The sequence below is a fragment of the Brachycentrus maculatus genome, unplaced genomic scaffold (assembly GCF_059751285.1).
Source record: "Brachycentrus maculatus isolate JH-2025_06_01 unplaced genomic scaffold, ASM5975128v1 h1tg000087l, whole genome shotgun sequence".
Lineage (NCBI taxonomy): Eukaryota > Metazoa > Arthropoda > Insecta > Trichoptera > Brachycentridae > Brachycentrus > Brachycentrus maculatus.
The window spans coordinates 875630-1019808 of record NW_028280841.1 but is presented as its reverse complement, the minus strand read 5'-3'; the positions used below and the strand labels follow the sequence as shown (position 1 = coordinate 1019808).

Below are 144179 nucleotides of genomic sequence, written 5' to 3'. Positions count from 1 at the left end.
TCATCTTTGATGAGATGTCAAAAAATAGTAAAAAGTATAAATATTATGTTTGTTCCTGTGTAAGATTGATGTTTTCAAATATCGTAGTCGTACAGGAGAAAGTGACCAACTAACAAAACGTAAAATTTTCAGGAGGGCCATTTAAATCACTTTTGCTTGGCAATAAAATAAACATCAATGCAGTTAATCATTTTTAGCAAGTCAATATATTGCACTTTCAAGTTAAAAATCCTTTGGGAACTTTTCAGGGCAATATTAAGCTAGTAAGATATCAAATAGTCAACGATCACGTTTTTGTAAAAAATGCACTCGGTCACTTTCTCCTGTATGACTACGATATGTGTTTTAAAATAACGGAAATCAGATGTTATATAATATTAAATATTTTTGTATCGAGTAGGTTTTTTCCACTGATAAGTAAATAACACTTGTTATCACGGCCTTTATCAATTTGCAACTCTGACCGCATTTATTGCGGAAACCAAATTATAAATAATTGCACAGGAGCCTCTATTCGTACAACCGGTCATTGCAGAGGAGTTCCGCTATTCGCCGGTCTCTCTATTCGTACTACTGGTCATTTGATAGCAGCTCCGCTATTCGCCGGACTCATCCGTACGACATGTCATTCTTTAGCTCGACAAGTATTTTGAAGTGTCGTGTTGTGGTCGCGGACTCATTGTATACATTTATTTAAATCACAGTTTTAAACATATTTAAAACAATTTTTTGCAGAGACCCACCAAGCCACCTTGTGTGTCTTGTCGGTGGAGTTCTTTTTCAAATTTTTTTTATTGTTTTTAACGATTTTAACCTAATATACACACAAAAAAGAGAGAAAAATTAAGAATATATAATATCTTAATTAATAATAATAATAATAATAAAACCCTTATCTGCACCCCAATGGCGCATAGGGCACTGTGTCATATTAACGCAGTGTTATCTTGATCGTTTACACATGAAGGAAAGGTGATCAGCCCTCGGCTTCAGGTACCAGTCCATGGTAATATTGAATAAATATTACAGTGAAAAAATCACTTATATTTATTTTACCCCCCTTGTTTTTGCATTTTGAAGAAAAGTTATTATTTAATTTTTTTTTTAACATACTAAATATTTTTCAAATGGAGAAAAAACCTTCAGGTTTTACCTAAAAAGATCTGTTGCACAGTAAAAACTTCAATAAGTGGCTTGATATTTATTTTCAATACATTGTATTATATTTTTAAACTTTAAAAACGCTCTCCTGAAAAATCAAGTTTTTTGATTTATGACGTTCTTGAAAGGAGTGAGCGATATATGTATATGTATATACATATTATATTTATATGTTTATATGTATGTGTGTATATATGCTGTCATATGTAATGGATACATACCAATCTTCTGAGCAGAGATTACACGCGATAACATATACAATAGAAGAACAAAAAATACGCGCGAACCGTTAGAAAACATCGCAAAACTATTTATTAAATATTAGCGAACTTGGAAGCTAAGTACTCGTCGGCTTCAAATCGTAAACTGGCATGGTACACCGTACTACGTTAGTATAAACGGTTGGATTTCCCAGCTATATGCATGTCTATGCCACGTATGTGAAACATTCAATTTTGATAAATTTAAGGATTTTAAAATAAAGGATAATTTTAAAATAAAGGACGCAGTTTTTTTAGAAGCAATTAACTAAAAATATGGATGGAAAAGTGGATAAGGATATTGAGAGAAGAGTGAATGCAGGGAATAGAATAATTGGTGCTTTGAACAGAGTGATTGCTAATAAACATATGTCCATGGAAGCCAAGCTAGCGGTTCACAACGGCGTGCTAGTACCGACACTAATGTATGGAAGCGAAACATGGAACTGGCAAAGGAAGGATGAAAGCAGAGTGAACGCTGTTGAAATGCGCTCCCTCACACGAATGTGTGGAAAATCATTGTGTGGCAGAATTAAAAACGAAGATATAAGAAAGGAATGTAACTGAACAAGGAATAATTGAAAAGATTAAAAAGAGTTCTTTACAACATTTTGAGTGTGTCCAAATACTTGTTCACTAACTAACTAACTAACTAACCATCACGCCGCTTCCCCGCAGGGGTAGGCAGAGAGAATAGAGCGCCACACCACTCTGTCCTTGCAAACATTCTTCGCCTCTTCCACGTTCATGCATCTCCTCATACATACCCGCCGATTGTTACGACTCCTTACCTGACCACTTTCAAGTATTTGGCATACCTGATCGTGCCATATTTTTCTCGGTCTTCCTCTGCTTCTTTTCCTACTAACATTCGCCTCATAAATTTGTTTTACCGTTCTTTCCTCACTCATTCGTTCCACATGTCCAAACCATCTCAACACACCTTTCTTAATTTTTCACAAAATCTGGATTATCTCCAATTGAAGAAGTTATTTTCATATTTTATTATAATCCAGGATTCGGACCTCACATACTAATAAAAGAGTTTCTGCTCAATAAAAAGCTTCTTTTCATCTCACCAATATATGTCTCTAGTGAAATTCTTGTGATTCAAGAACGATATTTCAAAATTGGTACAAATACATAAATATAGAACTTCCAAAAATTTGAATAGTGTGGTTGTCAATAATGGGTAAAATTGGTGAATATTACACGTGTGTAAAGTGATCACTTAAACCAGCCTATGTCGGTCGTCAGCCCCGTAAATACCCAGACTCCCATATTCTTATTCATCTTTAATGAGATGCCAAAAAGTTATAAAATATAATAAATTGAATTGAACGGAACGTTAAGGATACAACCACGATACTTCACTTATGTATGTATATATTTGTTTTTATGTTTAAAAAAATTAAAATTCGCAAAAATGTCGGATACGACATGTGAGGAAGACGACGACGTCAAGTAAACATATGTTGACCCGGTTTATCAATATTTTGGGGGTCAATTTGTCACTCGCAAGTCAGAGAGATAGGCACGGGATATTCCTGTTACTCAAATCGCAAAATCGGACTAAGAAAGAATACACAGGCATCTCACTCAAAGTCTGCCATGTCTATGAAAAGCATTGCTGTTTGTGTCTTGTTATTTGCGCTTTCCAGCGAAGCTTACGCTCCCAGACCAATCGGTAAGCAGATTTATGTAATTTCGACATTTTTTCGACTTCATAACAAACTATACTTGTCTTGGTGTCATGATAATGGGTTTGAGTATTCATTGAATCGTCATTTACTTTGTAATTTCCGTAATCCATTAATATTTGTCTTTGTCTAATGATAAAGGGTTTGGTTATTCATTGAACTGTCACCTACTTTGTAATTTCCGTAATCCATTACAAAACAAACGATACTTGTCTTTGGGTAATGCTATTGAGTATTCATTGAATCGTCATTTGATTGGTGATTTCCGTAATCCATTACAAAACAAACGATACTTGTCTTTGTGTCATGATAATGGGTTTGAGTATTCATTGAATCGCCATTTACTTCGTGATTTCCGTAATCCATTACAAACAAACGACACTTGTGTTTATCGAATTGTCTAATGATAAAGGGTTTGGTTATTCATTGAACTGTCACCTGCTTTGTAATTCCGTAATCCATCACAAAACCAATTATATAGGCATAAACCTGGCATTTGGCTGATATGGAAGGTAATTTTTTTTTTTTTATTTGGAAATTTAACAGAACATAAATTCATTTACATTAACGAGTAACACAACAGGTATTTGTACCATTCCAGTTACAAAATTTTAAATTTAATAAAAAATACCTGGAAGAGGGACAGGGAGAGGAAAATGAAAAAAGACCATTGAATATATACAGGTTCCAAAAAGGAATGCAATACGGATGTTCAATAATAGGCAGAATGGTGAACGTTGCACAGGTGTATAAAGTGACCACTTAAGCCGGCCAATTGCCAGGTCGCAAACCCTGGGATGCTCAGACCTTCCATCTTTTCAGTTTAGAGACTAGAAGAAATGTGTATTTGATTACGCATTTTTATCGATTGTTGCGCAGTATGATCGATAATCCTGAAATTATCCGGAATATTGGTCTGTATGTTCCCGATAGTTACCTAAGACAGCGTCGACATAGATTGTTTCACATTCCTATACACAGGACCAACCTGCCGATGGTTATGCCTGTAGGAAGAGCTACCGCTATGTTGAACAATATCTCATGGATATTGATTTTTTCGAAGCGGGATTCTTCTACACCTTTAGCAATAGTTCTTGCATATATTTTATTTTAATGCATACGATTTAAAAGAAATCAGTATGTAATGTAATATATATATTTATTGAAATAAATAAATTTAAATTGAAATCTTCTTTTTTTTTAATGATAGATGTTTTATCTCAGCTTAGAATAAGGTGGTCCCTATTAATTGTATTTTTAATGTTTGCATTTCACAGTTCCTGAAAAAGGAATAAGTTGCACAACTGACGACGGAATCGAGGGAAAATGCAAACCAGCCCAAGAGTGCGAGACGTACAAGTTGGCGTGCGTCGGGAAAACCATCAGTGAGGCGAAGTCGCTCAAAAGGAAATGGAAATGCCCAACTCGGCGACCGATGGTAGGCTATTTCTACTGCTGGCAAAATTTTCTCGAATATCTTTGCACTGTTCCGTGTCTATTTGCTGTGCTGGTCGGGGTTGTGGAGGCGTATATGTGCCGCCCAACGTCTAATCAGAATGGGTTATTTCTTTCACTCTAACAAAATGTGATAGTACCAGAAGGAGAGAGCGAGACAATTAGATTACTTCGCTTTCGTTTTATCCGATTTCCGGCCTCTCGTTTATCGGATGGCTGCCGTCAGTCGGCCCTTAGCAGCGCGCTGGAAAGAACGCGGAATTTTGTGACTCAGCTGGCGGCAAGTTACAAGCTGTGTACTACGATTTCCATACAAATGTGAAATGAGATTTTTTTCTTTTTTAATTATTTTGCATTTCACAATATACAAGTATAAAAAATATAAAATATCAATACAAAAAAAGATACGCCGCTTTTGGTACACCACTTAAAATCACGTAAAAAAAATTTTCGTTTTTTTTTAAAGATAATTATTTGTGTTTTTTTATTATTAACACAAATATTTAAATTTCATACTATTTCTGTGAGCCTAAGCGGCTCATTATTAGAAATAGGTATCAAATTGTGGTAGAGTAGGTTCGAACCGAGAAACTCTGACTTAAGATTCCGCGACACTAACCACGGGACCACAACCAGACACAGTATGGATGATCAGTATCAGAACGGTTAAGAAATAATCATTTGTCATTGTTCGTTAACCATTTAACTGATAACAATCACACATATAATAACAATGACGTAATCAGTCTGTAAATACCCAGACTGGACGTTAGTACAATAAACCAAGCTGGGACACAAAATGCCGAACCCTCTTCTAGCGGAACGGAAGGCCTGTTGGGCAGTCACCAGTCTAGCTTCTCCTGAGGAGAAGTATGTGGTTTCCTCCCAGCAATGAGCAAATGCTGACAAGTTCCTGACCGGCCCACACTGGATTATCCCTCCTGTTTCCAAAACAGACTAAAATACAACATGCTTTAAAGCTAGAAGATACAAAAATCCATTTAATTATCTATAAACCATGTACACAACTATAAAGGTAAATAATAAACTACTTCCATATTATTCTTCATCTATGTTGAGATGTCAAAATGTTTAACAAATACGCTAAAATTCTATTATTCATCCCAACATATTTAAAGAAAAATATGCAAAAAGAAGAGTATTTGAAATGGTTTAGGCAGGAGGTGAATGTGGTTGGAAATAGAAGCAGAGAAAGACAGAGGAAAACTTGGCATGACAAGTATTTCAAATACTTGAAAGTGATCAGGTCAGGAGTCTGAATAATCGGTGGGTATGCACGAGGAGATGCATGAATGTAGAAGTGGTACAGATTGTTTGGAAGAACAGATTGGTGTGGTGTTCTACTCTCTCTGTCTACTCCTGCGGTGAGAGGTTTGATGGTTAGTTAGATTTTTAAATATCTCCGGTGTTGGTGTTGCTGGCATTTGGTGATTTATTGTGTATTCCGTAGTTTACATGTTCCCAAGCACACATATTACAATAATAAAATAATAAGCCCTGTGAATACTAAGACTTAAATAAGCCCGCCATCCACCCGCAGCGGTTATGAAGTCCTGGGGGACTCTTTGTTAGCTGCGAGGAATAATTTTAATTTATTCTTAAGGATTAAAAACTCTATGTAGATTAATGAGGGGGGAGGACAATGTATGATCCCTATGCCTATTTTAATAAAATACAGAAGAAAAGAAAAAAAAACAGTATTCACAACACTTATGAATAAAGATAATGACTTAAAACTAAAGTAATATAAAGACTTTAGTAAAAATTAAGGTAAATGTATAAACATATAAGTTACAAAAACAGAAACAATCTAAGAAAATAAAAAATACACTAATATACACTCAGAGAACAAAAATAAAGAATAAATAAGGACTTCCCGGGTGAACAGATGCAGATGATCCGAACACCACCCCCGTAAGGGGAGGACAAAACAAGAAAACGTCTGCGTTATACCAAGACTGTACTCTTCTTTGTCTTGTATTGAGAATTAACCGTGTTTGACTTGTAAAAATAAAGGTTTGCTGCCCGGAACTGTACACAGAGACGCCGCCAACTATCAGGAAGCACCGGAACCTTCATCTCCTCGGGAGAGACTGCGGGGAGATACAGGATGACAGGTCCTTTGGCGGCAATCTGACAGGAATACGAGAGTTTCCCTGGATGGCCCTCATTTACACTGAAAAAGGTATTTAATTTACTTCTCTTGTGAGCAAATTCTTCAATAGTTTGAACATAGCCAAAATCACTTACTAACTTACTTCAGCCTCTTCTTGTGTCCAGTATTCAACAAAGCCCTCCTTCTTGGACTCCCACAGTTCTCTGTTGGATGTGACTCTCCTCCAGTGTAGGACCGCTACTTTATTGATGTCATCGGACCGTCTTGTCTGGGGCCAACCCACGCTTTTGCACCCTATTCTAGGCCTCCAGCCTAGCACCTTCTTCTTCCATTTATCATCAGGCATACGTGCCACATGACCTGCCTAGTTCCACTTTTGATCCGCGATTCTTTGAGCCACATCAGTTAAGTTCGTCATTTCCCTTATCCAAATCCATACCCCTCACCAAATGTAGACTTCTTACATCGCAATCGACAGCTGTTATATTTGTATGGTATCATTCTTTCTTAGGGTCAGATTTTCAGATTTTAGGACTTCAACCCTGTTGCGTTGGCCGCCATCATGTATACGTTTTCATTCATAAGCAATCTTATGATGAGTCTAAAGGCGGAGACTGACCGGAGCATTTCGTCGTAACGTAACATGTTACGATCCGAGCATTCAGGCAGTCAGTACACCGAGCCGAGCGCTCCATCCATAGTTTCGGATGCTCGCTGATGCTCGCCGCGAGCGATGTTACGACGTTATGTTATGACGAAATGCTCCAGTCAGTCTGGAGACTTAAGGTGGACCTTAAGAGAGCTACATAGGTATTCATGTATCATATCACACATAGTATACCCTAGCACACAAAGACAGGACCACACAAGATGGACCTCAAGAATTTTACGATAGAGACGTTGGGAGAACCAAAGAGGTGTCAGAAGACCCCAAAAGAGATGGTCCGACGACATAGTCGCTGTGGAGGGTAGAAACTAACTGGGGGGTAGAAACTAACCGGAGGAAATGGAAAGAAGGGGAAGAGGCCTATATCCAGTATCGGAGGACAGAGGGCTCATGAAGAAGAAGAAGAAGATACCCTAGCACACCATTTGGTGATCTCTAATCTGGTAATATGGCTAGCACCTCAATGCGAAAGTTATTTGTGTGTTTAAGGGAGCGGTCGCAACAGGAGGAACGACTACTATTGCGGCGGCAGCATCATCAGCAAGCGCTACATCCTCACGGCGGCCCACTGCATCACGGACCTGCCGGGCAGCATGGTGCCCCAGGGGGTCAGGATTGGCGAGCACGACCTCAGCACGGAGCAGGACTGCGAGACCTTCATCGGCTGCAACCCGCCCGTGCAGGACCTGCCCATAGAGAAGCTCATCCCGCATCCCGACTACGTGGGCTCCCGGGCGGGACACTCCGTCCAGCTGAGGCACGATATAGGCTTGATAAGGGTCGCGAGAGACATGGACGTCACTCGAGGTACAAATCTTTACTCACTCATTATACTTCTTTTCTGGTCGTTTCCCTCATTGCTGAGGATTGTGACGCCCCTGCCGGCTTCCTCTGGAACCTCAGACAATACTCCTTATTGGTCCCTGGATTGTGCAGCCTTTAGAGCTCCCGCAACTGAGAGGTCTGTGATCTCTTTCATCTGGTCAGTCCATGGGGTTGGAAATCTACCTCTAGCTTTCCAACTTTCTAGGCCTCAGGTTATGACAAACAACATGTTTTTTAAGAACTTTAAATGAAATATGAACATAAAATATCGGTAAAAAAATTAAGACACATTCTGGGTACATACATACATTCTTGCTCCCCACAGATTGGAAGTCCTTCGTAAATTTTGCAAATGTTCCTTAATCTAGGATTAATACATATTTAAACACAATGGCAAATAACGCAATGTAAGCTTATAGATAATACATAAAAAATAATTATTTTAGATAACACGAGGAAAATTACGCTTTCAGATAACACAATGGAAATTTGTTTGCCAACAACCAGAGAATTGCAAATCTTCAACCTCACCGGCCAGCAAGTCACCATGGCGGGATGGGGGCGCACCAATGTGGGCAGCTCGGGCGCTGTGGACCGCAGCATCTCCGGAGACCGGGGGCACCAGAGCTCTAAACTACTCAAAATCGACATCTCCGTCATAACTAACTTTGAGTGCGCCCAAAAAATGAATGGGTTAGGAAATTATTGCCTATATTTTGTATATTAAATGCATTGATTACTTTGTGGTATGGTAATATAACACTCTCCTTATCTTTTTGGTTAATATATTCAAAATTAAACAAGGTTATTGGATTGAATTCTACTTTTATTTACATATATATTTGATAAAATGTGACGCGTTTCGTCTTATTGAGACATTCTCAAATATGTACGTAAATAAAAGCAGAATTCAATCGAATAACCTTGTTTAATTTTGGATATATTACCCAAAAAATTAAATGGAATTCTACCAACTGTCTGCAGTTACAATAAATACTCTCCTTATCATTCATCGTTCACTTTGTATAAAAGTGCTATTACAAAAAGTGAACGATGAATGATAAGGAGATTAAATTATTACCTTCTTCTCCGTCTCACTCCTCATTACTAAGGGTTGTGACCCTTGTGGAAGCAATGACTCTTCTCCAGTTATCCCTTGACTGAGCTGCACGTAGCGCTCCAACCACCGAAGTGCCTGCTGCTGCCTTAACTTGATCTGTCCATTTTATTTTTATTTTTAATTATTACCAGAAGTCTTCATCTTGTCCGCCTCCGTAGTGTAATGGTCAGCATGCTCGGCTACCGTTCTGGAGGTCCCGGGTTTGATTCTCAGGGGGATCAGATAAATATAGATGATTTTTTCACTCAATTTAATATTCAATATTACCCTGGACTGGTACCTGAAGCGGAGGGCTGATCACCTTTCCTTCATTTGTTAACGATCAAGATAACGTAGTGCCCTATGCACCATTAGGGTGCAGATAGGAGAATGTAGAAGTTAACACGGCGTTGCGGTACAATGTATATACATCATACACCATCTTGCTCCACTCTGTCGAGTGTACTTTGTACATCACATAATGCTGTCACGATTATTTCGCTTTTCCATTTGTTAATGGATATTCCTCCGACTCTAGGTCCGTAGCAGACGGTATAGGCTTCCGCCAGCTGTGCGCGGTGGGGCCTCCGGGGGTGACCTCCTGCAACGGGGACTCTGGCGGCCCCCTGATCATCACGGCCCCGTGGGACGAGACGCTGAAGAACGTCCAGTTCGGGGTGGTGAGTGCCGGCAGCAAGACCTGCGGCCTCGTGGACGAGCCGGGGCTCTACACGCGCGTGGCGTACTACATGGACTGGATACTGGACCAACTAGAACCCTAGTTGACCCAACTAATATAGCGATAACAAGTGTGGATGCCTCGTAGTAAGAGCAGTAGCTAGCTGCGACGTAAATCGAGGGAGAGCATGTCAGACAAACATGTAAATTATGTCAAGTTTTGTCAAACTTCCTATATAGTTAATTTATAAATATGGTAATAAAAGTTGTCCCACCGCATTCCCAGATCTGATACAGAGGCAAATAGGCTTCCTGACAGACCTTCTCTTGCAAAGCAATTTTTTGTTTGTTTTATGAACTAAGTTGCGAGAATTAAAGAAAATGTGAATAAAATTGTACCCCGATTTTACTGTGAATTTGCATTTAATAGCTTTGAATGTCCCTGTTGATGCCAATCTGAATAAATAAATGTTTGTATAATCACCGCCAAGATTCTAGAAGTGCCCCAGTGTAGGCAGTGAAAGGGATTAGTATGTAGTTAGTTCAGTTTTTCAGATAAATCCGATTCTATCCTAACATAAGCCAGTACACACACGCCTCAAAACCCCGCCCAGCACTGCAGACAGACACGGAACAGTGCTAAGGCATTTGCGGAAAATGTTCAGGTATCGCATTTACCACTCGACCATTATTCGTTGACGTTCTATTACGGATCCCTTTTACAAGTTACGATTTTTGTTTATTGACACAAACCTATTACAATCCTAACAAATGATGAATAAAAACAAACTCACAACCTAGCACAAAATCCTAGTCACGACATAGTAAGACAACATGTCAAAAATTGTTTAAAATTGTCAATTGTTTAAATAAAGACTAGATTTTGAGATTTTTCAGTAATAATTATTTATTTTGCATACATATTGAGTACAATACAAATTAAGCCTAATTGTATATGAAGCAAAATGAAATTATAAAACATACAATATTCGAAGTCGGTGTAAATAAAAAGTGGCTAAAACCATTGATTGCTCTGAAGAAAAATGAAATTGCAAGGTTATAAAAGTAATCACCAGATATACATATGTATAATTGTGACATAATTATAGCCGTTATTTTTTCTTTACTTTTTTTCAACAATTTTATGTATTGCGTACAAGTCTATTTCAGAGAATGTGTATTCATTTATATAATAATACAAATAAAACAATTGTTTTTTTTACCATTTGAGTATTATATTGTTATGACTAATTTTGGAAGCTACAGATGCTTCTATCTACAGGTTTGAATATAAACTGAGTTTGAGTTTATATTCAAACCCATAGATGGAAGCATCTGTAGCTTCCAAAACTAATTCTTCATCTTCTTCTTCATGAGCCCTCTGTCCTCTGCTGCTGGATATAGGCCTCTTCTCCTTCTTCCATTTCCTCCGGTCGGTTGCAGCTTGCAGCCAGTTTTTACCCCCAACAGCGACAATGTCGTCAGACCATCTCTTTTGGAGTCTGCCAACACCTTTTTTGTTCTCCCAAAACTAGTTACACAATATAATACAATGTACTAAAGTGGTAAAAAAACAAGTGTTAATTTAGTCACAGGGCAGTGTGGTTTCACTGGCAATGTGTTAGTCGCGGCCAAAGGGTTAATAGTTAATATGTACGATTACAACTAGCCCTGCAATCGCAAGCAATTAGCACTCTTAGACATGTGACAAATGGATAACTCTTACTTCTGTTTGTTATCCAATTGGTATGATATTTGTTACTTTATCTTGGTTTATAATTACTTGCAGCTTATGGCGAATTGTCAAATATATTAGGAGCTAAAAATATGCAAAACGCAGCCAAATTTGTTCGCTATTAGCGTGATTAGCTTTAAGTGATAGAACCCAAAAACCGAGTTAAGTTACAGTTGAACCACAGAAATCCAAAATCTCGGGAAATCCAGACAAGATTTTAAATAAAACCATTTAAAAACACGCAAAGGCTTAAGAGAACACATTTATCATTATATCAAATTATTTTATAAAATATATAAATTTTGTTAAATAATTACAAAAAAGTTAATAGACTATACAGCATTGTACCCGTATTGCTACTCAAGGCCTGTAATATTAGTTTGAAATGTAAAAGGCGCGTACAACATAACTACTGTTTTACAAATTTCTCGACTGATCCGAACTTTTCCAAATCCGAACAGGCCACAGCCCCAATTAGTTCAGATTTCCGTGGTTCTACTGTGTTTTAATAACTTATTTTAAAGAAATAGTTATTTAATTCAATTGGTCATATCTATTATAATATACACCATTTGCTACTAGGGGATACGGTCATGCTCTCATCGGTTATTGTAACAATGAACCGCATCAGTCGAAATATGTCAACCGCTTGGAAAGAATTCCACATTCGATTGAAGTTTAAGACTTTTCGACCACTTCGGAACGCAGTCGCTCGGCCAAGGCCTTCCTGAGCTGCAGCGAGGAGTCCTGCGGCTTGAGGGGCTGGTCTCCGGCCAGGAGCAGCCGGGCACTCTGCGAGGACTTGGGCCGGGCAGAGGGGGATATATCCTCGCTCGACTCGGCCAGCTGCTTCTCGCGGATCTGCTTCTTCAGGGCCAGGAGCTTGTCCCTCTGCAACTTGAGATACTGCTGACGCTGCTCTATATCCTGCAAAGATACCAACTTAACATAATTTTCGTATTTTAAGTTTGATACGTGTTATTACCTCATCAGCAGGCATCGATCATCTTTACACGTTTACACATTTTTACATACACAAATCTTTGTGCCAATACCTAATCATTTATTTCGATAATTAACCCACTTCGGATGAGAAAGGTATCTCTACCCATTCGGTTGATTGATGCTAAAGGACAGGAAGGGTATTTTTATCTTCTGTACCGGCCTCATTTCAAAGGCAGAAAAGATGGAATTATAGTTAACTAAGTAATTATCAAATCACGTCACAAATGGTCCGCAGGCGTATAAAATACTAGTCTGAAATGTGTTAAGACTTTTTAATTCTAATTAAATATATGTATAGGTCTATTGTGAGCATCATAGCATCAAGAGTTCTACAGTAGAGACCATGGGACATGAAGAGAGGAATAGGCTGCATCAGAAAATATGGGTCGATGACATTGTCCTAATCGCGGGTAGTAAGCGGATTGAAAAATCCCAAACTGAGGCTGATCACCCTTCCTTCATGTATTAACGATCAAGATAACACTGGGTTTATATGATGCAGTGCCCTATGCACCATCGGGGTGCGGATAAGGGTTTGAAGAAGAAGAAGACTTATCACCCTTATCGGCCCCCAATGGTGCATAGGGCACTGCATCATATAAACGCAGTGTTATCTTAATCATTACTTACACGAAGGCAAGGTGATCACTCTTGCGCTTCAGGAACCAGTCCAGGGTAATATTAAATAAATATTACAGTGTAAAATCACTAATATTTATTTTTCACCCCCCCTGGGAATCGAACCCAGGACCTCCAGCATGGTAGCTAAACACGCTGACCATTACACCACGGAGGCGTAGTTTTTTTAGACGGCGCAAAATTGCAAAAGTACTACTTACTTCTTTTAACGGTTTAGCCGTAGAAGCAGGTTCAACTGTTTGCTTTTCACGTGGTGTTTCCGTGACTTCTACAACCTTCCGTTCCGACTTTATCATCTTATCACTGCTTTCGACTTCCTTGCTGACAATGTGCTTCTGGAAGTTGTCCAGTGCGGACATGAGGGACTGTTTCTCCTTGTGAATGTCTTCAATGTAAGGTTCAGGGTTTGTACTCTCTTCTCCGGCAGATCTGTCTTCCACCTCCTCCAAACTCAACCTTAAAATAAATAAATTGAGTTATAAACGTAATGACATGTCCGGTACTTTTATAGAATTTCATATTTGGGAAGATTTGTGATATTAACTGTTTGACTTTCTCCATGATGACAGCATCCTGGTCGTCCTCTTCTGGAGTCAGGGTTTGGCTGTGTATGTAGGAGTGAGGAACCACTCCACTGCGTTGTTCTATCAGCTCCAAGGCCTGTCAAGTAAAATTTCTTATTTCAGCATTATATTTATTCATTTATTTATTTATTATTATTCATTTTTACAATACACATGTTATTTTTTTATGAACGTCTCACTAGACAGAACCCGTGACGAGACATACATTTACATTATAAAGAAAATATTATTTTGAAATTACAAATATTACAATACAAAATAAAGTTATGTTAACAAAATAAGTACCGTAGAACGGGGCTACTTGAACTTTGATGTGTTACTTGAGCCCAGTGCAAAAAAATATTTAGATCTGTAATTGGTCTATATTGTAGACCAAAAATGATCGTTTCGACATGATTCATTGTTTCCCTGACAGGTGACACTTATTGTCACGATATGTTCATTTATTTCTTTTAAATATGCTTCTTATGGCTATTTATTATACCTATGTTTATTGTTTTTTTATTTTGCCATGTATTAGTTTTGGTTATTTTAAAAAAACGTTTTTGTTACTTTATTATTTGTGTTCCAGTCTTGTCAACCTTAATCTTATGTCCCAAAATGAGAAATAGAAATTACTCATCGGGAATATTATATGTATATATGACTTATGTATGTAATATGTTTTGTAAAAATAAATTATTGTAGATCAAATACAGATTTAAATTTATTTTTTGTACTGGGCTCAAGTAGCACATCAAAGTTCAAGTAGCCCCGTTCTACGGTACAGTTTAGTACTTCTCTTCTTCTTCTTCTTCTCTTCTCCGTCTTAATCCTCATTGCTGAGGGTTGTGACCCTTGCAGAAGCAATGACTCTTCTCCAGTTATCCCTTGACTGCGCTGCACGTAGCGCTCCAACCACTGAGGTGCCTGCTGCTGCCTTAATTTGATCGGTCCATCGTGTGGGGGATCTTCCTCTCCCTCTCTTTCCCTCCAGGCTACCGATTACAACTAGTCGTTCCAGGCTATCCTCGTTGCCACGCGCAACGTGTCCAAAGAACTGGAGAATCCGTCGGGTACAGATATTGGCCAGAGACAAGCCATCCAAGCGTAATTCCTGGCGAATGGACTCATTGGTGCGTCTAGCTGTCCATGGAATTCGGAGCATGCGCCTCCAACACCACATTTGGAAGGCATCAATTTTTCTCCTTTCTGCTGCTTTTATAGTCCATGTTTCAGCAGCATAGAGAAAAATGGAGTGGACCAAGCTCCTGACAAGCTTCATCTTGGTGTTGTTACTCACACCCCGGTCTTTCCAGATTTTGTCTAGCTTAGACATGGCACTTTTGGCGATGGCGATACGACGTACAGTTTAGTACAGTGGGAAATTTACAAATATGCAACAATGATAATATGATAAATGATATTGTCTGCATTCAGGCAAAAACTGCAAACTCATAAATATTGCCATTGCAAAAAAGGCATAAAGGGCATTCCATAAAGGCATTACATAAAGGGCATTCCATAAAGGCATTACATAAAGGGCATTCCATAAAGGCATTACATAAAGGGCATTCCATAAAGGCATTACGTAAAGGGCATTCCTTTTCTTCGCTCATTGCACAAGTACCAGATACGATCGCTCAAATTATAAACGTAATAAAAGATTACACAAAACCTGTCACAATCAGATATGCCAAATACTTGAAAGCGGTCAGGTTAGGAGTCGAAACAATCGGCGGGAATGTATGAAGAGATGCATGAACGTGGAAGAGGCGAAGAATGTTTGCAAAGACAGAGTCATGTGGCATTCTATTCTATCTGCCTACTCTTGCGGAAAGCGGCATGATGGTAAGTTAGTTAGTTAGTTAATAAAAGATTAATGAAAAATTAGATGTGGTTACACCATTAAGTCTATACCCGGGGCTGGCACATATACACAGTCTGTGATACCTTTGATAGTGGCTGGCATGTGTTGGGCGTACGGTTCGAAGCAGGGCAGCACCCGAAATTCAAACCTAAATTTGTGTGGCCTAAAATCATGATGATTTTTTGCTCAAACTTCAGCTAATTATTCATACTACTGACATCTGTGGAAGTAATGACAAAGAAAATAAAATTACTTTATGGTTGTATACGTACAATTATACAAATTCTGATATTCTCTCTGCCTCTGTGGTTACGTGGTTGACGTGTTTGGGACATCCAGCTACAATGCTATATATAACTCCCAGGTTTCATCCCCAGTGGGGTAAATATAAATATGAGTGATTTTTCAGTCTAATCGAAATAAATATACATTGAATAAATTTTGAAATTTTTTGGGGTTCGTGGGTGCAGATGCGCAATACAATGTAACTATACAAGTTGTGTACATACTAGCCTCTCTGCATCAACTCCACTCCCACCTACCCGTGGTGAACCCTGTTAAACCTAGCAACCCAGGAAGAGATTGCGGTAACCAACCCCTTTGGAAGCCTGGGTAGGTGAGCAGACGGGAGACGGGGGTCTGGAGGGCTCACATCAGTACTGAACTGGCGAAGAGCTCCCTGGATGGTCCCGGTGCAGGCCGTGTACCTAAGGATGGTGGCTGCCAGGAAACTGGACAGCCGGCATCCACAGCCCGAGTTGGCTGGGCTACTGCACTGATGGAGGGCAGCAGTACCCATCAGAACTGGAAGCGAGCGGAGGCAATGGATGCCAGAACGGTTGCCCAACAGATTACTCCAGGCGCAGCTGCAACAGCCTCAACGACTGGAGTACTGCGGTGCAGAAGGCAACGGGAAACCACTGCACTACTTTCCCAAGACAACCCAATGAAAGTAAGCAAACAAATAGGAAGGCCGTCGAGCGATCCGGTTGACACCCGGCGCCTCTGGGGGTCCGGGCCCCAAGGTGGGAAATCGGTGACCGGGCACATCGGTGTGACGCACCAGGCACCATGTGGGAAATGTGCGACTGGTGAAGCTAATTCCAATACAAGAATATCCGTGCGTAATACACACAGAGTTGGCACCTGGAATGTCAGAGGATTACGCCTGCCAGGAAAGACGGATATTCTAGAAAAAGAAATGACCAACCATAACATACACATATTAGGAGTCTCAGAAACACATTGGACCGAAAGTGGACACTTAACAACAGCAAACGGTAATACAATATACTTCTCAGGCAATGCAAATGCAACATTTAGTGGGGTAGCAGTAATTTTAACATCTCAGTTAAGTAAGTCTGTCATTGGATATAACCCCATTAATGACAGAATGATCCACATCAAACTGAACACTCAACCCTGCAAAATGAATATTGTACAAGTGTATGCACCGACTGCCGATGCTCCAGATGAAGTTATTGATCTTTTCTATTCTGCTCTCAAAGATACGCTGGCTAAAAATACCCAATAAAGAAATAACGATGGTTATTGGTGATCTCAATGCAAAAGTTGGATCAAACAGTTACCTCGAAGGTGCAGTTGGCCATTATGGAATTGGCACCCAAAATGATAGAGGTGAACGTTTGATCCAATTTGCTATTGAAGAAAAAATGATAATCATGAATACTTGGTTTAAACAGCACATCAGACGCCTATACACATGGATATCACCGGGTGATAGATGTCGAAACCAGATTGATTACATCATGATAAATAGCCGCTGGAGGTCATCAGTAAGTAGTGTTAAAACTTATCCTGGTGCAGATTGCGGCTCTGATCATAATCTGCTGATTGCACAAATCAGAGCCAAGTTCAAAATTATAAAAAGGGATAAGTTTAAAACTTTAAACCTCAATGAGCCAGCAATTAAATGCTTTGGCACAGATATCAGGAAACAAGACGCTGATTTCAACGTAAACTCCTCAGAAAATGTCGAACAGCGTTGGAACAGTCTCAAAGAGAATATTGTCAAGACTGCAATGAAATATCAGGAGCCGAGAAATGAAAAGAGGAAATCTTGGATATCAGACCCCACATGGGATATGATATCAAAGCGAAAAGCGATGAGAATAAAAGGAATCTCATCTGCAGAAGCGAGACAAGAATACTCTAGGCTCAATAAAGATATACAAAGACATTGCCGACGAGACAAAAATAAACAAATTTCGGATATCTGTGCTGAGATAGAAGATAAAGCGAATAGCGTCACTACAAGGGATCTTTTCCAAAAGGTTAAACTCTTAACCCGTGCCTTCAAACCTCAGACATGGGCAATAGAGGACCAAAATGGAAGCGTTCTGACGGACATTGGCAGCGTCTTGGAGAGATGGCGAGGTTACTGCTCCGGACTATATGCCGAGACCTCAACAGCAGTTAGTCCTTCCTTTGAGAATCAAACCATGGAACCCGACATTTTGGAAGAAGAGATTCGAAATGCACTGAAAAAACTAAAATGCAACAAGTCCCCCGGCAATGACTGCATACAGGCCGAGCTTCTAAAAGAACTAGGGGATAAGGGCATAAAAACAGTGCTGGATCTCTGCAACCTCATATGGAGAACGGGAACATGGCCTCAGGAATGGGCTGAATCTGTTTTCATTCCTCTTCACAAAAAAGGCTCATCCAAAAAGTGTGAAAACTATAGGACAATAGCACTTATCTCTCACACCAGCAAGATAATGCTATATGTTCTAAAAGCACGATTACACAGTTACATTGGATGGCAAATACCAAAGGAACAAGCTGGTTTTGTGAAAGGAAGAGGAACAAGAGAGCAGATCCTCAACATCCGCCAAGTTATCGAAAAAAGCCGAGAGTTCCTGACGCCAACTGTTTTATGCTTTATCGATTACAAAAAAGCTTTCGACTGCGTGAAGTGGGAACATCTGTGGAAAGTACTCATGGAGATGGGAGTCCCATCCCATTTGATAAAACTCATCCATGGACTTTATGCCCAAAGTAAGGCAATCGTAAGAATCAATGGCATAAACACTGCAAGCTTCCCCACTGAGAAAGGTGTAAGACAGGGATGCATACTCTCCCCTGACCTGTTTAACATCTATGGGGAATACATCATGCGCAGGGCTCTCTACGAATGGAATGGAGGAGTGTCCATTGGTGGCGTAAAGCTGTCCAATATACGATATGCGGACGACACAACACTTTTGGCCAAAGACCCAAAAGAGATGGTAGATCTCCTTAAACGAGTAGAGATTGAGAGCAAGGCACTGGGACTAGAGATTAACCAAAGCAAGACCAAGATCATGATCGTAGATCGATCTAAGAAGTTTGGTGATCTCGGGAACTCACTCGAAGGTTTAGAGATAATAAACGAGTTCCAGTTCCTTGGATCTCAAATCAGCAATGAAGGAACTTGTGAAGGAGAGATTAGACGTCGTATCGCCATCGCCAAAAGTGCCATGTCTAAGCTAGACAAAATTTGGAAAGACCGGGGTGTGAGTAACAACACCAAGATGAAGCTTGTCAGGAGCTTGGTCCACTCCATTTTTCTCTATGCTGCTGAAACATGGACTATAAAAGCAGCAGAAAGGAGAAAAATTGATGCCTTCGAAATGTGGTGTTGGAGGCGCATGCTCCGAATTCCATGGACAGCTAGACGCACCAATGAGTCCATTCGCCAGGAACTACGCTTGGATGGCTTGTCTCTGGCCAATATCTGTACCCGACGGATTCTCCAGTTCTTTGGACACGTTGCGCGTGGCAACGAGGATAGCCTGGAACGACTAGTTGTGATCGGTAGCCTGGAGGGAAAGAGAGGGAGAGGAAGATCCCCCACACGATGGACCGATCAAATTAAGGCAGCAGCAGGCACCTCAGTGGTTGGAGCGCTACGTGCAGCGCAGTCAAGGGATAACTGGAGAAGAGTCATTGCTTCTGCAAGGGTCACAACCCTCAGCAATGAGGATTAAGACGGAGAAGAAGAAATTTTGACATTGGCGGGAATCAAATGCGCCAGTTAGTTATGTAGTCAAGTATCTACCCAACTAGTCCACTGCGCTGCCCAGGAGAAGAATTGTAGTTACCTGTATTTGCAGCTCCACATTCCTCTGTGCCATCATCCTTGTGAAGATGTTGTAATCGTTGGCAGCCCAGATCTGCTGGAAGAGGCGCTGATGGAAGTGAAGAGGCAGTCCCCCGCCTTCCCGGGACAGCTGGCACGCCGCCTCGAACTGCTCCGGGGTTATGCCCATGTCCTCCATGTACGAACCCAACATGAGATCCACCTCAAACATCATTCACAACACTTAATATTATACTATAAAAATAACTACTAAAACAATGTCCAAAATTGTTACAGAACTATATTATACATAAATGCAACTTACTAAATTCTTGTACTCTTCATGGATGACTGTGTACTCTTGTTTATTGGGGATTTCCCCACTTTCCAATGGTTCAAATGCTACAATTATTATTTAGAGACATTTTAGTCAAAACAAACAGTTTTAAAATTCAACATTTACATTGTAAATAGCACTAATTATTCTGACACGTGTTTCAATACTATATTGTGACACGTGTTTCAATGAACTCAAATTATTCTTTTTTGACATCTCAAAGAAGAAGAAGAATATGGAAGTCTGGGCATTTACGGGGCTGACGACCGTCATAGGCTGGTTTAAGTGATCACTTTACACACGTGTAACATTCACCAATTCTACCCATTATTGACAACCACACTACTCAAATTCTTGGAAGTTCTGTATATAAGAACCAATTTAAAAACCTTGTTCTTGAATCACTAGAACTTCACTAGAGACATCTATTGGTGAGATGTAAAGAAGCTTTTTACTAAGCAGAAACTCTTAAATTAGTACATACTAATATAAGAATATATGACCTCACATGAGGTCCGAATCCTGGATACATGAGAAACGCCAGAAAATATCATTTTCACTTTTATTACTTATTCTTCTTCATCTTTGATGAGATGTCAAAAAATAATATGAAAAAGAACTCCTAATAATTGGAGATAATCCAGATTTGTGAATAAGTATTTGGACACACTCAAAATGTCGTAACTCAAATTATATTATATTATATAACACTGCATAAAAATTAAAAAAAAAAAAAAAACAGAAATATTTGTGTTTTTATTATTTACACAAATATTTCCATTTCATACTATTTCTGTGAGCCTAAGCGGCTCATTATTAGAAATAATGATGTTGAGTACATCAAAGCTTGTTTTACTATCGAAGTGAAAAATCAATTGATTGTTCAATAAACAGTTTTGATTAAAACAAATTACATATTTTCTTTTTGACCCTAATAGAGTATCTTGCCGAATTCCATTACCGAGCTACTGATAAACCAAGTGTCGTCTCTTTAACGCCTGCATCCTAACAGTGTTGCTGTACGGATTTGAGTCGTGGCACCTCACCAAAGCTCAAAGCAAGAAACTAACAAGTTTTGAAAATAGATGCCTGAGGCGAATACTGGGTATAAAGTGGTATGACTTCGTCAGGAATGACGATGTGAGGAGAAGAACTCAACAGCCCCTCATACTGGAAGTCCTGAAGAGAAGAAGGTGGACATGGTTGGGACATGTACTTAGAATGCCACTTGAGGGCATCAACCCCTCGTGTCTCTTCTTCCAACCCCGAGGATTCCGGCGCCCCGGAAGGCCGCTGACGACCATTCACCATCTATACTCAGCGGAACTTCGAGACGCCGGACTGACCTGGGAGGAAGCCTGGCGCGTGACAGAGTGACTTGGAGACGTCTCGTGTTGGCCATATGCTCCACCTAGGGAGCGAACATGGAAAGAAGAAGAAGATAAATCTCTCTCATTAAGAGATTTTCAGAGGCAAAATGGCAGGATCTTAATCCACCTCTTTTAAAGAGGTTTCACTAATGTCATATCCAGGTTCAACTGTATTTCTTTGTATCAATAAATTTATTGAGAAATCCATTTTGTATGATAGTGCATTTATCAAAATTACTAAAAATATGTATACACATCTATTGCTTTTTGTCATGTTTCAACGTTGATGGTTGGTAAAACCGTATTTGGTAAAACATTGATAACTGTAAAACAATATTAAAAAACAAATAACTTTAGAAACCCAGATTTTGGAATCTTGGAAAACGATTTGGTACAACAAAATGTGAAGGAAAAAAACAAACCTCGATAATAAATTCAAAAATAAAAAATTCTGTGACATTCCCATCAATTAATTCTTAAACATTATATCACAAAAGGTTCATACATATATATTAATATGGACTTTGAATTACTTTTAGGAATAACATTTTAATAAGTGATTTTATATTTATAATTGAAGTTCATACTTAGTGATTTTTCCTCTATAAATGTCTGCAGTGGAGCGTTCCATACCGGGCCGTGCAGGAACCCAACCAAGGAATCAAAAACCCAAGCGGTCTCCTCAGGGTTATCCATTAATTATCAACTTGACTGTCACAGATATAAAATCGAGATATCACACCAAATCACACAGGTAACCGTCACTGACTCTAATCACTGCAGATTTTGCCTTGTGATTGTTTTCACTTCGTTGCCATGATAACCATTTGACATAATGAACAACATATTTGTGTATTGTCTTCATTGAATCGTGAATAGATACAAAAATATATATGTGAACATACATGTAAATTTATTATGTAACAGGCTTTGTCGTATAATTATTGATCTACCTTTAAAATTTTACATTGAACAGGAACCTCCCTTCATTAATTACAAAACATTAATTATCTAAAACTATATATCAAACATGTGCACTTAAGAATTTTATCAACCAATTCACCAGGAATACACAGATCTTTTAGATACTCTGCAGGCACATTATGTATTGATTTATACATGAGTGGACAGCGTTTATACTCAACCCTTTTGGGCAAGCGTAACCAGTGCAGTAAGTGAAGTAGTGGGGAGATGTGACCGAATTTAAAAATTCCAAAAATTGGTCTCACTTCAGTCTTTGACACCAATTGCAGTCGAGCCATTTTATTGTTTGATAAAGGGCAGTGGTTTCCAAACTCAATAAGCATGTAAGCTACTTTCAGAAATTGAACTTATCTGGAGAGGTACCTATACAAATTCCCTCTTTATAGTTTTCATCGGCCCTTATCGTACCATACATAATATTTTTATATTAGTTTAAATTAGAACAGAAAATTATCAATAAAACAAAAAATGCATACTTTAAACAAAATAATAATTGAAAATAGGTGTGATTAAACATAAATGTAATAACAAAAATTTACTAGGCAAATTTAATATCCTATGCGAGCCACCGAAAAGCCTCGGCGAGCTACCGTGTGGCGATCACTGATATAGGACATATCTTCCACACGATGACCTTTTCACTGGCACAGATGAGAAAATATTTAGAGGAGAGAGTATATCGCTCACTCCTTTCAACAACGTCATGTATCAAAAAACTTGATTTTTCCTGAAAAGATCGTTTTTAAAGTTTAAAAATATAATAAAAGGTATTAAAAATAAATATCAACCCATTTATTGAAATTTTTACTGTGCAACAGATCTTTTGAGGTAAAACCTGAGTGCTTTTTCTCCATTTGAAAAATATTTAGTATATTTTTTAAAAATAATTACAATACCTTCTGTGTGTGATGTGAGAAGAAAACACATTTAGTATATTTTAAAAAAATAATTACAATACCTTCTGTGTGTGATGTGAGAAGAAAACACATTTAGTATATTTTAAAAAAATAATTACAATACCTTCTGTGTGTGATGTGAGAAGAAAACACATTTAGTATATTTTAAAAAAATAATTACAATACCTTCTGTGTGTGATGTGAGAAGAAAACACATTTAGTATATTTTAAAAAAATAATTACAATACCTTCTGTGTGTGATGTGAGAAGAAAACACATTTAGTATATTTTTAAAAAATAATTACAATACCTTCTGTGTGTGATGTGAGAAGAAAACACACATTGAACCAACAAAAAACGTATTTGTATAGGAGTAACCATTTTGAAAAATGTTAACAATGAAAATTGTTCATTTGGACACATAAATCAAATGATATTTTCAGTTTTATTTGAAATAAAACCAATTTCTCAATGCTAGATTTGAGTTTCATTTCGCTTACTCAATATTTCTAAATCTATTTCATCAGTTAAAGTTGCACAACTGGTTTTAAAATTTTTTCGAGATTGCCTTAAATTGGCAATGCTGAAGAGCGTGCGAATGGATATAGTTCAGTTTTTATAACAAGATGCATGACTTGGCTCATAGATAATACCTGAGCGCAAAAATTTTGTAGATATCGCTCACTCCTTTCAACAACATCATATATCAAAAATCGTAAATTTTCAGTTGTGCATGTTTTCGGAATGCCCAGAAAATGTACTATATCCCAGCAAAAGTAGCATATTTTTAACTTATTACATATTTGCCCGCTACAGGGCAGAAAGTGTTTTGCATTTTGAAGAAAAGGTATTGTTAATTTTTTTTTTTTAAATAAACTAAATATTTTTCAAATGGAGAAAAAACATTCAGGTTCCACCTAAAAAGATCTGTTGCACAGTAAAAAGTTTAATAAGCGGCTTGATATTTATTTATAATACATTTTATTATATTCTTAAACTTTAAAAACGACCTCGAAATTTTTTGATATTTGACATTGTTGAAAGGAGTGAGCGATATATCAAACATTTTATCACATACATGTACATCACTGGTTTAAAAATATATTTGTTATAAGTGACGGGTGGGAATACTTATGTTACTTCAGCCTTCTTCTTGTGTCCAGCATCGAACAAAGGCCAGGAGGCAGGAGGGATCCTGGACTTCCAGTTCCCTGTTAGACGCATCTCTCCTAGTGCAGGCCCACCACTTTTTTTTATATCATCGAACTATCTTGTCTGAGGCCTACCCATCCCTCTGCATCTGGCCTCCAGTCAAGCACTTTCATCCATCCATTCTCAAACATACGTACCACATGACCTGCCCAGGGTGGCAAGCTATTCATTAGGCTGTTAAATCCACAAGGGATTGTCATAAATGTGCGCATGACACTTACCAACACTCTGCACATGTAAAATTGCTTTGCAAAAGGGTCTACCATGAAGAAATAAAAAATTGATGCTTCTGCACCAGATCTGGAAACACCGTGGGACAAATTTCAATAGTACTCTGTACTTAAAAAAAAAAAAAAAATATTCTTGCTTAATAAAAAGCTTCTTTACATCTCACCAATAGGTGTCTCTAGTGAAGTTTTAGTGATTCATGAACAAGGTTTCTAAATTGGTTCATATATATAGAACTTCCAAGAATTTGAGTAGTGTGGTTGTCAATAATGGGTAGAATTGGTGCATGTTACACGTGTGTAAAGTGATCACTCAAACCAGCCTATGACGGTCGTAAGCCCCGTAAATGCCCAGACTTCCATATTCTTCTTCATCTTTGATGAGATGTCAAAAAATAAAATAGTACTCTGTACTGCTGAGAAATATCAGATCACAGGTCCATTTAAGTAAGGATGGTGGTGTATGTAAAAAAATTATTTTATCTTGCATTTTTCAAATGTCTTCTGCATTTAAGGAATAAAACTGGTCAACCACTTAATTTAAGTTATTTCAGATGAAAGGAATAATACACAAAATAGATTGTAATTTGTTTTATTATTAAAAGATGAAATTTAATAAATAAAAATACTAAATTTGCATTAAATCCTTGTTTACTGTATAAAATGAGTCGTAAAAGTAAAATTTAAAAAAGTACTATAAATAACGATTATAATTCTGTAGCATAAGTAAATTACATTAATTTCATGGTATAAATATCACACAGGGGTCAGTTTAGCATCATAAAGATAGAGAAGCATCTTCGAAACATCACAATAGGGTCATCAGTAGTAGCCATCAATGAATTGGGAGTCAGTAGCATCATGTAGTGGCCGTCAGTGAAATAGGGGCCATTAGTAGCATCATGTAGTAGCCATCAGGGGCATCAGCAGCACCATGTAGTCATCGGTAGAATAGGGGCATCAGTAGCATCATATTAGTAAAATACGAGTCATACAAAGTTAAATTATCATCATCATGTAGTAGCCATCAGTGAAACAGGGGGGCCATCAGTCGTAGAAAAATTAATCAGCTAGTAGTAGCCATCGGTGAAATAGGGCTCATCGGTAGTTGAAATAATAGGTGATCGTTGAAATAGGTCATCATCAGTTGCACCATGTAGTTGACATCCGTGAAAAAAAGGGCATCAGTGGCATCATCATGCAGTAATCGGTCATCGTTGAATTAAATATGACATCAGTTGTATCACATACGGGGTTATCAGTTGCATCAGTAGTGTAGTGGTCATCAGTAGTGTAGTGGTCATCAGTGAATTAAATAGAACATCAGTTGTATCATATAAGGGGTCATCAGTTGCATCATGAAGTGGTCATCAGTTGCATCATGAAGTGGTCATCAGTTGCATCATGAAGTGGTCATCAGTTGCATCATGTAGTGGTCATCAGTTGCATCATGTAGTGGTTATCAGTTAATTAAATAGTTAATCATTTGCATCACATATGGGGGTCATTAATGCAGTCATGTAGTAATGTAGTCTACATTGTTGCCATCCAGGTCCGCCAGTCGCCATCCAGGTCCGCCAGTCGCCATCCAGTCGTCCAGGGTTATCCGGGTCCGCCAGTCGCCATCTAGGGTCAACCAAGTCCGCCAATCGCCATCCAGCCAGTCATCCAGGGTCATCCAGGTCAGCCAGTCGCTATCCTAGTTATTTTATTCCGCCAGTTGCCATCCAGGGTCATCTAGGTCCGCCAGTCGCCATCCAGGGTCATCTAGGTCCGCCAGTCGCCATCCAGGGTCATCCAGGGCAGACAGTCGCTATCTTAAGTTATTTTATTCCGCCAGTAGCCATCTAGGGTCACCGAAGTTGGTCAGCCACTATCCAGGGTCATCCAGGTACGCCATTCGCCGTCTGAGGTTATCTAGGTCCGCCAGTCGCCATCCAGGGTCATCGAAGTCCGCCAGCCGAAGAGTTATCTAACTCCGCGTGTCGCCATCTAGGGTCATCCAGGTCCGCCAGTCGCCATCCAAGGTCATCCAGGTCCGCCAGTCGCCATCCAAGGTCATCCAGGTCCGCCAGTCGCCATCCAAGGTCATCCAGGTCCGCCAGTCGCCATCCAAGGTCATCCAGGTCCGCCAGTCGCCATCCAAGGTCATCCAGGTCCGCCAGTCGCCATCCAAGGTCATCCAGGTCCGCCAGTCGCCATCCAAGGTCATCCAGGTCCGCCAGTCGCCATCCAAGGTCATCCAGGTCCGCCAGTCGCCATCCAAGGTCATCCAGGTCCGCCAGTCGCCATCCAAGGTCATCCAGGTCATCCAGTCGCCATCCAGGGTCATCGAAGTCCGCCAGCCGCCGTCCGAAGCTGAAGAGCTATCTAATTCCGGGTGTTGCCATCCAGGGTCATCGAAGTCCGCCAGCCGCCGTCCGAAGCCGAAGAGTTATCTAATCCCGCCAGTCGTCATCCAGGGTCATCCCCATCCAGGGTCATCCAGGTCCGCCAGTCGTCATCCAAGTCCGCCAGTCATCCAGGTCCGCGTGTCGCCATCCAGGGTCATCCAAGTCCGCCAGTCGCCATCCGAAGCCGAAGAATTATCTAGTTCTGCCAGCCGCCATTCGAAGCCGAAGAGTTATCTAATTCCGCCAGTCGCCATCCAGGGTCATCCAAGTCCGCCAGCCGCCGTCCGAAGCCGAAGAGTTATCTAGTTCCGCCAGCCGCCATCCGAAGCCGAAGAGTTATCTAATTCCGCCAGTCGCCTTCCAGGGTCATCCAGGTCCGCCAGTCGTCATCCAGGGTCATCGAAGTCTGCCAGCTGCCGTCCGAAGAATTATCTAATTCCGCATGTCGCCATCCATCCAGGGTCGTCCAGGGTCATCCAGGTCCGCCAGTCATCCAAGTCCGCCAGTTATCCAGGTCCGCGTGTCGCCATCCAGGGTCATCCAAGTCCGCCAGTCGCCATCCGAAGCCGAAGAATTATCTAGTTCTGCCAGCCGCCATTCGAAGCCGAAGAGTTATCTAATTCCACCAGTCGCCTTCCAGGGTCATCCAGGTCCGCCAGTCGTCATCCAGGGTCATCGAAGTCTGCCAGCTGCCGTCCGAAGAATTATCTAATTCCGCATGTCACCATCCATCCAGGGTCATCCAGGGCCGCCAGTCGCCGTCGCCATCACCAGTCATCCAGTCATCCAAGTCCGCCAGCCGCCGTCCAAAGTTCTGCCAGTCGCCATCCAGGGTCATCTAGTTGCGCCAGTCGCCATCCAGTCATCCAGGATCATCTAGCTCCGCCAGTTATCTAGTTTTGCTAGTCCACATCCATTCATCCAAGTCCGCCAGTTGCCGTTTGAAGCTGTCCAGGTCCGCCAATCATCGCCCAAAGCCATCCAGGTCCACAAGTCAACAATAAGGGGTCATAAAGATCAGGGCTCCTCTAAATTGATCATTCGTCTGCGGTTACACACATCCAGTCGCATTCATTGCCAATCAGTTTCCCATTAGGTCTTCAATTTTTATCAGAGATAGTTCCTGACCAGTTAACATCCAATTATCTACAAGTCATTAATAATATCAAAAGGTAAACCGGGTCATCAGTCCACCTCCCAGGCAGACCGGGTCATCAGTCACAATCCCATGCTGCAATGCTTATCCAATACTTTCTCCTCCACCCTCTTCAGCAATGATAGTTTGTAAACAATTTAGTCCTCAACATTCACTTTCCACCATCGTCCAGTATTGCATGTTTCAGAAGTATATTAAATGCACATATGTTAGGAGCCACCAAAGCATGATCACCATCCAAATCGAGGCAATTTCCACTATTTTAGCTCAGGGTAACTCCAACAATGAAGAGAAAGTGCACCTGCCAGTCATATCCCATGCAAAGTCCCATTTAGGTCAACTTCCAGTGCTATAAAATATCAATTCTCTACCTAAAAGCGAAAAGATCCAACAAACCCTCCTCACAAAGCAAAACAATAAAATAAAAACAAACTGGAAAAGAAAATCTAATAGATTCCACGGGATACTTCATTTACAGCTATTCCGGTGATCATTCCGCGATAAACAGAACATCGAAGCTAACAATTAGCACAAACATATACCAAGTTAGCTAAAATTGTAAGGGTTATTTTGCATCCACAATAAAAATGCGATTCTCAACCTACCTCTTGATGAATAAATATGATTGCATACTCAATTTTCAAACAAAATCATACGATACCACTAGAAAACAATATCCGCACAGAACTCCACACCAGATTTAAGACAACTCTTGCTTTACATAATCGACAAAGTATAGCTGTGCATCAGTGCCAATGAAGGCCTGCCATTGTAAGGTACATGCAATCCCGCGTTAAATCAAAATTCCACTCTACGTGACTACACAAGCCAGCTTCATACACCAACAGGATTACAGATGTTCCCAAATCCAGACTATGTGACCAAAAAATGTCAGACATTAGCTTTCGCTGAAAACATTTACAGAAGTCTAGTATGCCAATGAGGATATTAGAAATAAAACATGATAATGATGAATGAATGAGAAGAAATACCTGTGCAATATTACAATGTTTCCATTCCAGTGACAAGCGTTAACATAAAATCTGTCTACGACTTAGTACTATTTCTCTTCAGCAGAGATCCGCTACCCTTCTACTACCTGATTGTCCCGACTGGCAGAGTACTATTCCAAAATACTGAAATCAGAGAACCTCACAGCGCAGGGGGGGGATCAACACAAAACGCCAACATTTTCCCAGAAATGTCTCATTGCAATACATTCAATACATGTCGCTTCCTTGGAAATGCCAATTGCAATCAACTACTTCAAATTATATGAAATAATCACTGCACCTTTTAGATTTAGAGGATGCCCACATTTTGTGGTGCCGTCAGAGTCTTGCGTTCTGTAGAATGCCCCAAAATAGCGTAGCTTCTCTTGTTACCATAATCTGGTTCCAACGAAGGCAGTCAAATCCATAGCCTCGTATGGTTGAGCATAGGTCTAACTATATAATTGCCGGGGAGATGCCAATCCTTAGTGTGTCTGAAACCAAGTGCCAAAATTGCCTCCACTGCAGAAATATGCACACAGCTAAGTGCTGGATTGTTTCATTGCAAGGTAATAGTACCTTCATCGCTCCGACTTCAGATTGAGTCAAATAGACTGCATCCAGACGCTCGCGAGTTAAAACCAGTTTAAAAGTACTCGACGCCATCCATATATAAGCGAGTGAACAACCCTAAAATGGTCAAGTTTCGATAATTAATTCGACGCCCAAATGCCGCACCATTTCTTCCGGAAATCCCGAAGGACATCAGCTCACCAAGTTATCTATTTTGAATTCTGATATAGGCAGCTCCGGAGACCTCAAGATGCGGCGACACGCTCCCAGCGCCCGCTACTCTATCCCGAAGCCCCGCAGCCGCACCCGGCGCCCGTCCAGTGTCCCTAAAAACCTGCAAACAAATAGCTACACCCGTTGCCAAATTTTTTGCAACATTTCATTGCAAATCTTTTTTGCAATGCGTCACGGAAATTCTTTTGTGACCAATTCTGTGATGTGTTGCCAATTCTTTTGCAACAGTCGCCATGGAAATTCTTTTGCGACTCAGGGTAGCTTTTTTTTTTTCTTTTTTTTTTGTTTCCTTTGCTGTTGCCCGTCTTGTCATGTCTCGCATCGCCCATCATGTCTTCTTCCCGGCTTTCTTCAATCTCCATGGTCAATCAGTCCAGATAAAACTTATGGCACCACACTCGCAGAAGCCTCGCACATTTAGTATGTTTGCCGCTTATGACAAACACCAATGATCCATATAACCACAACTACCAAACACTTCCTCGGCACTAGAACTCATACCACAAAATAGCATCGGGAAGGGAACACTTCTGCCCAGATGTTGGATTTTCTCATTACTTCAGGGGGGTAGATTCGGAAGAAAAGATGTATTTAAGATTTCACCTACTTCTTTCTTGAACCATTCTTTAAGATGATCTAACCTAAGCATCATCGAGCCTCCTCGATCAGGAACAAAGTGTAGATTATATTTGACTCGCAGTTAGCGTATCCAAAATTGTAACGCTTCAAAAGGCGGGTTGACTGATGAGATTTCTCATTATATTTCATCTTCGCTCTTATTCCAAATATCGGTAAATAATTATCTTTTTTTTTATAGGGATGGATTACTGAAAAAAAATAACACCACAGGCAGCCAAAGTGGCCGCAGAAAAATCCTAACGATGTTTATTTAGAAGTTGCATTCCCTGCAGCTCGCGCTGACCAAAACTGAGCTTGTTGCCACACTTTTTTGCAACAAGCTATGATTTTTTTTTATTCGTCAATTTTCGTACAAATTAAAAATATTTTTACAAGATGATAAATTACATCGCATTGTAATAAAAAAAAAGGAATATATATCATCACTTTAAAAGTCTCGGAACTTTGAAAAATGATACTCTTACCCTAACATCACTTCCTATCTTCACAAGTGTTCACATAACTGCACAAAACTCTCATTCCACACCACGAAACATCCTCAATACTGCAGATTTACGGACTCCATCCTACAAATTTGTCGGGTAACTCATGAAAGGTCTCCTCGGCTCGATATGTGAACTTAATACTGCCTCCGTTATTTCAGCAAAACCGCCGCATACTTCATTCATCGGTCAAATTAAACGGTAAACGTTTCCCAAGATATGTACTGCGATGTAGTGTATTGTATTAATTCAAGATGAATATGTATTTTTAAATATCATTAAATATTTGGAATGCTGAAAACAACAAAATGAATTAAAATTTGCTTCCACGGACTTAGGGCTGACTAAGGAGCCGATTTGGTACGGAGCTTACCTTTACAGAACAGATTGTAGTCCTTCTTAGACACCATTTACAGGTAAAAATATCTAGATTTAGTATTATTATTTTACATTATTCCATGTACTTTTATCAACAGCTTTAATAAACTTCATTTTAGTTATCCTTCCCTCCGTAAATTCAAGTTTTCAACAATTATATACTATTTTTGTTAGCAAGTATCTTCCTCGGTTTTCAAACATTTTCTTGTTCTCGATTGAAGAGACCTTCCGATTATACCATCCTTCTAGCATTTTAAATCCCATATTCTCAATTGAAGACTGCGTGACTTAGTAGTTAAGACTTGTTCGCAAAACCGTCCACACTACACGCCGGTATCATCGCACATCCGGATAATCTGCGATAAAAATACATTAGGGGCCCTAACAACCAACCAGAGTTGGCAACTTATTATTCGCCCCGCATGCAAAGGGGCAGATGTTTGATCGGTATACGTAATAATTTGACACAAGGACCTCGAGTGAAGGCGTCCCGGGACAAGCAGGCAGCGGGATGCAACCATGTGGAGATGTCACCGAACCTCTCTCCTCTCCACTCTGCCGGGGGCTGCCCGAACCTGCGACTGAACTCAAAACTACTCGCCTAACATTACGAGCTACATAACTTACAATTATTTGTAATGGATTACAGAAACTGTACAACCTTGCCGTAAAGCGCTCGTTTCATTTACACGGATACCATAAGCACAGCTGTGCGGGGAGCTGTGAGCGCAGGGTTCTGTCGCACCAGAGGATACAGGGACACCGCAATGCGACGACTCGGCGTTAATGAAGCATTTCTACAGTGGATGGCACGAACGTTAAATGATAGCTTTCTCGGTTACTCGGAGATCTATCCGAAGCATTTTCCGCATCTGCAAACTGTCATAAGAACCATATTCCAAGGGGGGTGACCCCATTACGTCGGCAGGACACTACGGCCCGCAATATGGACTAATGATGTGTAAAGAGTCAAATTTTGTTATAGTTACGCAGTCTCAGATTTAACCCTCGTTTTAAGATTTCCACACGCCAATGCCGGTGCCGTGGTACATGTACTGCCAAGTCTCGACAGGACATACCTTACAATTAACCTTCGCATTTTGGTCAAACGCGCTTTCGCATTATTCAGACGGCTTCTGTAAACATTTGCAAAGGACAAGGCCCCATGCGGGCGGGTTAACTTGGCTGCCAGCAGACAGCTACTTCACACAGGTTGCATACCACACTTGTATATTTGCATCAGACTTACTTCTCGGGATATAAAGGCTAGGCAACATCGGTTCTACTCGCGTAACTGGCTCGAAGGGCCGAGTCGCACCGTTCCGCCAGACTACCTGCAATCTTTAAAGAGGTAACGCCCTACTAAGGGCAGGCTAACGGCATATCGAAGTAGTGATAGAATCGGCTTACTGCAGTTTCATTTACTTTATTGTCGAAGCGCAAGATGACTCCTTATTTTACAACCATGGAACTATGCCAATAAAACTGACCATCGGATCCCATTTCTTAACTCGTGAAGTTCGTGAGCATACTTATTTCTGTAATGAAAAATCACAACACGTTGCGTCCCCGAAGGAACAGAAACTCAATATAGGATAAGGTCATAACCAAACCATCCGAGCGCAGTCTGCTATATTCTCTAATAATCCTCTCCGTCCGCATTTTCAAAAGTCCTTATTACGCGTGTATCTCGAGGTCTTACAACCAGTGATCATAGTGTGCTAATTCTCTGGAATGATAAGCAAAACATGGTCCCAAGAGCTTTACGAGGAAAGCCAAATAGCAGTGATTTATCTTCAATAAAGGTACTTGATAGGTTTACTCATAGTTTTCACGTCCTATTGCAGATTTACAAGTCAAGTGTCCCGTGTTTCGAATGTGGCAATGCTTTCTATCAGTGTGAGAATGTTTTTCCGATACTTTAAGGCGCTGCTCTATCTGAAATACATCCAAGATAAGGGGGGGCCTCATAGAGGCTTTAAGCATCCTTCTCGCATTCTTCCTTCGATATCTCGCACGTAACCGCTCCAATATTTCCTTCTCTTCATTTGATACTTATTTCATGTTACCTTCGTTTGCTTTTTACATTTAGGTGTTTACATATTCAGAGTTGTCCGGCAGACAAATGTGTATTCTGGTTTTGCAGACCTGACCACCACCTTTTCCGGATCTTGAAACCGAGAAGCCCGCATCTGTGAGTATAAAAATAAATAATAATCCCTAACAGCCGCCTCGGGCTGACTCAATACTTTTAACTACAAAATATCGGATATACTTTTTATTTGAAAAACCTGTAGTTAGCTGGGGCACGTTCGTCCGGCACTCTACGGAAGAATGCTGAAGTCCGACACGACCGCCCTCGGTTGAATTTTCGACCTACGACCAGAAAGATGAGCCCCGCCAGTATTACATGCCCGCAGGAAATTTACCTCGGTAAACCTGCAGTCATTTGGCAGTTACAGCGACCGTGGAGCCAAATTTTTCTTATAATCGAGGGTGTCCTCGAAGTTGACCGCGACATGCCGAGGATACTCTGAGACTCTGTAATGCATCACAAGAACACCACAGCTACCAGTTTGATGGGCAAGGCCCAAATATTGCACGACATCCAACATTAAAATGTAATGTTAATACTTGCAGTCTCAGAACACGCACGGTACGAGACCGGCAACGGCAAGCCGATAGCTTCTATCTGCAATAAGTAAAATTATCCCGCCTGGACTACAAGGCGGTCTGCGAACACTTCTTACGTTCCCGGCTCCCGGAGTACGGTAAGCAGCGCTGCAGAGAGCTGTCGCTGCACAGCACCCCACAGACAGGTGGAACGCCATTTCTAAACAGATCGTATAATGTTATGGTCCCTAACCCCTAACTCGACTTCAAACATTCATTACATCAAAGATATCTTTCAGTTCAACATCAAATAAAGTTTAGTGATCTTATTAAATGATATTCAACAATACTCTTATCAATCTCACGTAATCAGGTGTGGGGCTGAGATAAGGCGGAGTCGGTGGTGGTGACGGTAGCAACAGCGTCCGGGAGGCCTGCGCGAGCCTGGGCAGCAGCTGCGGCGGTGACACTCCGTCATCACCCATGAAAAGTTTTAAAGGCAACCAGATAAGTGTTCAAAAATAAATGAGGCAATTTTTTTTTCTCAAAATAAAAATTTATTTTATTAAAATTATTTACAAGCAGATTCAATGTGAATCGAAAAGTACATTAAAGATACTTTTTATCTGAAACAGATAGAATATAAATGCGAACGATACTTCAATCTACAAACCCTTGTCGGCGCCCCTCGGCGGCCCCTGCCCGTGGTGCCCCGCCGGCCTCGGGAAAGTGAGACTGTAAGCCAAAAAACATCCTTCATAGTCTCAAATCTAATTCACAGCGCAGTTATTTGGTATTCTAGGCATGATACCCGTAAAATAAACAAACAAAAGTGACTAGTTAAAGTTCGCCTATCTGGCGGCTTCGGGAATTTTCACATTGTTTAAGTTATTGAAAAAATTATCTATGCTTTTGATTTCTTCGTCCCACATGTCGGGCGCCGGTGGTTCTTGTCTAGCGGCGTCGCAGTCCGCCTTGAGACGCCTTCAGCCGCGCCCATCGCTGCGCACGCGCCCTCTGCTTCCGCATCAGCTCGTCCTCGGCCTTCCTCAGCGTCAGGGACAAAATGGCCACCCTCCGCAGCTCGCTTTTCTTCTGTCTCCTCGCTTTCACGGCCTTGCTCCTCACGCTGGATATCCACTTGGTCAGAGACTCCGTCTTTGTTCGGGAACTGCTGGCGTAGGCGTCCGCGGCAGTGTCCGCCATCTTGTTGTCCACTCCCAGGGTCGGGTCAAAATCCAAGATGGACGACCGCAGATTACCCGACAGTTAAAGATTGAATACGAGAATAAACCTCCTCGGTATCAATATTTTAACAAACAGTTTAAACACACCTGAATCGTGTATCCTTTTCGGCTCCTCCAAGACAACTTGGATAACTAGTAACTTTCACAAAAACTTTTTTCAAAGAACACACTTGCGCAGTCTCACTGTCTCGAGCTCGGTTGGAAGGCGAATGATACACGTCGGCCATTTTGTGTCGTATTTATACCATTTGAATTACTCCGCGAACCATTTTCAAGTAGTACCAATGAAATCATAAAAAATACGATAATTTGGACATTTTATTTCATCAATATATGTTAAAAAAATATTTTAATAATACTACACACTTTAAATAAAGATTTTACAAAGATTTAACTGGTAAAATAAGGTAAAACAAAATTCGTCATCTCAGTGACGTCATAAGTGTACAGCTGGGAGTCATTTGAAATATGAAATATTTTATGAAATACTTTAATTAATGAAATTATCACTTACGCTGAATTCAGAAGAATTCAGAATTTACAACAATGAATTTAATACAAATATAGTACAAATGAATTGTTAATGCTTATGCTAAATGAAATTCAGTAAGAAAACCACATGAACAAAAAAGGTATTAAACATAATATCATCAGAAATGTAAAGCATAAGGTAGCATTTTTGAAATCTTGTTAAATTTCGTAAACTAACTACTAAGTACAAAATTTTGAGTGTGTCCAAATACTTGTTCACAAAATCTGGATTATCTCCTATGACAGTCGTCAGCCCCGTAAATGCCCAGACTTCCATACTCTTCTTCATGTTTGATGAGATGTCAAAAAAATAACTACTTAGTAACTAACCAAACAATCTCAATACATACACCTTTCTCAATAATTAAAGAAAACACTTCGTTTTTTACCACTTGAGTTTAATTATAGACTACATGTTTCAGAAGCTAAACTTCCATCATTCAGGTCTGTATAATAACTAAAATATAAAATATAAAATTGTTCTATAAATAAGGATAGGGGGAAAGTAAGGGGAAGGGGTTAGTCAAGGAACGGAGTTTGAAAACAAAGGAAAAATTGAAAGCAATGGCGAAGAATTTTGAAACAATATATTATTTAATAAATTATTATTAGAATTCAGGTTTTTTTGTATTTCTAAATTTTCAAGATAATTCATAATTTGGCCTTTATATGGAACAAGGTGTAATAATTTTAATTTATGGGAGTGAAATGAGTGATTAGTATCTATTATATGATTTGCAAATTCCGAAAAATAATTACTAACAAGACCGCTTTGATGTTCTTTAATTCTAATCTTTAAATTTCTCGCAGTTTGGCCAATATATTTTCTATCACAATCTCCACATGAAATTTCATAAACACCACTTTTTTGTAATAAATCAATTTTAGATTTTGAGTTATCGAGGATTTTATGTAAATTATTATTTGTATAATATGCAGGTTGGATATGGGAGGGTAAGATTTTCGAAATATTTTTAGTTATTGAACCCGTATATAAAATTTTTCGCCAAGATTTATTTTTTATTGAATCATTATTAGGTGCTGAATATATGTATTTTTTGGTAAAATTATTTTTAATTTTATTTTTTAACATTTTATCTATTAGCGCGCTATTATACCCGTTGTTTTTTGCTATTAGTTTAATTGTGTTTAATTCACGATTATAATTTGAGTTACTGAGGGGGATATTAATTAGTCTATTTAATAATGAATGGAAACTGGCCATTTTATGTGAAATGGGATGAATGGAATCAGCTGGAATGACTGTGTCAGTGTGTGTTGGTTTACGATATATATTAAAATCTAATTTATTATTTATAACTTTAATCGATAAATCAAGAAAATTTAGGGTATTATCGTCATTTTTTTCCATGATAAATTTAATATTATTATGTAAAGTGTTGATGTGGGTAAGGAATGAATCTAATTGTCTATCAGTCCCAATAAAAATACAAAAAATATCATCAACGTACCTAAACCATCTAAAAATACATGTTTTTACAATAGGATGATTAGAATTTAATAATTCTGTCTCAAAATCATTAAGGAACATATCAGCTAATACTGGCGAAAGAGGAGAACCCATTGGGAGTCCGTCTCGTTGTTCATAAATTAAGCTATTAAATTCAAAATAATTTTGAGATGTACAAATATCATAAATTCTAGTCATTTCTTTTACATACAAATCATCTAAATCTGAATCACATAATAGTTTCATAAAAACACGGGTTACCTAAATTACACAAAATAAATGTTCCAATTAGACCAGTTGTATCATACGTGAGTGCGCCAAATTATAAACTTTGTAAATTACTAAATCATTTAATTATATGTCATAAAATTTTTTCACCAACATATAGCATAAAGAATACTTTGGAATTTATTGAGAAAACTCAATATTTAAATATTCCTTCTAATGCTAAAATTATTTCATTTGATATTGTAAATTTATTCACAAACGTCCCAATAGATGATGCCAAAAGTGTTTTTATGAAACTATTATGTGATTCAGATTTAGATGATTTGTATGTAAAAGAAATGACTAGAATTTATGATATTTGTACATCTCAAAATTATTTTGAATTTAATAGCTTAATTTATGAACAACGAGACGGACTCCCAATGGGTTCTCCTCTTTCGCCAGTATTAGCTGATATGTTCCTTAATGATTTTGAGACAGAATTATTAAATTCTAATCATCCTATTGTAAAAACATGTATTTTTAGATGGTTTAGGTACGTTGATGATATTTTTTGTATTTTTATTGGGACTGATAGACAATTAGATTCATTCCTTACCCACATCAACACTTTACATAATAATATTAAATTTATCATGGAAAAAAATGACGATAATACCCTAAATTTTCTTGATTTATCGATTAAAGTTATAAATAATAAATTAGATTTTAATATATATCGTAAACCAACACACACTGACACAGTCATTCCAGCTGATTCCATTCATCCCATTTCACATAAAATGGCCAGTTTCCATTCATTATTAAATAGACTAATTAATATCCCCCTCAGTAACTCAAATTATAATCGTGAATTAAACACAATTAAACTAATAGCAAAAAACAACGGGTATAATAGCGCGCTAATAGATAAAATGTTAAAAAATAAAATTAAAAATAATTTTACCAAAAAATACATATATTCAGCACCTAATAATGATTCAATAAAAAATAAATCTTGGCGAAAAATTTTATATACGGGTTCAATAACTAAAAATATTTCGAAAATCTTACCCTCCCATATCCAACCTGCATATTATACAAATAATAATTTACATAAAATCCTCGATAACTCAAAATCTAAAATTGATTTATTACAAAAAAGTGGTGTTTATGAAATTTCATGTGGAGATTGTGATAGAAAATATATTGGCCAAACTGCGAGAAATTTAAAGATTAGAATTAAAGAACATCAAAGCGGTCTTGTTAGTAATTATTTTTCGGAATTTGCAAATCATATAATAGATACTAATCACTCATTTCACTCCCATAAATTAAAATTATTACACCTTGTTCCATATAAAGGCCAAATTATGAATTATCTTGAAAATTTAGAAATACAAAAAAACCTGAATTCTAATAATAATTTATTAAATAATATATTGTTTCAAAATTCTTCGCCATTGCTTTCAATTTTTCCTTTGTTTTCAAACTCCGTTCCTTGACTAACCCCTTCCCCTTACTTTCCCCCTATCCTTATTTATAGAACAATTTTATATTTTATATTTTAGTTATTATACAGACCTGAATGATGGAAGTTTAGCTTCTGAAACATGTAGTCTATAATTAAACTCAAGTGGTAAAAAACGAAGTGTTTTCTTTAATTATTGTAACATGTCTTACCACAAAGTTAATGCCGAAACAATAAATAAAATACACCTTTCTCAATTTTATCGACAATGCTTATCTAAGGCTTGCATTCTTTCCTTATTTCACTATTCGAAGATCTATCATACATTGTTTTGTCGCACATTCGCCTGAAGGATCATGTAAAATTACGTGATGAAAATCTCACATACCATTAGATTAAGTTTTTTTGTGTAATTCGCTTGAGCTATGTTTTAATGTTGTTCGTAGTATTGCATGCTTTTTTGTGAATATTACTAATAAAATAAATTATATATGTATAATAAGACTCCCAGCTGTACGTTGCATCAATAGATTCTAGAAGCAATGCCGTTCCCGTTCCAAGAAGGTCAAAATGGCCGACGGAATATGCCGCAGCGGGGAAAATCGTTATCCTCCGGGCGCCAAGCGCGAGCGCACAGCTGTCTGTCTGCAAAATGTTGAGCTGGCAACGTTGTAAATACTGAAATACCGATCCGTTTGCGAATCATCTGTTTTTTGTTATGAATTGGAAAAATAAAACGTAGGTAGGTATTTACATAAGATTCCAATCGCCTCAAAAACATGTTTTGAGCAAAATACCTAGACAATGTCGTCACTTTTTTTTACTCGATAAATTCGAAAAAGTCGCTAGAGAGGATAGAACAATGTAAAACTTCTTATAAACATGACATAACTACCTAAATTCCCTTATTTTTTGCTCAAAATATTCTCGTTTATACTAGTTTTTTTTTTACTATTTTAAGCCATACAACTCTAAGGGATCGTGATTTTGTGGAACGGGCATTATGGTAATTTGTATTTTCTCGTCGCTTTTGAGTTGCGTCAACGTAAAAGCAGAATTTCTCAAAAACAGGCTGACGCAATACTGTCACATTTAAGATCGAATTCCTTAAAAACGACTAATAAAAAGACGTATGCGCCCATGTACGAATTAATTGTGTACGTTTATTCTACCCCTAAATATTTCAAACACCTACACCAGCTATAGACTTTTTTTCATATATTTGTTAGTTGCAAAGAAACATTTCTATGTTTCCTTGCCTATTATGTACGAGGATTTATAGCATATCTAGATCCGTCACATAGCTCATTTATTTGTCTAATTCGTTTTGTCACATTCTCCAAATAAGACTACCAAATCCGATATATCCTTATGTCCGATTGCCTGATCAATTTTTGTCAACTGAATACCCTCTTTTGCACTGCTGCAGCTAAATTGCTTTCAAAACCGATCCACCGCACCTGTGACGTAATAACGTGAGTTCAACAACTAATCGAGCTAATTAATTTATAAATGGATTCGTCCTGCCCACTTCTTATTACATACATCTATTGCATTGTATTACGAAATATTCCGTTTCGTCGTGACAGCGATACTGCGTCAGCACGCTGCGTCTAGCGCATACCCTACCCTTCGTAGGAATGAAATATTCGCTGCGTCGCGCGTCGCCAGTCTGCGTCGACCGCCAGCCAAGTAGAGACGCGCGGCCGGCATGGTTGAATAATAATAATTAATTAATATAAGGTTTTTTCTCGTAAAATACTACCTCAAAGTTGCTTCAATTAAACTGTGAAATGTAAATTTATGATTTGAGAGCAGTGACCCATGGGTGTACGTGGATTTTTTAGTACAAAAAAATATTTTAAAATGTTTCATAACCAGAAAGTCTTATTCACTGTCGAAGAAGACGAGAAACTGGTAGAATTGGTGTCGAATTTTCCTTGTATTTATGATGGGAATAACCCGATGTACAAGAATGTGGCGGTTAAAGATGATGCGTGGAGGGAAATAGCGGAGTTCGTCGAGAGATCAGGTAAAAGCAATAACATCAAATCAGACACATTTGCCATACCGGCAATCTGACAGCCTATAATTGGTCATCATCATCTTCTTCTTCTTCATGAGCCCTCTGACCTCCGCTGCTGGATATATGCCTCTTCCCCTTCTTTCCATTTCCTACGGTCGGTTGCTGCTTGCAGCCAGTTTCTACCCCCCACAGCGACTATGTCGTCGGACCATTTTTGGGTCTTCCGACACCTCTTCCGGTCTCCATCGTAGAATTCTTGGGGTCCATCTTGTGGTCATAAGCCCTGTCAATACCCAAACTTCCATATTCTTCTTCATTTATTGTAATGGCCCTTCCATCTGCTCTCCACAACCTTACCAGCCCTTCATTATCTTTTCAAGTTCGGTCATAGTGCACATTCCAGATGTTTCCCATGAACATAATCGCTTTGCTTATCAGCAGCTATTTAAGGGTAGTCTACCCTAAATGAAGCATTAGTTATTCACAAGAGACGTGGTGTAACTTCATGACAGAGCTGATTTGGAACATATAAGTATTGACTGACAAAGATTTTTCGACTTAAATCAAAACAGAGAGATGAAATGTGGATATCGTGTTATCTCTGTATTGAAATACTGATTCCGTTTCCTTGTTTAATCCACCGCAGAAGGAGATTGCAAAAAGAGATGGAGGAACATCAAGGACACTTATCTAAAAAGGGAAAAGAGAACGGGAAGTATTACATCCAGGCATGGGAAGAAATGGCCACTAGCAGATATGCTGTCCTTCCTTTCCCAAGTTGAACGCAAGCATCGTGAGTAAGTAAATCCACGAAATCCTACAGGATCAACTCATTTATTTAAAAAAATATATACTACCAAAGAGTTTCTTTTGGAATTCGCTGTTTTTTTTTTATCAACTCTCTAAAATTACGAAAATGCTTATAATATAGTTGAACTTCGTTATCTGACGAATTTTCAATTATTTGACCGGATTTTTCGTCCGTTATATCCGAAGTTCATTACATAGAGGTCCGTTATATCGAGGTTTTACTGCATTGAATATCAAAACGCATATAAAGCAAAAGAAATGTACACAAACTTAAATTATTCATATCTCTCTTCCCTCTTAACCAATCGTCTAATGTTTTTTTTGATGAACTTTCAAGTAAAACGTGAAAATTTCCAATTTGTTAATTAATTCCTTGTAAACATTGTTTACCTCACCGCAGCAATATTGAGTCTGTATTTTACGAAAATGACGGTATCTAAATTACCCAAAATCATTATTATTACAAAATGATAACGATAATTAAAGGCTTAGTCACGCTATTTGTCATTGTCAACGCCGTGTTTGTTTATCAGTTTATCACGGTGATGTATGAGTTGTTTTTCCAATTATTTTATTTTTTCCAATTATTTCACAAATTTATAATCTTCTTTTCTGACTTGATCTTTCCACTCTACCCCTCTCCCCGCTCCTTTGCAGATAGTACTGTACATTAATATCAAATTTCATAATAATTGATAACAGAATTTAAATTCTCCAATATCAACAAAAAATATTACTGAAAAAACCCTGATTAGGACCATTTTCGTATGTAGCCTATAAGGCGTTTTGAAGGCAAGATCAAGGCAAGGCGCTTCAGTCCAGGGTGATATTTTTAAGTTTAGTTCAGGATGATAGGAGTTGTATTTATTATTTACCTTGCTAATTGCTTATGTACGTGGTTTATAGTTTGATAACTGGATTTTTGTTTCTCCTAGCTAAAAACACCTTTCAATTTATTCTGTGTTGTGAAAAGGAGGGACATTCTAGTGTGAGCCAATAAGGAAGTTCACAGCATTTGCTCATTGCTGGGAGAAAACCACGTAAAACTCCCAGGAGAAGTCGGACTGTTGGCTGTCGTCAACAGACCTTTAGAAGGGAGTTTGTGTCCTAGCTGGTTTATGGTACCAATGTCCTTCACTTTGATCACATATGATACCATTTTGATCACATATGAAACCACCTCTTGTGAGAGTTCCTTATGAACTAACACAGATCCGATGTCGGATAGGTCCTCAACCAGGTTCCTGCAACGCACCTCCAACTGTTGTCTTTGAAAGCTGAAATGGGGCAAAGGGGGGGTGAGGGACATCTTGAGGTGTCTCATCATCACACGTACAGCTGTCATTCTCGGAAAGCTTGAAACGATGCAGGTGTATCATCGATCCAGAGTGATATTGTTTCAATGTCAGAGTGAAAATTCATGAATATGTATTTCGATCCTTCAGCGCGGTAGTCAAATGCGCTACTAACTAAACTATGGAGGCGGATTAGAAATGTATATTTTTTTAAATGCTAGTTACGTTGTTATATGTATAACCATTTACCAAGATTTTAGTAGGTACACCGGTTTCAAGACACTATTACGAAAGCACTTACACGCACACTAAAATATTTATCACATCCGAAGACCAGCATGCACTTCTTGGCCTCTGGCCTGACGCATGTGATCAGTAATATGTGTAGGTGTGTGTAGCGTCACTCGCATGCTGGTGAAGTGATTACCTGACGAAGAGACGGGTACGTCTCGAAACCGGTAAACCAAAATCTCGGTGAATGGTCATATACTAACAAAACTGACACGTCTGACCATAAAGTTAGTATATTTTTTTTTACATCTCAACATAAAGAAGAATATGGAGTTCTGGGAATTTACGGGGGTTGCGACAGTCATAGGCTGGTTTAAGTGACTTTACACACGTGTAACATTTACCAATTCTACCCATGATTGACAACTACACTACTCAAATTCTTGGAACTTCCTATATATTGTATATTGATCGAAGTCGAAACATGGTGTTTGAATTTCACTAGAGACCATCTATGGTGAGATGAGAGAAGCTTTTTTATGTTATGTGAGTGCTACACGTGTGTAAAGTGATCACTTTGACCAGCCTATGACGGTCGTAAGCCCCGTAAACGCCCAGACTTTCGTATTCTTCTTCATTTATGTTGAGATGTCAAAAAAATGTAAAAAATAACTCCTAATTGGGGAGATAAGCCAGATTTGTAAACAAGTATTTGGATACACTCTAAATGTTGTAATAAAGTTACTGCTTTAAATATTAATGATAGTATTTTTACTTTATTCACAGAAGTAGCAACACCGAGTGTGATGATACAAACGCAAATAACTATGACGGCGACGACCCTTTGGACGAAAGCGCCACCATGAAGAAAGCGGACGCGCAATGGACCTGGGATAACATAAACGACACCTCCATGCAAAACGAAGAATCGATTGCCGACACGTACCGACCGCCAAAGAAACGACAAAAAGTGACCGAGAACACCACTGAATTGACGGAGGCAGAAACCAAATGCCCCGAGAGACAAGAGGTCGTCATGAGCTTTAGCCAGAACCGGGACGACGAGGTCGACTTATTCTTCAGAAGCATATCCATGTCATTGAAGAGGCTAAAACCAGAACTAATCAATGAAGCAAAAATGAGAACCCTTCAGATGTTATTTGATCTGGAAAGTCGGAACTAGGACCCAATCTAAGGGGGCTTGTCGACTACCCGGAATTCCGTGTAATTTTACCGTCCGGCACGTCAGTTAGCGTTTTAAAACGATGATTGGCTTGGATTGGCTTGTGCTTTTGTCCACCTTTCTTCGGATCGGAGCTCTCGATCGGTGCGTAAACACGTTGCACGTAAATTCGATCACGCTAAACTGTCGTAGTCGTTTTCATTTTGCAAAACCGGACTGCCGAACGGTGAAATCCCGTATAGTGGACAAACGCCCTAAGAGTACCTAGCTCTTCCGCTGATCTGTACAAAAGTGGTTAATACCGCGCCTTTCTTCAACTTGTTCATAGTAATTTTTAAGTATGTTTTAATTTCATCTCACCAATAGATGTCTCTAGTGAAATTCTAGTGATTCGAGCAGTATGTTTCAAGATTGAACCATATAAATAAAAGTTCCGAGAATTTGAGTATAGTGGTTGTCAATCATGGGTAGAATTGGTGAATGTTACACGTGTGTAAAGTGATTACTTAAACCAGCCTATGACGGTCGTAAGCCCCGTAAATGCCCAGACTTCCATATTCTAGTTCATCTATGTCAAAAAATAATATGTATTAGTTTGTTTGAACTATTATGTGATTTTTTATGTTATTTAAATATAATGAATTATGAACCAACTGTAGAGAAGTGTATGATAGGTAGATATGTAAAGATACAAAACAAACAAAAAAATCTCATATTATTAAATTTTTAATGAGTTTTGATCTTGAAAGAAAATAAATATTTTATTTATAGTATTATTTTCTTCAAATTATGCTATATTTACGCCAACGCAAAAATGGTTCTCTTTTAAATATAGTATTTCTAGAACTGATATGAATAAAGTAGAAAGGTTCTAATTATTATTTTTTTAAATACTTTATTATACCTTTATTGTGTAACGGCCATGAGTCGATTTATTTAATAACGAAATTGAAATAAAAAATTGCTTTTTAGTTTATTTATTTATAACCGTCTAGATTTTTTTTATAATTTCCCAACATAACACGACCAATTTGAACGATTTCATTTATAGAAAACAACGATTCATTTCAATGACAATATCTATGAACGCAAGCACATACATGGCTTGAACCCATTCATAATAAAATTCTTTACAAGGACATATCATACGTAGAGCATTTTATCGCGATTTCCATTTTGAAATAAACCTTGTAGTTAAGGTCATTGCAATTAAAATTACCTACACACTATTTTGGATGTACGTCGATATACGGAAGAATATTCTGTTATAACGGGTTAAGTAGGTACTTATTAATATTTATTTTCGGTGTCATCAAAATCTTCGATAATCAATTTAGAAATGACAAAGCCGTTAAGTTATCTACACTACGCAATAAAAATATACAGAAACATAATTGTATGTTGGTTTACAAAATATTAATTAGTCCGCGTAGCATAGTCCTTTGCAATAATATCTAGGTATAGACGGTAGGTACCTATGTAAATCATTGCATATTATTTTTAAAAAATCGCCCCTCCATACTTTCACATAGCATGGGAAACTCGTTGTTTTGTACCTATCTAAATTCAACAGGTATATATATTCACCTTCCCATAACAATACAATGCTCCCCAGTCAAAGCAAAATTCGCAACATGCAAGAAAGACCTCGACCAACCGTCAATCCATTGTGATATTGTACGGTGGGTTTCGAGTTCCGCGACGCGAGACTTGGCAACGTTGCTTTCCGTTATCTTCTCTGGGAAAATTTTATACGAAAGTAGGTAGGTACTCGGTAACTGCGTAAAACACTTATTTTAGTATTGAAAATGTCACGTAGGTAGATAAAACAATAGCTATTGCGCTTCTTACTTTATTGAAACTGCGTATTATAAAAAAAAACATTAATCAGAACAAAAAATGATTACACAAGTACTAGAGTTTGCTAATTTAATTATAATTTCCTGTATATGTACAAACGTGAGTAATTGATGACTGGTTGACGTTTTATTTTTATGTATGTATATTTTTTTGCGAAATGACATTTGCATATTGACAAGAGGACTCTTGTCAAATTCTCAATCTGTTCTTATTCGTCTGCTTGTAACAGAAAGTCCATACAATCTTTTGTTTGGGTTGATCCTTATCCCCTGTAATCTACCCTCATCTAGTTAAAACCACATTTTCTAATAAATAACTACATATTACATTGCATATAACTCATAATTGCTCATAGACATATCACATTATGAGGAATTAGTGCCCTTTATATCAAAACATTTCAAATTGGCTATTCCTGTGTACGACCAACACAATAACGTTTTATTATTATCGTATAATTAAATCTACGTATATTAGTTCGCGAATGACGTCACTGCAAAGAAAGTGCGCATGTATCACGTACAATACCTCAAACAAGATGACTAACATATTGGAATGACGCACGATAAGCAAACTAATAATATATACCTAGAGGTATATACAATATACAGGTATAGACAGGTGGTCGATTGCAGTGAATGGACAACTTTTATTTTGCTTTTAACGAAGTGTTTTGTCAATCTTTTTTATGTATTATCAAAAAGTAAAAGTTACAGAATTAAAATTTATGTCCATATGTATTTGTTTTTTCCCGAAAATAAGTAAAACATGTATGGGTAAAGCCTCTTTTTTTGGAATCGATACACATGGCGTTTACTTATATACTTTTATTTCCACTGAATTTGAAATTTTGAAACTGGATTTTCGACAACTATGAGACTCATTTTTGCCTTCTGTGGTCTTGTAGATTGGTTTGCAGCAAGTTATATTTTAATTATATTTTATATACTTTACGAATATAAGAAAAATTATAGATTTCTAGTTTTAATGACATGACCCATTTTATTACAGATATGTTAACTGTCAAAATCCAAGATTATGAAGTTCGAAATTGAAAAAATCTCTGATGTTTTTTTATATTGAAGAGAATAATGAGTCTCATGGTTACATTTTCGATTAACCTCATTTTTTTGAATTACCTAACGTCCAAGTGACTCTGAAATCTAGCTACAGCTTATGCAACACCGTTTATCATGTCCCTACTCAGTTTTCAACTTTATAAGTTTCATAGCCTATGCCTACTTGTGAGTGGATTTACTCTTTATGTTTAAAGTTACTATAATTTCATGTAATTCATGAGTGAAAATTCTAGGCAAAAACACTCGCATTACCCTCATGGGATGGTATTGGTTACTTAATCTCGGTTTATATTTGTATCCAGCTTATATATTTTAAGAAATTATCAAATATATAAGAAGCTAGAAATGCGAAATTTAATTTACTGGAGAATATTATATTTTTTAAATGGATAATGATAGGATGCACGGGTGAGCATCGGGGCAAATTGTTTTTCAAAATGATTTTTTTATGAACTTTTGTTTCAAGGTGAAAAAGTACAGGTAATCGTCGAAAACCCAAAAAATAAAAATGGCCGATCTAACTCGTATCCTTTTTTCCATAGAAATGTAAACAGATGAGCTCTGCGCTTCTGCAAGAAAAGAAGCAACAGGTATATAGTATTGTGGTAGTATTTTACGAAAATGGCGCCATATCCAAAATTATTATTATTTTAATTAACAACCAAAGCAAATTAAATAAGTTTTTTTTTCAAAAAGGTGAGATTTCAATTTCGTACCAAGAACTGGTGAATTAGTATTGAATTTCATTAATTGATTCGGCAGTCACTTTGTGGTAAAATCTATCCAATTTTTATTAATGTTTTACTTAGTAAATACCACTATTTCTTAAAATCTACTGTGACACGTGAAAATGATGCGGAATGCATCGAAACACGTGTCACAGTAGATTTTAAAAAATAGTGGTATTTACTAAGTAAAACATTAATTAAAAATTAGTATTTAATTTAAAAAAAATCATTCATTGTATCAAAGATTATTTATTTTGAAAACGAATTTTAACTTTATTTGTTAAAACATTTACAATTTATTTTATATAAACGCCATCAAATAAATTCACATGTTAGATTTTTTTAAATTTTGACACGGAACCTAACCTTGTATCGCTCGTTATATTTGTGTTCATTTTACGCCGATTTTTTTTACGTCGCTGTCTCTCGGAAAACGATGGTGACCTGTACGGCTACATTTATGGTCCATTTCTTAGATATCACAGTCTGGAAGAAATGGATTGATCTAGCGAATGCAGCTTCTAACGGGGTTTTGCTGCAACACAGTTTCTAAGGTCAGTTTACATTGAGCCAGTAACTTACTTCAAACACAAGGCATGTCAGTGTTATCTCGGCACTGCTATTGTATAAATTGATTTCACGTCAGTGCAGCTCTGTCGAGCGAGTGTTTTTGCTTAGAATTTTCACTCATGAAATTATAGTAACTTTAAACATAGAGAGTAAATCCACTCACGAGTAGGCATAGGCTATGAAACTTAAAAAGTTGAAGCCTGAGTAGGGTCATGATAAGTGTTGCATAAGCCGTAGCTAGATTTCAGAGTCACTTGAACGTTAGGTAATTTAAAAAAAAACAGCGCTGTCGAGTCAGTGTAGTGGAAATGGAAAACAACGCGGTCTTTCGTACAGAACTGAATAAAACCATTATTTTTCTTGCAATGAAATGCTTCTAAAAACTTCTTTTTAGGTTATGAATTTAAAAATATGTTAATAATTTTAAAGTTTTTAATTTTTGTTTTTATTATTTTCAGTCAGAGTTGCGTTATTTATATTGGTTATCAAACCTTGATATGCATTATTTATTGCAATATTGTTTTTATACAGGCGCGATCGTGGATTCCATGAGGTGGGGGGAGGGGGAGGTGTATAAATTTGTTTTACTAACCAAAATACATAATAACTAAAAAATACTTAATATGCATACCAAACGACAAAATATTAATATAACTTTTTAATGGTAGATTACTGATTTACTCAGAGAATATTGATTTCTCTCAAATTAACAAGGGGCTCGCGCGACCCCCTCCAAGCCCCCTGCAGCCCACCGCTGTCATGAGCTTGAGCTTATTTGAATATAGCATGTGCATCTAGATGTACATGCTATAGGTCTAGACCTTTAGTCAGTTCTCGGCGTCAGTTCTGACGCTAGTAACTGGCTCAATGTAAGCCCGCCTTAACACAAACAGACGTTGGAAATAAAATGAGCGTACTACGCACGTATTTATAGCGGTAAAAAGCGTAGGAAGTCTCGCTGAACTATTTATATATATGTATTTGCTGGATGACTGCCCGCGCCCTCGTGGGTGGTATCCGGAATTCACACGTGTAAGTAAATACAACCCACGTGGTTTTTGGTCTGAGCATCGAAAAAAACAATTTTTCCCGGTCATTGGAACATTTATCTTTTCGAGGTATAATTATTATTTGATCGAGTCTATAATAATAAATATGGTCAATTTATATAGCGCAATCACCTCAAGGAAGTTATAATTTACAGTATTTTTTTACATTCTACGTTTTGTCAATATCTTTTTATTCTTCTAACTCCTTATCTTTCCCCAATGGTGCATAGGGCACCACATCGTATCGATCAGCGTCCGTCATAGGCTGATAAATGAAAGAGTTTCTGCTCAATAAAAAGATTCTTTCATCTCACCATAGATGTCTCTAGTGAAATTCTTGTGAATTCAAGCACTACGTTTCGAATTTGAACAATATATTTAGAAGTTTAAAGAATTTGAGTAGTGTGGTTGTCAATCATGGGTAGAATTGGTGAATGTAACACACATGTAAAGTGATCACTTAGACCAGTCTATGACGGTCGTAAGCCCCGTAAATGCCCAAACTTCCATATTCTTCTTCATCTCGTATACTTAAAATGTGATGTTTGGATGTGTGTGAGGATTGCTTGAATTCACATAAAAAAGTTTATTCAAGTATTGGCCACAAAACTGGGTCATTGTAAAAAATAAAACAAATTCTTTTGACACACTTTCAGTTTGCTAGCATTTTGCTGAAGATTTCTATTTTTATATTCAGGTGAGGTTTCCGTAGGTGTGTGTACTTTGCATATCGCTCACTCCTTTCAAGAACGTCATAAATCAAAAAAATTGATTTTTCAGGAGAACGTTTTTTAAGTTTAAAAATAAATATCAAGCAACTTACTGAACTTTTTACTGTGCAACACATCTTTTTAGGTAAAACCTGAAGGTTTTTTCTCCATTTGAAAAATATTTAATATATTTAAATAAATAATTAAACAATACCTTTTCTTTAAAATGCAAAAACAACACTTTCTGCCGTGTAGCGGGTAAATATTAAGTTAAAATTATGCCGCTTTTGCTGGGATATAGTACATTTTCTGGACATTCCGAAAACATACACAACTGAAAACTGATGATTTTTGATTTATGACGTTCTTGAAAGGAGTGAGCGATATTTCAATTAAAACATTGCAGGGTCAGTCAGCTCAAGACTCCGTTCTTCAAACAATTTGTTTATGCATTCAATAATGACAGTGAATTTTAATTTCTTCTTGTAGATTGTGAGTTTGTGTACTGATGAGATTATTGATATATTAATCTTACAGGGTGCCGGGTGACGAAAAAATAATCACCCTATCCGAAGATGTTATAATTTTTGCAAACGGCGTCGTACGTCAATCATACTTGAAATTTGTAAACTAGACAACTGCAGCATACAAACAAATTGATAAAACGGGCATAAAAGCATAGATTTATTTCATATATTGTTATCCACCTTGAAGTGTGTACTTTCTTAGCATTTCTTCTCCACGTTATAATGGATACATTTAAACGTTGTGTTTCACTCTCTCTCGCTGCTCGCTGATAGTATGTGAAGGAGACGTGTATTTACCAGTGCTTACTATTTGTTATTTTATGTTTAAGACTTTTTGTTTCTCTATTAGTATATTTTTATATTAGATAGGTTATATGGTATATGTATTATGTTGAAGGCATTAGCTGTTCAATAAATAATTATTTTTTAATTTTTATTTGTATACATTTATTTAAATCACAATTTATACATATTTAGAACTTTTTTTTGTTGCAGAGATCCACCAAGCCACCTTGTGTGTCTTGCCAGTGGAGTTCTTTTTTAATACATTTTTTATTGTTTTTAACGATTTTAACCTAATATAGACACAAAAAAGAGAAAAAAATTAAGAATTTAAACATTTTACAATTTTCATAAAATTAACTCTTGATCATTTACCCATTCCTTTATTTTGCCTTTGTTCCCTATTTTATTTTGACCTCTAACATCCGTCGGCAACAAATTAAAAATGTTCGAAACGATATATTGCAGTGTTCGACTCCCATATTTATTGTTAATTCTAGGGACTGTCAAACCTTCGTTGTATGTAAATCGTGTATCATGGTTGTGTACTAAAGGATTTCGATATTTTTGTCCAGTTTGATGTTCAACGATGATAATCATCCACAATATTCCACATACCGGCAGTAATTTTAAATGTTTATTTATCAAGATTGGATTGTCCCTTTGATTATATATATGACTTTTATAAATATATATATATATATAAATATAAATAAATATATTTATATATATATATATATATATATATATATATATATATATATATATATATATATATATATATATATATATATATATATATATATATATATATAATGTGTACCAACACTGGCGGCAGCCACTTGACAGATATCACTTTTTCCACTTAACAGGAAAAATTATGAAGGTCAAAATAAAGATTTCCATGACTCAAATTTTTTATTTATTATTTATCATAAAAGTTATTCGAAAACGAAATTGGATGATTAATTATGCGCTACCCTGAATTTGTTTGTACGCTGCAGTTGTCTAGTTCACAAATGCCCAATAAGATTGACGTACAATGCCATCTGTAAAAATTATAGCATCTTCCAATAGGGTAATTGATTTTGCGCCACCCCTTATGTAAAAATCAATGATTGTCGGTTCATATTTTATGTGCTGCCATACCATTCATGCAATTGTGACAAAACTGTTTCAATGCATTCCACATCATTTTCAAATGATGCGGAATCCATTGAAACACGTGTCATACTAGATTTTAAGAAAAAGTAATATTTACCAAGTAAAACATAAATTAAAAACGGATGGATACTACCACAAACTGATTGCCGAATTACATTTAAAGTACATTTAACTTACAGTAGGCATGGAAAATTGGCAAAAAACAAGCGGCACTGGTCACTCGCAGTTTATTCTACATTATTATCACTCATGCCGATCAATGTGAGTGAAATTAAATCAAATGATTTATCACAAGGGCTAATTTTCTTCCTAAAGCATAAAATATAAACAAACACACAAACATATTTTTTTATATATATATAATATTACCCTGGACTGGTACCTCAAACGTAGGACTTATCAACTTGCCTTCATGTAATGTGGATACCGTGCTTCAGACAGCTGCCATAACTTTCAATCTTTTCCAATGCATTATTTGTTTCATAGACTTTCAATAAATTTTTATTTATTTTTGTAGAACTCCATATGTTATAAATTTAAATACTAAAATTAAACACTGATTAATAATAAATAATAAAACCCTTATCCGCACCCAAATGGTGCATAGGGCACTGTGTCATATAAACGCAGTGTTATCTTGATCGTTTACACATGAAGGAAAGGTGATCAGCCCTCCGCTTCAGGTACCAGTCCATGGTAATTTTGAATAAATATTACAGTGAAAAAATCACTAATATTTATTTTACCCCCCTTGGGAATCGAACCCGGGACCTCCAGAGCGGTAGCCGAGCGTGCTGACCATTACACTACGGAGGCGGACAAACACTGATTAGTATACTTAAATCTATCGTCATCAAAAAGACTTACTTGGTAGACCTAATTGATTTTCATATTTAAAATATGAATTTAAATATATTCATTGCTTCACGAGCATTGTGAAAGTAAACAGATTAGAAATATGTGCTTTGTATTTCCTTTCTTTACCATTTAACCAGTCCGCGCCACAGCAACGCGTGGTCGGGTTTAGTTAGTCTTAAATAAAAGGCATTTTAATTTCATAATTTTTTTAATTATTAAAGTTTCCTTGAATACCATAAATCAACAAATAATACACATCACTTAAAATTACTTAAAGAAATATACAACCTTATCAAAGATATTTGAAACATGTAACATACCAATAGAATGGCGAACAAGAGTAACTGTGCCCATATTCAAAGAAGGTGATAAGAGAGACCCTGGAAACTACCGAGTCATAAACTCTTCTTAGCTGTGCTCTAAAACTACAACCACCATTGTCAGAAATAAATTGCAAAGACAAATCACCAATAGAGAAGAACAACAGGGGTTTAGAAAAAACAGATCTTCAACAGACGCCATCTTTGTTGTTAGCCAAATAGTTGAAAAAGCAATAGAGTTCAATAAGACAGCTTACCTCTGCTTTGTAGATCTTACCAAAGCATTCAATTGAATCAGATTAAAGGATGTCATTAAAATTCTCGATGAAAAAGAAATACCCTCTAATTTTGTGAAACTTATAAAAGATCTAAACACCAACAGCTACACAAGGATCAAAGCAGATGGCGAACTCACAAGTTCAGTTCCCACTCCAGTCGGAATCAGACAAGGAGACAGCCTCAGCCCATTTATTTTCAATTTGATTATGGATAAATTGATAGAAGAGGTTGCCAATATGAACCCGAGTTACCGACTGGGCGGGAAAAGAATCGGCAATATCTGCTACGCTGATGATGCCCTCATTATAGCAGAATCCGAAGACGACCTCCATGCTCTATGCTTCTCAAGCTCCACTTATGGGATTGAGGCAAGAGCAGATACTTCCAGAACAAAATCTCGACTTCGAACCTCCGAGATGAAGACTCTACGATCCTTAACTGGCGAGTTTCCTTGAATAACATAAATCAACAAATAATACACATCACTTAAAAATATTAACATTTACATAGCTACGTTGGAGCTCCATACTGAATTATCCCATGGCGTGACTCATGATAGCTTTCTGAAACAAACCAAAACATCCATTCATTAAAATTATGGGATGAAGAATGTTTGTAAAGACAGAATGGTGTGGAGTTCTATTCTCTTTGGCCACCCTTGCAGAAAGCGGGGTGATGGTTAGCTAGTTAGTTAGTTAGATGATACTATGATACTAAAGATGTCTGAAGACCAATAAAACTGCTTCTCTCATAATACTGGCCTTCAGACATCAATTCGTAATGTATTGCTACAGATGTCCGAAGTCCAATAAAACTGCTTCTCACATAATACTTGGCCTTCAGACATCAATTCGTAATGTATTGCTACAGATGTCTGAAGTCCAATAAAACTACTTCTCTTATAATATTGGCCTTCAGACATCAATTCGGAATGTATTGCTACAGATGTCTGAAGTCCAATAAAACTACTTCTCTTATAATATTGGCCTTCAGACATATATTCAGAATGTATTGCTACAGATATCAGAAGTCCAATAAAACTGCGTCTTTTATAATACTGGCCTTCAGACATCAATTCGGAATGTATAGCTATAGTTGTCTGAAGTCCAATAAAATTGCTTCTCTCATAACATTGGCCTCCAGACGTCTATCCGGAATGTATGCTCACCTTGAGGGGAGTGAGCGCGTGTGTGATCTGGAGTCCCAAGCTCCTGAGCAGGACTACGGGAGTGTTGTCATGCGAGTAGAGCTTCTGTAGGCTGTCTATGACCACGGCGGTCGGAAACACGTGGCGCTGGCGTTGAGTCTCGTACCTCAATAACTGACTTTTGTCACCTGCCAATGTAAATAAATACAAATGGTGCATCAAATCGAAATACATTGTTTGTGGGAAACGCTTAAAAGCAAGCGTCTTTTACATACTACTGGGAGAGAGCGGGAGATGCTTATAAGCGTTCTATTTGCTTACTTTTACTAAAGAACCAAAAACAGACTAGTAATATTGGTCAAAACGTTTGATACCTTATTTAGCTGTTTGCAATCAGAGGGTAGATAGTGCTTGAATATAAAGTATAATAAATCAAAAATTATAATATACTGTTGTATTAATTAAGCAACTGGTTTACATTATAATACATATTTATGAAAATTACAAATTGATGATAATGAGAAAGGCAATGGAAGAAGGTAGAGGGAAAACTAAGGGATGAGGTTTGATGGACAGTTAGGATTCTAATGATAGTAATATCTCAGATAGTGACTTTTCTTAAAAGTTATCAGAGAAGGTGCATTTTTTACATGGAAAGGAATGTTAACTCTTACCACTCTGTAGGCCAGACAATCTGGCCCGTATGATTCTAGTAGGCAGCTCCGTGGGCCACAATGTCTGGCCCGGCGCAGGTATAAGTTGAATCATTGATTTCTCTATCACCCTATATATATGTATATATATGCTACCAAAAAATATTTCCGATGAATGGGGTTTATCATCGCAACATATTGAATCAACCAACATTTCTTCAATAAAACTTTCTATTACTCAGATATAATCTAGGAAAAACAGATTATCATTTTGGGTGATAGAATATTTGTCATACGCTAATATTTTTTTGGGACAGTCAGTCGTTATCCTTCATTTATGACGTTTCTACAAGGATACCCATTTTTTTCGTTTTGTGGAGCTATTATATTTCAAAATTTTTTGATAGTTACACTTTCAATTTCAGTTATAAAACGAATGGTCATACGAATTGCCAGACAGTGTCCCGAAATTCCAGACAGGAACCAAAATATTTATTTTAATGGTAGAAAAACGTCACATTTTTTTGATCACAGTAGCTGATCAGTTATGAGAAAAAATGGTCAGAGTGGAAAAGGTTAAACATAATAAAAAAAAAATTATACTAAAAATTACCGAGTTGGCTGCCCGAGTAGACTGCGTCAGCCAAGATATGGACCAGATCCACCACGTCTCCGAATCCCAGGTTCACTCCCTGCCCTGCTAGAGGATGCACGCGATGGGCGGCATCTCTGAAATGGTGACTCATTTTAAACAATGTCCTTGTAAAAAAACAGTAAATATAATTTATATTATTTTTTGACATCTCATCAAAGATGAAGAAGAATATGGAAGTCTGGGCATTTACGGGGCTGACGACCGTCATAGGCTGGTTTAAGTGATCACTTTACACACGTGTAACATTTATCAATTCTATCCATTATTGACTACTCAAATTCTTGGAAGTTCTATATAAAAGAACCAATTTAGAAACCTTGTTCTTGAATCACTAGAACTTCACTAGAGACATCTATTGGTGAGATGTAAAGAAGCTTTTTACTAAGCAGAAACTCTTATATTAGTATGAGAGGTCCGAATCATGGATTACAATCACACACATGAGAAACGCCAGAAAATACCATTTTCATTTTTATTATTTAAGCTTAAAATTTGACCAGATAATTTATTTGTCAAAAAATAATATGAAAATAACTCCTGTAATTGGAGATTATTTTGTGAATAAGTATTTGGACACACTCAAAATGTTGTAAATATAATTTAGTTTCATGAACAGAATATTCACATACAAGTAAGATCAACGTGGAATGATTTGAAGAGCTTCATAGCTGCCGATTGGGTGACAGACTAACCGTCTCTCTTTGCAAATTCTTTTACACATCGGTGAGGGTGACTTCAAGAGGAAAATGTGGAGGTGCTCACAAAAAGTTACATTTCCAATATTGCACAAAACAATCCTTTAAATGCAAATCTGTTCTGTTTACTGTATTCTATCGAAATCTTAATTAAAGTTGCAACAAAACATGACCAATCCCGTTAAACCAATATGAATTCATTAAATCGCACCAAAACGTAACCAGTATAGAGAAAAATGGAGTGCATCAAAGAGTGGATCTGGTTTTTCCAGATTTAGTCTAGCATAGACATGGCACTTTATATCTTATTATAATTTAATTATAACGTCGACCGGTTTCGAAACGAACAGCTTCTTCCCCAAGGCTAATTAATCCTAAACACTATCGACAGGCATTGTGGCGCAGTTGGGTAGACCCACGACTGCAAAGCTGACGTTGCGGATTCGATTCCCACCAATTTTGCGTAAATTTTTCTCCATTCTGCTGCTTTTATGCTCCATGTTTCAGAATCGACTTACCCAATCAGAGCTACGGCAGGCCCCACGTACCGGCTGGCGTGGCCAAAGCCCAGTGGGAAGGCTGCCCGCTGGTGGGCCTCCTGCAGCCGCGGGGGCACCTGGCGGGGCCCGGGCTTCCCCACCAGGGCCTCCAGGGCCCCCATGGCCGAGTCCACAAGCCGGCTGCGAGGATATGTCTTCTGCTGCAAGGAGAGAAGGCTATTGTTGAAGAGTTGCATTGTGTGATTAATGAATGTTAGTTTATATTCAAACCCGTAGATGGAAGCATCTGTAGCTTTTCGAAACTAATTGTTACAATATAATACTCAAGTGGTAAAAGACAAGTGTTTTATTTATAATTTGATTTATTATTTATTTATTTCATCATAAACATAAAATTACAATAGTGTGCCCTCACAGAGTTTTTCCATGCGAAGGCACATTTAACAAAATTTATTAAAATATTATGGACATGGCTGGATGATGCGATTTATTTCAGATCTACCCATTATCCACATATGAATAGAATAGAATTTTAAACTTTCACTGGGGTGCATTTTTTAAGAGAATTTTAAAACTTCACCGAGGTGCATTCGTTAAATCCGGGGTAAATTCGCAAAGGTCCAGTTATTTGCGCCTGTACCAGGTACAGGCAAATTTGCAAAGGCTCGCTTTTTTTGCCCGTATGTGGTACGGGCAAATTGGGCAAAGGGTTAAGTGGTTAACACATTGACTGCCACGGCAATTTTCAGAATTCCGGGCTAAAAAGCTGATTTCATTTAATCTTCTTCTTCTTATTTTTCTAGCACTAAGTCCTGTCACTCTCCGGTCCACTCCTGGGAGGTGGAAGACCAGCTATCCCTCCATCGTTTAGATGGTCTTCCTGGGGGCCTGATCCCGCTTATGCTGCTGTCCGCTGCTATCCTCACCACTCCATCCCGTCTCGCTCTTCCCACATAATTTCTCCAGAAACGTTTTCTTTCTCTTCCCCATCGCACAACATCTTCAACGTCGCAGATTTTTCTTATTTCTGAGTTTTTAACTGTCGTGAAGTGTTAGGCCTGGAATGGGTCTTAGAGTCTTCATTTCGGATGTCCTAAGAAGGCTTTTTGATTGATTTGATCATATTATATTAGTAAAAACTCTAATTATAGTACATTATTATATTTTCTGTTCATTTATTAGTAAGTTTTCTGTTCATGTAAGCCAGTATTGATTTTTCGTTCTCTTCCCAGAAGCCATGTATCCATATTAGCACTGATATACTAGAAATTTTATTGTAGCTGCAGAAATATGGCAAGTAAACACAGTAGAAGATAACTCCTAGTCGGCGTCCTAGCAAAGAACGCAATCCTAGAGTTATCTCGTAGTTGCCAGTCAATGTGTTAAGAAAGCATGCTTATTTAATGATTTAACGAGGTGGATTTAGAATGCCCATGTATCAAATGAGGAGTTGTGTTCATACCAGGGCATGGGTCAGAGCGTCGATGAAGTCCTGGGGAGGCAGCTGCAGCAGGTCCTTGGCTTGGCGGGGGCTCGTGGTCCACACGAGGGAGCTGTGGCGGGGGCCCAGGGGGAGCAGCGCCACGGGCCCCGCGGGCAGGAAGCGCTGCCAGGCCGTCGTGTTCTCCGTATCCTGGAACATTGTATAATCATTGCAGTTAGCAAAAACAATTACATCATAACTCAAATCTCTTTCCAATTAACACACTGTTTGCGGGAAACACTTAAAAGCGTCTTTTACATACTGTTGGTAGAGAGCAGGACACGCTCCAACCCTTGTTTGCACCCAATAATGCATAGGGCGCTGTATTGTATTGACGCAGTGTTTTCTCGATTGTTAATTAAGTGAAGGCTAGGTGATCATTCCTGCGCTTCAGGCACCAGGCCAGGGTACTATTAAATAAATATTAGAGTGTAAAATAAGTAACATTTATTTTTACCCCCCACCGAACCTGGGACCTTCAGCACGGTAGCTAAACGCGCTAACGATTACACCATGGAGGCAGAGGCACCACTTGACAAAAATGTGTTAAGATACACACACTAGAAGTCAAATTATAAGCAAAAAATAAAAATCATGTTTTCAGTTGTCTCCCAGTATGTAAAATAATTTGGTAAGGATTTTTGCATACATTGAAAAAGGTCACTACTAAAATGAAAAGTATACTTGAATCAACCATAGATACTGTCGCTAACTCCACATGAAGTGACATGAATTATATCATATATCGTAGTCATACAGGAGAAAGTGACCAAGTGCATTTTTTACAAAAACGTGATCATTGTCTATTTGATATCTTACTAGCTTAATATTGCCCTGGAAAAAATCCCAAAGGATTTTAAACTTGGAAGTATAATATATTGATTTGTAAAAAATGACTAACTGCGTTGATGTTTATTTTCTCGCCAAGCAAAAGTGACTTATGGTGGAGACTGACCGGAGCATTTCGTCGTAACGTAACACGTTACGATGCGAGCATTCAGGCAGTCAGTACACCGAGCCGGCCGCTCCGTCCATAGTTTCGGATGCTCGGTGATGCTCGCCGCGAGCGATGTTACGACGTTATGTTACGACGAAATGCTCTGGTCAGTCTCCACCTTTAGATGGCCCTCCTGAACATTTTACATTTTGTCAGTTGGTCACTTTCTCCTGTACGACTACGATATATGAGTTAAAATTTTTTTAGTTTAAAGTGCGGGTCCTACAGGAAGGTTGGAGCCCATGTATCTGATCCGGCATGCGGGCTTCAATGTCGACAAGGTTAGAGCTGCCGCAGAGCTAGGAGAGGGGAGATGAAGAAAGGAACAGAAAGTGTACCTCTGCCAGTTGTAGGGTGGCCACCACTCCCATCTGGTCGTACTGCCAGGAGATGTACTGGACGCCCATCTTGCCTCTGACCTTGGAGTTGGCTCCGTCTGCTCCAAGCTGGAAACCACACAATAAGGGTTATTTAATTATAAATGCATAATAATAATAAATGTTTTGGATAATTCATATACAGTCAAACTTCTATCTATCGTTTTTAAAAGGACCTATAGAAATGAACTATGAATACTATAAAAATGAACTATGAACTACTATTATATCTTTTCTTATATAACATTAAACCACGAGTGTAAGTCCCTTTCCAAGCACAAGAGCACAGACTCTTTTATGGAGAGGCACAGCGAATCGAAATATAAAAGTTCTCCATATGTATAAATGATTCAAATGTATTATGTTATAAATAAAAATGTAAATATATTAAATGAATAAAAAAAAAAAAAAATAAAAAATAATTTTATTTATTCGGGAATTGTACAGCTTACATATAAAAAATGACATAATAAACAATGGTTACATTAACAAAAATAAACATTACATTACATTAACAAAAAATAGTTATGTTAAAAAAAAAGCCAATTAAACAATTCCACATTTATGTTATAAAACTATTAAAAACATTCAGAGATTAAACAAAAAAAAGGGTATTATATAAAATAATAGATTTAGCAGGAAGGAGAGGGAAAGGAGAGGAATTAACAAGGGTGGTTAAAGGATTTTGTTTTCTAGGTAAGAAGTTTTTATAAATATACGCAAACATGAAGTTTTAATGATCGAGATAACACTGCGTTTATACGATGCAGTGCCCAATGCAATTGCTCAATAATAGCATGCTTTTGTGCCAATAATAAGCATGTGTTCTTCTCCGTCTTAATCCTCATTGCTGAGGGTTGTGACCCTTGCAGAAGCAATGACTCTTCTCCAGTTATCCCTTGACTGCGCTGCACGTAACGCTCCAACCACTGAGGTGCCTGCTGCTGCCTTAATTTGATCGGTCCATCGTGTGGGGAATCTTCCTCTCCCTCTCTTTCCCTCCAGGCTACCGATCACAACTAGTCGTTCCAGGCTATCCTCGTTGCCACGCGCAACGTGTCCAAAGAACTGGAGAATCCATCGGGTACAGATATTGGCCAGAGACAAGCCATCCAAGCGTAGTTCCTGGCGAATGGACTCATTGGTGCGTCTAGCTGTCCATGGAATTCGAAGCATGCGCCTCCAACACCACATTTCGAAGGCATCAATTTTTCTCCTTTCTGCTGCTTTTATAGTCCATGTTTCAGCAGCATAGAGAAAAATGGAGTGGACCAAGCTCCTGACAAGCTTCATCTTGGTGTTGTTACTCACACCCCGGTCTTTCCAGATTTTGTCTAGCTTAGACATGGCACTTTTGGCGATGGCGATACGACGTCTAATCTCTCCTTCACAAGTTCCTTCATTGCTGATTTGAGATCCAAGGAACTGGAACTCGTTTATTATCTCTAAACCTTCCAGTGAGTTCCCGAGATCACCAAACTTCTTAGATCGATCTATGATCATGATCTTGGTCTTGCTTTGGTTAATCTCTAGTCCCAGTGCCTTGCTCTCAATCTCTACTCGTTTAAGGAGATCTACCATCTCTTTTGGGTCTTTGGCCAAAAGTGTTGTGTCGTCCGCATATCGTATATTGGACAGCTTTACGCCACCAATGGACACTCCTCCATTCCATTTGTAGAGAGCCCTGCGCATGATGTATTCCCCATAGATGTTAAACAGGTCAGGGGTCATGTTAAGCATGTGTATCTAGACCTAAAGACAGAAGAAAACTGTAATGGAAAAAAATACCTAGAATGATAAGTTTGTGTACCTTTTTTATATTATTATTTACGTAGGTACGTGTTGTCTCTCGAGACTATATTAAGGTGGTTCTTTATTGCGAAATGCTGTTCAAGAAAAACCAGTATTTCACATACTAAAAGTACGTCACTGGCATGTTCTAATATCTGTGGAAGCCAGACATGTCTAACCCATAATACAATGTAATAAAAAAAATACAAGTAAAATTGACGGGTTGGACATTTAAGTCTGTCTCTATAGTGTGATGGTTAGCGCATTTGGTCACTGTGCTGGTGGGTCCAGGTTCGATTCCCAGATGGGTCAAAATAAATTCTAGTATATATCATTATTAGAAAAATAAATATAAGAGTGAATAAATATTTATTTTTGTCGCCTCCATAGTGTAATGGTCAGCACGCTCGGCTACTGTTCTGGAGATCGATTCCCAGGGGAGGTCAAATAAATATAAGTGATTTTTTTTCACTCTAATATACATTCAATATTACCCTGGACTGGTACGTGAAGCGGAAGGCTGATCACCTTTCCTTTGTGTATTTACGATCAAGATAACACTGCGTTTATATGATGCAGTGCCCTATGCACCATTGGGGTGCGAAATAATAAGAAGACTAATGATAAATAAATAAATAATAGTTGGAACCCGCAAGCGTATCACACAAGCTGCTGGGATGTCTAGTGGAAAACAAAGATTTCACTTTTGGTCCATATTTTTTTTGTGAGTTATACACGTCTGGCTCCGATCCACACACACAAATGCATACAAGGCAAGGTCAATCAATGTGTGTGCAGGTATGTCGTCCCAATACAAGGAAATTCTGTGAATTAATTAGACTAATATGACTCGGTGAGGATTTAAATGAAAAAAAAACACTTAATAAAAACAAATAACGAAATTTAATTAAGTTTTAAATTGAAGATACACGTAAATTAAATGCGTTAAAAGAATGACGTCAACCCTTTAAAGCTCTAACGGTAGAATTCTTAAAAAAAAAAAAAAATTAATGCAACTAAAAACCGACGACTGTAGCAAACGTATTGCTTAAGGGCGTAATCTCAAATATAAAATTCAGTACGCGGACGGCTGCGCAAGAAGCAACGTGTGTTTTAAATAGGGTAAATATTGAATAAATATCAGTGTAAAATCACTAATATTTATTTTAACTCCCCCCCCCTCAGGGAATCGAACCCGGGACCTCCAGCACGTTAGCCGAGCGCGCTAACCGTTACACCACGGGGGCGGACACCAGTCTGATAACCTCGAAGCCCTGCCACTGGTCAAATATGTAAAAAACAATATGAGTACATGAAACCCTTATCCGCACCCCAATGGTGCATAGGGCACTGCATCATATAAACGCAGTGTTATCTTGATCATTAACACATGAAGGAAAGGTGATCAGCCCTCCGCTTCAGGTACCAGTCCAGGGTAATATTGAATAAATATTAGAGTGAAAAAATCACTTATATTTATTCGACCCTCCCTGGGAATCGAACCCGGGACCTCCAGTACGGTAGCCGAGCGTGCTGACCATTACACTACGGAGGCGGAGGCGGCACTAGTTGTTATTAATTTTGTATATTGCACAACAAAGCATTGTTGACTTTGTGGTATGGTAATATAACACTATATTTTGTGTGTGTGTGTGCGTGTGTGATGTTGATTCCAGTAGGAACTTACATACAACGCAGAGAAGCATAGTTTTTATAGATCCTGAGAGGACAATGTGCTCACCATTCGCCTTTTCAACACTTAATGGCCCTCCTGAACATTTTGCGTTTTGTTACTTGGTCACTTTCTCCTGTACAACTACAATATGTTCGACGATAAAGAACCACATTTTAAAAGTGGGAAAATCCCAATATTTTTTCATGTGGGTAAGAACGGGTTAAGAGACGCCGAATGTAAACTGGTGGGAAATCTCGTTTGACCATTCCGCCGTACATTATAATAGCCAGCGCGCGGGAACGGACGTGCGGATTCGATCTAAAATCGCTCCAACACGAATTCCGACCGCTAAAAATTGCCGAAGCGACACGTTTCGCCGACAAAGTGCCGAGTATTGCCGACAAAGTGCCGAGTATTGTCAGCAAAGTGCCGAATATTGCCGACAAAGTGCCAAGTATTACTGATAAAGTGCCAAGTAATACCGATAAAGTGTTAGGTATTGTCATCAAAGTGCTAAGTATTGTCATCAAAGTGCTAAGTATTGCCTGCAAAGTGCCAAGTATTACCGATAAAGTGCTAAATTTTGCCAACAAAGTACCAAAATTAGTAAATATACTAGATACAATAATTGGTCAACATTGAGAAAGTGCGTGAGATAAGATTTTATTTTTCTTCTTATTCTGGCCGTATCAAATGGTGCATAGGGCACAGTATCAGATAAACTTAGTATCAGATATATCTATATTATTCTTCTTCTAGCCAATATCTGCACCCAATGGTGCATAGGGCACTGCATCGCATTCACGCAGTGTTATCATGATCGTTACTCACATGAAGGGAAGGTGATCAGTCCTGCGCTTCAGGTACCAGTTCGGGGTAATATTAAATAAATATTAGAGCGAGAAATCACTAATATTTATTCAGACCCCTCCTGGGAATCGGACCTGGGGTTTCCAACACGGTAGCTAAACGCGATAACCATTGCACTACGCGGGCCAAATAAAAAAAAATTGAGTGTTAATGTATGGAATTGAAGCATGCATTTGACATAAGAAGGATGAAAGTAGACTGAATGCATACGTTCTCTCAGACGAATGCGTGGCATAACGATATATGATAGATGTTCAAGTGGTGAAATAGGGAATGAATGCCTTGATAATCATTACTGTTAAAATTAAGAATGGTATATTGAGATGGTTTGTACATGTGAATCGAATGAGTGAGGCGAATGTAATTGGAAGTAGGAGCAGAGAAAGACCGAGCAAAACTTGGCATGATCAATTATTTGAAAGCAGTCAGGTCAGGAGTTCGAATAATCGGCGGGTATGTATGATGAGATGCACGAATCCGAAGAGGCGAAGAATATTTGCGAAGACAGATTGGTGTAGCGTTCTATACTCTCTGCCTACCCCTGCGGGGAAGCGGCTACATGGTTAGCCAGTTACTTATGTTGAATTAGATCTAGTTATTTTTTTAAAATCTTTGTTGCGTATAAAACTGACCCGCCGTCTTTAAATAAATAATTTGTAAACATATCATCGCACAACACGTGTTTTCATGAATGATTTTAAAGTGTAAGATTATTATGTTGACTGCGTCGAAACACGCGTCATAATACAGTATAATAAGTAACGGTAATAATGATTAATTATTGATAGTTAAGCTTTTAAATTCTTAAGAGGTTAGTCGAGATTTGCGGACTTTCAAAGTTGGGAATAGAAACTCTTGGTTTTCATTCGGACCCATCCATTAAAAAAAAACTTATATGGGTATTGAATCAATCATGCAAAGTTTTTCACGATAAAAGATAAAAATGATTACTAATGCTTTCAATTGTCCCTATCACTGTCAGCGGGGTATGTAAGTTAATGGTAACTAGCGTGTACAGTCCACCAGCATGTTCTAACGGCCAGTGTGACAGCGTTAGGAAGGTCAGTAACCCTACTAGGAAATTACCCGCACCGACAGGCCAACCTCCCTCTATACCCATCCCCAAACCCAAGTCGTAAGGAGGAATACCAAGCAACCTGAGCTACGAAAGCGATCCTACCAAACATTTTCGTTTTATTTATTTAATATAGTTACAAGGGTTTTTTAAATATAATTTAATTAATTTTCTAAGAATTTCTACTTTACAATATTAAAATTAATTATGCTGTTCTCTCCAATAAAGAGACTAAGCTCTTGTGCTTGGAGAGGGACTTACACTTTATTATTTATTGTTTATGTTTGTTGGTGATATAATTTTTAAAAAAATATTTTTATACTGCGATTTTTTCTTCGATTAACGTCTATAAAATTCATTTAATTTATTTTTTAGCTATTTAGTATCTTCAATTTTTTGTATATCTGTAGGAAAGTTATTGAAGTTTTTATATTAGTTCCCAAATATTTAAGTTCTGTTGGAATTGTTTGGTATTGCATTTTGGTATTGTAAAGTTATTTTCGTATCTCGAAGATGAACTTGTCTTTAGATTCAAGTATTTTCACCCTTAAATAGCTGAAGAATTGCTGATTTAAAAAAAAAAGGTTTTCTACTTTTGGGAAATTTGTTGGATAGGTTTTTTCTTCTTTTCAAAATGACTTTAATGATTGTTGTCTGAATTGTTTTGATAGGGTTCAAGGCGTTATTCCCATCCGACGATGCCATGTAAATAGTGAAATGGCATAGTACACTCTTTTTGAGTTTTTTTATGCCTAAAATGTGTCTTAGCCCAGTAGATAATTTCCTAAACCATCTTTTCCCAAAGACTTGCAGACTGAGAAGAAGCAGTTGTCTCTCTAGGCTGGGAGTGTTGGACAACAAATCCAATGTTTGTTGATCTGGAAGGTCGAAAATACTTCCATCTGACGGCTGTCATATCGCTCACTCCTTTCAAGAGCGTCATAATAAAATAAAAACTTGATTTTTCAGAAGAAAGTTTTTAAAGTTTAAAAATATAATACAATGTATTAAAAATAAATATCCAGCCATTTACTGAACTTTTTACTGTGCAACAGATCTTTTTAGGTAAAACCTTAAGGTTTTATCTCCATTTGAAAAATATTTAGTATATTTAAAAATATATTTAAACAATACCTTTTCTTCAAAATGCAAAAACAACACTTTCTGCCCTGTAGCGAGTAAATACTGAGTTAAAAATATGCCGCTTTTGCTGGGATATAGTACATTTTCTGGGCATTACAAAAACATGCACAACTGAAAATTGACGATTTTTGATTTATGACGTTCTTGAAAGGAGTGAGCGATATGCGGATAACGCCTTTCCGTATTGACTACAATATATCAGAGTATTAACTGCTCCATAATCATGTATTTCGAGATGATCCATAACCAAGCGAGCAGGTGTTGTGCGATGATATGTTTACAAACTATTTATTTAAAGACGGCGGGTCAGTTCTATACAACGCGAAAACTATCAAGAAAAAAACTAAAGAACTGACTCAGCATAATTAACCATCACGCCGCTTCCGCAGGGATAGGCAGAGATAATAAATGAAGACTTTTTGTTGTCTTTATTTAGTTGTATGTATTATAAATTTCGTTCAACATTTTGTTTAAATTTACCATTATTTTAATCCAAATTCCACGTTTATCTATTTTAGTATTAAGCAGTGTTAAAATTATTTTATATAACTACGCCAATGTTTATATATGGCATATACCTATATCATATTTTTTTATATTTTTTAAAATATTATTTTAAAGAATTTATCATTTTCCATTTATTTCTTACGGGAAAAATGCGTTTAGTATACGTCCTATTTGGTATAAGTCTCATGATCTGGAACGGATACCGAGGTTCCACTGTATGCGTATTAAATATATTTATATAAATACACATATCGCTCACTCCTTTCAAGAATGTCATAAATAAAAAATTGTCAATTTTCAGTTGTGCCTGTTTTCGGAGTGCCCAGAAAATGTACTATATCCCAGCAAAAAAGGCATATTTTAAACTTAATATTTACCCGCTACAGGGCAGAAGGGGTTGTTTTGCATTTTGAAGATAAGGTATTGTTTAATTATTTTTTGAAAAATACTTAATATTTTTCAAATGCAGAAAAAACCTTCAGGTTTTACCTAAAACGATCTGTTGCACAGTAAAAAGTTCAATAAGTGGCTTGATATTTATTTTTAATACATTGTATTATATTTTTAAACTTTAAAACCGTTCTCCTGAAAAATCTTGTTTTTTGATATATGACATTGTTGAAAGGAGTGAGCGATATGTACATTTAACAAATAAATGTTTCCATGAAAAAAATTATGAAAAAAGTAATCGGGCACAGAATGGTTACCTGTGTAATCTGAGGTAGAATCACAGTTGAAGGAGTGAAGAGAGCGTATGTAGGTGAAATAAAACAGATTCGAAGTAAACACATCTTAAACTAAAATAAACAAGTTTCTAATAATATCATAACACTCCATTGTACTGGCCCCCAGCTTGCCAGAACGCCCATTCAACTGAACTTCTAGTACACACCACACAGACCACATTCAATAAGGGAAATTTTAGTTCAAATATTCAGAAATCTCATAAATAAATAAAAAAAATAAACATTTATTTGTTATTTAAATAAATAATTTAATTAAACGTACAATTTTAGTCAGAAAAAGAAGCAGAGGAAGTCCGAGAAAAACTTGGCACGATCGGGTATGTCAAATACTTGAAAGCGGTAAGGAGTCGAAATAATTGGCGGATATGTATGAGGAGATGCATGAACGTGGAAGAGGCGAAGAATGTTTGCAAAAACAGAGTGGTGTGGCGTTCTATTCTCTCTGCCTTATGTGTCTTGTCGGTGGAGTTTTTTTTTACATATATTTTATTTATTTAAAATAATATATTAACTATTTTAACAATACACCCAAAAAAAATAAAGATTTTTTTTTTTAACAATTTTCATAGTATTAACTCTTGTTCCCATTCCTTTACTTTGCCTTTGTTCCATATTTTAGTTTGAGATCGATAGATCTTACCTCGATCAGAATTGATTCGGCAGTCACTTTGTGGTATATCATATTTTGATTTTAATTTTACTTGGTAAATACCACTTTTTCTTAAAATCCATAGTGACACATCTTTCGATGCAAATAAAATACAATTCCTTTATTGTTAAAAATCATTGTTGAAAAAAATTATAGAATAGACGTAATATCGCGTCAAATATAATATTTCGTATATTTTTTATTTCATATTTAAAAAAAAAATATATATTTGGCAGTCACCCAGTAAAAGGATGTTGCTGACAGTGTCAAGTCTTATTTTTATTTACAAACAAAAAATAAAAAAATAGTTTTAGTTTTGTGCTGACATTTCATGGACTTTTATATAGTAAAATAACAACTATATTATTTATTGATTCGGCATTAACTTTGTGGAATGACATCGGTTATTTTATTAAAATTAAACACTTGAATGTACCACTTTACTGAGTTTTATTTATATATACGACTAGTTTCAAAAACTTACAGATGCTTGATGATGAAAATACAGACCTGAATGATGGAAGTTTAACTTCTGAAACATGTAGTCTATAATAAAACTCAAGTGGTAAAAAACGAAGTGTTTTCTTTAATCATTGTAAATAAAACTCATTAAAGTGGTATATTCAAGTATTTAATTAAAAAAAACTATATAGTTTTTTCCACATAAATATGAATAAATTTATGTGGAAAAAACTACACAGTTGTTATTTTATTAGTTTTAATGCGTTTATCGTCCACTATTAATTCACTGTAAAAACCGGTAAAACGTGATCACATTTTGTGGTTTTAAATGACGAGATTGGGTTTATTTTAAACCGCTGCGCGTTGAATTTAAAACCTGAGTTTAAAAATACCACTGGGTCATTCTACAAAAGTGATTAACGATTATTATTAGCGTAACAAACGACAGACAAAAACGTAGCCCTGTTATGTCACGCGTGTTCGACTGACATTGAACTACAATTTATCGTAATTTTTAATATTAGTATCGCGTAAATTCAGAGACAAGAACGATGCACAATCTTTTTCTTCCTGGCTACATCCCAAATTATCGTCTTTGTAGACTGTTGGGGTCAGCTCTCCTCGTCCTCAGTTTGTAGATCCTTCTATCCTGGACAACGTCACCTAGGCCATGCCTTCAAATCATGTTGTCCCTCTATAACATCCATGCATTTTTGGGTCTTCATTTAGGTGTCTTTCGAGGAATATCCAAAAAGGTGAATAACAATTATCTGGATGATGATATAGACCAATAGACCAATAGATATATGATATAGATATAGACCAATAGACCTGAATGATGGAAGTTTAACTTCTGAAACATGTAGTCTATAATAAAACTCAAGTGGTAAAAACGAAGTGTTTTCTTTAATCATTGTAACATGTTTTACCACAAAGTTAATGCCGAAACAATAAATAAAATAACAATTACCTGTATTATTTTTTGACATCTCATCAAAGATGAAGAAGAATATGAAAGTCTGGGCATTTACGGGGCTGACGACCGTCATAGGCTGGTTTGAACCAATCAATAATGAAACCAATAATGAAAATTAACTCCTGCGATTGGAGATAATCCAGATTTTGTGAACAAGTATTTGGACACACTCAAAATGTTGTAAACAATTATCTAATTGTACTAAAAAACACAATTTTTTCAAAGGTTTCTTTGATGAAGGAAAGCATAGAGAAATGTTAGAAATATAGAGTTTTAAACAAATTTCTACTTTTGTCATTGGAAATTTCGTCAGGGGTAACGATACGCAGCTGCGTTTACATTCAATTTATGCACTTGGAATACGAAATGACGATAATTTAATAGAATAACGATCATGATAACTAGGTGAAGGTTGGATACAAGAGGTGAGGAATGGCCCAATCTCTTTTATGCACTTATTATTACAATTCAAGTTCATCATTAAATACACTTCACGACTACCAGTTTCGGAATAACCATTCCCTCGCTAGGTCAACTATTGACCATATTTGACCTGATATCATTATTCCGAAAACGGCAGTCGTGAAGTAGAGCTTTTAAGTAGTTTTACACAAAGTGAACGATAAATGATGAGGAAGTATATATATATATATATATATATATATATATATATATATATATATATATATATATATATATATATATATATATATATATATATATATATATATATATATATATATATATATATATATATATATATATATATATATATATATATATATATATATATATATATATATATATATATATATATATATATATATATATATATATATATATATATATATATATATATATATATATATATATATATATATATATATATATATATATATATATATATATATATATATATATATATATATATATATATATATATATATATATATATATATATATATATATATATATATATATATATATATATATATATATATATATATATATATATATATATATATATATATATATATATATATATATATATATATATATATATATATATATATATATATATATATATATATATATATATATATATATATATATATATATATATATATATATATATATATATATATATATATATATATATATATATATATATATATATATATATATATATATATATATATATATATATATATATATATATATATATATATATATATATATATATATATATATATATATATATATATATATATATATATATATATATATATATATATATATATATATATATATATATATATATATATATATATATATATATATATATATATATATATATATATATATATATATATATATATATATATATATATATACAATTTTATTTTTATTTATTTAATATACTAGGACATGTGAATACGGGCAATAATACGAAGTTCTACAATATACAAAAAAACAATGGACATTTTTTTTTAAAAACGAATATTATATGAATATGAAAATTTAAATATCAAATAATATTTTTAAAAAATAAATGTGAATAAAATTCTGTGATATTATATGTGAAGTGTGAATCAAAAAATAAAATAAAATAATAAAATGTGAAATTGAATCAATACAGCACAAGAGAGACCAGCGCCATTTTCGATTAAAAAAAAACGAAAATGAATTCTATAAAAATGGATATCATAAAACAAGAGGTAAGTCCGATATTTTCATTAAATTATGTAAAACATTTTGAGTGTCCAAAACTCCATTGTTTACTACCAGTTTGGCTTTCGCTGAAAGGTTGCTATAACTGATTTCATTGCACCATTCACTATCCTTTCTATATCTTTGTCAATCTTTTCATCCGTAGAAAACATACGTCCCAAATATGCGAAATTGTTTACATCAATATACAATCTCTTTATCTCCTATGTGTAATCTCCAACCGTAATATGTAGTAAATAAATAAATAAATATTTTTTGATGTATGAAAGAAACTATTGTACTTCATTACAGAGCAGAGGCGTAGAGTGGTTTCATTTATTGTAAAAATTAATAAGTTTACAGAAAATTATTCTTCTTCTTTTTCTTAGCGTAGAAAAAGAAGAAGAATTCTTCTTTTTATTCTTCTGTTTCTTAAAATATATATATATATATATATATATATATATATATATATATATATATATATATATATATATATATATATATATATATATCGCTCACTCCTTTCAACAACGTCATATATAAAAAAATATTGATTTTTCAGGAGATTTCGTTTAAAAAGATATGTTGCACAGCAAAAAGTTCAATAAGTGGCTTGATATTTATTTTTAATACATTGTATTGTATTTTTAAACTTTAAAAACGTTCTACTGAAAAATCAAGTTTTTTGATTTATGACGTTCTTGAAAGGAGGAGGATATGTATTACGGCTCTTTAGGCATGGCCTGTGTTGAGCCAAAATACTTTCATGTTAATACAATTTTAATTTTAATTTTTTTTTTTCATTATTAGATTATATACATTACATACATACAATGACAATTTACAGTATAAAGGTTTTACAAAAAATAATTACACCTGGACTTTAATTAACTCACTTTCTACCTTGTCCCTTCCAACGAGAAGCAACCATCGACGCACACTGGAATTCTTAATGGTTACGGGCAGCGAATTAAATAACTTTGGCGCAGATGGTATGACTAGTTTTAAGTCAAAATAAAATTTACATCATTTTAATAATAAAACCCTTATCAGCACCCCAATGGTGCATAGGGCACTGCGTCATATAACGCAGTGTTATCTTGATCGTTTACACATGAAGGAAAGGTGATCAGCCCTCCGCTTCAGCAACCAGTCCAGGGTAATAGTTAATAAATATCGAAATAAAAATCGAGCCCGGGACCTCCAGAACGGTAGCCGAGCGTGCTGACCATTACACTACGGAGGCGGACAAAAATATTTATTCAACTTATTATTTGACCGGTTATTTTATACACAATATTTTGAGTGTGTTCAAATCTTTATTCACAAATAAGCAGCATCGCATTGACGTAGTCAGTAAAATAATCTAATGATAGTCTAATGTATGCGTAAACAACGGATAATTTATTTAGTACGGATTCAAACATATTTTTTAATTAAAAATAAAATATTTACTTTACCTTGGTGTACACATTACTGACATTTGGATATCCGCCATATAAATATTTACAAAAAGAGCTTTTTGGATAATTCGAGTTAAACACGTTAAAATTTTTACTTAATTTTCAATTTAAATTTCACTTGGTTATACCACTATTTCTTAAAATCTATTCTTACACATGTTACAATGCTTTCCGTATCATTTTCAAGCACTGTGATGATGAAAATGATGCGGAATGCATCGAAACACGTGTCACAATAGATTTTAAGAAATAGTGGTATTTATCAAGTGAAATTAAATTAAAAACGGATAGATATTACTATGAAGTGACTGCCGAATCAATAAATGAAATTGTATATTATTTCGAGAAATAAAAATACTTTGTGTTCTGATCCACTCACATTTTTATCAACCAACTAGTTTCGGCAACAACCTGTTGCCTAGAGGGCAACAGGTAGAGGGCAACAGGTTGTTGCCGAAACTAGTTGGTTAATAAAAATGTGAGTGGATCAGAACACAAAGTATTTTTATTTCTCGAAATAATATATCAATATGATCCACAAAGTTAATGCTTTCAATATTCAAAACAATGAAATTTTAATTCTATTGTAAACCAAAATTATCACTTCAGGTTGTTCCTGTATCGTTAACATGTATTATGTATGTGATCTATATCATTCGTACGTCTTAGATCTATCATAGATCATAGATCTATCATATTTCAGTACGTAAAACGATATTTTTCCATCTAATATTGGTCACTAGACAATAAGAGTTGCATTAATAATAAACATTTACGTTAATAGCGAAAACAAACTGTAAAAATGACGTTTTTTGGATGAAAGACAGAGCATAAATGCTAGAATAACAGAACCGTCAAAATTATAGATGTCTCAAAAATATCATTGTATTTCCCAACATAGAATGAATCGTCTTTGTAGACTGTTGGGGTCAGCTTTCCTCGTCCTCAGGTTGTAGGTCCTATCACATACAACGTCACCTATGTAGGTCATGCCATCGAATCATGTTATATCTCTACAGCATCCACGAATTTGTCGGTCTTCCTCTAGATGTCTTTCGAGGCAGGTCCACGGCGATTGCCTGATTCACAGTGTGTTCAGGTTCTCTGCGTCCTATGTGCCCATACCATCTCAGTTGCCTTTCCTCTACCTTACTGTTGATGGGCTTCCACGAATGCGTGAACTCTTTATTTTCTTTGTTTCTATATGACACTCCAAATGACCATCAAGTATTCGCATTTCAGCAGTTTCTAGTTGAAACATTGGAATCGTAGAGTTCTACATTTTATCGGATAATGTTAGATTTTAGTAATCTACTGTTATTTCTTGCTGGAACTGCATTTTATAGAATAAAATAACAATTATGTAATTTTTCCACATGAATTTTATTTGACCAGCAACCGGGATTCGTCGTAACCAACATCATCAGACTGGTCTGATGATGACAGTTGCGACGAAACCCGGTTGCCGGTCAAATAAAATTCACGTGGAAAAAAATACATAGTTGTTATTTTATTATATCAGATAATGTTGTTTGCAATGGTGGATCATTCGAAGACAGCTTTGTAAAACATATTTATTGTTGTTTTGAAAATGGTCGAATTTTTTCTTCTTCATATTGTTGGCAACCATATAACGCAAAGTGCCGCATTATATCTGCTATCTGTTGAGAGCTTTGCGAAGTAAGAAGCTTCTTTGTCTTGCAGCATCTTTAAATTGGCTTGTTTCCAGGAGGAGCAAGACGAGCAGAGCGAGGTGACGACCGTCATCATAGAGGAAGATGGGGACAGCATCAGCAGCGAGGAGGATGGGGCCGGCGCGGACTGCATCGCCCGCAGCCGCTCCTGGCCCATGAGGGACATCTGGCCTTCAGGTGAGCCCGTTGTAACATATCACTCACTCCTTTCAAGAACGTCATAAATCAAAAAACTTGTTTTTTCAGGGGAACGTTTTTAAAGTTTAAAAATATAACACAATGTATTTAAAATAAATATAAATCCACTTATTGAACTTTTTACTGTGCAACAGATCTTTTTAGGTAAAACCCGAAGGTTTTTTCTCCATTTGAAAAATATTTAGTAAGTATATTTAAAAAAATAATTAAACAATACCTTTTCTTCAAAATGCAAAAACAACACACTCTGCCCTGTAGCGGGTAAATATTAAGTTTAAAATATGCCACTTTTGCTAGGATAAAATATGCCATTTTCTGGGTATTCCAAAAACATGCACAACTGAAAATTGTCGATTTTTGATTTATGACGTTCTTGAAAGGAGTGAGCGATATAACAATAACACGATGAGGCTACTGTAGATGGAAATAAAACCTGAGGAAGACCGAGGGGAACTTGACAATGCACCTTTTTTTTTTAACCCTTTTCCACTCTGACCATTTTTTCTCATAACTGATCAGCTACTCTGATCAAAAAAATGCGAGGTTTTTCTACCATTAAAATAAATATTTTTGGTTCCCTAATCTTGGGACACTCTGTCTGGCAATTCGTATGACCATGTTAATTGAGATTAACTGTATTTATCTGAAATATTTTTTGGTAGAAGATACTTGGGTGATAAAAAAATCAGTTATACCTGCGCCGGGCCAGACATTGTGGCCCACGGAGCTGCCTACCAGAATCATACGGGCCAGAATGTCTGGCCTACAGAGTGGTAAGAGTTAAAATTCATCTAACCTTTATGTGATCAATAACTATGCGTTACTAAGGTGAAACTGGGCAGGTCATGTGGCACGTATGTCTGAGGTTAGATGGACGAAAAAGGTGCTTACAGGAGGCCTAGAACAGGACGCAGAAGCGTGGGTAGGCCCCAGGCAAGATAGTCCCTCTTTTTTTTTTAAACCATACAATTATTCAGAAGAAAAACTTATTTTATCAATGCGAAAACAGCGTTTTAAGAAAAAAACCTGGATTAAGAGAAAAAATGATCTTATCGAATACTGGGCCTTAATAGTAATAATTAATAGCCTATTTAACTTATGTATGGTTGCCATGGTAACCATGGTTGCCAAGTTGCAATTGTGAAAATATCTGGTGGTCAACCATATGCGCTCGTCAAATCATTCGTATGTGTGTGTGTGTGTGTGCGTAGCAGGCATTAAAACACCTCGAGTAATTAGGCGAATGCATATGGCTGAGAGTTATTTAATCGTGAAACAAGAATTGCTAGTAAACTAAGGTCAAAAGGCAGCGGTTAGTGACTAATTACCGTTCACTACCGTACATCCTGTACTACTGATAACTCGACCGAGTCATATTTATGTTATCACGAAAACGACGACGACAACACAAAAGGCGTCAACGAAAAATACAAATGGAATTCTAAAATTGTTTCTCCTTCTTCCATAAACCTTATCCGCACGTAATGATACATAGGGCAATGCGTCGTATTGAAGCGGTGTTATTATCTTAATCGTTACTTTCGTGAAGGCGAGGTGATCAATCATGCGCTTCAGGTACCAGTCCAGGATAATATCGAATAAATATTATACTAAGTGCAGTAAAAATGCAATCTCTCAAATAATTGTGCGGGAAAACGATGGTTGATACATGTTCGAATGGTGACTTAAGCAAAGAACGCAAGGCTGAGATAAGCATTATCGATAAAATTAAGAAAGGTAAGTTGAGTGGTTTGGACTGTGTTGGAAATAGCAAGCCACTTATTGAACTTTTTAATGTGCAACAGATCTTTTTAGGTAAAACCAAAAGGTTTTTTCTCCATTGAAAAATATTTAGTATTTAAAAAAAAAAATTAAACAACACATTTACTTCAAAATGCAAAAACAACACTTTCTGCCCTGTAGCGGGTAAATATTAAGTTTAAAAAATGCCTCTTTTGCTGGGATATAGTACGTTTTCTGGGCATTCAGAAAACATGCACAACTGAAAATTGACGATTTTTGATTTATGACGTTCTTGAAAGGAGTGAGCGTTGTGTCCATTGGAGATTTTTGGGGGCGCGTTCGGCAACTCGGCATGCATACGGCCGATGGTCGCGTGGGTCGTATCAGTCAACGCGGAATTCACTGTTTACATTGTCCTGACCGCAGCGCCGCGGTTCTCTGAAGCTGGCTCGGGAGCCGATGCCGGATATTTATATATCCAATCGTCCAACGGAAATCAACGACGGCTTATTGTACAATACTTATTAACAATTTCTCCAATAATACATGCAGTCATGCTGCCAGCTGCGCAGTACTGTCGTTCCTCCAGGTACAACATATCACTCACTCCTTTCAAGAACGTCATAAATCAAAAATCGTCAATTTTCAGTTATGCATGTTTTCAGAATGCCCAGAAAATGTACTATATCCCAGCAAAAGAGGCATATTTAAAACTTAATATTTACCCGATACAGGGCAGAAAATGTTGTTTTTGCATTTTGAAGAAAAGGTATTGTTTAATTTTTTTTTTAAATAAACTAGTTATTTTTTAAATGGAGAAAAAACCTTCAGGTTTAACCTAAAAAGATCTGTTGTACAGTAAAAAATTCAATAAGTGGCTTGATATTTATTTTTAATAAATTGTATTATATTTTTCAACTTTAAAAACGTTCTCCTGAAAAATCTAGTTTTTTGATTTGTGACGTTCTTGAAAGGAGTGAGCGATTTGTAAAATAACATTCATGAAACTAGGTCAGGTCAATTTTCCGTCGGAATCAACTGACTGGGTTGTGCGCTGTTCAACAGCCTATGCTCCGTGCTCCAGCCCAAGAAGACCGAGAAGACCGAGAAGAAGGCGCAATAACACGGCGGATCCACTTTCCCCCTTCAGACTCAGCCGATTGACGACGTTTTTCTTAAATATTTTCTTATCTATCACTATCACTTTCATATCATAATACATATCGCTCACTCTTTTCAAGAACGTCATAAATCAAAATTCGTCAATTTTCAGTTGTGCATGTTTTCGGAATACCCAGAAAATGTACTATATCCCAGCAAAAGCGGCACATTTTAAACATAATATTTACCCGCTACAGGGCAGAAAGTGTTGTTTTTGCATTTTGAAGAAAATGTATTGTTTAATTATTTTTTAAATAAAATAAATATTTTTCAAATGGAGAAAAAACCTTCAGGTTTCATCTCAAAAGATCTGTTGCACAGTAAAAAGTTTAATAAGTGGCTTGATATTTATTTTTAATACATTGTGTTATGTTTTAAACTTTAAAAACATTCTCCTGAAAAATCAAGTTTTTTGATTTATGACGTTCTTGAAAGGAGTGAGCGATATTACAACTTATACAGCGTGAGGCAGAACAACTTGCTCATTTGGTTATTCGATAAAACCACCGTATGCACAAATATAAGTTTTTTCTTTGAAAACCATAAAGTACAACATTGGAAGTTTTCTTGGAAATTTACTCTTATTTTTCTTTTATGTACATAACAATTTACATAAAACATATTTACTATAACTTATTACGTACACAGACTTATTACAGACACACACATACACATGCATCCACACATACTATAACCGTTCACTTAGTGTAATACCACTTTTTAAAAAACTATTTTTTTAAAGTGCTATTACACAAAGTGAACGATGAATGATAAGGAGAGTGTTATATTGCTATACCACAAAGTTTAAAATGCTTAAACTTAATATATTAACCATATTGTACAACTTTATTGCATAGTGTCCGCATCCATAGTGTAATGGTCAGCACGCTCGGCTACCGTTCTGGAGGACCCGGGTTTGATTCCCAGGGGGGGTAAAATAAATGAGTGATTTTTTCACTGTAATATTTATTCAATATTACCCTGGACTGGTACCTGAAGCGGAGGGTTGATCACCTTTCCTTCATGTGTAAACGATCAAGATAACACTGCGTTTATATGACGCAGTGCCCTATGCACCATTGGGTGCGGATAAGGGTTTTATTATATTATTATATTTTTGCATAAAAATCTAAGTTTTTTTTGCCAAAATATGTATGTTGTTTTTTTTTACGTGCTTCTATGTTTTGAATCTTATAGTTCTATGCACGTTTCCATAAAGTGCTTAACTTGTGAATACTGTGCTTTGATATTATTATTATTTATTTTTAATTTAGATCTTAATTGACAAATAAATACCACTGGTTAAAATGTAAAAATACAATTCAAAACATTTTCCCCTATAACTTACTCCCCGATAACGCGGAACCTATCCCACCGTTATAGGGGGGTTTACTGTATTTCATAAAATCCATTATGACACGTGTTTCGATGCATTCTGCATCCTCGTGTGTACATTTGTGTGACTCTAATGCAATGTATCGCACGTATTCGCTTTGTGCAATCTGAATACTAAATAATACCTATTTTGGAACGATTTTCTGAGAAACGGGAGTGTTATCGCGCAGGAATTCAATAATACCTATTGAAAAAGTTTGTGCAATTTTTTTTTCATTTGGAGCGCGTTTTCCAAGAAATACATATATTTTACAGCTGGTTAGTTAGTATGTAATGGTCAGCACGCTCAGCTACCATTCTTGAGGTCCCTGGTTCGATTCCCAGGGGGGGGGGTCAAATAAATATAAGTGATTTTTTCACTCTAATATTTATTTAATATTACCCTGGACTGGTACATGAAGCGGAGGGCTAATCACCTTTTCTTCACATGTTACTGATCACGATAACACTGCGTTTATAAATGATGCAGTGTCCTGTGCACCATTTGGGTGCGGTAAGGGTTTGAAAGGAATCGAACCCGGGACCTCTAGTATGGTACAAGAAAGCGGGAACCACTACACTAAAGAGGCGAATCATATATTGGTGTTCAGTGATCGATAAAAACGATCTACGAATATTTGAATGTATGATGAGAAACTGGACTCCAATGTTCATATGTCTTTGATGACTCAGTTTTCGACCTTTTAGCGTCAAGATCTAAATGAAGTCAGCAAATATCGCTCACTCCTTTCAAGAACGTCATAAATCAAAAATCGACAATTTTGAGTTGTGCATGTTTTCGGAATGCCCAGAGAATGTACTATATCCCAGCAAAAGAGGCATATTTTTAACATAATATTTACCCGCTACAGGGCAGAAAGTGTTTTTTTTTTGCATTTTGAAGAAAATATATTGTTTAATTATTTTTTTAAAGTCCGCCTCCGTAGTGAAATGGTCAGCACGCTCGGCTACCGTTCTGGAGGTCCCGGGTTCAATTCCCAAGGGGGTCCAAATGAATATAAGTGATTTTTTCACTGTAATATTTATTCAATATTATCCTGGACTGGTACCTGAAGCGGAGGGCTGATCACCTTTCCTTCATGTGTAAAAACGATCAAGATAACACTGCATTTATATGAAGCAGTGCCCTATGCACCATTGGGGTGCGGATAAGGGTTTTTTAAATTTAATATTTTTTTTTTAATATAATAAATATTTTTCACATGGAGATAAAACCTTCAGGTTTCACAATGAAGATCTGTTGCACAGTAAAAAGTTCATTGAGTGGCTTGATATTGATTTGTAAAACATGGTATTATATTTTTAAGCTTTAAAAAGGTTCTCCTGAAAAATCAAGTTTTTTGATTTATGACGTTCTTGAAAGGAGTGAGCGATATGTACTCTATACAACTGTAAATGTCTCTACACAACTGTATACACCTCTACACCGGATGAAGAGTAACAGTTTGACGTCCAAAACAATGAAGTCTTTGATGATGTAGGTATCCCAAGTCATGGAGCATGTTGGAACCAACGAAGTCTATTCACAGTATGTGTAATACAAAAATATGATTTCTTTAAGCGACAGACGGAAGTTATAACAGTATCAGCTGTTATACAAACTGAACCTAACCAATTGGGACACACCTGTGGTGATCTAACATTGAAACGTTGATCTGAATGGATCATTCTCATGATGTGCTATTATTGGCTAGTAAATTACAACATTTTGAGTGTGTCCAAATACTTGTTCACAAAATCTGGATTATCTCCAATTGCAGGAGTCATTTTCATATTATTTGTTTACATCTCATCAAAGATGAAGAAGAATATGGAAGTCTGGGCATTTACGGGGCTGACGACCGTCATAGGCTGGTTTAAGTGATCACTTTACACACGTGTAATATTCACCAATTCTACCCATTATTGACAACCACACTACTCAAATTCTTGGAAGTTCTATATATATGAACCAATTTAGAAACCTTGTTCATGAATCACTAGAACTTCACTAGAGACATCTATAGGTGAATGTTACACGTGTGTAAAGTGATCACTTAAACCAGCCTATGACGGTCGTCAGCCCCGTAAATGCCCAGACTTCCATATTCTTCTTCATCTTTGATGAGATGTCAAAAAATAATAGGCTAATAAATTAATATGAAAAATCACAAGACTATCAGTAGCATTGTTATTGAAATCTGTACAGAAGGGAGATATTAAGAATTAAAATATAAATTTGTTTTAAAATCACTATAAATATTTTATTAAAACTGAATTATAATGTCTACCGGTTTCGAAGCTAACCGCTTCTTTATTTTTTTTATTTTTAAAACTCTTATCCGCACCCTAATGGTGCATAGGGCACTGCTTCATATAAACACAGTATCTTGATCATTTACATATGAAGGAAAGGTGATCAGCCCCCCGCTTCAGGTCCAGTCCAGGGTAATATTGAATAAATATTACAGCGAAAAAATCATATATATATTTATTTGACCCCCCCTGGGAATCGAACCCGGGACCTCCGGAACGGTAGCCGGGCGTGCTAACCATTACACCACGGAGGCGGACATATAAAGACTGATTACTTATTATAACTATTAATCAGTCTTGATAAGAAGCGGTTAGCTTCGAAACCGGTAGACATTATAAATAAGTTATAATAAAATATTTATAGTGATTTCAAAACAAAGTTATATTTTAATGAATGAGTGTGTGTGTGTGATGTTGATTCTAATAGAGACATACATACAAAGCAGAGAAGCATAGTTTTTAAAGATCCTGAGAGGACAATATGCTCTCCATTCGACTTTTCAACACAGATTTTCCGCAATTAAAAATGTCAACGCTAAAACATGAGTTGTACTCACTAGTCATTCGAAACATGGTAAACGCCTTAAGAATGTTAATAATCTTGGATGATTTATATAGCCTCATTTTCGTAAAAATACATTTTTGTATATATATAAAATTATGCAGATATCGCTCACTCCTTTTAAGAACGTCATAAATAAAAAAAACTTGATTTTTCAGGAGAACGATTTTTAAGTTTAAAAATATAATGCAATGTATTAAAAATAAATATCAAGCCACTTATTAAACTTTTTATTGTACAACAGATCTTTTGAGATGAAACCTGAAGGTTTTTTCTCCATTTGAAAAATATTTATTTTATTTAAAAAAAAAGAATTAAACAATACATTTTCTTCAAAATGCAAAAACAACACTTTCTGCCCTGTAGCGGGTAAATATTATGTTTAAAATATGCCGCTTTTGCTGGGATATAGTACATTTTCTGGGTATTCCGAAAACATGCACAACTGAAAATTGACGAATTTTGATTTATTACGTTCTTGAAAGAAGTGAGCGATATGTATTATGATATGAAAGTGATAATGATAGATAAGAAAATATTTAAGAAAAACGTCGTCAATCGGCTGAGTCTGAAGGGGGAAAGTGGATCCGCCGTGTTATTGCGCCTTCTTCTCGGTCTTCTCGGTCTTCTTGGGCTGGAGCACGGAGCATAGGCAGTTGATTCCGACGGAAAATTGACCTCACCTAGTTTCATGAATGTTATTTTACAAATCGCTCACTCCTTTCAAGAACGTCATAAATCAAAAAACTTGATTTTTCAGGAGAACGTTTTTAAAGTTGAAAAATGTAATACAATTTATTAAAAATAAATATCTAGCCACTTATTGAACTTTTTACTGTGCAACAGATCTTTTTAGGTTAAACCTGAAGGTTTTTTCTCCATTTAAAAAATAACTAGAAAATGAAACAATACCTTTTCTTCAAAATGCAAAAACAACTCTTTCTGCCCTGTAGCGGGCAAATATTAAGTTAAAAATATACCGCTTTTGCTGGGATATAGTACATTTGCTTGGCATTCCGAAAACATGCACAACTGAAAATTGTCAATTTTTGATTTATGACGTTCTTGAAAGGAGCGAGCGAAATGTGATGTCATCGAGTGAGGTATGTCATAATTTCGTTGTTTTTTTTTTACCAGACTTCATTGTACTGTTCTTTCCTCACTCATACGTTCCATATGGCCAAACCATCTCAACACACCTATCTTAAATTTAACGATGATGCTTATTTAGCTACGCATTCTTCTCTTATATCAGGTCAGGTCATGAGTCTGAATAATCGGCGGGTATGTATGAGGAGATGCATGAATGTGGAAGAGGCGGCGCTATGGTTAATTAGTTAGTTTTTACAACAGTATTCGACTATGATAAAATGTAAAATTATATGATGAATATGACGTTTTTTTACCGTGTCGGATGTTTCCTGCAAGATTCTACAAAAAATATTCACTAATTGGCGCAATCAGCTTTTAATGATCGAATTATGTACGTAATGACTTATTTTAAAGAAGTCGTAATTCAATTCGGTTTTTAAATCGATTACCGACGTCTAGTTCAAATACTAATAATAAAACCCTTATCCGCACCCCAATGGTGCATAGGGCACTGCGTCATATAAACGCAGTGTTATCTTGATCGTTTACACATGAAGGAAAGGTGATCAGCCCTCCGCTTCAGGTACCAGTCCAGGGTATATTGAAAGCTGTCCCACCGCATGCCCAGATCTGATACAGAAGCATCTAGGCTTCCTGGCAGATCTGCTCTTGCTAAGCAATTATTTTTTTAACTAAGTTGCGAAATTTATTGAAAATGTGAAACAGCATAAAATTGTATCCCGATTTTACTATGAATTTACATTTAAAAGCTTTCAATATACCTGTCACTGCTAATCTAAACCAGTCCAGGGTAATATTGAATAAATATGACAGTGAAAAAATCACTTATATTTATTCTACCCCCCTTGGGAATCGAACCCGGGACCTCCAGAACGGTGGCCGAGCGTGCTGACCATTACACTACGGAGGCGGACAAAGTTCAAATACTACCGTTATAAATATTTCGCAATAAGGCACTGCGAAAAGTAAATAAAATATTGAATTAATAAATGGTTGGAGGCGCAATGACGCCATAATCCCGTTATACGAGCGTCTAAGAAAGAGAACCTTCATGACGCAACTGCGTTGGAAATCCCACGTATGTATCAAGGCAGGTGAAAGTGTAACTGAAAAACCTACATGCGTGGAATGTAAATATGCAAATAAACAACATTTTAACGTTATTTTTTACACCTCAACATAGACGAAGAAGAATATAGAAGTCTGGGCAGTCCTAATTGGAGATAATCCAGATTTGTGAACAAGTATTTGGACACACTTAAAATGTTGTCAACATTTTAATTTAAGTTGGGATAATCAATAGCCCGCAGCTTAATTTTTATTTAAATCCTGGTAACATTTTACATAATTATTTTTTTAACTTAAAACACCGTTTTTGTATTGAAAAAATAAGTATTTCTTTGAAATAAAATCGCAATCGTCTTTAAATTTAAATGTTTAATGTTTCATATTATTTTTTGAAATCTCAACATAGGTGAAGAAGAATATGGAAGTCTGGGCATTTACGGGGCTTACGACCGTCCTATGACGGTCACGTCAAGTGAACGGACGGTAAAGTGATCACTTAAACCAGCCTATGCTGGTTTAAGTGATCACTTTACACACGTGTAACATTCACCAATTCTACCCATGATTGACAACCACACTACTCAAATTCTTGGAAGTTCTATATAATATATGTATGTTCAATTTCGAAGCATTGTGCTTGAATCACTAGAATTTTCAGTAGAGACATCTGTTGGTGAGATGAAAGAAGCTTTTTATTGAGCAGAAGCTCTTATATTTGTATAATATGATAAATAATTCCTATAATTGGAGATAATCCAGATTTGTGAACAAGTATTTGGACACACTCAAAATGTTGTTGACAATCGCACAACTCAAATTCTTGGAAGTTCTAAATATATATGATTCAATTTTGAAACATTGTACAAGAATCACTAGAATTTTCACTAGTGACATCTATTGGTGAGACGAACAACACACTATTTTTTTTTTTAATTATATAACGTCCAAGTGACTCTGAAATCTAGCTACGGCTTATGCAACACCGTTTATCATGTCCCTACTCAGGCTTCAACTTTATAAGTTTCATAGCTTATGCCTATTTGTGAGTGGATTTACTCTTTATGTTTAAAGTTACTATAATTTCATGTAATTCATAAGTGAAAATTCTAGGCAAAAACACTCGCAATAGCACACTCAAAATTTTGTTGCTAAAATATATATGATTAAATTTTGAAACATTGTACAAGAATCACTAGAATTTTCGCTAGTGACATCTATTGGTGAGACGAATAACACACTCAAAATGTTGTTGTTTAATGTTTTGACCGCAGGCGAAATCGTGGAGAGTCTCAAGGAGCTGGACACGTGGGGCGCCGGCGAGCTGGTGTGCACGGAGCGCGCGCAGGCGGCGCTGGCGCTGCCGGGGGCCGCGGGCGCCTCCCTGCTGTGGGCCTGCTGGCTCGGCAAGCCGGCCGCCGTGGCGCTGCTGCTCAAGGGGGGCGCCGACCCGCACGTCATGGACGCCCAGGGCAGGTGAGGACAACGTCCTTCTTACTCTGTGTACTTATTCATCACTTAAGAGTAATTGTTCTTATCTCGGGCAGCTCTAGAGCTCTAAACAGAGCCTCGACGGTCTTGATCCCCGTCCAATCTTGTATATTCCGAAGCAAGATCTGCCTTCTGTCGACCTCGTCGACCTTCTGTCGACCTCGTCGACCCCATATTTTGCTTATATACATATTTTTATATATTAGGTGCAATTGCAATAGGAAGAATGTCCACAAACACAAAATTTAGTAATACTTTCCATGTCCCTTTTTGTCCCTAAAATTATTTTCCTTACTCGGCTGTCCAAACTTAAAACACAGTAAGAAACATTTTGTGTAGTTTTTTGCATTTTTGGATTAAGTAGAATCTACTTAGTCCAAAAATGCAAAAAAAACGTACTACAAAAAATGTCCCTTACTGTGTTTTGAGTTTGGACAGCCGTACTAACTCTTAATTTTTTCCGCGATGCGCAATGCACCACTTAGGTGTGGATAGAAGAAAGAAACTTTATTAATCAGGAAAATGAAATTTATGGAAAAATGTGGATTGACCATGACAGAAAAAGTTGTTGACGATTATAAAGATCAAATGGATGCCCAAACGAGTTAAAACTTTAAATCTGATACGTATTTGCATCTAATATAGGAAAAGAAAACGATTATTTGCTGTGTGTACGTTATATATTGAGCTTGTGTAAGTTGTACACAGAGCTTGTGTAAGATACATTAAGCTAGTATAAACTATATATTGAGCTAGCGTAAGCAATTCTCTGAGATTGTGTAAGCTGTAAGGTCATGTTATCAGTTCACAACTGAAAGGCTTAAACATATTCCTTTCTTTGGAAGCTACGACATTGTTTGTCAAGACTGTTCAAAGGGATGTGTCTACACCATGACAGGGTCAGCTGCTCTCAGATCGGCGCTCAGTTCTCACTTCTCTGTCTCGGAACATGATCTGGTCAACATGACGTTTGTTCCAGGAGTGCACTTCACCTGTCAGCTCTAGTTGGCAGCGCGGACAGCGTCAGGCTGCTCCTGGACCACGGGGCTGCCCACAGCGCGTGGGACCGGTGCCGCAAGGCGACGCCCCTGCACTGCGCAGCTAGCGCCAAGAGCGTCCCTTGCATACAAGTAACAATAATTACACCTACCTCCTTCCCTAAACTCCCTTTTTTCTCTGCCTTCCTTATTATCATCAATTTGTAATTGATGTTTTTTTTCAATGTTCAATTACTATCTGCCCTCTAATTGCAAACAGCCATATAAGGTATCAAACGTTTTGACCAATTTCACAAGTCTGTTTTTGGTTAAAATTATGTGAATATAATCACTGGTCGAATTTTAAGCTTCATAAAATTTTTAAATCATGTTTTCAGGCGTCTCTAAGTATGTGAAATAATTCCGGAAGGATCATGCATACATTTGAAAAAATAAAAGGGTCTCTACTAAATAAAAAGCTTACTCGAATCAACCATAGATGGCTCAATTGAACTCACACATAAAGCGTTATGAGATTTCGGCTGTCCAAACTTAAAAAAAACAGTAAGGGACATTTTTTTGGAGAACGTTTTTTTTTGCATTTTTGGACTAAGTAGAGTCTACTTAGTCCAAAAATGTAAAAATACGTACTACAAAAAAATGTCCCTTACTGTGTTTTGAGTTTGGACAGCCGATTTCATGAGATCTTGCAAACATTTAAAAAAATAAAGAGTATCTGCTAAATAAAAAGCATATTCCAATCAACCATACATACTGCCGTGAACTCACACATGAAGCGACGTGTAAATTTTATGATATATAAAATATATGAGTTCCAAAATTTTCAGTAGTGTGGTTGTCAATCATGGGTACAATGCGGAATGTCACACGTGTATAAAGTGATTACTTAAACCCGCCCATAACAGGTCGTAAGTTTGCAAATACCCATACTTGCATATTCTTCTTCTATGTTGAGATGTCAAAAATTAAGAAAAAACAACAACTATTAATTAATTAATCAGAATGAATTAATTATAATATATATGGTATTCGTATTTATATGACTTATTTATCGACTTTTTAGGCCCTGATCAAGCACAGTGCAGACGTGAATGCAGGAATCAACGATCGCTCTCCATTGCACTACGCGGTGCAGAGTGAAGCAGAGGACTGCGTTAGGGTTCTGCTGGAGAGTGGAGCCAGAGCTGATACTCCTCAGGTCAGTCGAACTGCCTTCAAAACTTTAAGAGCCACTCAATCCAGAAGTTTGGCGAGCCAACATACCGTCCGTGGTTTGATTATTTGGAAAATATTTGCGGCTGGAGATGCTGTGATTTCTTCTCATGGACGTTGGTAGAGAGAATAAACGCTTAGACTACTGTAGAACGGGGCTACTCGAACTTCGATGTGTTACTTAAGCCCAGCAATAATGAACGTATCGACATGATTCATTGTTTCCCAAATAGGTGACACTTATTGTCACGATACTTCGATCGATACCACGATCTAAATATGTTTTTTGTACTGGGCTCAAGTAACACATCAAAGTTCAAGTAGCCCCGTTCTACGGTACCTGTTCTACAATACAGTTTTAGCTTAAACAAAACATATTAAGAAATAGTGGTATCAGTATTTATCCCTGTCTTGGGTAGCTCTAAAAAGCGTCTCAACCGTTTCACGTCCGATCTCGTATATTCCGGGGCCAAAAGATCTCCTTTCTGTCCACACCTCGTCGACCCTCTATTATATAGCTCGTATTTCTCTCCTCTCAGCACATGCCCCAAATAGGACACCTTCCAGACTTTGATATCAGTCAGCAACTGTCTTTCTCCTCTTGCTCTTTGGAACACATTTGTTGCTGAGCATATTGTATTCTCTCCTCTAAGCACATGCCCCAGATAGCACACCTTCCGGACTTCGATATCAGTCAGCAACTGTATCTTGCTCTTTGGAGGACATTTCCGTTGCTGACTACATCAGTCCATGGAATGCGTAGCATTCTACGATGAAACCATATATTTTTGATGCCACTAACCAGTTCATAGTGTTGATATTGAGGGTCCACGTTCAACTCCGTATCAAAGTACTGACCAAATATAGCACCTGACTATTTTTTGACAAAGTTTCAGATTGTTCCTTCGGTGTTGCCAATGTGGGATAAGTAGGCACTGACAGCCTCTTTAACAGACCTGGCAGATACTTAGACATGTAGGCACTATAATATCTAATTTTGTAGGTGTTCACCGAGACGCCGCTGCACGTGGCCGCTGCCCTCGGGTCGGCCCCCTGCGCCGCGCTCCTGCTGAAGCACGGCGCGGACGTGCGCGCGCGCTTCGGGCCCGCGCGCCTCACCGCGCTGCACCTGGCGGCCGAGGACGGCCACGTGGACTGCGCCAAGGAGCTGCTGGACCGGGGGGCGCCCACGGACACGCCCAACAAGCGACAGCAGACGGCCTTGCACTTGGGTGGGTACAATACTCTTTACAACTTGATCCAAGTGTCTCCATCTTTCTTCTTCTTAAACCTTCTGTCCTGCACTTCTGCATATAGGCCTCTTCTGTATCCTTCCAGTTTTTCGGTCTGTTGCTATTTGCAGCCAGTTTCTAGCCCCAACGACTCCCGGGCAGAACACCAAAGAGATGGATTGACAGCTGGGAATCGACATCGCAGGAGGGTAATCCTTCTTTAAAAAAACAGGCTACCAAGCCTACACTAAGAAGAAGAAGATATTGATAATTATTTTTCTTCAAACCCTTATCCACACCCTTGTGTTAACACCAATTCATTTGTGTTAAATTTCTTAGATTTTTATAGCTGTTCTGATGCCGACAGCATTTTTCGAGGTTTTTTAATTAATTTTATTATTATTTTTACTTCATCGTACACATTTCATTTCACAATTCTTCTTCTTCTAACCCTTATCTGCACCCTATGGTGCATAGGACACTGTATCATATAAACGCAGTGTTATCTTGATCGTTAACACATAGAGAAAATGTGATCAGCCCTGCACTTCAGGTACCAGTCCGGGGTAAAAGTTGAATAAATATAAGAGTGAAAAATCACTTACATTTATTAGACTCTTCCTGGGAATCGAACCCAGGACCTCCAGTGCGGTAGCCGAGCGTGCTCACCATTACACTACGGAGGCAGACGCAAACTTATCTTAACTAATAAACTAATTGATAACTATTAAGTAATTTTTACCTTCCAACAGCATGTATCGCCCAGGCGACAGACATGGTGGAATTGTTGGTGGCGCGCGGAGCCAGCATGACGGCGCGCGACCAGGACGGGCGCACGCCCTTGCACGCCGCGCTGGGGCGGTCGGCGCGCGGGTCCGAGTGCGCGCGTGCGCTGCTGGTGGCCGGAGCCGACCCCAACGCGCCCGACAACTACGGCTACACGCCCGTGCACCTGTCTGCGCTCAACGAGTTCTCCACGTGCGTCAACATGCTGCTAGGTATTATTGATACATTTTTGGGGCTATAAAATCTTCTTCTTCTATGCACGTCATGTCAGGTCCGTCTGACGTCGATTATCACTTGAGAGTTATTGTCCTTGTGTTGGCCAGCTCTAAACAGCGCCTTAGCGGTCTTAATTCCCGTCTAATCTCGTATATTCCGGAGCCAGGACATCTGTCTTCTACCCCACACCTCGTCGACCCTCTATTTGGTCTTTTATGATTAGGTGGAATAGCTCGAACATTTCTCCTCTTAGCACATGCCCCAGATAGGACACCTTCCGGACCTTGATATCAGTCAGCAACAGTCTCTTGCTCTTTGGAGCACATTTGCGTTGCTGGCCATGTCGGTCCTTCTTCGTCGGTAATTCTTGTTGGGACGTGGACCTGACTAGAGAATGCAAAGCAGCAGAGGCAGTTTGTGGACTTCATATGCTCCACTTCCATATTGATTCTCTGATTACTTCCATTCGTGGTTTTTGTTTTAGTTTCGAAAACTGAAACTGTGGGAGATTCGACGAAAAGATTGGATGTTTCATCATTAAGATTTGATGTCGTCAATATCAACAGTATAACAATCAGCAACAGATAAAAGCCATGGACTGGCTTTAACTTCTTCTTCTTCAAACCCTCATCCGCACCCGATGGTGCATAGGGCACTGCATCATATAAACACAGTGTTGTCTTGATCGTTAACAAATTGAAGGAAAGGTGATTAGCTTTCCGCTTCGGGTAGCAGTCCAGGGCAATATTGAATAAATATTAGAGTGAAAAAATCACTTGCATTTATTTGGCCCACTCCCTTGGGAATCGAACCCGGGACCCCCAGCACGGTAGCCGAGCTTGCTGAATTACTTAGCTTTGTTTTAACAGAAATGAGCGAATGTGGACATCAACATATCTTCCGTCCATTTCAGATTACGGCGGAGACGTCACGATGAGGACAAAGGGAGGTCACTCTGCGCTCTCCTTCATAGTCCGCAGGACTCCCGAAGTTCTGCCGCACTACATAAAGAAGTTCGACGACGCCATCCGAGTGGTCGACCACGAGATAGGCGACGTGGACTGCGAATTGAAACTGGACTTTCGACCGCTGGTACCGCTGGCCGCAAGGTTTGGACAATTTTCAATGTCCCTAAACAGCTTTAGACGTATCAGTCATACCAAAAAGTTGCATGCCTAAAAATATTATACAAGACTAATTCGATGTCGACTTATGTAAATAAGCAAGCCCCTCAAACAAAAAGGACACAACAGTTTGCTGGTGAGAAAATATACAATAAATACTTAATTTGTTTGACCTTTTTGATACAGAGTACACAACAGCGAAGAGTCCGGTGCGTTTCGGAGTGAGGTAAAAATTGACCCCAAATAAAATGCTATTTTTCATTGTGTTGAAATGATTATTAACATCGTGATTATCGGTTTTACGGTATTATTATGTTGTCGGTATGTTTCTAACACTTATATATATACATATAACATAGATATACATATGAGGGGTGGTCGATTATACCGCGTCATCACAAGTTGATAGCCTTTATGTGTGTGTGCAAATGCATTAAATCATATCCTTATTTCAGGAGTGAGAAGCCAGAAGAGAGTTTAAATGTGTGAGTACAATACGTACATTATATGTGGAATACTTAAAACATTGCTAGTTTTTTGTTTTAATAAGGTGACTTGTATAATGCTTTGAGTTTCAGTATGTTGTGACAATACTAATACCTAATATCGAGGGTTTTTCTTTTGTTTAAAGATGTTCGGCTGTCAAAGAAATAAAATGGTAGAATTTAACAGCAACAATAATGGAGAAATTATTGGTTTATTGAATTGTAAGAATAAACCACAAATGAGATACAAATTTACATCTCCTTGTAAAAAACGCATCACTGTTTCCTTTTACCATATTTTTAGTGTGACAAATTTATGATTAAACAAGACTTGGACACACTCAAAATATTGTATTTCTTAGTAATATCTATCCATTTTTAATTTAAATTTTACTTGGTAATTACCACTATTTCTTAAAAAATCTATTGTGACACGTGTTTAGATGCATTCCGTATCAATTTCAAGTAATCTAAGTCGAAATCAGTATGATAGTTCAACAGATCCGACTCCTTTCTTCGTCCTCCATCGTCCCAAGGACACAACTCTAAAATTTAGTTTTTTTTTTGTTTTGAATATTGAAAGCATTAACTTTGTGGATCATATTAATATATTATTTCGAGAAATAAAAATACTTTGTGTTCTGATCCACTCACATTTTTATTAACCAACTAGTTTCGGCAACAACCTGTTGCCCTCTTCAGGATTTCATTTATTACTAATAAATGAAACCCTGAAGAGGGCAACAGGTTGTTGCCGAAACTAGTTGGTTAATAAAAATGTGAGTGGATCAGAACACAAAGTATTTATATTTCTCGAAATAATATATCTAAAATTTAGACTTAGCTTCACATACGGTGTTTGAAAAGGATGCGGAATGCATCGAAACACGTATCACAATAGATTTTAAGAAATAGTGGTATTTACCGAGTAAATATTTCTTTCTCTAGTTGCCACTCAAAATCCATTTTTGATTTTTAAATATTACAAAAAAACGAAAAATGACAGATATCGATTAATATATTCACAGTTAAACATTTGAAAACCTTCTGATATAAATTCTAACACTCGGTTTATTAAAAACTAATAATACGATACACATTCTGGAACCACGAAGAGGTACACCCAAACCACTCAAAATCGCTTAATAAAATTTAATAGAATGGAGGATTGCGGCTTCGGAACATTTAAACTGCAGAACACACAATAAATCATCGAATACCATACGCCACACATCACACAACACCGGACCAAGGAAATCAAACGTCAATCGACGGATGATTAAACCTCTCTACATTCTTGCTATGCTAAAATTCATTCCAAATTCCAGGAATCCAGGCCACTGAGTCTATCTGCTTTAATCGCACTGGTTTTGGCACGCTTGGGGAAGGATCACGGTACTTTAAAACGATTTTAGTGCTTTCATTCATTGAATCGGCAGTCACTTTGTGGTAATACTCGTATCTATCCATTTTAATTTCAATTTTACTTGGTAAATACCGCTATCTCTTAAAAATCTGTTGTGAGACATAGATAATAATCATATACATAACTACAATGACGTAGAAATCATAAAAATTATTAATACGAAAAGTAAAAATTATCAATACGAAAATTATTAATACGAAAAACATATTGAAACAATAGATTCATGAAAATATAAACAATAATAAACTCACTATGACGTTACGACTAAAGCCCCCCTCTATTGTCCATATTCCCACTGATAATAAAATAAATCAAAATAAAAGTAAGAAACAGCTTCTAAAATGTGGCTTCACCGCAGAATGCTTCGTATTCCCTGGGTGGATAGGGTCACAAATGAAGAAGTTCTCAGAAGAGAAGAAAGAGAAATCTTGTCGAATATCAAGGTTCGTAAGATCTCACATCTGGGTCACATATTTCGTGGAGAGAAATACCACTTTCTACAGTTAATTATTTTCTCTATACTGTTGAAACATGGACCATAAAAGCAGCAGGAGAAAATTTGACGATTTCGAAATGCGGAGTTGGAGGCGCATGCTCCGAATTCCATGGACACCTAGACGCACCAACGAGTCTACTCGTCAGGAATTACATTCTGATGACTTGACTCTGGCCAATGTCTGTACATGACGGATTCTTCAATTCTTTGAACACATTGCGCATGGCAATGAGAACAGCCTGGAAAGATTGGTTGGGATCGATAGCCTGGAGGGGAAGAGCGGGAGAGGAAGATCGATCCCCCACATGATAAATTGATCAAGGCACCACGGTGGTTGGAGCGCTACGTACAGATCAGTCAAGGGATAACTGGAGAAGAGTTATTGCTTCCACAAGGGTCACAACCCTCAGTTTTGAAGACTAAGACGGAGAAGAAAAACAGTTAATTATGATAGGAAAGAGATATAAGGACTGTGAGGAGCTGGCAGAAAGCAAATAGTTGTTCCGGAAGGCTCAAGAACGGGAAGCCTTTGCCAACGTTGGAGGGACCTGACAAGGCACAAAGAAGAAAAAATAGCTCCTACCCCCTCTCTATCCTAAAACATCCCAAAGACATAACTCCAAATTTTATTTAACCTAGCTTCACATACGGGTAATTGAAAATGATGCGGAATGCATCAAAAGACGTGTTACAATAGATTTTAACTACTTAACACTCGATTTTTGGCGAGAAGATTCGTCGGTGCAGGAAATCATCACCAAACAACTCGAAACAGGATTACCCGAACACTGATCGGGTCAGTAAAACCAAATACATAAATATATTTGGCGCGGGCAAATCAATACCACTAAGTTGGAATACGATTTGCCCGAGCAGCACTCGGACTCATCGATGCAACACAAACTTCTTGTCCGAGTCGCGCTCGGGATAAACTGGCAACTGGTTAGAAACAGTGGTATTTATCAAGAAAAATTCAATTATATTTTGATGCTATTAACAACATGAATCAAGGAGCAGCGCGGAGTTTCATTCCCGTTTAAGATATATTCCTCGCTTGCAGGTTGGGGGGAATGGTCGTGCAGGCCAGGAGCGAGAGCAGCCTGCTGCTGTCCTTCGTGGAGGTGGGCAGGAGGGACGTCCTCAAGCACCCGCTCTGCGAGACCTTCCTGCACCTCAAGTGGAAGCGGATCCGGAAGTTCTTCTTCGCCAGCCTCGTCTGCCACGCGGTCTTCGTGCTGCTTTTCAGCGTTTACATTGTCGGTAAGTACCCACTCGATCGATTTTTAAATAATTTTTATTTTGGACATCCGGAGCATGTGTAAGACAGAGGATATCGTGAGGTGGGGAAGACAACGAAGGCGATGAACTGAAGACTGAAGACTGGAATGAACATATAAACAGAATGTCAGAAGACAGACTTCCACGTATCGCCCTTCAAGGTAACCCTGAAGGACGCAGACCCCCAGGCAGACCTCCGAAAAGATGGAAAGACAGCTGGGAGTCAACATCTCAAGAGCGACATGCGGAGGCGCAAACAGATCCCTAGGATCTACAAGAAGAAGAAGAAGAAGAAGAAGAAGAAGAAGAAGAAGATTTTCAAGTTACTTTTATTTTTAACCTTTCCGGGAGTAAAAAAAATGTCTGACTTTCTCTGGGGAGTGGCTTCTTTTTACACGAAAAACATTTTTTTTATTCATTAAAACGATGTATTATGAAGATATAAATTATGTTAAAATAATTTAATTTAAAAAAATCTATTCGAAATATTTTTCAATTATGAAAAAATTACACAAACAAATATCCACAGATGTCATTGCCATACAAGTTACATCATACTAACTGACACTATGTACCTACTAGATATGGCCGAACGATTTTTAAATTATTTTCATTTTAAAGGAACAACCAGGAAATAGGATCGAACCGATAAATTAATTAAAATTTTAGTAGCACCCTATTTGTTTGTGAAGGCATAAGTTCGTGAATCTTATGACTTGTTTAGACAACCCATCGTCTTAACTGAAGGAATGGATCTTCGTCAGACGGGAGGGATATCTAATTTAACATACTCAACCTATAAAGGATTGTATTAGACTCGTACAGTGTTTAAAACAGCCGATATAATTAATATTTTCATTAATATTTTTTTTTGGAAATTTCGCCTTCGGAAAAACGTTATTTTCGTAAGTTGGCAATGAATGACGTCACAGAAACGATGGAGTTATTTTAATATTGGTAACATTGCTAAATTATTGGCGGCTCTATTTGTTGATATCTATAATCCACCCTCCCACCCCCTTTCCCCTCATATTTGTATGACACAAATGGTAGTGTAGTGGTAAACAAACAATCCACACTACTACTATTACAGCTCTATAAACCATAGACAATAAACCATATGACGTCCCAAAACGTTCGATGACGGAAATTTGTTGACGTATGCGAACGCACGTTTTTCGTTTTATAAAAATATCTAAAGTTTAAACCTTAATATCTCCCTTAGTTCTCTACAGATTTCAATAAGAATGCTACCGATAGTCTTGTGATTTTTCATATTCGTTTATTAGCCAATAATCACAAGTCGTGATATTTATCCATTGGTCACTAGTTACTACCATCGAGTTATAGGGCGTTTGTGCACTACACGGAATTTTACCGTCCGGCACTTCAGTTAGCGTGATAAAACGGATGATTGGCTTGTGCTTTTGTCCGTCTTTCTTCGGATCGGTGCTCTTGATCGGTGCGCGAACACGTTGCGCGTAAATTCGATCACGCTAAACTGTCGTAGTTGCTTTTATTTTTCAAAACCGGACGGTAAAATTCCGTGCAGTGCACAAGTGGCTGTAGCCGAACCGCGTAATTTCCGTGACTCACCCCATAAACTGGAATGTCCGAGGCATAATAATAAGGAATCCCACACTGCGACCGTATGCAGTCATATCATTATTATTGCAATATCCGGCAAGGTCGTCCCAATGACTTACGACGCCATTCATTTATCAAGCCGATCAAATACTAAGTTACGAAGATATACATTTTACAGAGTTAAAAATAAAATACTAGGGTTTTATTTTTTGACATCTCATCAAAGATGAAGAAGAATATGGAAGTCTGGGCATTTACGGGGCTGACGACCGTCATCGGCTGGTTTAAGTGATCACTTTACACACGTGTAACATTCATCAATTCTACCCATTATTGACAACCACACTACTCAAATTCTTGGAAGTTCTTTATATATGAACCAATTTAGAAACCTTGTTCTTGAATCACTAGAACTTCACTAGAGACATCTATTGGTGAGATGTAAAGAAGCTTTTTATCAAGCAGAAACTCTAGTATTAGTATGTGAGGTCCAAATCCTGGATTATAATCACACACGTGAAAATAATATGAAAATAACTCCTGTAATTGGAGATAATCCAGATTTTGTGCACAAGTATTTGGACACACTCAAAATGTTTTACTAGGGTTTTCTCAGCGATCTTATTTATTAGGTAATAAATTGATTTTTTTCGCCTCCGTAGTGTAATGGTCAGCACGCTCGGCTACCGTACTGGAGGTCCCGGGTTCGAATCTCGGGGGGTGGGGGGGTCAAATATTTATAAGTGATTTTTTCACTGTAATATTAATTATATATTACCCTGGACTGGTACCTGAAGCGAAGGGCTGATCACATTTCATTCATGTGTTAACGATCGAGATAACACTGCGTTTATATGATGCAGTGCCCTATGCACCACTGGAGTGCAGATAAGGGTTTAAAAGAAAAAATAAAAAGAAGAAAAAAATTAGTACTTTTTTTTTCAATAATTCGGTGGTACTATTAACTAAGCTATTTTAAAGACCTCGTTAGAGGGATTTATGTAGGAGAAGGTTAAAATATCCTTTTTATACAGAGAATTTTTTAATTTGATATTCCTCCTGAGCGATGATACCTTATTGGATATGAAGAAGAAGAAAAAATGCACCTTCTCTAATAACTTTTAAGAAACGTCTGAGATATTACTATTAATCATTAGAATCCTAACTGTCCATCAAACCTCCTCCCTTAGTTTTTCCCTCTACCTCCTTCCCTAAACTCCCTTTTTCCTTTGCCCTCCTTATTATCATCTTTTGTAATTTATATTTTTTAAATGTCAATTTGTAATTTATATATTTTTTTAAATGTTCAAGTACTATCTACCCTCTGATTGCAAACAGCCATATCGCTCACTCCTTTCAAGAACGTCATATATCAAAAATCGTCAATTTTCAGTTGTGCATGTTTTCGGAATGCCCAATAAATGTACTATATCCCAGCAAAAGAGGCATATTTTAAACTTAATATTTACCCGCTACAGGGCAGAAAGTGTTGTTTTTGCATTTTAAAGAAAAGGTATTGTTTAATTCTTTTTTTAAATATACTAAATATTTTTCAAATGGAGAAAAAACCTTCAGGTTTTACCTAAAAAGATCTGTTGCCCAGTAAAAAGTTCAATAAGTGGCTTGATATTAATTTTTAAAGCATTGTTTTCTATTTTTGAACTTTAAAAACATTCTCCTGAAAAATCAAGTATTTTGATTTATGACGTTCTTGAAAGGAGTGAGCTATATATGGTATCGAACGTTTTGATCAATTTCACTAGTTTATTTTTGGTTGGTTGGAAAATATTGCTTTTTAGCAATAAGCCCACTAATGTACTTATTTATTTTCTGTACATGAAGTTTAAATAAATAAAGAAGATCGAATAAGGCTAGAGAATTAAAAAAACGTACTTGAATGTCAAGCAAAGGCGTAGGAGGTGCGAGAGACCAAAAAATGTTTATCCGAGGTAAATAAACTGGCGTCACTCGGCTACAGAAAAGGAAACGCAACTCAAACTACCGAGATATCTGGTTTATTGGACATAAGACCTTAAAAAGATTGACATAAGAACTAGAAACAATAACATTACAAAATTTATGTATTAATTTAAAATCAAACACAGATTTTTGAGTCTACTAAGTTGTATTTTATTAACAAAAACACATAAAAAATTATATTGTGACAATTGTGTGTTAAAACTGTCACTTAGAATTGTATAGCTACATAAGGACCGTAGTCCATTTGATCTTCACATTCGTTTGATAATGCCCTAACAAGGCGAAACAATTGTCACAATATAATTTTTTATGTGTTTTTGTTAATAAAATACAACTTAGTAGACTCAAAAATCTGTGTTTGATTTAAAATTAATACATAAATTAAAATGGAGTTCTACAAATTAAACGCCAAATCAATAAATAAAAAAAATACATTACAAAATGCCAGCTCGCTAATCCGAACATACCTATGTACATCGTACTATATGTACATCGTGCAGTGGGTTGTTCGGATTAGGAAACCGTTCGGATTACTGCGTGTTTTGAGAACAATGAGAGAAAAAAATGAAATTTCAATTCATGAAAATGCTGTTCATTTTACATTTTTAGCTAGGTATTGAATGAATTTTATTTATTGTTTCGGCATTGACTTTGTGGTAAGACATGATGAAGTTTTAAAAGAAAAACACTTGTTTTTTTACCACTTGAGTTTATTTTATGACGACTAGTTTTGGAAGCTATGCTTCCATCTGCAGGTCAAAATATTTCAGGTTCAGTTTACATTTGGACCTGAAGATGGAAGCATAGCTTCCGAAACTAGTCGTCATAAAATAAACTCATGTGTTTTTCATTTAAAATTGAATGAACTGTTTAAAAATTAATCATTTTATTTTAGCTTTAAAAATCAGATACTTTCTTTTAAACCAACGAACCTAACTGGTGTTCAATGGCTATATCACGCATTCGTCATAAAACTATCGATTCCTCAGTGCTCTGGACGACTTCTTCAGCCCAGTTGATGGCCATGATGGCCTCACTCTTTTCAAGAACGTCATAAATCAAAAAGCTTGATTTTTAAGGAGAACGTTTTTAAAGTTTTAAAATATAATACAATATATTAAAAATAAATATCAAGCCTCTAATTGAACTTTTAACTGTGCAACAGATCTTTTGAGGTGAAACCTAATTGTTTTTTCTCCATTTGAAAAATATTTAGTATATTTAAAAAAATAATTAAACAATACCTTTTCTTCAAAATGCGAAAACAACACTTTCTGTCCTGTAGCGGGTAAATATTAAGTTAAAAATATGCCGCTTTTGCTGGGATATAGTACATTTTCTGGGCATTCCGAAAACATGCATAACTGAAAATTGACAATTTTAGATTTATGACGTTCTTGAAAGAAGTGAGCGTGAGGTCAAGTCAGGAGTCGGAATAATAGGGGGGTATGTATGGAGAGTGTACCTTAGAGACGAAATAAAGAGTTCACACATTCCTTGAAGCCTGGGCGTAACAAACATTAACAGGAAGGTAGAGAAAAGACAATTGAGATGGTATGGGCACATAGGACGCAGAGAACCTGAACACATTGTGAAGCAGGCAATCGCCATGGATCTGCCTCGAAAGACATCTAGAGGAAGACCGACAAATTCGTGGATGCTGTAGAGATATAACATGATTCGATGGCATGACCTACATAGGTGACGTTGTATGTGATAGGACCTACAACCCGAGGACGAGGAGAGCTAACCCCAACAGTCTACAAAGACGATTCATTCTATGTTGGGAAATACAATGATATTTTTGAGACATCTATAATTTTGACGGTTCTGTTATTCTAGCATTTATGCTCTGTCTTTCATCCAAAAAACGTCATTTTTACAGTTTACGACATTTAGTTAACCAGGCAATAAAAATGGATCTTCCTCCTAAGTTATCTAGAGGAAGACCAAGGAATTCATGGGTGATGCAGAAAGATAACATGATTCCAAGGCATGGCCTAGGTGACGTTATCTAGGACAGAAGGACCTATAACCCGAGGACGAGGAGAGCTGACCCCAGCAGTCTATAAGGACACTAGATTATCCCTCCTGTTCCCAACACAGATTCAAATAAAAACATGTTTAATTAGCTAGAAGAAACAAAAATCCACTAAATGATCTATAAACCTTGTACATAATAAGCAAGGTAAGTAATAAATGCAATTCCCCTCTAAAAAAAAATATATATATAAGGACAATAAGCTGGGATGTTTTATTTTTGTTTCGGCATTAACTTTGTGGTAAGACATGTTACAACGATTAAAGAAAACACTTGTTTTTTACCACTTGAGTTTTATTATAGACTACATGTTTCAGAAGTTAAACTTCCATCATTCAGGTCTGTATAATAACTGTCTGTTATTATACAGACCTGAATGATGGAAGTTTAACTTCTGAAACATGTAGTCTTTAATAAAACTCAAGTGGGAAAAAACAAGTGTTTTCTTTAATCATTGCAAGCTGGGATGTAGCCAGGAAGAAGAAGATGTATGAGGAGTGCATAAATTTGGAAGATTGTTGGCCTCCATAGTGTAATGGTCAGCACGCTCGACTATCATTCTGGAGGTCCCAGGTTCGATTCCCAGGGGGGGGGGTCAAATAAATATAAGTGATTTTTTCACTCTAATATTTATTCAATATCACCCTGGGCTGGTATCTGAAGCGGAGGGCTGATCACCTTTCCTTCACGTGTTAACGATCAAGATAACACTGCGTTTATATGCAGTGCCCTATGCACCATTGGGGTGCTGATAAGGGTTTGAAGAAGAAGAAGAAGATTGTTTGCGAAGATCTAGTTATTAAATTCATGCTCAGATCCGTATTGTGAAGTAACAACTGCGTATTTAGAAATAATGTACCAGCAATCGATTATTCTAGCATATAATTATCGCAGACGTACTGAAGTTGTTAGACGAGTTTAGTTTGTATAATAAATAATAATTATATGTTTACGAGCTATTGAAGGTAACAAGAACTCATCCACAGGTTTGCTGTCTTACTTTGAGATTCAATCATGATGATGTAATTAATCATCATGATTGAATTAAAGAACATCATAGCGGTCTTGTTAGTAATTATTTTTCGGAATTTGCAAATCACATAATAGATACTAATCACTCATTTCACTCTCATAAATTAAAATTATTACACCTTGTTCCATATAAAGGCCAAATTATGAATTATCTTGAAAATTTAGAAATCCAAAAAAACCTAAAATTGTTTCAAAATTCTTCACCTTTGCTTTCCATTTTTCCTTTGTTTTCAAACTCCGCCCCTTGACTAACCCCTTCCCCTTACTTTCCCCTCTCCTTATTTATAGAACAATTTTATATTTTATATTTTAGTTATTATACAGACCTGAATGATGGAAGTTTAACTTCTGAAACATGTAGTCTATAATAAAACTCAAGTGGTAAAAAACAAGTGTTTTCTTTAATCATTGTATGATGTAATCAAATAATGATTGTAAAATCAATACATTCGTCAGATATCGTTTTCCACATGTAACTTCCATAGATATAATCCATGTTGAAATAAAAACATCTTTAGGCGGATATTCCATTGCCCTCAACACGGTTATGTTTTTATTTTTATTTTTTTTATTTCTTTAATTAGCTTATATTAAATAACTACCTAACTAACTAACCATCACGCCGCTTCCCCGCAGGGGTAGAGAATAGATCGCCACACCACTCTCTCCTTGCAAACATTCTTCGCCTCTTCCACGTTCATGCATCTCCTCATACATACCCGCCGATTGTAACGACTCCTAACCTGACCACTTTCAAGTATTTGGCATACCTGATCGTGCCATGTTTTTCTCGGTCTTTCTCTGCTTCTTTTCCCACTAACATTCGCCCCATAAATCCGTTTTACCGTTCTTTCCTCACTCATTCGTTCCACATGTCCAAACCATCTCAAGACACCTTTCTTAATTTTATCGATAATGCTTATCTCAGCTTTGCATTCCTTCCTTATTTCACTATTCGCACATCTATCATACATTGTTTTGTCGCACATTCTTCTGAGATATCGCATTTTGACTGAATTCAGTCTACTTTCATCCTTCTTTTGCCAACTCCATGTTTCACTTCCATACATTAGAGTTGGAACCAGGACTCTGTTGTGCACTGCCAGTTTAGCTTCCGCTGATAGGTTTTTATTTGCTATAACTGATTTCAGTGCACCATTCACTTTGTTCCCAGCATTCACTCTCCTTTCTATGTCTTTATCAATCTTTCCATCCCTAGAAAACACTATTATTTACACTTAATTTACATCATATATATGTAATAAAATAACTAGGTACCTACCTATACATTTTATTAAGTACTTACAAAAAGTACCTACATAAAACAGTTCTACCACCAGATGCCGCATGCGTCGCTCAGTATAAAACAAAAGACTTCCGATAATATTATTAACTGTCAGAATCAGATAGATAGATAGATAGATAGATATAAAAATTATTATAAAGATAAATTAAGAATAAACTTTAATTATAAACTTTAATTACAAAGCAACACATTGTTTATTTTATTATTATACACCCACTTTACATATTATTTACACTTAATTTTCAAAAGGAAAATATTACCACGTTATAAAACGACAATTTTGTTAATATGGAAATGGATTATGAAACATTACATGTATTAAAACAATTACTACAATATGTTCGGAGTGAGAGAGAAAAATTAGAAGATGATCAAAGAAAACGATTAAAAGATAATCAAAGAAGACGTGGAAATCTAAGAACTAGTGATAAAATTAAAGATAAAAGTCCATGTAAGATTTGTGAAAATTTAAATAAGGGAACTCGATATCACTCTGAAGCAACGTGCTGGTTTAAAACAAAGGAGGATGATAAGATTAATAATAAAAATGAAGATTTACAAATTACACAGAAACAGTGCTTGAAGAATGAAAATAAAAATAATGTGAAAAAAATTTCTACAAAATATAAAATAAAATATACTCCAGAAAAGAAGAATTTCGAAGCAGATTGTGTGGGCAGGAATCCAGTATTAGAATCGGAGGAAAATGCAAATGAACAATTAAAAGTTGTAAATTTGGTTAAATTAGAAGATATTTCAAAAGATCAGAATAAAAATGAAGACATACAAATAACACAGAAACAGTGCTTGAAAAATGAAAATAAAAATAAAGTAGAAAAAACTTCTACGAAAGATAAAATAAAATATTCTCCAGGAAAGAAGAATTTAGAAGTAGATTGTCTAAGCAGGAATCCAGTTTTAGAATCGAATGAAAATGCAGATGAACAATTAAAAGTTGTACATTTGGTTATATTAGAAGATACTTTAAGAGATCTGAATAAAAATGAAGGAATTCAAAAGAAAAAAACAAATGGATTGAAAAAAACTGTGTCTTCTTTAAAAGGGTCAAGAAAAAAAAAATACAAAAAAAAGAAAGAAAGAAAAAAGAACGAAAAAAAAAGAAAAAAAAAAAAAAAAAAAACTTTATCATATCACTAAACTTATACCAGTCCCTTCACTACAAGAAGATGATCCGGAGGACGAGTGAAAATTTTACTATGAATTTTCATCCCCAAGGGGGGAGATGTAATAAAATAACTAGGTACCTACCTATACATTTTATTAAGTACTTACAAAAAGTACCTACATAAAACAGTTCTACCACCAGATGCCGCATGCGTCGCTCAGTATAAAACAAAAGACTTCCGATAATATTATTAACTGTCAGAATCAGATAGATAGATAGATAGATAGATATAAAAATTATTATAAAGATAAATTAAGAATAAACTTTAATTATAAACTTTAATTACAAAGCAACACATTGTTTATTTTATTATTATACACCCACTTTACATATTATTTACACTTAATTTTCAAAAGGAAAATATTACCACGTTATATATATATTTACATCTTCTTACAGTAAACAATACATTTGTTTTTAAATTCTTTCAGAATCTTTTCATTCTTTATACATTCAGGCATCTCATCATACATTTTCAAATCCTTACACATTAAACAATTTTGTGACTTGGTTTTTATTCAACAATGGCAGTCTTATTTTGTCCTTATTTCTAGTAATATGTTCATGAAAATTTTTGTTTAACTATTTTATCTTTAAAATATTTGGGTAATTTATCGTTTGAAAATTTATATATAAAGATCAGCATATTTAATTTTAGTCTATTTTTTATAGATAACCAGTTGAGTTCTTCTCTCATTTTTTCTATAGTATTATATCTATTTGTCTTGAGCACCATTCTCATCGCTTTATTTTATATAATTTCCAATTTATTTAAATTTCCTTCATTTGCCAAAACTAAAATTGTTGAGCAGTAATCTATATCGCTCACTCCTTTCAAGAACGTCATAAATCAAAAATTGACAATTTTCAGTTGTGCATGTTTTCGGAATGCCCAGATAATGTACTATATCCCAGCAAAAGAGGCATATTTTTAACTTAATATTTACCCGATACAGGGCAGAAAGTATTGTTTTTGCATTTTGAATAAAAGGTATTATTTAATTATTTTTTTAAAAACACTTAATATTTTTCGAATGTAGAATAAACCTTCAGGTTTTACCTAAAAAGATCTGTTGCATTTTAAAAAGTTTAATAAGTGGCTTGGTAATTTTTTAAATACATTGCATTATATTTTTAAACTTTAAAAACGTTCTCCTGAAAAATCAAGTTTTTTTATTTATGACGTTCTTGAAAGGAGTGAGCGACATGTTACAATGCTTTCCGCATCATTTTCAAACACTGTGATGATGAAAAGGATGCAGAATGCATCGAAACACGTGTCACAATAGATTTTAAGAAATAGTGGTATTTATCAAGTGAAATTAAATTAAAAACGGATAGATATTACTATGAAGTGACTGCCGAATCAATTAATGAAATTTTAATTTTATTATAAACCAAAATTATCACTTCAGGTTGTTCCTGTATTATTAACATTTATTATGTGTCTGATCTATGTCATTCGTACGTTTTAGACCTATCATAGATCTTAGATCTATCATATTTCAGTAATGAATTTTTTGTTTAAAACACTGTTTTTATATTGAAAAAATATATTTTTCTGTGAAAGAAATATGTAGTGTTGAAAAGAAAAGAATTAGATAGTATATGTATGAAGTGATTCCAACAACAAAAAAAAATAATATTTGGACATACCGAAAATGTTAATTCACTAAGATTTTTGTGTATATCGAAGCCTTTGTTGCGTTGTCCAGTGACAATTTGGACAGCTTTGAAGGGTTGACTGATATTTTGCAGGTGTTTATCTGCGCGACTGTCCGCCGGAAACTCGAGATTCGTTTGTGAAAGAATGCCAAGTCCCGCTGATAGTCAAGGTGGTCGGGTACTTCCTGATCGCGCTGAGCTTCCTGCTCGTGGTCCGGGAGCTGTTCCAAGTGCTGCACAACCCGATGGCCTACATCAAGCAGGGAGAAAACTGGCTCCAGTGGCTGGTCATCATCAGCGTCTTCATGTGCGCGGTGAGTCTTGGCCAATATTCAATCTTTTTCATTCTTCTCTCCCTCAAAATACCCTTCAAGGATATTCTGGTAAAAATGTTGGGGCTTATGAACCCAGGACTACTGGCAATTTGCTGACGAAAGAAGTCAGTTTCAATATAAAACCAGTCTTCTTCTTTCCTCCGTCTTACTCCTCATTACTAAGATTGTGACCCCTGTCAAGGCAATGACTTTTCTCCAGTTATCCCTCAAGTGCGCTGCTGTCTTAACTTGATCGGTCCATCGTGTGGGGCATCTTTCTCTTCCTTTCTTCCCCTCCAGACTACCAATCACACTTGACCACTCCCAAGTATTTGAAATACTTGATCATGCCAAGTTTTCCTCTTTGTTTGCTCCTATTACCAACTATATTCTATATTATATAAGCTTCATAAATTTGCTTTACATTCTCATTCGATTCACCTGCCCAAACCATCTCAACACACCTTTCTTAATTTTATCGATAATGCTTATCTCAGCCTTGCATTCTTTCCTTATATCACCATTAGAACGTCTATCATACATGGTTTTGCTGCACTGAGAGATCGTTTCGACTGAATTCAGTCTACTTTCACCCTTCTTTTTTATCTTATTAACTTTATTCTTATCCCAAATTATTTTGCTAGTTGGGAGAGTAGGATAAGCAGAACTCCAGAAGTGATGTCGAAGATGATGTTTCAGGTTCCAGGCGAGGAAGATGACATCAAGATGGACCTGTCAACTTGGCAACATCACGCGGCTGCGATAGGGATATTCCTGGCTTGGGTGGAGCTGATGCTGATCGTGGGAAGGTTTCCCATGTTTGGGCTTTACGTCCAAATGTTTGCGACAGGTAACATTCTACAATGGGCTAGGTATTATAAGATCTTTAAAAAAAAGGCTTTTAAATTCTCCCGTGTAAAAATAATTTCTTTTACCACATCTTACGATTGCGATGTCATTGTTATGATTCCGCGGTTCTATGCTACTTCTCTACTAAAAAGCCGTTTCTCTGCAGAGATAAGCAAAGAGGATGAAACGCCACATTTGTCTGTCCTGACACTCTTGTTTTAATTTTGACTCGGCCAGATTTCAGGTTCACTTCTGTCCGCCTCCATAGTGCAATGTTCAGCACTCTCGGTTACCGTTCTGGAGGTCCCGGGTTCGATTCCAAGGGAAGGGATCAAATAAATATAAGTGATTTTTTCACTCTAATATTCATTCAGTATTACCTTGGACTGGTATCTGAAGCGGAGGGCTGATCACCTTTCCTTTATGTGTCAACGATCAAGATAACACTGCGTTTATATGATGCAGTGCCCTATGCACCATTGGGGTGTGGATAAGGGTTTGAAGAAGATTTCAGGTTGCGATTGATTTAGTTGTGCCAAGTCTTTCTTGGTCTTTCTCGTTCTATTGTACCATTCAATTTGCAATATATATACATTTTAATATATATTTTAAATTTTTTGTTATCCATTCGTACCACATGTCTATCTGAAAGAGCTTTTCCTAATTTTTTTAACTATCCCTAACTCATATTACTTTATAATTTCTTCAAAGCTTTCATCTAATGAATCTAATGAGATGAAGGTATTGAAGAAATAATTAAATTTAAGAACAATGTCTGTCGATGGTCGCTTCTCGTTGGTAGGGACAAGGTGGAAACATACTTAATTTGAATCCTGGCTTAATATTGTGATTATTTTATTGTACGACCTTTCTATTGTAAATTGTTATTGTATCTTGTAAGGCATAAATTGCAAAATTAAAAAAAAAAAAATTTGTATTAACATGTAAGTATTTCGGCTCAACACAGGCTATGCCTAAAGAGCCGTAATACATACAATTAATAAAATGTAAAAAAAATGCATCTAAGTACCTAAAAATAAATAAATAAAATAAATTAGATTCTAATGTCTTCATAATGTCTTCTTCTAATGTCTCTTTATTTGTAATTCTGTCATACATCGATTTTCCCACACATTTGCATCATCAAATCCTTCTTTGGCTTCAAATTTAGCTCCAAGATTGTCAAAACCTCATTGATGGCAAATTAAACAGCATTGGAAGACCTTTTAATTCATTCTTCGTACGCTTGTTTTGTCCACCAGTTTCAGTGAATTTCTCCAAGTTCTTGATGGCCTACTCCTGCCTCCTGATAGCCTTCGCGTTCTCCTTCGGCGTGCTGTTCGCAAACTTCAAGCCGTTCTTCAACATCTTCCTCAGCTTCCTGAAGACGATAGTCATGATGTCCGGAGAGGTGGAGTACGAAGACCTGTTCTATCCCGACGACGATAAACAGGAAATACTCTATCCGGGAACGGCCCACGCTCTGTTCATCACCTTTGTGCTATTGGTCACCATCATCCTGACCAACCTGCTCGTGGGTCTGGCTGTCAGCGATATCCAGGTGAGATTTATATGCTGGTTCTCTGATCAGGTATAGTAGTAGATGAGTCATTTGGCAGATTCATACAAACTAGTCGAAACATCCATTAAGTGTGAATATTTATTTTACTTGGTTAATACCACATTTTCTTTTAAAAAATTGTGACACGTCATTTTTAAACACCGTATGTGAAGCTAAATCTAAACGTTTCCGCTTCTTCTTCCAGGCTTCATCCCAACTTATTGTCTTTGTAGATTGTTGGGGTAGCTCTCCTCATCCTCAGGTTGTAGGTCATTCTATCATGGACACCATCACCTAGACCATGCCTTTGTATCAAGTTTATTTTTCTGTAGCGTCTATTAATTTTTTGATCTTCCTCTAGATGTCTTTCGAGGAAGATCCATGGCGACTGCCTGGTTCACAAAATCTTCTTTAGCCTTTTTCTTGTGTCCAGTATTGAACAAAGGCCTCCCTTTTGGACTTCCACAGTTGTTTGTTGGACGCGAGTCTCTTCCAGTGCAGGCCTGCCACTTTCCTAACGGCATCGGACCATCTTGTCTGGGGTCTAATCACTGTTCTAGGCCTCCAATCAAGCACTTTTTTTGTCCATTTATCTTCAGACATACATGCCACATGACCTGCCCAGTTCCACTTTTGTTTTACAATTTAAGCCACATCTTGGTCTTTTCTCTTATCTTTGTCCACCATCGTTGTATGACTCTCTCCCTCAGACCTTTTGTGTATATTGCAGGCCTTGCAAGAGAGCGCAGGGTTGGACAGGCTAGTCAGACAGGCCGGGGAGGTGGCTCGCATGGAGAGCCTGCTGTTCAGCCCCCTGCTGCGCTGGATGCCCCTCAGGGTCCTGGCGCTCCTCCACAAGGGGGCACTGCTGCTGTCCGAGCCATACCGCTGGGCGCTGGTCATCAGACCCAACGATCCCAGGGAAAACAGAGTGAGTAACAAACATTCTTCTTCCTGTTTTTGCATTAATACCTAAACACATTCACTGGTAGCATCTATAGATGAGTTGAGATTTTGACTAGCAGAGACCTCTTTAAAAAACATTATCAAAGCTTCTCTTATATGTAAAATAATTCGGGAAGAAGCTTACATACATTTCTAATAGAGGTCTCTGCTAATAAAAAACTTAACGATAGATGCTGCCGAGAATCATATGTGAAAGAAGGTGTCAATTGAAGGATATATTGTGGGTGTACTGGCAAAAAACATTACCTCGAAAATATGCAATTTTACGCTTATACGGTTTTTCAAATAATTTTTGATGATCATTCTTTGCAGATACCGCGAAGCTTGATCACAAACATATACAAATTAGTCGCAAGCAGGAAAGAGCAGGCAAAAGCGGCAACGAGGAACCTCAAATGCTATCAGGGAACGCCCAACATATCGGATCGCAACACGACCATCAAGCTGCGCCACCAGTCCACCCTCCGGAACCACAACTCCAGCCTGCGGCCGAGGACCACCTCCGACGTGTCCAGCATCGGGCCCAGAATGTTCAAGACCACTTCCATCAAGAGGGAACCAGACGGGGCGAGTCTGGCCAGCCAAATCACAGAGCTCTGTGAGAAGATGGCGCAGTTCCAGAAATCGGTGGATGCTAGAATGGCGTCGCTCGAAGACGCCCTTCAGAGTATAAACAAAAATGACACACAACCGACCCCGTGAATGGACTTTAACCGAGAACTAATTTACATGTTGATTATTTTGTATTGATATTTGTAAGAAAATAAGAAATTAAAAAAATATATATACATATACACCAGTGCATAATTGATTGATTCCATATTATTCTTCTATTTGGAGATCGAATTCATGTACCTATGGCTCCTTATGTCATTGCAACCTGTATAGATCTATTACAGTCAAACAGCTATACGCTAAAACAATCCTTACATACACATTTAAAAATTACTCACAAAAATAAAAATAAATCACTTCCCAGCTATCCACGTCTACCCAAAGATATTATGAGTAATTCAAAATAAAGCTCTACAACCTGTTTTCATTGACCATACATTAAATAACGGAACTAAATATTTAAAAAAAACACCATTAATTATAAGGTGTTATAAGTTATTTATTCTTTTGGCATTCACTTTGCAGTTAGATATGATTAAACTGTAAATAAAACACTAGTTTTTACCACAGGATTATATTGTTATAGCTAGTTTCAGAAGCTACAGATGTTTCTTTGAATATAAACTAGTTTATATTGTGGTTTCTAGTTGAATACCACTTTAATTTATCAGAAGGGAAGCAAGATGAAAGCGGATTACTTTTAACACAAATTTATTCAGTTCTATCGAATTACAATCAAGAAAATACTTAAGAATAATCGCGTGATTCTAATATGAGAACAGTTGAAATACGTGTCGATCTGAGGAGGAGCGGCGACGAAGTGTAACGGGCTCGCTTCCGTTCGTTGCGGGCTTTGTGTAGGGAGCTCGCTATTTCACTCGATTTGAGTTGCCATAGTCGATGTGTGGGTTGCCACAATATTTAAACCCGTAGATGGAAGCGTCTGTAGCTTCCAAAACTAGTCGTAACAATATAATACTCAAGTGGTAAAAAACAAGCGTTTTATTTAAAATTTAAGGTGGTATAAGTATATACAAATAGATTGTGTCATTTGGCCATGTCGTCTATGGTCACATGACTCATGATAGACAAATAACTATAGCATATAGGAAGACCGAGCAAATCTTGGCATGATCAAGTATTATAAATACTTTGGCGTGGTCAGGCCAGGAGTCGGAATAATAATAATAGTACGTGATAAGATGCACTAATGTGGAAGAGGCGAAGATTTTTTGCAAAGACACATTGGTATGGTGTCCAATTCTTTCTTCATACCCTAGCAACGAAGCGGCGTGATGGATAACTAAATAGTTAATATTTAAAAAGATCTGTAGCTTTTTTTTGGCTAGAAATCACGGATCAACAAATCAAGAGTTGAGATATTAAAATTTTGAGCTGACTTACCAAAAGGTTGCAGGAATAAAGCTTGCCGTCCTCCATCTTTACAATGGGTTTCCCGCCTTCGCTGCCGGGAAGAGCATAGTCGGCTATTTTCGCACCGTGGACTACGGTGACCGGATTCGGATTATCGGGAGATGATAGTTCGGTATTGACAGCGTGTAGGAGTACATCATTCTCCACAATGTAGGCGACATCTCCCTCTAGGTTGTCCTTGTTGAAGGTGATCATGGCATCGGAGCTGGCGTCCCAAATCTATGGACCCACCCAAAATATTAAGTTGGAAAAAGAAGCAGAGGAAGACCGAGGAAAACTTGGCACAATCAGGTATGTCAAATACTTGAAAGCGGCCGGGTCAGGAGTCGTAATAATCATCAGGTATGTATGAGGAGATGCATGAATGTAGAAGAGGCGAAGAATGTTTGCAAAGACAGAGTGGCGTGATGGTTAGTTAAATATTAATTGACATACCCAAAATATTGATTGATTACGCTGTTTGCGGGAAATGCTTAAAAGAGGCTTTTACATACTGTTGGTGGAGAGCGAGAGACGCTTATAAGCGTTCTATTTGCTTACTTTTGGTAGAGCGCGAGATACGCCAAAAAAATTATACAGATGAGAATTAGGTTTGCAGTTACTTTTGATTAGTATACTGAGGGTCGGGCGGCAGACTGTCTGAGTATAATTAGGGTCGGGGTTGATGAAAAACTGGCCGACAATAATGAGTTGATAGTTTGGGGGATGTGCTTAGAGGAGAGAAGTACTATCTATTGCACCTAATCATAAAAGGCACAATAGAAGGTCTACGAAGTGTGGGCAGAAGGCAGATCTCCTGGCTCTGGTACATACGAGATTGGATCAGGGCCGTCGAGGGGCTGTTTAGAGCTGCCCGAGACAAGGACAATTACTCTCAAGTGAAACATACTGTGACTAGAGAGCGGAAGATGCTTATAAGTGTTCTTTTTGCTTTTTTTATTATTATTATTATTTTTATTTATATACATTTATCTAAATCACAATTTATATATATTTAGAGTATTTTTTTTTGCAGAGACCCACCAAGCCACCTTGTGTGTCTTGTCGGTGGAATTCTTTTTTAATTTTTTTTATAACCCTTATCCGCACCTAATGGTGCATAGGGCACTGTATCAAATTGACGCAGTGTTATCTTGATCATTACTTACATGAAGGCAAGGTGATCACTCTTGCGCTTCAGGAACCAGTCCAGGGTAATATTAAATAAATATTACAGTGTTAAATCACTAATATTTATTTTCACCTCCCCCCCTGGGAATCGAACCCGGGACCTCCAGCACGGTAGCTAAACACGCTGACCATTACACCACGGAGGCGGACTCTTTTTTAATACATTTTTTACTGTTTTTAACGATTTTAACCTAATATACACAAAAAAAAGAAAAAAATTAAGAATATAAACATTTTACAATTTTCATAAAATTAACTCTTGATCATTTACCCATTCCTTTATTTTGCCTTTGTTCCATATTTTATTTCGACCTCTAACATCCGTCGGCGACAAATTAAAAATGTTCAGGACGACATATTGCAGTGTTGGACTCCCATATTTATGGTTAATTCTTGGGACTATCAAATCTTTGTTGTGTGTAAATCGTGTATCATGGTTGTGTTCTAAAAGATTGCAGTGTTCAACTCCCATAATTATTGTTAATTTTTACTTATTTATTTTTTTACAAAAATGTTAATAAAATTAGTATATAACCACTCACCGAGATTTTTACGTCTACCGGTTTCGAGACGTACCCGTCTCTTCGTCAGGACAATCACTAACACAGCATGCAAACAATACTACCCTTCACCACCATAGCACCATTTACACACTCAAAACTACACAAATTGTCTAACACATGCGATTTTTGGTCGACCCGAAGACCAACATGCACTATAGTTTTCAATACAGACATGCGTTACGAGCCGAGGTTAAACGTACATTAAAATTAGACTAGGAATCGAATCTAGTTATATACTTGTAGGATGAGAGGAGTGGGGGGGGTTCGAATTGGATATTGACGAATCGTGTTTAATCGATGTCGAATCAAACAATGGACTATATGTAAAATTATTATTAACTATATGTTAATTCTTGGAAACTTACTTACTTTTGGTAGAGCACGAGAGACGCCAAAAAAACATTGTACAGATTGAAATTTGGTTAGCTGTTACTTGTGATTAGTATATAAACCCAAATATACTGTTTGGGGCAGGGGTTGATGGAAAACCGCTTGCCAACAATGTGTTAATCAACAGCGGTATTTACCAAGTAAAAGTTAAATAATAAATGGATAGATATCACTACAAAGTGACTGCCAAATTGATTAATAATAATTATCACAAACCTGCATGTGTTTGACTGGTTGATACCTCATATCTTCAATATGTTTCCATGCTCCGATAGATTTCATTAACTTCTTGGTGTTGTGGTTAATAGCTGATACTCGGTTGCTGTGCTGCTCCTTCAACGTGAACTTCTGCTCTGGACTTCCTTCGAGGAGCAATATACGCTGCGACGACAGTTTGGGGTTCTTTGCTAAAATAAACAAAAAAAATAAATTATCAAATCTAGGCGATTCAGTTGGCTTGGCCATGTACTCCGCATGCCTCCTGAGAGCCGCCATCAAGCTTGCCTCTTTTACAAGGCATCAGGTTCGCGCCGCCCAGGATGACCACTGCTGACAATTCGTCGGCAGTTCTCGTCAGAACTTCGGGATGCGGATCTGACTTGGGAGGATGCAAGGGAGCTGGCAGCCGACAGAAAAGCCTAGAGACAGTTTGTGGACTTCATATGCTCCACCTAGGGAGCGGATATGGTTTAATTAATTTTAATTAAATCAAATCAAATACAAATATAGTGAAACCTCTATCGTTTTTAAAGGGACCTGTTGATATTATTTATTTATTTTTCAAAACATATTACATACATAAGTCATACATATAATATTCCCGATGAATAATTTCTATTTCTCATTTTGGGACATGGGATTAAGATTAACAAGACTGGAACACAAATAATAAAGTGACATTTTTTTTTTTTAATAACCAAAGCTAATACACGGCAAAATATAAAAACAATAAACAGGTATAATAAATAGGCATAAGAAGCATATTTAAAAGAAATAAATGAGAAAAAAATAAGGTAAAAAAGCATATTTAAAATAAACAAATGAGAATAAACTATGAATGCGGGATTACGAGGTCAATACACAAGGAGATAAGATCAAATAAAGATACTGTCCTCCTAATCTGCAAAACCAAGTTAAATTTTTAAGAAGAATACAGTTATATTTATTTATTTATTTAAACTTCATGTACAGAAAATAAAAAGTACATTGGCGGGCTTATTGCTAAAAAGCAATATCTTCCAACCGACCAAAGACGGACTAGTGATATTGATCAAAACGTTTGATACCATATATAGCCGTTTGCAATCAGAGGGTAGATAGTACTTGAACATTTAAAAAACATAAATTACAAATTGACATTTAAAAAAAACATAAATTAACAAAAGACGATAATAAGGAGGGCAAAGGAAGAAGGGAGTTTAGGAAGGAGGTAGAGGGAGGAGGTTTGATCGACAGTTAGGATTCTAATGACAGATAGTAATGTCTCAGACGTTTTTAAAAGTTAATACATATTATTGTCTGATGTAATAGATTTTATCAAAAAACTAAAAAACAATTATTAACAATTAGGTAGAATCAGGTAGCAAGTTTAAGAAAGAGAGGAGGGGTCAGGGGAGGAGGAGATGGACAGTTAGGGTTATAGACGTAAATAATGTATATATTAAAAAAATACAAAACTGAACAGAACCTAACCAACTTCAGATCTCTTCTGCTGTATCCGCCAACCTTAGGTAACACAAGCTTTCGATAGTCTGTATCCCATATGTTGGGATATCGTCATCAAATGTTGTTACAATTTTGTTGTATTGAGAAAATTTAAATGAATGTAAAAAAACAGACAAAATATATCAAATGGTGTTAGAGAAACGATCGATGCGATCTATTTATGAAATGAATTCGGGGTAGAAGAAATAAACGACACATCCGGGAAAACGATTATTCAAGGAACGTTAGAGTTTTCTACACTCTTGCGTTGTTCTCTTCATTGCATTATCTATCAGAGGAAGCTAAACTGGCAGTACACAATGGAGTTCTGGTTCCAACCCTTATGTATGGAAGCGAAGCATGGAGTTGGCAAAAGAAGGATGAAAGCAGACTGAACGCAGTCGAAATGCGATCCCTCAGACGAATGTGTGGCAAAACGATGTTTGATAAATGTTCGAATGATGAAATAAGGAAAGAATGTAAGGCTGAGACAAGCATTATCGATAAAATTAAGAAAGGTGTGTTGAGATGGTTTGGACATGTGGAGCGTATGAGTGAAGAAAGAACGGATAAACAAATTTATGAGGCGAATGTAGTTGGAAAAAGAAGCAGAGGACGACCGACGAAAACTTGGCACAATCAGGTATGTCAAATACTTGAAAGCGGCCGGGTCAGGAGTCGTAATAATCGTCGGGTATGTATGAGGAGATGCATGAATGTAGAAGAGGCAAAGAATGTTTGCAAAGACAGAGTGGTGTGGCGTTCGATTTTCTCTGCCTACCCCTGCGGAGAAGCGGCGTGATGGTTGGTTTAGTTTTTTTAGAGTTTTCATTGTTTAGCGTTGATTGCACTACATTCTTTTCGGTAGAAAAGGAAATATTTCTTTAAATGTAAACATCGGAAATGATCGCCTGGAGCAATGTGACGACGTATTTGGGTTTAGTAGTAGACTCCCAGCTCTCATGGTCGGAACACATTAAAAGAAAAATTGTCCCGATAACAGGAGTATTATATCGATTGCAGGGTACTCTCTCTTTATCGATGCTCCGATCAATTTTTTTTGCCATGATACATTCCCACCTGTCATACCTTTGCTGTATCTGGGGTTTCACAACTAAGAAGAGAATTTCCGAAATACAAGTTATACAAAATAGAGCTATTAGATTTAATTTCGTATATTTGGGTAGAATGTTTTCTAGGGATGGAAAGATTGATAAAGACATAGAAAGGAGAGTGAATGCTGGGAACAAAGTGAATGGTGCACTGAAATCAGTTATAGCAAATAAAAACCTATCAGCAGAAGCTAAACTGGCAGTGCACAACGGAGTCCTGGTTCCAACTCTAATGTATGGAAGTGAAACATGGAGTTGGCAAAAGAAAGATGAAAGTAAACTGAATGCAGTCGAAATGCGATCTCTCAGAAGAATGTGCGACAAAACGATGTATGATAGATGTGCAAATAGTGAAATAAGGAAGGAATGCAAAGCTGAGATAAGCATTATCGATAAAATTAAGAAAGATGGTTTGGACATGTAGAACGAATGAGTGAGGAAAGAACGGTAAAACAAATTTATGAGGCGAATGTAAGTGGAAAAAAGAGCAGAGGAATACCGAGAAAAACATGGCACGATCGGGTATGCCAAATACTTGAAAGTGGTCAGGTTAGGAGTTGTAACAATCGGCGGGTATGTATGAGGAGATGCAGGAACGTGGAAGAGGCGAAGAATGTTTGCAAAGACAGAGTGGTGTGGCGTTCTATTCTCTTTGCCTACCTCTGCGGCAAAGCGGCGTGATGGTTAGTTAGTTAGTTAGTTAGAGCTATTAGAAATATATTTCGTCTACCGTACTCTCTCTAACCCCTTATCCGCACCCCAATGGTGCATAGGGCACTGCATTATATAAACGCAGTGTTATCTTGATCGTAAACACACGAAGGAAAGGTGATCAGCCCTCCGCTTCAGGTACCAGTCCAGGGTAATATTGAATAAATATTAGAGTGAAAAAATCACTTAAATTTATTTGACCCCCCTGGGAATCGAACCCGGGACCTCCAGAACGGTAGCCGAGCGTGCTGACCATTACACCACAAAGGCGGTAACTACCGTACTACGGTTACTACCGTACACCACTCATGTAAAAGACATTTATTTGAGCACTAACATAATACCTTTTGACATTCTACCAACTTATGAGATTACAAATACAATGCTTCAAATAATGTTTAAAACGACTCACAGCAACACCATACCCATTTTTAACAAAGAAATTCATAATCATAATACACGAGGACATAACAAAATACATGTGGAGCCGATAAACATTACTAAATTTGGAGTAAGGTCCTTAAAATATATTGCCTGTACCCAAATTAACCAGCTGCGTGACATATCGCTCACTCCTTTCAAGAACGTCATAAATCAAAATTTGACAATTTTCAGCTATGCATATTTTTGGAATGCCCAGAAAATGTACTATATCCCAGCGAAAGCGGCATATTTTTAACTTAATATTTACCCGCTACAGGGCAGAAAGTGTTGTTTTTGCATTTTGAAGAAAAGGTATTGTTTATTTTTTTTTTTAAATATAATAAATATTTTTCAAATGGAGAAAAAACCTTCAGGTTTTGCCAAAAAAGTTCTGTTGCACAGTAAAAAGTTCAATAAGTGGCTTGATATTTATTTTTAATATATTGTATTATATGTTTAAACTTTAAAAACGTTCTCCTGAAAAATCAAGTATTTTGATTTATGACGTTCTTGAAAGGAGTGAGCGATATACAAAATAGAACCCATTCGGGGATCCAAAATAAATGATATAAAAAAATACTTTGTGAAAAGATAAATATGATTTTATTGCACGTTTAACCTCGGCTCGTAACGCGTGTCTGTATTGAAAACTATAGTGCATGTTGGTCTTCGGGTCGACCAAAAATCGCATGTGTTAGACATTTTGTGTAGTTTTGAGTGTGTAAATGGTGCTATGGTGGTGAAGGGTAGTATTGTTTGCATGCTGTGTTAGTGATTGTCCTGACGAAGAGACGGGTACGTCTCGAAACCGGTAGACGTAAAAATCTCGGCGAGTGGTTATATACTAATTTTATTAACATTTTTGTAAAAAAAATTAAATAAGTAAAAATGACTAACCACAAAGTAAATGCTTTTAATATTAATAATATTGAGAATATTATAAATATGTAGTGATTGGTCATATTTTGTCATTTTATTTTTACCTTATGTTTTATATATTTTTTCTTTTGTTATATTTTCTCATTTGTTTATTTTAAATATGCTTCTCACCTTATGTTTTTCTAATTTATTTATTTTAAAAATGCTTCTTATGCCTATTTATTATACCTGTTTATTGTTTTTTATATTTTGCCACGTATTAGTTTTGGTTATTTAAAAAAAAAAACATTTTTGTAACTTTATTATTTGTGTTCCAGTCTTGTTGACCTTGATCCCATGTCCCAGAATAAGAAATAGAAATTACTCATCGGGAATCTTATATGTATATATGACTTATGTATGTAATATGTTTTGAAAAAATAAATTAAGATTCTTGCGATTGCAGTTCTAATTCATGAGATTATCGAAAACCGTGATAGTTATAATTAGATCTATAGTTTTAGTTTATAAAACAATACGTTATTACGTTAAAACAATTTTTATAGCTTGTGATAAAAATAAGAATCTAACCTAAATTACACGCTAGTGTGCATCCCACCATTCCGCCGCCGGCGATGATAATATCGTAATGATTTTCTTTATCGACATTCCCACTTTGTGTAGAAGAAAGAAATCTCTTTGAAACATTATTTAAAACAAAACAATTTCGGCAAAGAGAGCGTAAATATAACGAATTTCGGATCATTTTGACAGCTGCGTCAATTCACAAATGTCACTTGATAATTTTGTTTTGGAAGGTGTTTATAATTATCTTACGATCATCTGATGACTCGAAGAGATACTCGTATATTTTATATTTACATGATTTTGTATCTATTAAAAGCCGATTAAATTTCGCAATATGCAACAGGTTTTAAAATATATTACGAGTTTAACAGGTTTTTTTTTTAAATTTCTATTTATTTCAGTCTTGAAGAATGTTAGATTTGATTTCGTAATCTTCTTTCCGAATTCCTAGTATTAAGTTTAGATATGTCAATACAAATAATAATGGTTTACGAAAATAACATTAAAAAAATATAGGGTTATTTGATATCCTCGTAAATATGATGTAATATTATGCAACATATATAACTATTTTATACACACATCGCACGTGATTTCAGTCTTTTAATATGAGTCTTGTTATTTTAAAGGTGTCACTCCTTATTGAAAAATAGAAATATTATATAAAATAAATACTGCAGCTCTCCGATGACTAAGGATATAACCATCATCTTGTTGAGTGTATTAAGATACCGATGTATTGTCTTAAGATTGCTTTCGTTCAGAAAAGTGACAAAAAAAGAATTTTTGTGAAAATATAAATAAATAAATAAACAATTCAGATAATCACAGGGTGATCATTTAGTGATCAATCTGATGAAATAAACGAGGTCTGATTTTTTGACAACAATGTTAGGTAACTTTAAAATAATAATAAATTATCACACAAAGTTGGTAACATTGTGTTTTATTTCAGATTTCATTGATATGGTCTAATCCAGGTATTGGAAAGCGAGGCTCGCGGTCTAATTGGGGCATGCCATTCATTTTGAAGAAAAAGAGACTTTTCCCTGACATAATAATTTATGTCAACGGCCCATATTTTATATAAAAAAATGTTTTGGACCATCATATTGCGATGTCCATCATTCATTCATGCTTTTCATGCATGCTTTTTTCGACCTTAGGGGCATTAGTGTTGATTACATGAAGGCAAGGTAATCAGTATTCAGGAAGATATTTTTAAAAATAAAAAGAAATACATATGTATATTTATTTCGACCCATCTGGGAATCGAACCTGGGACCTCCAACATAGTAGCCAAACGCTGTAACCACTACACTACAAAGGCGGACAAAGTTGAAAGTTGTATACGCTTTAATTTTTATAATTTATTGATTCTTAAGTATTTGCTTTTATATCCATTCAGTGGTTGATTTTAAGACAAAATATGATAAAAATCATTGGTTCACAAATCGCTCACTCCTTTCAACAACGTCATATATCAAAAAACTTGATTTTTCAGGAGATCGTTTTTGAAGTTTAAAAATATAATAAAATGCATTTAATATAAATATCAAGCCACTTATTGAACTTTTTACTGTGCAACAGATCTTTTTAGGTAAAACCTAAATGTTTTTTCTCCATTTTAAAAATATTAAGCATATTTAAAAAAAATAATTGAACAACACCTTTTCTTAAAAATGCAAAAACAACACTTTCTGCCCTATAGCGGATAAATATTAAGTTAAAAATATGTCGCTTTTGCTGGGATACAGTACATTTTCTGGACATTACGAAAACATGCAAAACTGAAAATCGAAGGTTTTTGATTTATGACGTTCTTGAAAGGAGTGAGCGAAATATCAATTATCTTATTTTTAATACTTTTAAAGTTTAAAACTAAAGAAGTTATATTATGAATCAATTTAAATAATGAAAAAACATTTATTTGTACTTCAAATAACCTTTAATGAAAGTTGTATTACTCCTATTAAATTTTCTTTTGAAATCCTGTGTTTATATAAAGTGTGTATATATCTGATTTGAAGTCCAAAATCAATAAGTAAATAATTATGGTTCACAAATTAAAAGAAAAATTGATAAACTGTGCTAGATCAAACAACATAAAATATTAATTCTGTTTGCTATCACGGCTGGGAAATCAATGAATTACTGTTGCCATAGATACAGAGACACCAAACAATATGTCAAGTCACTAAAATAGTAATACAATTAAACCTTTCGGATTCCTGATTAAATATAGTCAAGCAAATTCACTTGCAAAATGGGTTTACATACAAATACAGTGTTCAAGAATTCTTGTTTAAAAGTGCCTTTGAATCCGTCCAGCAGATTGCCATCCGCCAAATATGAAAGGATAACAACATTGAGTTTATCACCCAGTAAAAAAAAGCAGCGTGATTTGATTTCGAATGATATTATGGATAATGTTGAATCCAAAAATCAAATATCTTTTCGAGAATTCTACAAAAGCATACCTGACTACGAAGACGTAACTCATTTATCGAACCAAGAGTTTTACTTAAAACTAGAAAGATTAAGAGAAAATAAAAATGAACTGTTGTTAAAATGTGGAAAGTCTGTACACGGTTCGAACAAAGGCAGCAGGAATAACATAGAAGTTGATAGAATGGATAGACCGATCACATCAAAATCAGATTTCATCACTCACTCACATCCGGCGGAAGTGTATAAAAGTCTTATTAACTTCCGAGAATTTAGCAGAAAGGACGAATCTCTGTCCCCAGATTCCAGAAAGATGTTTGATAATGATTTTAATTTGAATAGTGCCGTACGGACAAACTCTACGGCACCGTGGGATGATGAAAATAATAATGCTCACGCGTATAGAGATGATACAAACATACCATTTCAAAAGTACAGAAAAGTGGAAGATGCCCTTTCTAAGAAATCTTTCAGTGTTCCAACTAGTCCGGTGAAAAAGTCACCGAGATTTGATTTGTCCACTAATTGTTTTGTCTCGCCACGAAAATTGAAGACGGCTGAAAGGTATTTATAATTCTTTAAATCATGCAAATTCCTTTGCCTTTCTTAATCTTCTTAGCTCCATCCCAACTTATTTCCTTCAGGTTGTAGGTCCTTGGGTCTTAACGTCACCTGGGCCATGCCTTCAAATCATCTTATCTTTCTGTAGCATCCATGAATTTTTTGGTCTTCCTCTAGATGTCTTTCAAGAATGATCCATGGTGATTGCCTGGTTCACAATATGATCAGGTTCTCTGCATCCTATGTGCTCATACCATCTCAATTGCCTTTACTCTACCTTACTATTTATGCCTGTTACACCTAGGCTTCCACGAATGCGTGAACTCTTTTTTTTGTCTCTATACTCTCCAACTGACCATCAAGCATTTGCATTTCAGCAGTTTCTAGTTGAAAGTTTGGAATTATAAAGTTCTACATTTCATCAGCTCATGTTATTTGCAATGATGGATCATTTGAAGAAAGTTTTGTAAAACATAATTTATTATGTTTTGAAAATGGTCGTAAACAGTGAATAAGTCTAACTTTTTCTTCTTCATATTGTTGGCAATTATCTTTGTTTTAACTTTGCCAATTTTAACTTTGTTTGCAGCCGCTTTAAACAGCGACTTAGTGCTACAATAAAACCATTCCCCTAAGTTTTCAACCACTGTCTTTTCCTACACTGGATTTAAATTACACATAACATAAGATCCCCTTGTTAAACCTCATTATATATTTTTTTAATGTATATTTTTTATATGTATGAAGTTATTTTACAAATTGTTTTTTCAGGGAGGATGAAAAGCAGTTGTTAGACCAGTTACAAGATTACTCGGACGAATTAGAGTATAAAATACTTCAGAGCAAAAAGAATAGCAGGAAATTTCGGGCAAATCCCGTTCCCATAGAATCGAGGATACCTTTGTTTGATAAAATTATGGAGGACCAGGAATTAAGGTTTCAAAATATGTAGAAGCAATCAAATTATCCTGAGTTAAATGCACTTTTTTCTGAAAAGTTAGTTTTTTTTTTAAACATTATTATTTATTTTATGTTTATGATTTATATATTTTCAATCAGCCCCTCCTAAATGTTAATGCATTTTGACCATTTTATCAATAACGCAATTCGCATTTGGGAAATCCTGGTAATTATGATTTATTTTCTTTGTTGTTTTATTCACTGTATAATAAATAGTTATGATTTTTTGAAAGAGATGTTATGACTGACATATGTACCGCAAAATGGAGTTGGGATGCTTCGATAAATGGACCATTTTTTCTCTGGAGTAATATCGAATCTAACATCACCTTCATATGAAGGATATTTTAAGACTCTTTTGCGTTTATAACGGCTCATATAGTTAATAATTTCATTTAGCATTTCCATTTGCTTTCTTAAAAATTAAAGTTTTATAAGTTGGCAATAAATTTTGTCACAATATTTGGGCCCAAAATATATTATTGCTGTCCATATATTGGACCAAAGGCTCCTAATAAGTGTGTGATGGTTTGGACATGTGGAACAAATGACTGAGGAAAAAAAACGGTAAAACAAATTTGTGAGGCGAATGTAGTTGGAAAAAGAGCAGAGGAAGACCGAGGAAAACTTGACATGATCAGGGATGTCAAATACTTGAAATTAATCAGATCAGTAGCAAAATAATCGGCAGGTATGTCTAAGGAGATGCAAGAATGTGGAACAGGTAAAGAATGCTAGTAAAGACAAAGCAGTGTGGCATTCTATTCTCTTTGCCTATGGCATGAAGCAGCGTGATGGTTATAAGTATCAGTAGTAGTATATACTTTTTTGAAAAGTTGTAAAATCGTCATTAAAAGCGTGTCTCTATCAATTTTTCAGGCGTTCGATTTCAAAACTGCAGTCGACCGCAGAACTCCAATCCCAGATGAAGCCTTTCAAGTTTACGGAGAGAGAGGAGCGCAGGAGCCTCGGAAGCCGTCTCTGTCGCTCCAATCCCCAGTTGAACCTGTTGTCTCCGGACACCGGGTCCGGTAAGAAGTTCAGAGCCAAACCTGTGCCAAAGAACCTCTTCAGCAACTACATTTACGATAAGATGAGAGAGGACGAGTTCTACAGGTGAAATGAAAAAATATTTTGTAGCGTAATTTAGTAATTCGACCTTTTAATTATTTAATATATATTATGATTTAGTAATTTAACCCATCTGGGGGAGTATGGCCGTATATGATCATCCAACAAAACTTTTCTCAAAGGAGTGTAGACCTGTGCTTACAGTGACAGCCTAGCTTAGAAATAAATGTTACTAGCAAAGTCTAGTGACATTTATTTCTAAAATGATACTTGTACTGCCATCTATGGTTGTATTTAAACACTAAACCATATTCCAGATTATTTTTCTGTTTTACATATTCATAAACAAGTACACATTTCCATTTTAATAAACATAATTAACACATTGTTGTCAGGCGGTTTTATCAACATCGCTGACCCTAACAGACTCAGACAGTCTGTCACCTGACACTAATCACAAGTAACCACAAACCCAATTCCGATCTGTACAATGTTTGGCATCTCTCATGCTCTACCAAAAGTAAGCAAACAGAACGCTCATAAGTGTCTCCCGCTCTCTCTACCAACTGTATGTAAAAGATGCTTTTAAGCGTGTCCCGCAAACAATGTGTCAACAGGGACCCATCAAGCCACTTTGTGTGTCTTGTCAGTGGTCAGTTCTTTTTACATACCTTTCCATTATTTTAATATATTTTAACATCTTAATACATAATAATAATGTACACACACGAAAATAAAAAAGTAAAAATTCAAAATTCAAAAAACTTTGATGTGTTACTTGAGCCCAGTAAAAAAAATTTTTAGATCGTGGTATCGATCGAAGTATTATGACAATAAGTGTCACCTGTCAGGGAAACAATGAATCATGTCGATACGTTCATTATTGTAGACTAAAATACAGATTTAATTTTTTTGTACTGGGCTCAAGTAACACATCAAAGTTTAAGTAGCCCCGTTCTACGTTATACAATTTGTACTACATAAACTCTTGATCAATTACCCATTCCTTTATTTTGCTTTACTCTAGATTTTTGTTTGCCCTCTTAATACTTTAAAATGGTCGGAACTATATAATGAAGTGATTTCTATTTCCATATTATTCACATTTGGGACCATCAACCCCTTGGTACTGTACCGCAGTACTGTAATGTCATAAGGTAATTATGTATGTGGGAATTCTTAGCAACGTTATTTTGTCGCTGTTATTAATTGCAGAGCCCTTAATCGCAGGATCCGAGCGGAGGAAATGCTCAAGGCATCTTCCCTCCCCCCGTCCATGGCCAGACGGGAGAAGCACAAATCCGAGGACTGCGGCTCTCCCGCGCTGTGCCGCGGGGCGGACCAGCGCAGCGACACCATATCCAGCGCCAGCAGCGGCAGCGACAAGAGGAAGAGGAAGGCCAAGAGCAAGAAGTGCAGGAGGCACGCCGCGAGGCAGGGCAGGACGGAGCGGGAATACGACGACTTGAAACAGGAGTTTATCGCCTCCGGAAGCAAATCACCCACCCGATCAAGTAGAAACCCGTCCGGGGTATATAACCATTCAACCATTAAATATAATCACTGAAATTCATCTTTGTTCTCTATCCCTTACCTGCACTTATAGTATTTAGGACACTGCATCGTATCGAAGCTGTGTTATCTTATTTTTCTTTCTTTATGAGGCCTCTGACCTCCACTGCTGGATATAGGCCTCTTCCTCTTCTTTCCATTTTATCCGGTCGGTTGCTGCTTGCAGCCAGTTTTTACCCCTCACAGTGACTATGTCGTCGGACCATCTCATGTGTTATCTTGATCATTCAAATATAAAAATAAAATTTACATCTCAATATGAAGGTCAAAGAAGAATATGGAAGTCCGAGTATTTACAGGGCTTACGACCTAACATGTTTAAGAGATCATTTTATTCACGTGTAACATTCACCATTCTACCATCATACGGTGTTTGAAAATGATCCGGAATGCATCAAAACACGTGTCATATTGCATTTTAAGAAATATTGGTATTGACCAAGCAAAACTAAAATTAAAAATGGATAGATATTACCACAAAGTGACAGACAAATCAATTAATAATAAAAAAATACATTTGTTTTAATGGAAATAATATGATATTTTTGTTTTGGTTTTAGGATTTATTGAAGAAGCTTTATGGTTCTCAGGCGAGTACAAATTCGTCACCGAATGCCCCCAACCGGGCTCGGTCGGCAATAGAGATCCCGTCTGTGAACCGATCTAACTTGGCAGCCATTTTGCGAATCGAGTCCACCAAAAAGAAAATGGAGGCCGATGTCATGAAGATTCTAGAAGAAGAAAGATTCCAGTCGGAGGTGAAGTGGCGGGACAGCGTTCTGAGAAGAAAACCGGCATGGAAAACATTAATGTACAGGTTTTGAACACATAACTGGACTATTTATAAGGGGAAATGATTAGAACAACATAAATTATCAACAATATTAATATTATTTATATCGGATACTAGATTATTTACCCTACGGATGAGTTGTAAATTTTTAAAGGTGGTGGAAGATTATCAAAGATAAGTTACTAGGTAGCTCTAAGTGAGACTAATCTAGAATGCCACTTGCCTGACTATGCGGGTATATAAACGATTGAGGGATGTTGTTGTCACCACTCAGCAAGATACCCTCATTCCTTACAGAAACATGTATCATTCTTCCCATTTTTATGAAACAAGATGGAAGCAAAAAGTAATAAGCTTATTAAATACTTCACGAATCGCGGAATTGATGGTGTAACAATCGGCCATGCTTCACAAATGTATCGAAAACCTTACTGATATGCAGAAGGATCTAGGACCATAGCATATATACAGGTTTCAAGAATTAATGCAGTATGAGTCGACACTCCGTACACGCGACTAAATAATTAAACGCGTAAACGTAAACGTAATAAATACGTAAACGCTGAATAAATATTAGGAAATCCCGTATAATATCCCGGAAAGTAAAAAAATAGCATTTTTAACATATTTAAAATATATATATATATTTAAAAAATATATATATTTTGCAGAGACCCACAAGCCATGTTGTGTGTCTTGTCGGTGGAGTTCTTTTTGAATACATTTTTACTGTTTTTAACCATTTTAACCTAATATACACCCATAAAGAAAGAAAAATTAAGAATATAAACATTTTACAATTTTCATAAAATAAACTCTTGATCCCCATTCTCTTCCCCAACTCTTACCCATTCCTTTATTTTGCCTTTGTTCCATATTTTATTTTGACCTCTAACATCCATCGGCAACAAATTAAAAATGTTCGGAACGATATATTGCAGTGTTGGACTCCCATATTTATTGTTAATTCTTGGGACTATCAAACCTTTGTTGTGTGTAAATCGTGTATCATGGTTGTGTTCTAAAAGATTTTGATATTTTTGTCTAGTTTGCTGTTCGATGATACTCATCCACAATATTCCACGTACCGGCAGTAATTTAAAATGTTTATATATCAATATTGGATTGTCCCTTTGATTATATATGTGACTGGGTACCATTTTTTTGATTATGGAATGGTTCCTTAGTGAACCACTGAACTGCGCTATTGAAACAGTGTTTTAGCGAAACAGTATACTTAATTAATTAATTTTTATGTTTTTTTTCTTCCAGTCCTTCCGGCGACATCGCCATGCGTCTCCAAACCAGAAAGGACGAGGAGCGTCTCCTCAGGGAGCAGTTCCTCCACGAGATGGAGCTCATGTACGGCCGAGTGCACCGACAGCCTCTCATGTTTGAGCGCACGTACGGACCTCGGAAGAACCTCCCCCGGAGGGAGTCGGCCTATCCCGGAGAAGGCGGGGGCAGGAAGAGCAAGCTGCGGAGTGCCCTCATCAACCGGGACCTCTCGCCCAACACGGCCTCCCCCGTCCGCTCCAGGAAGGTGTCTATTAACGAGACTGCGGAGACAATTCGGGATGATATCGACGAGTTTTTGTATAAGCACAGTGACGACGAAAAGGAATCCAAGTCGTCTGATGACATTCCGGAAAGCATCGATAATGCTTTTGATTTTGAGGATGACAGATAGGCAATCAAAGAAACTAGATAGATATTTACAACATTTCGAGTGTGTCCGAATGCTTGTTCACAAATCTAGGTATCTCCACTCAGGAGTTCTGTTTTGACATCTCAACACAGACGAAAGAGAATATAGAAGTCTGGGTATTTAAGCTGGTAAAGTAATCACTTTACACAAATGCAACATTTACCATTCTACTCATGATTGACAAGCACACTACTAAATTTTTTGGAACTCCTACATATGTATTTCATTAATCTCATGATGTTTTTCATACATCTTTAAATAAAAGCTTTGTCAATCCAACTTTAGATGGCTCTGCTGAACTCACAAGTAAAGCGTCATGAAATTAATGATACATGTAGGAGTTCCAAAATTTTTAATAGTGTGGTTGTTAAACACGAATGTTGCATGTGTGTACTATTATTTATTATTAAACCATATCCGCTCCCTAGGTAGAGCATATGGAGTCCACAAACTGTCTGCAGCCTTTTCTGTCGGCTGCCAGCTCCCTTGCATCCTCCCAAGTCAGATCCGCGTCCTGAAGTTCTGACGAGAACTGCCGACGAATTGTCAGCAGTGGTAGTCCTGGGCGACGCGAACCTGATGCCTTGTAAAAGAGGCAAGCTTGATGGTGGCTCTCGGGAGGCATGCGGAGTACATGGCCAAGCCAACTGAATCACCTTTTCTTGACGACAGTTGTTGACAGTTGCATGTGTGTACAGTAATCACTTATCCAGTCTATAGCAGGTTATAAACCCTGTATTTACAGGTGTTATATACTGTATTTCTGTCCGCCTCCGTAGTGTAATGGTCAGCATGCTCGGCTACCGTTCTGGAGGTCCCGGGTTCGATTCCCAGGGGGGTTTAATAAATATAAGTGATTTTTTCACTCTAATATTTATTCAATATTACACTGGACTGGTACCTGAAGTGGAGGGCTGATCACCTTTCCTTCATGTGTAAACGATCGAGATAACACTGCGTTTATATGAAGCAGTGCCCTATGCACCATTGGGGTGCGGTAAGGGTTTTATTATTTATATACTGTATTGGTATTTACCTAGACTCCCATATTCTTCATCATCCGTGTTAAGATTGCAAAATGTAAATACAACTAGATATAGTGCCTGTCATGCGGCGATTCGTGTAGCATAGTGTGAGTGATACTCTGAATGTTCCCGACACATTCCCGGGTCTGGAATAGAAGCTCTCGGGTTCCATTTATACGCACATATGCTATAAATACTTTTATCTCAATTTAATATCGACATTCAAAGTATTTCGCACAAGCAAAGATAAAAATAATTGCTTAAGCTTTCGATCTCAACAACATTTTGAGTGTGTCCAAATACTTGTTCACAAAATCTGGATTATCTCCAAAGAGATATTTTTGGAGATAATCCAGATTTTGTGAACAAGTATTTGGACACACTCAAAATGTTGTAAATGAATTATCTGGTCAAATTATAAGCTTAATAATAAAAATGAAAATGGTATTTTCTGGCGTTTCTCATGTGTGTGATTATAATCCAGGATTCGGATCTCACATACTAATATAAGAGTTTCTGCTTACTAAAAAGCTTCTTTACATCTCACCAATAGATGTCTCTAGTGAAGTTCTAGTGATTCATGAACAAGGTTTCTAAATTGGTTGGTATATATAGAACTTCCAAGAATTTGAGTAGTGTGGTTGTCAATAATGGGTAGAATTGGTGAATGTTACACGTGTGTAAAGTGATCACTTAAACCAGCCTATGACGGTCGTAAGCCCCGTAAATGCCCAGACTTCCATATTCTTCTTCATCTTTGATGAGATGTCAAAAAATAATATTTCGATCTTAAATTTAAAGTCTATGGGAATCTGGGCATCTGATTTTGTCTCAATTATAAAGAACTCCTCTCAAAAATAACTTTTCATGTTTATCTAACTATGTATTATTTTGTGGTTGGTGTTATTACTGTGTTTTTACTTAGCGGGACTTGTATTTTATAGTGATACATAATAATACACAAGTTTGTTGAATTTTAAAACACAAATTGCAAATTTTAAAAACATATTACTTATATTAATACTTGGAAATAAATTATGTTTGTATTATGAAGTTTGTTTTTAATGTATGGCCCCAGTAGCTATACTATAAGTAAACTCAAATAGAGAACAAGCCAGGCATAAGTGTGCTTGAGTTTTTGAGTTTATTTTAATATCAATGGTACACTTCTTGATCAAGTTCAGAGGAAATATATGTAAATTTGTTTGTAAACCATAACATAGTAATCTCCTTCGCTCTCAGTTCCTTTACATCTGTTATTTGTATCCCAACAAACATTTCCATCACCTATATTCATGAATTTGGTGACCAATGGCATTATTCATTAACATGTTTTGCGGGAAATGCTTGAAAGAGTCTTTTACACACTGTTGGTGAGAGTGGGAGATGCTTATAAGCGTTCTATTTGCTTACTTTTAGTAGAGCGTGAAAGATGCCAAAAAACATTGTACAGATTGAAATTGGGTTTGCGGTTACTTGTAATTAGTATACAAGCTTAATTAGTATACTTATTAGGGTCGGGGTTGATCAAAACACCGCCCAAAAGCAATGTGTAAAGATAAAGTTCACTCAAAGTGATGCAGTACCAAGATGAAATAAAAAACAAATATTTTTCAATTATATAGTTTTTTTATTATTAAAAATATATATTAAAATATAATAATCACTTAGTTATAGGTCTAATATCACGGTTTCATATGGTAGAGAATCCATCCCACAAATGTGGTGACTTCGGTATACACGGTTGGCCGGCCTTCCATTCCACACTTGAACGAAGTGGCCATTGAGACTATTCCCTTCTGGTATTCCATATTGTTTATGTTGTAAGACAAGGGCCCGCCGCTGTCTCCTTTACAAGCATCTTGACCTGGAGAGAAATTATTCAATGTTAAAAGGAAATAAAAGAATTGCAAAAAAAAATTGGAAACACCCTTCAAATAACAATAATTGCATACAATAGTTTGTGTGTTTGCAATTATTTTTATATGTCCAGTTGAGTCTTGGTTATCTGACACATACATAGAAACACATCAAACAAAACCTACAGTATGGGATTATTGGTTGAGGTGGTACAAGTTATGCATTATTAAACAGTGGTATAGTAGCCCAAAAATCAAAAGTGAAAATAATACTTAATAAAACGGACTCCCACAGAGGAAATATTCAGCAAATTATAACTTATGGCAGTTAACCAACTAAACACTAAAATAATCCTTACTTTATTTAAGAATTACTCTCAAATAACATAAGAAAGTACCTCCCAGCAAAGCACACAAATCACAATAAACACACTTTATGGAAACGTGCATAGAGCCATAAGATCTAAAACACATCAAATAAAACACATATACCTCTTTTGGTCAAAAGAACTTAAAGTGATCACTTTACACACATTCAAAAATTAAATTTAGCGATTCAAGAACAAGGTTCCTAAATTGGTTCATATATACAGAACTTCCAAGAATTTGAGTAGTGTGGTTGTCAATAATGGGTAGAATTTTTAAAAGAACTTTAATTCTTTTGCAATAAAGTTGTACAACCTGCCTTCATTATTAATACAGTCATTGAAAAACGAAGCAAAGTATAAAAGAGCTATTCACAAATGGATAATGGAGGTGGGTAGATCAGAAATAGACTGCATCCTTCGACCATGTCATATTTGATTGCATGTCATAAACAATTTTCTTTCATATAGTTTTATATATTATTTTTTGACATCTCATCAAAGATAAAGAAGAATATGGAAGTCTGGGCATTTATCTTTGATGAGATGTCAAAAAATAATACGAATTGGAGATAATCCAGATTTTGTGAACAAGTGTTTGGACACACTCAAAATGTTGTAGTTTTATATATGTGTGGCTAAATACGTAGAATTCTACGCATTCCACGGACCGATATGGCCAGCAACGCAAATGCGCTCAAAAAAGACAAGAGCAGGGAGACAGTTGCTGACTGGTATGTTGCTTGGTCCAGAAGGTATCCTATCTGGGGCATGTGCTGAGAGGAGAGAAGTAAGAGCTATTGCATCCAATCATTAAAGACAAAATAGAGGGTCGACGAGGTGTAGGCAGAAGACAGATATCCTGGCCCCGGAATATACGAGATTGGTCGGGGATCAGGACTGTTAGGCGCTGTTTAGAGCTGCCCTCTTGGGCAGACAAGGACAATTACTCTCAAGCGATAGCCGACGTCAGGAGGACTTGACATGACACACACAGAAGAAGATAGTTTTATAAACAAGCATTGTGAAATGCACCCTCGGCACGAGAAAACTTAGTGAGGGCATATTATTGCAATTTGTAATTTTGTATATGATTAAATAATCTTTATTCAGAGAACCTGTCCTTATCGGGTCCTTAACCTTAACCTTAACCTGTCCGCGGGTATCACCTATGTTTCGTATGGCTAGTGAGGACAACTCATGTTTTAGCCAAGTTGACATTTTCAGTTGCGGAAAATCTGTGTTGAAAAGTCGAATGGTGAGAATATCCTCTCAGGATCTTTAAAAACCATGCTTCTCTGCATTGTGTGTATGTTCCTACTGAAATCAACATCACACACATACACACACCCTCTTACACACATTTTCTCTCATAAATACGTGTCTATTTGCTCAATCCACACTAAATATTTTGTACTAATTTTTATGTTTCTGTGGTTAACTATAATTGGCTTGTTTAATGTATATCTTTTAATGTTTTGTTTTACATATGTTGCTGTTGTTAACCTAAATAAAAAATAAGTAATAGAATAAATGATGTGTTACCACTGGACCCTCCGGCGCAGAACTGCGTTCGAGCTAACAGTGGGCTCGCTTCTGGGGGTGCTATGTTGTTGCACTCGAAGAAGTCGAACAAGGAGACTGATATGTACTGCAGAATGGAGCTGGGCTGCCTGGATATGTTATCGGTCACTCCCCATCCTGACACCGTGTACTTATCAGATTCCGTGTACAGCTTTGGAGGAAGGCAGATCGGTTGTATGAAATCTGAAACCAAAGACAACACTGGTGACAATATGTCAGTGCCATCTTGACAACTCTCTACTTCTTCTGCCCTTCAATAGTGAATAAGGCATTGCATCGCATCGACGATGAGACATCTATGGTAGGATGCCCAAAATTTATGGCAGGTATATTTTTTTCTGCCTTAATGGTCAGAACGCTCATCTACCGTACTGGAATTGTCCGGAACATTGGTCTGTATGTTCCCGATAATTACCTAAGACAGCGTCGACATAGATTGTTTCACATTCCTATACACAGGACCAACCTGCCGATGGTTATGCCAGTAGGAAGAGCTACCGCTATGTTGAACAATATCTCATTGGATATTGATTTATTCCATGTGTCTGAATGTATTTTTAATGTATACGATTTAAATTTTTTATAGTTTGTAATGTATATATTAATTGAAATAAATAAATTTAATTGAATTGGAAGTCCCGGGTTCGATTCCTAGAGGGGGGGTCAAATAAATGTGAATTTTTCACCTAATATTTATTCAATACTACCCTGGACTGGTACCTGAAGCGGAGAGCTGATCACCTTTCCTTTGTGTATTAACAATCTCAAGATAATACTGCATTTATATGATGCAGTGCCCTACGCACCATCGGGCGCGGATAAGGGTTTGAATGAATGAAATGTTTGACTGCAATAGATCTATGACATTTAGAGCCATAGATGACTTCGATCTCCAAATAGAAAAAGAAAAGGGTGTGAAATCAATCGATTATGCTGCAGTGCATATGATGCAGTGCCCTATGCACCATCGGGTGCGGATGAGGGTTTGAAGAAGAAGAAGAATGTGAGTTTTGTAACATACCAGTAAAATTGACATCAGTTGCCAGTCGGATGAGGGCGATGTCGTATCGCAAGAGGGGCAGACTTCTGTTCCCGTACATCTCGTGGACTATGAACTCCTCGATGGCGACGTCCAGCACCGGGTCCGCCACGTCCGCGCACTTGTCCTGGAACAGCTGGCAGTCCGGGTCCTTCGTCAGATCCCACTCCCCGAATCGGACTACTGACCTTCAAATTTAGAAAAATCCATCAATTTCATTTTAAAACTGTACGGAAGAAATGTCCTAAGATTACAGTATGTAAAATAATCCGGTTAGAATCTTACATACATTAAAAATATGGGTCTCTGCTGAATAAAAGCTTTCTCAAACCAACCATACATGGCTTCAGTAAACTCACACATAAAGTGTTATGGGATTAAATAAATTTCATTTTAAAACTGTACGGAAGAAATGTCCTAAGATTACAGTATGTAAAATAATCCGGTTAGAATCTTACATACATTAAAAATATGGGTCTCTGCTGAATAAAAGCTTTCTCAAACCAACCATACATGGCTTCAGTAAACTCACACATAAAGTGTTATGGGATTTATAATATTTTTCTAAAATTAAACACTTAATTATATGTACCACTTTAATGAGTTTTATTTATATATACGACTAGTTTCGAAAACTTACAGATGTTTTCATTTTCGAAACTAGTCGTATATATAAATAAAACCCATTAAAGTGGTATATTCATGTGTTTAATTTTAGTAAAATAATCATGTCATTCCACAAAGTCAATGACGAAATAAATAATAGGATTTATAATATATGCAAGAGTCCCAAAAATTTTAGTAGTGTGGTTGTCAATCATGGGTAAAATGGTGAATATTATAAATGTATTCCATTGGAACCCTTGTCCGCACACCAATGGTGCATAGGGCACTGCATCATATAAATGCAGTGTTATCTTGGTTGTTTACACACGAAGGAAAGGTGATCAGCCCTCCACTTCAGGTACCAGTTCAGGGTAATATTGAATAAATATTAGCGTGAAAAAATCACTAATATTTATTAGACCTCTATTACACTACAGAGGCGGACAAAATAAGTAAAATATAAAATGTATAAAGTCATCTCTGTAAATACTCAGACATCCATATTCTTCTTCATCTATGTTGAGATATCAAAATGATTTAGAAAACTTAGTAAATATCACTATTTCTTATACTGTTAAAGCAGTTTATCAGGTATATTAGCATACACATGCTTTGTATATTTTTAACATCTTCAATAAAGAACAACATTTTGAGTGTGTCCAAATACAGGAGTTATTTACCTCACATACTAATAAAAGAGTTTCTGCTCAATAAAAAGCTTCTTTTCCTCTCACCAATAGATGTGTCTAGTGAAGTTCTAGTGATTCAAGAACAATATTTCATAATTGTTTCATATAGAACTTCCAAGAATTTGAGTAGTATGGTTGTCAATAATGGGTAGAATTGGTAATGTTATACGTGTGTAAAGTGATCACTACCAGCCTATGACGGTCGTCAACCCCGTAAATGCCCAGACTTCCATATTCTTCTTCATCTTTGATGGGATGTCAAAAAATAATATTCAATTTAGCAGTTTTGATGCCACAAGAAGTACGGATTGCTGTCATTAGCAGTGCGTTTAAGGAGTAATATTGAGAATGGAGACAGGTCAGGAATGAAGAAGATTTCTAGAACAACTTACGGAGTGAAGTTAGCTGCTCGGGAGCAGTGGGCCGCCGTCAGGACATAGCGCTTGTTGATGAGTGTGCCGCCACAGAAGAATTTCTTTTCTCCCGCATCTTTAGTAAATATAATAAAATTAAAAATCATCTACATAAAATATAAATACTCAAAGGTATTAGTTTTTGTATATAAAATCGCGATAATTGAACACTGCATACAAATATGGACATTCGTTTAACCTTCCAGCGGGCGCGTTGTCATAAAATTTATGACAAATGTACCTTATCGCTTCCTCCACCCTTATCACTTAATTGCAAGCATCCAGCTCCGAGCTATTCCAGGCTCAGTGTCTCTCTAAACTACAGATGTACCTAGTGTGCTAACAAGTTTTTGTTTTTCATTGAAAATTGGAAATTTTCTTTAAGTATACATTTAAAAAATCGCCCCTTAAAGTGTATTTTATGTATTTTATACAGAAAAAAACTCATTTTCCTATTCATTTTTCATTTAAATCGTTTCCTTTATAGTTAAATGTATTTCTTATTTAGTTTCAACAGGAAAACATGTCAGACCAAGTAAAGAGAGAAGAAAATAATGGAAGAATTTTTAATCGGAAAAAATAAATTTACACAATCGTTAAAGACATTTGATAACATTTATATAAAGAAAACCCAATTTGCATACAGAAAACTTAATGACATCAAATTTATGACACGCGCCCGCTCAAGGGAAATTTCCAAACGCGCCCGCTGGAATGTGTATGGAAAATAGACCCTGCTTAGTGCTGATTCGTTTAGCGCACCATTTTGCTGGCATGGATTTGGACACGTTGCGCATGGCAACGAGGATAGCCATGAACGACTGGTTGTGATTGGTAACCTGGAGGGGAAGAGAGGGAAAAGAAGATCCCTACACGATTGAGCGATCAAGTTAAGGCAGCAGCAGGCACCTCGGTGGTTGGAGCGCTACGTGCAGTGCATTCAAGGGATAACTGGAGAAGAGTCATTGCTTCGACAAGGGTCACAACCTCCAGTTATGAGGAATGAGAGGGAGAAGAGAGGATTACCCCCCTAAGCGGGGTATTACTGTATTATGAATAGGAATAAAATTGGTCTTATATTTTTAGCTATATGTTCATGTGGTACTTTTGAAATTCATATTCTTCTCATTCCACTCCTATCGGAGGTTAGGTTACTCCCATCTTCTTAAACTCCACACCGTTCTGGGTCAATCTTATGACGGTTGCTGCCTCCGGTATTCCAAACCACTGTCCAAGATTTTTGAGCCATGATGTTCTTTAACGCCCTAAGACCTCTACCTTTCCCTCTACTAAAAACTGTAGAAAGGCATATTTTTCTCCACGGAATGTGGCCAAACAAAGTATGTGGCTTTTCGTCTTTTAACAGTGTCAATTTTAAAACTTGTAAAATATAAATTGTTAATATATATAAAGTGAAATAAATATTGGTAAAGTGAAATAAATGTCCGCCTCGTTGTGTAATGGTTAGCGTGTTTAGCTACCCTGGAGTTCCCGAGTTCTATTCCCGGGGGAGTCAAATAAATATCTGTGATTTTTTTCACTCTAATATTTATTCAATAGTGTCCTGAACTGGTACCTGAAGCGGAGGTTTGATCACCTTTCCTTCATGCGTTAACGATCAAGATAACACCGCGTTTACATGACGCAGTGCCCTATGCACCATCGGGTGCGGACTTTTAATTAAATAAATAAAATATTTGTAACTATCGCAGTTACAAATATTTTAGAGGTCACAATATACCTAATATGGTTGCAGAGACATAAGGGATACAAGATCCCTTGACCTCAATAAAAAAATTTGAAAAACTATCGCAGTAGATTTTGAGGCATCTATAGATTTATATTTCAAAGGTTTGGGTGGTTTGGGTTATGTCTTTGTACTGTTAGCGATGTCTTCTTACCTTCGTAGCCTATGAGCGCCATCCAAGGGCACTCTCCTAAGTTGGCTTCCTGCCCGTTGAGAATCCTCTCCGAAATAACAACTCGACCGCATTGCGTGGGAAGAAGCTTTAGTTTCGCCTGTAGTTTGGGTGGTAACTTGCCCCACACCGTGGCAGGGTGCTGAAAAAAACAATTAATTTAAAATCAATTTAATTTTAGTTATTGTCACTTTGTCTGCAGACACTCTAAATAGTGACTTAGTGCTTTAAAGGAGCCACTCTCTCTAGTTTTTGAGACAGAATTAAAGAATTCTTCATCTCTTCTCCGTTTTACTCCTCATTACTGAGGGTTGTGACCCTTGTCGAAGCAATGACTCTTCTTCGGCTATCCCTTGACTGCGCTGCACGTAGCGCTCCAACCACCGAGGTGCCTGCTGCAGCCTTAACTTGATCGGATTTAGGAATACAATCCCGGTATTCTTAAAGTGTTTAGCTCCATGTGTTTCGATGCATTTAGCATAATTTTCAAACACCGTACGTTAAATATGGTGTTTGAAAATGAAGAAACCTGCTTCCATCATCCATAAGTGCATTAAAAATAGAAACTATTCATAAATGAGCTATTCATAAATGAATAATGGAAGTGGGTAGATCTGAAATAGATCGCATTATTTGCCCGTGTCGTATTTGATTGCATGTCATAAACAATTTTGCTTCATATAATTTTATAAATAAATATCGTACAATGTGCCCTTGAAAACGGGAAAACTCAGTGAGGGCACAATAATGTAATTTGTAATTAAGTGAATTTTGTAACTTCATAGTGTAATGGTCAGCACACTCGGTTATCGTACTGGAGGTCCCGTGTTCGATTCCCAGAGGGGGCAAATAAATATGTGATTCTTCACTCTAATATTTATTTAATATTGCCCTGGACTGGTACCTGAAGGGCAGGGCTGATCACCTTTCCTTCCTTTGTTAACGATCAAGATAACATTGCTTTGATGTGATGTGCAGTGCCGTATGCACCATAGGGTGCGGATAAGGGTTAGAAGAAGAAGAATTATGTGTATGATGAAGTAAAAAATAGTAAAAAAATTAATTAAAAAACTTGAAAAATGCTGTCAGCATCAGAAAGGCCATGAAAATAAAGAATATAATAAATACAAAATGAATTCTTACTGGTTTTTCAGTAGTGGTAGTTGTAACAGGAGTAGTTTTCACTGGTTCTTTGGTGGTGGTGACCGTAGTGGTGGTCTGGGTGGTGGTTGGTGCTGCGGTAGTGGTGGTAGTAGTGGTGGTAGTGGTGGCAGTGGTGGTAGGGGGTGGTGTGGTGGTGCTGGTGGTGGTGGGGGGCTCGGGGGTGGTGGTGCCGAGCTCCAGGTCCCCCATCCGCGTGGGGGGGCAGCACACTCGGATGGGGGCCCCAAACTGGCTGCACGGGAAGACCGTATCAGTATCGAGGAGCTCCAAGGCGCACGAAGCTAGCGGCTTGCACTTCCAATTCGTGTCGCACTTTCCATCGTCGAAATTTGAATTCACGAAACCTGAAAAATAAAGAGTAAGTACCTTCGCAACATTTTTGGGTGGGTCCTAATCCTTGTTCACAAATCTGGGTTTCTCGACCACTTAAATTTTTGGAACTCCCACAAGTCATAAATCTCATTACGCCTTATATTCATTCGACTTCACTAGAGCCATCTATGGTTGGTTTGAGAAAGCTTTTATTTACCTCTTTGTTTTGAGGTGAGAATTTTTTTTAATTTTCATAACGTTTTGGGTGTGCCTAAATCCTTGTTCACAGATCTGGATTTCTCCACTTTTTAACATCTTAACACAGATGAGCACAATTATAAGCTGCAAAAAACGTAAAATCATCTTTGAAAGTTCATTTCAAAATAAAACATTAAGTTTTTTTAAAGAAATCCATCAAGCAACTTGTCGTCTTCAGGGATGGCTATCTATCCCTGCTTGTCGAGACCGGTTGGAGAACGAGTCAACGGTTCAAAATGAGAAATAGAAATTACACATCGGGAATATTGTATATATGACTTATGTATGTAATATGTTTTGAAATAAATATAAAAGTACCAAAAAAGAGTGGTTAAAAACAAAGTTTTAGTTTCATTTTATAAAGTTTTATAAAAATAACAAATCATATAATATATGCGCAAGTATATGGTAGAGTTAACCGGCGAACGAGTCAGCATTTTTGAACGATATTCACTATACACTGGGATACGGTTACTAAATTAATCCAAATGAACGGTTCGTTAGGATCCGGTCGTCCACGAACGACGCACATCTCCAGCGAACGAGTCACGAGTCACTGAGTCATAGTAAAACCAAAGAGTATTGAATAATGGCGTCATTCTCAATAACGGAATGTAGACTTTATTAAAAATGAAAGCATAAAAATGAAAGCCGCAAGGATGAGTTCATATAAACATTGCCTAATTCGACGATCCGGTAATCGACAAATCAGTATTTTAACTGAACGGCATTGAAGAGGTCAAAGGTCAAGACTGTGTAAAGAAGGCGCCGGAAATGTCAGTTGTGACTGACAGTTCAAGGTCGCGCGCAACTGTGGAAATAACATCAGCTGATTTGTTTTAACCGGGATTTAAAATAATGGAAAGTATGAAATACATGAAACAATGCAACTGTTTACATACTTAAGGCCAACCATTCGTTAAGTCGCAACTTTTTCTAAATCCAGGTAGCTATTTACGTAATTTATTTTTTTCTTACACCGTTTTTGCATTGAAGAAATAAATTTTCTTCGAAATAAATGTAAGGTTTCGAAAAGAAACAGTTAGTATAACTGTTCGAAATAATATCAGCTGATTTGTTTTTAACCGGGGTTTAAAATAATATAAAGTACAAGATACATGAAATAAAGTAATTGTTTACATACTTAAGGTCCAGCTTCGTTAAGTCGCAACAATTTTCTCTAAATCCAGGTAACATTTTACGTAATTAATTTTTTTCTTACACCGTTTTCGCATTGAAAATACAAGTTTTTCTTCGATATAATTATGTGGTTTCGAAAAGAAAACAGTTATACTATGGGGTTATTTAAAAAATATAAATAAATATATATTCAACCCTTTCGGGAAAGCGTAACCAGTGCAGTTGGTGAAGTATTGGGGGATGTGTGACTGAAAATACAGTTTATTCAACTACCTAACTAACTAACCATCACGCCGCTTCTCCGCAGGGGTAGGCAGAGAGAATAGAACGCCACACCACTCTGTCTTTGCAAACATTCTTCGCCTCTTCCACGTTCATACATCTCATCATACATACCCGCCGATTATAACGACTCCTAACCTGACCACTTTCAAGTATTTGTCATACCTGATCGTGCCATGTTTCTCGGTCTTCCTCTGCTCCTTTTTCCAATTACATTCGCCTCATAAATTTGTTTTACCCAAACAGAAATTTGTTTTACCCAAATAGAAACTCCAAAAATCAGTCTCGCTGCTGCGTTTAACACTCATTGCAGTCGATACATTGTACTGTTTGGTAGACCCGCGTATATACTGTTAAAATAATCGACTCTTTTATTCGATTATTTATAAAATCGTTACTAAAAACCGGGTGGTTTTAATTTAAAAAAATGTTAAATTTTATATTAATGTTCATTTATCAACGTTTTATCATTCATGGATGTCAAAAAATGATTAAAAATAAAATATATTGTTTCGAGAAATAAAAATACTTTGTGTTCTGATCCACTCACATTTTTATTAACCAACTAGTTTCGGCAACAACCTGTTGCCCTCTTCAGGGTTTATTGTAATAAATGAAACCCTGAAGAGGGCAACAGGTTGTTGCCGAAACTAGTTGGTTAATAAAAATGTGAGTGGATCAGAACACAAAGTATTTTTTACTTCTCGAAATAATATATCAATATGATCCATAAAGTTAATGCTTTAATATTTAAAAAAAATTAACATTAGTAAATTGCGTCTCTCGTAATTAGACATTATTTTTCAGGGAAAAAGAACAAGGGAAAAAATGTTGCAATGAATTCAAGTGAAAATGTTTTTCTTTATAAAGCGCAAAAAACAAATTTAAAGACGCATTTTTAAACGAGTTATAGGGTGTATAAAAATATATTCATTGACATTTTTATCGTTCATGTGACTCGATTTATTTTAGAAGTTTTAACGTTTTCAAAAACGAAAATAAATATACATATATACAGTAAATACACAGTAAAATTAACATTTTACTGTATCTTTCTTGAGATGTCAAAATGAAAATAATAAACTTCTAAGTCGAGATAAACCAGATTTGTGAACAAGTATTTGAAAACGTTTTAAATAAAAATAACTTGTCAAATTATAAGCTATATAAAAAAATTAAATAATATTTCCCAGCAATAAAAGTTGGAAAAATAATCCAGCGTTCGCATTTAAATAAAAGGGTCTCAGTAAAATGAAAGCTTTTCTCAATCCAACATAGATGACTGTTTTGAACTCATATATGCTGTGTCACGAGATTGATCAAATATATCTAGGAGTTCCAAAAATTTGAGTAGTGTGGTTGTCAATCGTGGGTAGAATGGTGAATGTGTTGCACGTGTGTAAAGTGATCCCTTAACCAGCCTATTACAGGTAATTAGTCCTGTAAATATCCATATTATTGAAGAATATAAGAAGTTCTATGCTGAGATATATTGTTGTTGTTTTTTTCTTACATTACAGTTGTAAACAAGCTGTAGATACAAAAAAACTAACTTGAACTTGAGAATCGAACGCCACACCACTCTGTCTTTGCAAACATTCTTCGCCTCTTCCACATTCGTTCATCTCCTCATACATACCCGACGATTATTACGACTCCTTTACACAATTTTCTCACAAATCGCGACACATAAAGGCGGATTTGTCACGGGATAAGTATGTATAGTATTCTCACCGATTGAGGAAAACATCAGAAGTAAAGAGCTCAGGATGACGAGCGCGGACATTGCGAAGGTTACTCCGACTCGCGACTCGCGACTAGCGCCGGCAAACTAGTTTCTGCCGTGTATCAACACATTACCGAGCCGAGCGGACAGCTACCGCCCTCAGACTGGTCGACTGGTTACATTATGGCGCTGCGTCTTGTACACCGACCATGCAGAGATCCTATGACGCCAAATCAGCCGGCAGATCTCATTCTAAAGTCAAACGGCGTCTAGCCAATGTAAGGCGAGGATTTTACCCCAAATAGTTGAGCGTATCGGCTCCACGTATATTATGTTGCTGAGTTCACCTATGTTTTGAATGGCTAGTGAGTACAACTCAAGTTTTAGCCAAGTTGACATTTTTAATTGCGGAAAATCTGTGTTGAGAAGTCGAATGGTGAGCATATTGTCCTCTCAGGATCTTTAAAAACTATGCTTCTCTGCATCGTATGTGTGTCCCTACTATGCAGAATCAACATCACACACACACACACATTCATTCATTTGCTAGATCTACACTAAATATTTTGTACTAATTTTTTTTTTATTTATTGACTTGGCGTTTAATTTGTAGAACTCCATTTTAATTTATGTATTAATTTTAAATCAAACACAGATTTTTTGAGTCTTCTAAATTGTATTTTATTAACAAAAAACACATAAAAAATTATATTGTGACAATTGTTTCGCCTTGTTAGGGCATTATCAAACGAATGTCCGACATTCGTTTGATAATGCCCTAACAAGGCGAAACAATTGTCACAATATAATTTTTTATGTGT

At 36.7% G+C, this 144179-nt stretch overlaps 10 protein-coding genes and 1 long non-coding RNA gene across 14 annotated transcripts in view; 5 read left to right on the top strand and 6 right to left on the bottom strand.

Annotated features, from left to right (window-relative positions):
• LOC148310805 (phenoloxidase-activating factor 1-like) overlaps positions 1-1538 on the bottom strand; it is a 10078-nt gene extending 8540 nt beyond the window's left edge. The window contains exon 1 of the mRNA XM_088257781.1: positions 1383-1538. Coding sequence (XP_088113907.1) covers positions 1383-1461 — 79 coding nt within the window. The 5' untranslated portion in view covers positions 1462-1538. The remainder of the gene's footprint in view (positions 1-1382) is intronic.
• A 1480-nt stretch (positions 1539-3018) lies between these two features.
• LOC148310804 (melanization protease 1-like) lies at positions 3019-10388 on the top strand. Of its 2 annotated transcripts, none has more exons than XM_088257778.1 (6): positions 3019-3108; positions 4399-4559; positions 6614-6782; positions 7870-8187; positions 8679-8898; positions 9843-10388. In XM_088257778.1, exons 1-6 carry the CDS (start codon positions 3033-3035, stop codon positions 10084-10086), a joined length of 1188 nt encoding a protein of 395 aa, XP_088113904.1. In that variant the 5' UTR covers positions 3019-3032; the 3' UTR covers positions 10087-10388. The 2 variants fall into 2 exon arrangements, with proteins under 2 accessions (XP_088113904.1, XP_088113905.1); XM_088257779.1 differs by lacking the exon at positions 3019-3108 and adding an exon at positions 3509-3633.
• A 523-nt stretch (positions 10389-10911) lies between these two features.
• LOC148310803 (cilia- and flagella-associated protein 36-like) lies at positions 10912-23102 on the bottom strand. The gene is made up of 6 exons (XM_088257787.1): positions 22173-23102; positions 20204-20280; positions 19901-20101; positions 13906-14021; positions 13562-13817; positions 10912-12644 (listed from the first exon to the last, which is right to left on the bottom strand). Exons 1-6 carry the CDS (start codon positions 22279-22281, stop codon positions 12396-12398), a joined length of 1008 nt encoding a protein of 335 aa, XP_088113913.1. The 5' UTR covers positions 22282-23102; the 3' UTR covers positions 10912-12395.
• A 3778-nt stretch (positions 23103-26880) lies between these two features.
• Positions 26881-28364, top strand: LOC148310802 (uncharacterized; the record flags this gene model as incomplete). Its single annotated transcript, XM_088257771.1, has 2 exons — positions 26881-27777; positions 27812-28364. A coding segment is annotated over one exon (723 nt), but the record flags the coding sequence as incomplete, so codon positions are not given.
• A 3592-nt stretch (positions 28365-31956) lies between these two features.
• LOC148310800 (uncharacterized) lies at positions 31957-35867 on the bottom strand. Its single transcript, XR_015837349.1, has 2 exons — positions 35699-35867; positions 31957-35099 (listed from the first exon to the last, which is right to left on the bottom strand). It is a non-coding gene; the product is annotated as an uncharacterized LOC148310800 (long non-coding RNA).
• Positions 35106-35825, bottom strand: LOC148310801 (uncharacterized). Its single transcript, XM_088257770.1, has one exon. It carries the CDS (start codon positions 35568-35570, stop codon positions 35319-35321), a length of 252 nt encoding a protein of 83 aa, XP_088113896.1. The 5' UTR covers positions 35571-35825; the 3' UTR covers positions 35106-35318.
• A 5090-nt stretch (positions 35868-40957) lies between the features above and the next one.
• LOC148310799 (uncharacterized) lies at positions 40958-45823 on the top strand. Its single transcript, XM_088257739.1, has 3 exons — positions 40958-41323; positions 41964-42114; positions 44440-45823. The coding sequence occupies exons 1-3, from the start codon at positions 41116-41118 to the stop codon at positions 44834-44836; spliced, it is 756 nt and encodes a 251-aa protein (XP_088113865.1). The 5' UTR covers positions 40958-41115; the 3' UTR covers positions 44837-45823.
• Positions 45824-53851: 8028 nt separating this feature from the next.
• Positions 53852-120089, bottom strand: LOC148310797 (ubiquinone biosynthesis monooxygenase COQ6, mitochondrial-like). Its single transcript, XM_088257769.1, has 9 exons — positions 119868-120089; positions 114685-114875; positions 112316-112564; positions 60731-60838; positions 59375-59545; positions 57931-58112; positions 56676-56791; positions 55431-55597; positions 53852-54825 (listed from the first exon to the last, which is right to left on the bottom strand). Exons 1-9 carry the CDS (start codon positions 120040-120042, stop codon positions 54796-54798), a joined length of 1389 nt encoding a protein of 462 aa, XP_088113895.1. The 5' UTR covers positions 120043-120089; the 3' UTR covers positions 53852-54795.
• On the top strand, positions 64510-111086 carry LOC148310798 (transient receptor potential channel pyrexia-like). 2 transcript variants are annotated; one of them, XM_088257767.1, is made up of 16 exons: positions 64510-64752; positions 72089-72381; positions 75569-75710; positions 86340-86541; positions 87536-87686; positions 88618-88752; positions 89770-89998; positions 90751-90996; positions 91914-92109; positions 92580-92609; positions 95592-95791; positions 106700-106920; positions 107620-107770; positions 109032-109330; positions 110061-110261; positions 110609-111086. In XM_088257767.1, the coding sequence occupies exons 2-16, from the start codon at positions 72346-72348 to the stop codon at positions 110996-110998; spliced, it is 2829 nt and encodes a 942-aa protein (XP_088113893.1). In that variant the 5' UTR covers positions 64510-64752; positions 72089-72345; the 3' UTR covers positions 110999-111086. The 2 variants fall into 2 exon arrangements, with proteins under 2 accessions (XP_088113893.1, XP_088113894.1); XM_088257768.1 differs by lacking the exons at positions 64510-64752; positions 92580-92609 and having other exon boundaries at positions 72205-72381.
• A 1964-nt stretch (positions 120090-122053) lies between the features above and the next one.
• On the top strand, positions 122054-130260 carry LOC148310796 (protein FAM161A-like). Its single transcript, XM_088257766.1, has 6 exons — positions 122054-122876; positions 123645-123809; positions 124713-124949; positions 126135-126435; positions 127037-127287; positions 128542-130260. Exons 1-6 carry the CDS (start codon positions 122131-122133, stop codon positions 128957-128959), a joined length of 2118 nt encoding a protein of 705 aa, XP_088113892.1. The 5' UTR covers positions 122054-122130; the 3' UTR covers positions 128960-130260.
• A 1357-nt stretch (positions 130261-131617) lies between these two features.
• LOC148310795 (serine protease ea-like) lies at positions 131618-143500 on the bottom strand. 2 transcript variants are annotated; one of them, XM_088257849.1, is made up of 7 exons: positions 143367-143500; positions 139620-139984; positions 138459-138618; positions 136537-136633; positions 134832-135037; positions 133772-133993; positions 131618-131869 (listed from the first exon to the last, which is right to left on the bottom strand). In XM_088257849.1, the coding sequence occupies exons 1-7, from the start codon at positions 143416-143418 to the stop codon at positions 131688-131690; spliced, it is 1284 nt and encodes a 427-aa protein (XP_088113975.1). In that variant the 5' UTR covers positions 143419-143500; the 3' UTR covers positions 131618-131687. The 2 variants fall into 2 exon arrangements, with proteins under 2 accessions (XP_088113975.1, XP_088113976.1); XM_088257850.1 differs by lacking the exon at positions 143367-143500 and adding an exon at positions 140170-140377.
• Positions 143501-144179: the final 679 nt, after the last annotated feature.

What these genes read in the sequence shown, in the direction of transcription:
- LOC148310804 (XM_088257778.1), top strand. Translation starts at nt 3,033, where the DNA reads ATGTCTATGAAAAGCATTGCTGTTTGTGTCTTGTTATTTGCGCTTTCC. An exon ending in CCTCATTTACACTGAAAAAG is followed by an intron (nt 6,783 to 7,869) that starts GTATTTAATTTA and finishes TGTGTGTTTAAG; the next exon opens with GGAGCGGTCGCAACAGGAGG. An exon ending in AGACATGGACGTCACTCGAG is followed by an intron (nt 8,188 to 8,678) that starts GTACAAATCTTT and finishes TTACGCTTTCAG; the next exon opens with ATAACACAATGGAAATTTGT.
- LOC148310803 (XM_088257787.1), bottom strand. Translation starts at nt 22,281, where the DNA reads ATGGATAACCCTGAGGAGACCGCTTGGGTTTTTGATTCCTTGGTTGGG. An exon ending in ATGTGGAGCTGCAAATACAG is followed by an intron (nt 14,022 to 19,900) that starts GTAACTACAATT and finishes TTTACTTGACAG; the next exon opens with GCCTTGGAGCTGATAGAACA. An exon ending in CGGCTAAACCGTTAAAAGAA is followed by an intron (nt 12,645 to 13,561) that starts GTAAGTAGTACT and finishes GTATCTTTGCAG; the next exon opens with GATATAGAGCAGCGTCAGCA.
- LOC148310801 (XM_088257770.1), bottom strand. Translation starts at nt 35,570, where the DNA reads ATGGCGGACACTGCCGCGGACGCCTACGCCAGCAGTTCCCGAACAAAG.
- LOC148310799 (XM_088257739.1), top strand. Translation starts at nt 41,116, where the DNA reads ATGGGTGTACGTGGATTTTTTAGTACAAAAAAATATTTTAAAATGTTT. An exon ending in GGAGTTCGTCGAGAGATCAG is followed by an intron (nt 41,324 to 41,963) that starts GTAAAAGCAATA and finishes AATCCACCGCAG; the next exon opens with AAGGAGATTGCAAAAAGAGA. An exon ending in GTTGAACGCAAGCATCGTGA is followed by an intron (nt 42,115 to 44,439) that starts GTAAGTAAATCC and finishes CTTTATTCACAG; the next exon opens with AAGTAGCAACACCGAGTGTG.
- LOC148310798 (XM_088257767.1), top strand. Translation starts at nt 72,346, where the DNA reads ATGAATTCTATAAAAATGGATATCATAAAACAAGAG. An exon ending in GCAGACGGCCTTGCACTTGG is followed by an intron (nt 89,999 to 90,750) that starts GTGGGTACAATA and finishes ACCTTCCAACAG; the next exon opens with CATGTATCGCCCAGGCGACA. An exon ending in TGGCTGTCAGCGATATCCAG is followed by an intron (nt 109,331 to 110,060) that starts GTGAGATTTATA and finishes TGTATATTGCAG; the next exon opens with GCCTTGCAAGAGAGCGCAGG.
- LOC148310797 (XM_088257769.1), bottom strand. Translation starts at nt 120,042, where the DNA reads ATGATCCGAAATTCGTTATATTTACGCTCTCTTTGCCGAAATTGTTTT. An exon ending in ACGCTCTGACCCATGCCCTG is followed by an intron (nt 58,113 to 59,374) that starts GTATGAACACAA and finishes CTCTCCTTGCAG; the next exon opens with CAGAAGACATATCCTCGCAG. An exon ending in CCTGCCGTAGCTCTGATTGG is followed by an intron (nt 56,792 to 57,930) that starts GTAAGTCGATTC and finishes TCACCATTTCAG; the next exon opens with AGATGCCGCCCATCGCGTGC.
- LOC148310796 (XM_088257766.1), top strand. Translation starts at nt 122,131, where the DNA reads ATGGGTTTACATACAAATACAGTGTTCAAGAATTCTTGTTTAAAAGTG. An exon ending in AAATTGAAGACGGCTGAAAG is followed by an intron (nt 122,877 to 123,644) that starts GTATTTATAATT and finishes TTGTTTTTTCAG; the next exon opens with GGAGGATGAAAAGCAGTTGT. An exon ending in CAAGTAGAAACCCGTCCGGG is followed by an intron (nt 126,436 to 127,036) that starts GTATATAACCAT and finishes TTTTGGTTTTAG; the next exon opens with GATTTATTGAAGAAGCTTTA.
- LOC148310795 (XM_088257849.1), bottom strand. Translation starts at nt 143,418, where the DNA reads ATGTCCGCGCTCGTCATCCTGAGCTCTTTACTTCTGATGTTTTCCTCA. An exon ending in CTACCACTACTGAAAAACCA is followed by an intron (nt 138,619 to 139,619) that starts GTAAGAATTCAT and finishes TGTTTTTTTCAG; the next exon opens with CACCCTGCCACGGTGTGGGG. An exon ending in CTGCGCCGGAGGGTCCAGTG is followed by an intron (nt 131,870 to 133,771) that starts GTAACACATCAT and finishes ATTTCTCTCCAG; the next exon opens with GTCAAGATGCTTGTAAAGGA.